We start from the raw sequence: 144,179 nt of genomic DNA, 5'->3' as shown, positions 1-144,179 counted from the left end.
ATCCAATATTTTTATTACCGGCTCATTCCTTTGAGAGGAAATTTGCTTGGCAGAAAACAGGTACAAGATGGATAATGGGGACCTAGTTCCTTCATCTGTGCTCAAGGGAAGAGAGAGTCAGGGACAAGGGGAGCTTACAGTGAGAGTGGCTCAGACTGTCTTAATGACTCGAGGGTTTTTGGTGACCTGGAAGGTCACATGTTACTATTTTAATCTTTATTACAGAGGGACTATAGCATAGTGCAAGGTTGAAAAGGCAGTGCCCACAGGTAACATAAATAGTAAATTGATTCATGTAGGAGACACAACAGGCCAAGCCCAAAGATAAGCAGTACTTACTCTGGATTTCTGGGCTCAGCTGGTAAAGAATCAGCCTGCAGTGTGGGAGACCTGGGTTTGATCCCTGGGTTGGGAAGATCCCCTGGAGAAGAGAAAGGCTACGCATTCCAGTCTTCTTGCCTGGAGAATTCCATGGACTATACAGTCCATGGGGTCACAAAGAGTTGGATGTGACTGAGTGACTTTCACTTTTCACCCTCAATTTCTGGAATATAATGGGGAGTGTTGGGTACTGTGCTGAGCTACAACGCACTTGAACTGTCAGGGATCAATCTCTGGAAACTAGTTGAAAACACACTCTATTGAATCAAAAAAACCTGGATTAGAATTCCAGTTCTGCCTCTTACTGGTTATGTGACCAGGGAAAGTTGTTTAACCACATAAAGTGTAAATAGGAAGTTAAAAAACAGCATAAGGATGAGTGCTATATTGGTCAGTTTAGGCTAAAATAAACTGCTGTAACAGACGTCCACTGTTATAGGTTGTATTGTGTCTCCCTAAAAATCATACATTAAAGTCCTAACTCCCCAGTACTCAGTTCAGTTCAGTTCAGTCGCTCAGTCGTGTCCGACTCTTTGCAACCCCATGAACTGCAGCACGCCAGGCCTCCCTGTCCATCACCAACCCCTGGAGTTTACCCAAACTCATGCCCATTGAGTCGGTGATGCCATCCAGCCATCTCATCCTCTGTCGTCCCCTTCTCCTGCTGCCCTCAATCTTTCCCAGCATCAGGGTCTTTTCAAATGAGTCAGAATGTAACCTTATTAGAAAGTAGTGCCATTAAATATACAATTAAGATGAGGTCATTATGGTGGGCCCTAATCAAATATGACTAGTATCCTTATTAAAGAGAAGAAATTTAGACACAGATATGTATATTTGCAGGATGCCAGGTGAAGATGAAGGCAGAGGGAACTTCCCTGGTGGTCCAGTGGTTAAGACTTTGCTTCCAAAGCAGGAAGTACAGGCTCAATCCCTGGTCAGGGAGCTAAGATCCACATTCCTTACAGCCAAAAAATAAAACAGAAGCAATATGTAACAAATTCAATAAAGACTTTAAAAATGTCCACATAAAAAAAAAATCAAAGATGAAGGCAGAAATCAGGGTAATGTTTTTACAAGCCAAGAAATGCCAAAGATAGGTAGTAAACTGACAGAATCTAGCAGAGAGCACGGAACTGATTCTCCTGAACAACCCTCAGAAAGGATCAAGCAACATTAACATCTTGAACTTGAACCTCTAACCTTTAGAATCCTCAGTAAGTTCGGGTGTTAAGCTATGCAGTTTGTGGTACTTCGTTACAGTACCACTAGCAAACTATTGTATCTACTGAATTCTAATGGCTCAAAACAAGTTTATATTTTGCATATGCTACATGCCCATTTGGGGTTGGCAGGCAGCTCTGCTATCATAATCTCTCAGGTACCCAAAATGATGGGATAGTCACCATCTCAACTTGAAGCTTCAGGGTTTACCTTAGTGACGAAAGAGGGCATGGAGATGAGCGGGTGCTTGTGTGCTAAGTTGATTCAGTCGTGTCCGATTCTTTGCAACTCCATGGACTGTAGCCCACCAGGCTCCTCTGTCCATGGGGATTCTCCAGGCAAGAATACTGGAGTGGGTTGCCATGCCCTCCTCCAGGGGCTCTTCCTGACCCAGGGATCGAACATATGTCCCATGTCTCCAATATTGGCAGGCGGGTTCTTTACCACTAGCGCCACCTGGGAAGCCTGGAGAATAACAAATAAGTCCTTAAATACACTGCTCACATTTCATTGACCAAACCAAGTCATTTTGAAACCAAGCAGGACCCTATGGTCCTTGCTCTCCATGTCCTCAGCCTACCTTTTGTCTGTGGAAAAACTTTAGCAAAAGAATAAGTTTAATCAGAGAAGTGAGAAAATGCAGAAACAGGAAAATAGTCAGATGAGACCAAACAATAATGGTTAGGTGAGTAAGCCAACCCAAGGACCTTTACCTCCTTCTCAAAGGCTGTAGATAATATTCTGAGTCATATCCTGTGAGCTGTCTTACAGACATTGAAACCCCCACCAGGTAGAAGAAGTTAACTACATGATGACCAGCCTATAGCTATGACATAAGCTGCCACAATTTCAAGAATTGGCCTCAAAGAAATGGGAACAAACCAACCTTGGAACTAAAGACTGACTATACTTAAAGCAATCAAGATGACGCTGATCAGGCCACTGCATGACTAATTGCAAGATGACTGTTGGAGCTGACTGTGCTATTCATTTATGTAACATAAATAAGTAAATTGATAAAAAGATCTTATCCACTGATTGTCAGTGGAGCAGAGAGAGTTGGCCTTGGACAGGAATCGCTCTCCCTTTCGGCATCCAAGACAAAGCAAACTGCCCTTTCCACCAACCATCCCTCTTTATTGGTTTTTGAGTGGCAAGCAGCTAGACTCCTCTTTCTGTAACAATATGACCATGCCGCATATCAAGGGTGGGGGTGGGGGTGAGGGGAAGGAAGTATAATCCTAGAAGCAGAAGAGAATCAGGTGATAGACATGAGTAACGTCTATCACAATTATTCATGAATATCTGTATAGAAAAAACAATTGGGCAAAAATTTACCAAAAAGGGCTGATTGATATTAGCTTATATATATATATCCTTGAATTAAATATGTTTTTGTATTTTCTAATATTGTCACAAAGGATATATATATATCACCTTAATAAGCAACAGGAAAACATTTACTTTTAAAAATAAAGGTTACATAACTTATCGATGGTTAATGAATAGATGAACCACTTAATAAATGCATGGGCCAAAACATTTTTTAAAAAGGCAAAAACCCCAACTCTAAATTTCTCACTTTTTTTTTCCTGTGAAAGGAATGGATAAGGTTGCCATTACATGTAATGAAATTTCCTTATTTGAGAGACTTTTTATATAAGATGGAAATGAACACAAACAACACCAGGTTGAGTGTATTATCGCATAGAAATTTGCTGATAGAGTAGATAATTTTGAACTGTGTTGCTCCCGTATACCATGTTTATATTCATGAGATAAACTTCCACAAGGGAGACTGATGAAGATTATGGGGAAGGGATGTTTATTCAAGGGAATATAGTCTATAGACCCAGAGGAAAAGAAGGTATATGATTTTTGAGAGGTGGTATCTTAGGGCAGGTTTCCCAGAAGGAGACCCTGAGATGATACTGTGCTTGCATGTCATTTATTAAGGGAATGCTTCAAGGAAAAACTGGTGAGGGAGTGTGGGCAGCAGAAAGAGGCCAGGCAAAGCTGTGATTTCACGCTCAGTCCCAGCCTGGTCCCTGGGGGAGCTCTGGAATGTTAAGTGACACCTTAGGTCTGGCCCTGACTTGAGGCAAGAGAGCTGAGTTTTCAGACTCCCACCCTAGTTGGTCATTGGTTCTCAGGCACTTCTGGCTCTCCAAAAGCGAGGGCAGAGCAGATCCAACAACCTGAGGCAGACCTCTGCAGAAAGTAGCAGGCATGATTCATCAGAGGAGCACGCAGAAGCTGGCTGAGGGATTGCAGAAATGGTGAAGGGGATCCAAGGGCTCTGGGTGGGACACGAAGGGTGGAGTAGTGGAATAGTGCCCACTACAGATGGAGACTCCCTGCAGACTGAGGTCCTAGCACTCAGAGAACTTGGGCTTCATAGACTGTGAATGGGGCTTAAGTAAGAGCCCGTGGGAAAGAATTTTAATCAAGACAGACAACATGGCTCTTAAGCATGCCAGTTTCTTGCTGGCAGTGGTGGGAACGACCCATGTAGCTTTTGGCCATAGATACCTGATATGCTACTGTTGGGAAGGACTGGCAGGTGGTTTCAAGTCTACATGAATAGCTGGGGGAAAATGTGCACTGTGTTGACTGTGTTGGAATTTTTTTTACAAACATGAGGGATGAAAAATGACTGTTGGGTGGGCCTGGTGCCCTTATGAAGATGTGACCCCTCTTACTATCGTCTTGCCCTCATTTAATATCATCTCCACTGGAAGCCAACCTGCCTGCTTCTCCCTCTCCCTCCCTCTCTCCTGCTAAGGACCAGAAGGCTTAAGTCAAAGTTGCCTGAGGCCTGCATGAGAGGAAGCACAGGAAAAACACTTGTAGAGAGTCAGCCCTGGGTCAAAACCTGACTCTGTCACTTCCCCTGAATCTCAAGTTCCTTACAGATAAAATTGGGAGTGATAACCTGTTTTGTGCTGTGCTATGCTCAGTCTCTCAGTAGTGTCTGATTCTCCTGGGCTAGAGTCTGCCAGTCTCGCCTGTCCATGGGGATTCTCCAGGCAAGAATACTGGCGTGGGTTGCCATGCCCTCTTCCAGGGAAATCTTTCCAACCTAGGAATCAAACCCAGGTCTCCCACATTGCAGGTGGATTCTTAACCATCTGAATCACCAGGGAAGCCCAACACCTACACCCGTTAGGACTCTAAAGTTATAGGGGGACTGGACCCTTTCTGAATCATAATTTATTCATCTATACAATAGTGTAATAAAATGAGTGATAAATGATGATTATGACAATGTTGATCATTCTTACCTCTCAGAATTGATGTGATGGGGTGGTGGGGGAGCGGTTAAAGAACTAAATATAGCAGTGTGCTGTGAATAGGTTATTGCCCCTGGCCTATCCTGGGTGCCCCTCTACCCCTCAGTCTCCTTAAAGGAAAGAAGAGTGGATCTTTCCGCAATTGCCACTACTGCTCAGGGCATTTTTCATATAGATGTGAAGCCTGTTTGAAGTGCTGCATCCTGAGGTTTCTGATAGAAAATTTCCCCCCAGCCATTGTGAGCTTATGACTATGGCTGTCTCTGGGTGAGCAGACACAGAGCCTTCCAGTGGGAAAGAAAGCCAGATCTGCTGGGTCCAGGTGAATAACTGTGAACAAGGAAATGTCAAAGCCTTCTCTTTCTCCTGGTAAAGGCCCTTGACCAACCTGGACCTGTTTAATTTCTAGGCCGGAAGCACAAACTGAATCTTGTACCATAAGCATTTGTCTCCTCTCCCTTTTCTGCAGGAATCTGGGGCTGGGGGGGAGGGATTAATAGGCTTACTCTAAGAAGGAGAGATGCTAGGAACGCCATTGAGCCCTTTGTGTTTACAGCACTTGAAAGGATGGATCTCTAACAAGTCTAATTTAATCTTGGCTCACGTGAAGGAACAGTGAATTCCAGGCTGGGAAGACTAAACTGAGATGCCATAGGACATTAGAGATAATTTATTTATTTATTTATTTTTTTTTTAATTTTTTTATTAGTTGGAGGCTAATTACTTCACAACATTTCAGTGGGTTTTGTCATACATTGATATGAATCAGCCATAGATTTACACTTATTCCCCATCCCGATCCCCCCTCCCAGCTCCCTCTCCACCCGATTCCTCTGGGTCTTCCCAGTGCACCAGGCCCGAGCACTTGTCTCATGCATCCCACCTGGGCTGGTGATCTGTTTCACCATAGATAGTATACATGCTGTTCTTTTGAAACATCCCACCCTCACCTTCTCCCACAGAGTTCAAAAGTCTGTTCTGTATTTCTGTGTCTCTTTTTCTGTTTTGCATATAGGGTTATCGTTACCATCTTTCTAAATTCCATATATATGTGTTAGTATGCTGTAATGTTCTTTATCTTTCTGGCTTACTTCACTCTGTATAAGGGGCTCCAGTTTCATCCATCTCATTAGGACTGGTTCAAATGAATTCTTTTTGACGGCTGAGTAAAATTCCATGGTGTATATGTACCACAGCTTCCTTATCCATTCATCTGCTGATGGGCATCTAGGTTGCTTCCATGTCCTGGCTATTATAAACAGTGCTGCGATGAACATTGGGGTGCATGTGTCTCTTTCAGATCTGGTTTCCTCAGTGTGTATGCCCAGAAGTGGGATTGCTGGGTCATATGGCAGTTCTATTTCCAGTTTTTTAAGGAATCTCCACACTGTTTTCCATAGTGGCTGTACTAGTTTGCATTCCCACCAACAGTGTAAGAGGGTTCCCTTTTCTCCACAGCCTCTCCAGCATTTATTGCTTGTAGACTTTTGGATAGCAGCCATCCTGACTGGTGTGTAATGGTACCTCATTGTGGTTTTGATTTGCATTTCTCTAGGACATTAGAGATAATTTAATTCAACTCCCTCTCTCCTTAGGTAAGGAACCTGAAGCTTGGGGGTGTAGAGGGGGCACTGGTGTGTCCACAGACACATAACAAATTGCTGCTGACTGAGCTTGGGAGCTGAACTGCCTGAGTCCTGGGCCAATGCTCTGGGCTCTGCCATTCATTTCTGTGCTGTTGTCATGACTTTTGTCATATTTACGTGCCATCTGTACCTTTATTAACCTGGTTTCTTTAATAATTGAGTTGACTTGGTTTTTTATTCCTAAATAAATTTATTTTGAAAGGAAACTTCTACAAAGGGAAAGCAAGGATCATTTACCACAAATAGAAGGTGACTGTAAAAATAAATGCTACGAAACGAAGCAACACAGTTCAATTTTAGCAAGGTAGTGCTATATGTGAAGGGACTACTCAGTCTTTGAAAATGGAGAGTCATAATGTTAAAGAGAATTTAAAAGGGAAAGTGTTTTTATTTTAACCATAGGAGAGGATGTTTTTTAATGTGCTGGGAACTATCTAAAATTCTCTCATATCATGAGTGACTAAGTTTATCAGGAAAGAAAATGGGTGTGAAAGTTTCTAAGGAAGTCTAATACTTTACCTAGATTGGAATTCCAATTGTGTCACTTACTTTGAGCAAGTTAACTTAACTTCTTTCTGTTTCAGTTTCTTCACTCATAAAATGGGAACAAAAGTGCCTGTGTTCCATGGGATTGTTGCAAATATTCAATTAGACAGTACATATAAGGCCCTCAGAACGCTGCTTGGCACAGAGCAAGCACGTGATAGCATCAGGTATTCCTGTAATTATATCATTAAAACCACAGTGGTATTTACTCTCTAGCAGAATTACAAATTTATTTGTAAAGGTTTACATAGTAAATATCTTAGCCTCTGCAGTTTGTATGGTCTCTGTTGCAACCACTCATCTCTACCACAGCAGTGAGAAAGCAGCCAGAGGTAGTACATAAACAAATGGGCCTGACTGTGCTCCAATAAAACTCTATTTACAAAAACAGGCAGCAGGCTGGACTTGACCTGCAGGTTACAGTTTCTGCTAGAGGCTCACAGGTATGGAAGACAAAAGCGTTCTATCTCATACCTTCGTTCAAATCCCCAGTTTTTCAAGCCAACCTCACACACCTGAAACGTGGGTTCTTTCATCTTAACTGACTCCCAAATGACCATGGGGCTGGACAGCCACTGAACTTGACGTAGAGGATCAAAGTTAAAAGCATAGGTTTGGGAGTCAGGATGACTTTAGTTCCCTGCTTACCCTGCAAGGGGTATCATTTTCTTTTTACACAGGAGGAAATTGTAGCTCAGCAGGGTGAAGTAATTTGCTCAATGTCACACAGCCAGCAAATTGACGTCAATTCCACAAACATGAAATTTGGTTCTAATCCAGAAACCCCAGGGCCAGCAGCATGTCATCATGACAATTCCTTTGCTGGTTTCGAATCTCCGTGGTAAGGGAGGGGAGAGCCTGAGGAGGATTGATACAGCACTGGGAATGATGCTGATGGCTTAGGGTATGATTATGACCTTGGGAGGAGGGAGAATATAGTTCTCAGAGACTATAAGACAGAGTGGAGAGTGCACAGGGCCAGACAGCTCCCTCTCTCACTGGGGAGCCCTAGTTGTGAACTTGGGCAATTCTTCTTATCTGTCTGTTCCTCGCTTCCCCTAAATGTAACAATAAGAAGCAGCATTTTATTAGTACACAGGCCACAGTGCTTTCCAATACCTTTATCTCATTTTCTCCTTGAAAGTTGAAACTGCCCTGAGATGTTTATCCGCACTTCAGACGAGTAAGGTGAGGCTAAAAAAGTTCATCTCAGTTGCCCAGGGTCACAGAACTAGAAATAGCGCAGCTGGGATTTGAGTGCTAGTCTGTCCGGTTATGTTTTTCCAGTTCAAAATATCCTTCAATGGAGTTTCTCTGTGGGGACTCCACAGGTAAGAGGGATGTACATGGATGCTAATTCTAGAATCAGAGGTAACTCAGGTCACACTTTTAGCATGTGCTTGGCACTGTTCAAAGTCAGTCCTTCCAAACTTTATAAACACGGGTGGGGAATAACAGATCTGCTAACCGAGGTTCCTAGATTTTATGTAACTTGTCCAAGTTTACTCAGCTACTAAGAGCCAGTTTGGCTTTGAATTCAGGTCAAACTCACTCCCAAGCCCATGCTTTTAATAGAGTTTATCATTCAACCCAGGACACTTTTGAGAGAGAAAGGCACTATCAACAATTATGCCAGGATAGCAGATAGAAACAGGGGTGTGTGGTCATTCCAGTTCCTGACCATCGGGTTCTCTGCATCCCTCAGGACCACCCCAAATCAGGGTGACATGGAGAGGAAATCTACTACAGCTGACAGAAGCAGCAATTTAATTATTACAATTAACACTTACATTGATGTTAGGAAGCATTTTAGGAAAGAGGTAAAGTCCTGTGGAAATAAGGCATTTGGGGTTAGGTGTTTGACATTTTTGGAAGCGGTGAATTTAATTGCCTCTAGAGTTGCCATAAGAAGTAGTTAAAGAGCAGCTGGCACCCTCCCCCTAGAGACCCTGGTTTTCTTTCACTCTGACTGCATGCACTAAGTGAAAAAAAGAAATAGATTAAAACAGTCTCCAAGGAAATGGAGATAAACGACTTTAGATTTGCTATGATAAGGAGACCAAGGAATTTCTTAGATTCAGGAAAGAGACCAAACCACTATCAGGCTATTGCTTGAAACCACACATACCTCTAACTCAAGGCTAGTATCACAGGCGGACAGTGCCGGTGGCTATCTCCACTGGACACTTGGAGGCATGCTGGGGAGAGTTTTCTGCATCAGAATTCCTAGAATTCTCTCTGCCCTAATGGCCTTATCTCTTTGGGTAGAGATTTTGTTCCTCTAGGAGACCAGGCTTAAAATAAACAAACTTACAACCACTTGAGTTCATTTTCAGTCATATGCATGGTGGAACTTCTTACATATCAGATCTCCTTTTGAATTTGACTGTTGGCTGGGATATAAGAAAGGTAAACTGTGCTAGGGAAATGGTCAGGGGGGAAGCTTCAGGACATGGATTTTTGTCAAAGGAGGTTACCTCAGTGTGGGGTCCTGGGCAGCCAGTAGGCAGCAAAAAGGTTTTGATACTACACTTGATCTTAGCCAAAAGGCTGAGAAGCGATGCAAAAAGGTTTTGAATAAGTGGTTCTCAGTAGAGTGAAACTGTTGGGGGTGGGGGTGGGGGTAAGATGGCACTAGCAAGGTAAAATCTGTCACTGTAGCCTTGACCATGCAAAGCTCCTGGGCGACTGCCCTGTAGACAATGGCGAGGTCATGGGAGTCAAAGTGATAAAAGGCAAAGAGGCCAGGGAACCAGGACCCTGGGAGGGAGACTGGGGTGACTCTGCTAATGTGAGGCTCTAGACAAGTTAATCACCCTGTGATGCCTCATCTACCAAGCACGAAGTTTGGCTGAAAATGAAATAATCTCTGAGGTCTTTCAGCTCTAATGCTAAATGCGATTCTGGACTGAGTGACTAAGTGAATCTTGCTGTGCATAAGTGGGTGGCTTAGGGCTAAGAGGCTCTTGACTGGAGTGCAGGCATGATCCAAACCACAGATCTCTCCCCTCCACGTCATCCCTTCTCCTCACTTTAATTCTCTTGATGACTAAGGAAGCTTTTAACTTCTCCTTGCCCTAGTCTTTTCAACCTACGGGAAGGGGAGCAGAAAAGAAGGGACAGCAAGAGGGAAGAGTGACTGAACAAAAGCTTCTGATGGGTCCTCTCTGATGGGGTGCCACCTTGGCTAAGAGGACACTGGCAAGAGTCAAGATGTTTGACCACTAACTGCAGCAAAGAGGAAACACTCATCTGGAGATGGTCCAGGGACTGACCACAAAGTCTGGGAAAACTCACTGGGAAATATCAGCTAAGACATTTAGCTTCTCAGTGCTTTGCTTTTTCATCTTTAGTGAGGAGTCAGAGGTGAAGTAATACTTAATGAACATCTACTCACAGGGTGCTCGGCGAGCACACTCTTCCAGGTGGGCCGTGCACCGCAAGAGCACCGTCTCAGGTGTGCTGTATGCCTCCTCTGGAGAGCTGATCTCAGGCTGAGACCCTCCTGGCAGATGTCAACCATCCAGGATCTTAGGAAGACGTGGTTAGCAGCTGGGAGCCTGCTCAAAGTTTGGTGGAAGATGCCGTCTCTGGGGCTGAGATTGCAGCAGCCCCTTGCCTTTTGGCTCTGGCTGTCGAAAGACTGCCTCCCTGCCTCTGGGCCGGGGAGGGGCCAAAGAAAAAGCAACACCCAGTTGTGGATATGATGGGTGATGAAGTAAAGTCTGATGCTGTAAAGAGCAATATTGCATAGGAACCTGGAATGTTAGGTCCATGAATCAAGGAAAACTGGAAGTGGTCAGACAGGAGATGGCAAGAGTGAACATCAACATTTTAGGAATCAGCAAACTAACATGGACTGGAATTGGTGGATTTAACTCAGATGATGATTATATCTGCTACTGTGGCTAAGAATCCCTTAGAATAAATGGAGTAGCCATCATAGTCAACAAGAGTTCAAAATGCAGTACTTGGATGCAATCTCAAAAATGATAGAATGATCTCTGTTTGTTTCCAAGGCGAACCATTCAATACCATAGTAATCCAAGTCTATGCCCCAACCAGTAATGCTGAAGAAGCTGAAACTGAATGGTTCTATGAAGACTTACAAGACCTTCTGGAACTGACACCCAAAAAAGATGTCCTCTTCATTATAGGTGACTGGAATGCAAAAGTAGGAAGTCAAGAGATACCTGGAATAAAAGGCAAATTTGGCCTTGGAGGAGAAAACAAAGTTGGTCAAAGGCTAACAGAGTTTTGTCAAGAGAACATGCTGGTCATAGCAAACACCCTCTTCCAACAACACAAGAGAAGACTCTACACATGGACATCACCTGATGGTCAATACTGAAATCAGATTGATTATATTCTTTGCAGTCAAAGATGGAGAAGCTCTATACAGTCAGCCAAAACAAGACTGGGAGCTGACTGTGGCTCAGATCAAGAACTCCTTATTGCCAAATTCAGACTTAAATTGAAGAAAGTAGGGAAAACCACCAGACCATTCAAGTATGACCTAAATCAAATCCCTTACGATTATACAGTGGAAGTGACAAATAGATTCAGGGATTAGATCTGATAGAGTGCCTGAAGAACTATGGATGGAAGTTTGTGACATTGTAGAGGAGGTAGTGATTGAGATCATCCCCAAGAAAAAGAAATGCAAAAAGGCAAAATGGTTGTCTGATAAGGCCTTACAAATAGCTGAGAAAAGAAGAGAAGTGAAAGGCAAAGGAGAAAAGGAAAGATATACCCATCTGAATGCAGAGTTCCAAAGAATAGCAAGGAAAGATAAGAAAGCCTTTCTCAGTCATCACTGCAAAGAGACACAGGAAAACAATAGAATGGGAAAGACTAGAGATCTCTTCAAGAAAATTAGAGATACCAAGGGAACATTTCATGCAAAGATAGGCACAATAAAGGACAGAAATGGCATGGACCTAACAGAAGCAGAAGATATTAAGAAGAGATGGCAAGAATACATAGAAGAAGTATACAAAAAAGATCTTCATGACCCAGATAACCATGATGGTGTGATCACTCACCTAGAGCCAGACATCCTGATATGCGAAGACAAGTGGGCCTTAGGAAGCATCACTACAAACAAAGCTAGCGGAGGTGATGGAATTCCAGTTGAGCTATTTCAAATCCTGAAAGATGATGCTGTGAATGTGCTGCACTCAATATGCCAGCAAATTTGGAAAACTCAGCAGCGGCCACAGGACTGGAAAAGGTCAGTTTTCATTCCAGTTCCCAAGAAAGGCAATCCCAAAGAATGCTCAAACTACCGCACAATTGCACTCATCTCCCATGCTAGTAAAGTAATGCTCAAAATTCTCCAAGCCAGGCTTCAGCAATGTGTGAACCGTGAACTTCCAGATGTTCAAGCTGGATTTAGAAAAGCCAGAGGAACCAGAGATCAAATTGCCAACATCTACCGGATCATCGAAAAAGCAAGAGAGTGACAGAAAAACATCTACTTATGCTTTATTGACTAGGCCAAAGCCTTTGACTGTATGGATCACAACAAACTGCGGAAAATTCTTCAAAAGATGGGACTACCAGACCATCTGACCTGCCTCCTGAGAAATCTGTATGCAGGTCAAGAAGCAACAGTTAGAACTGGACATGGAACAACAGACTGGCTCCAAAAGGAAAGGAGTATGTCAAGGCTGTATATTGTCACCCTGCTTATTTAACTTATACGCAGAGTACATCATGGGAATTGCTGGGTTGGAGGAAACACAAGCTGGAATCAAGATTGCCCGGAGAAATATCAATTACCTCAGATAGGCAGATGACACCACCCTTATGGCAGAAAGCAAAGAAGAACTAAAGAGCTTCTTGATGAAAGTGAAAGAGGAGAGTGAAAAAGTTGGCTTAAAATTCAACATCCAGAAAACTAAGATCGTGGCATCCGGTCTCATCACTTCATGGCAAATAGATGGGGAAACAATGGAAACACTGAGAGACTTTCTTTTTTGGGATCCAAAATCACTGCAGATGGTGATTGCAGCCATGAAATTAAAAGATGCTTGCCCCTTGGAAGAAAAACTATGACCAACCTAGACAGCATATTAAAAAGCAGAGACATTACTTTGCCAACAAAAGTCCGTCTAGTCAAAGCTATGGTTTTTTCAGTAGTCATGTATACTGTGAGAGTTAGACTATAAAGAAAGCTGAGCACTGAAGAACTGATGCTTTTGAACTGTGGTGTTGGAGAAGACTCTTGAGAGTCCCTTGGACTGCGAGGAGATCCTAAAGGAAATCAATCCTGAATATTCATTGGAAGGACTGATGCTGAAGCTGAAACTCCAACACTTTGGTCACTTGATGCAAAGAACTGACTCATTTGAAAAGACCCTGATGCTGGGAAAGATTGAAGGTGGGAGGAGAAAGGGACAACAGAGGATGAGATGGTTGGATGGCATCACTGATGTGATGGATATGAGTTTGCGTAGGCTATGGGAGTTTTGGTGATGGACAGGGAAGCCTGGCGTGCTGCAGTCCATGGGGTTGCAAAGAATCAGACAGAACTGAGTGACTGAACTGGCTCACTTGGATTCTATGCTGCATGAGGTCTTCTGTTAAATTCCTGCTGGGTTCAAGTGCCATATGTGAAAGCAGCCCCACCCTCATCAAAATGCCATCTTGATGTTTAGATGGTTCACAAAGAGCTTTCACAGTATTTTATCATTTGATCAGCACAACTAATTCATGAGGTAGGAAACAGATAAGGGAAGACTTGAGACACATAGCTGGAAGTGAAACTAAAACTTTTTTTTAACTCCTAAGCCCAGAGCTTTTACATGTTATGTTATAGAGAATGAAAATGAATTCTTTCAGAGCCTTCAGTTCATCTGGATAGATAGATGGCTATGTTAAAAAAGAAGAAGAAAAGAGCAGGCCCTGGAATATCCCAGATCCAGGGAGGGATACATTCGAGCTAGGCTCCTCACCACTCCCCTCTGGAATTCTTGAGAATTTGGCTTCTCGATATAATCTTGAAGTAACTGCCCTACGCTATCTACTTTTGCCCCTGGGCTGTGTCTACTTGGATGAGGCCAGCTTTACTCCTTCTCCTCAGCCTTTCCCCAGGAGCTGGTATCCATCAAACCCCATTGGGGACTTGTTCAAATGCTTTCATTCTGATGTGTTGCCTTCCAAAAGCAGTGAGGATATGGGCTGCAGCTGATCTCCAGGAGGAGCTTGGCTTGGTGTTGGGCATGAGGCTTTAGGAGGCAATAACAAACGTGTCCCCAGGTCCCAGTTGGGCCTGCATGGCCACCCAGGTACCACGTGCTGTTTTCCACCCAGGGCCTACATTAGGCTCTTGGCGGTGGGAGGCAGAGAGGCGGTGAGCCTTGCTGTCCATTCTGCGACACAACAGCGGCCTCTCGTGGCTGTCAGCAGAACTAAGGCACTCCTGTCTGTCTCTGGGTTTTCTTCATTTTTTCCTGTTTGTATGTATCGAAACCTACTGAGTGTCAACTGTGGTTCAAGGCACTCTGGACATATCAGTGAACAAAACAAAGTCTTTACCCCTCATAAGGTTTACACTTTCTTGTGTGAGTTGTGGGTAGGGGACAGAAAATGTACATACATATATGTGTAAATATACATGAAAAAACTATAGAAGAAATAAAGAAAAAGAATTATAGAAAAGTAAAGCAGGGAAGAGGGTTTGTGGGGGGAGGGGGAGGGAAGCACTTTGCAATAAGAGCAAAGTCTCATTAATAGGTGACATCTAAGATGGACGTGAGAGAGATGAGGGATGGACACCCAGGGAGTTGCTACAGCAAGGATTAAAGGCCTTGCAGTGAGGGAGACCTGGTCGTGTTACCAACAAGGTGGCCAGTTCGAATGGACCAGACCGAGTGGGGGAAGAGCAGCAGGAGCTGCTGTCTGAGAGGTGGTGGGGCCAGATCACACAAGTGCTGGGTCTCCAAGTGTGGTCCCCAGCTGGGCAGCATCAGTGTCACCTGGGAACTTGCTAGAAATGTAAATTATCGGGCCTTGCCCCGGACCCACTGAGTCAGAAACTCTGGGAGTGGGTTCCAGCGGCCTGTGTTTGAACAAGGCTCCTCAGGTGAATCAGATGCTGTTGCAGTGTGAGAACCGCTGATGTAAGGCTCCCTGGGCCATCTTGGAGACTCTGACTTTTATTCTGAGGTGAGAAGACATTAGAAGTTCGGGGGCAGAGGAGTGACGTGATCTGACTTAAAAGAAAAAAGAAAACTGCATTTGTGCCCTGGTCCTACCCCCAGAGATTCTAATTTAATTAGTCCGAGATATGGGCTGGGCACTGAAATTTCTGAAACTTTCCAGGTGATTCTAATGTGCAGCCAAGAGTGCAGCCCCTCTGGCTTCCAGGTCAAGAACAGACTGCAAGGGATCAAGGGAAGAAGCAAGAAGCTCAGTTGGGAGGCTACTGACGTAACATGGGTGAGTTAGGAGGCTATTGCTATAATACAGGCAAGGAGTGACGGTGGCTTAGACCAGAGTAGCGGCAGTGGAGGTAATGAACAGTCAGATTCTGGATCTGTTCTGAAGGTAGAACTATCAAGATTTTCTGATGGATTCGATGCAGAGTGGAAGAGAAAGTGAAAAGTCAGGATGACTGTCATGTTTTTACCCTGAGTAATCGGGAGGACACAGTTTCCACTTTGCTAAGGTGGGGAAGACAGTGGGAGGAAGAGGTTTCCCCCATGGAACAGGATCAGGAATCAAGATTTTGAACATGTTGACTTTGAGATGTCTATTTGAGACCCAAATGGAGATGCTGAATTAGGTTCAGGGGAAATGTTCATGCTGGACATTCTAAGTGTGTGAGATGTCGGTGTAGGTGGTACTTAAAGCCTTAAGACTGACTGAAGTCACTTAGGAAGGGCGTGTAGATGAAAAACAGAGGTGCAAGAGAGGCTCCGGGAGCCAGAGGTGTCCCAGGAACCCAAGTGGAAAAGTGTTTCGGGAGAAAGGGAGTGGCCAACTGTCACAAGTGGATGACCAGGCAAGTAATATGAGGACTGAGAATTGATCACCGGATTTAGCAGCATTGAGGTCACGGGGAACCACGCTGACTGAGAACAGTGTCAGTGGAGGGACTGGGAGGGGGCAGAGGCCTGTTCATGGAATGGGAGGAGAGGAATTAGAGACACAGAAGACAGACAAATCTTTTATGAAATTTTGCTGCAAAGGGCAGGTGTTAGAAAAGAATAGAGTGAAGAAAGGTCTTTTTTTTTTTTAATATGAGACTTATGAAACATGTTTCTATCTTTTGCTGGGAACGCTCTTCCAGTGCAGGGAGATTAGTAGATATGTTAATAGCAACAAACATATATTAAGCACATTTTTATGCTCCTGGCACTGTTTTATTCATGGTGCACATGAATTATTCTCCTCACATTTTCTCCTCACCACCAAAGTTTCTATTATTATCCCCAGTTTACACCTAAGGAGTCTGAGCGCTGAGAAATAAATGAATGTTCCCAAGACACACTGCCAATAAGGGGAGAGCAGAGGTTCCATCCTGGATTTGGCTCCAGAGCTACAGCCCATGATCCCTTCTCTCCAAGCCCCACTGTCTGCCTTCCTGCATGTGGGTTGCCCTTTTAAATCCTTGCATTTTGGGTGCTCAGCTAGAAGGGAAGAAATGACTCAAAACAATACCAAAGCAACCAACAATTAATTAGAAGCAATCATCCCGAAAGCACCATTAGAAAGTCTCCCAGTTACAACTGGGAGGAAAACTTACAGTTTTCTTTCTCTTTCCACTGCCCCTCCTAACACGATGTTGCTGTCTACGACCTGGAACGTCCTGGGTGCACAAGCTGGCCTATCCTGCCCTGTTATACCCATCTGCAAGGCAGCCTCACAGGTTCCACTCAACACAAATCCTTCCTTTGTTGCCAGCCTTGATGCTCAGGTGTGCTCCCTACCTCTTCCTCACAGAGTGCCCCTCTGCCCCAGGCTGAGTGACCTCCCCAGCTCCGGGTCTGCTGGCAGACACTGTTGTAATAGTCTTGGTAGAAGCAAAAGAAAACAGTATCTTGACTGGGTTGAATAGTGTCCCCTGAAGCTTTATGTCCACTTGGAACCTTCGGATGTGACTTTACTTGGAAATAAGGTCTTTGCAGTGTAACTAGCTGAGGTCATTCTGGATTAGGGTGGGCCCTACTCTACTGATGGTTGTTTTTATAAGAGAAAACAGACACACAGACAGATCCCCAGGGAGAAGGCCACGTGACGACTGAGACAGAGACTGCAGTGATGCAGCTACAAGCCCAGGAATACCAAGGATTGCTGGTAACACCGGAACCTGGGAAGAAGCAAGGAAGGATTCTTCTGTAGACTCTTCAGAGAGAGCAAGGCCCTGATGATGTCGACCTCACACTTGAACTTCCAGAACTGGGAGAGAATAAATTCCTTTTGTCTTAAGTCACCCCATTTGTGGGAGCAGTTTGAGGAAATGAATACAGTACCCATTGGCCAAAACTTGGCAGTGCTCCTGCGAGGGATTCTGTGGCACTCCCACATGCTATGCCCGTCAAGTAGGGCAGCACTGCATCGAGATCACCATTAGGAATGCAGGAAGGAAAGGGGCAGAATGATACATCTGGGAGGATCCTTGGAGATAATATAGTCCAGCCAGCTTCTTTTAAAGATGTGGAAGATAAAGTTGAAGAAGGGAAAGAGGCTTGTTGAAGGTCACGTGGCTATTTAGTTTATGTTGCACCCCTGTAACCTGGAACCCTGCTGGTACCTAGCAGGTGCTCAATAAACATTTGTCAAATGAATGAATGAATGGGACCCAAATGCCTGATTGTGTTCTCAAGACTTGCTAAGATCAAAACCCATACTACATTATTTAAATTAGCAATTCTTTTCCCCCAAATGCCATGACTAATACCTATCAGCCATGAATCGATTTCTCTTGTGGAAAATGTCAAGGCTTCTTGGAGAATCCAACCAGAGAAAATTTCTAAAATTGAAGCATAATGCTTCATAGGTTTTCCTTTACTACCCAAAAAGGACTTTCTTATTCTATTGGACATGCTTCTTTAATAAATGGCTGAGTTTCATAAAAGTAGTGCCACCTAAAATTTGCTAATATTATACCAACCCATTAACTCTAGTTATACTTATCTTCAGGTCTTGGAGATAAATTCTTCACTGGTTGTTCATAAGTATAAAGGAAACATGACTAAAAGCTACCATTCATCAGGTAATAATGGTGTGTTGGATATTTGTCAGGCACTTTGCTACATTATTACCTATCTTCACAATAAAGATTGATAACACCCTTCAAGATATTGATTGTACCTGTATTGTCCACCTGAGTGGATAATACCTTTCAAGATATTGATTGTACCCGAGTCTGCCACCAGTCTCAGAATGAGCTCTTTTTGGAGGTCTGACATTAGCAGCAACAGGCTGATGGTTTGGTGAACATGCAGGAGGATGCCCCTCTGGGTTTTAAAACTTACAAGAACTTACGTTACAAATAAAGTTTCTCAATTGTGCAAAGATATATGTCCAGAGATAGTTGTTACAGAAATGTTTGCAAGAGCAGAAGATTGGAAACACCTAAAATGCCCAACAACAGGGGTTGGTTAAAGGGTACATTCAGTTGATAGGATTCCAGAAAGCCACTCAAAAGGATGAGGCAGATCTACAACTATTCCCATGGAAAAATGTCCAAGATGTAAAGTCTGAATAGTACAGTCCCATTTGTGTAAAGTAAATACAATGATAAAAAATAAACAAAGGAAGGAAGGTGGGAAAGAAGGATTGATATAGTCTTATTTGTGTAAAATAAAGATAATTACATAGGGTATATTTAGAAAGGGAGGGAGGGGAAACATTTCTGGAAGAATGTATAAAATACTGTTCTTATATGGGGAGTATAACTAGGGACCAGAAAGTAGGAAGCAAAAAAGATTTTAACCTCAAAACCTTCTTCACTCTTCATATTTTTAAACAATGTGCATGCATTAAACTAATTTAAAACCCAGTTATTTAAAAATAATAAGAAAAATAGAGTATATGACTTGTTATTAACACCCTTGGGGCCTACAAAGAGACCACAAAGAAACCATGCAAGCTCATTTCTGCACTGATGCTCAGAAACTAAGAAAATGTTGGCTCTTAGCAGAATTTATACTGATTCATGCAACATCAGCTTAATAACACGCTCAGAATAGACAGACTAGGGCTAGTGTCACAACACATTCAAAACAGAGTGGCCAAGCTGATAGAGGAAAGATACTCCGGAGCACAAATGTTGGACAGATGGATGGTGCAAGATGGCTCCCAAAATGTTACTAAATCTCCAAAGGATACAGAAAAATGTAATATGTAGCATGAGTTCTTAATTCATAAGGGGCCACTTTTTTCCTGAAGGAAACATTCATTTCCAAATTCTTTTTCCTGCTGTAGTGGGCTAATGTGAGTCAATAGACATTCAGCTGTAAAATTACAGAGTGATCGTTATATCTCCTGATTACATTGTCTGTGCCAGGCATTTTACACTTCACAGCCATCTGTGAAGTAGGGGATTCACAAATAGGTAAACTGGCTTTCAAAGAAGTCAAGTAACCTGTCCAAGGTCACTTGGTGAGTAGGCGATGGAGCTCCGCATAGAGCCTCCTGTCTGCTAAGTTATGTGCATCTCAGCATTCCAGGAAAGGGGCTGGCTTAGGCATCCTCTTATCCTGCAGGAGAGGAAGCTGAGATCCATGGGGGAAGAGACATGCCGAAGGTTCCCTACACCAGGGTCCATCCTTGTAATGGCTGAGGTGGGCCTTGAACTTGGGCATCTGCTTGTGGTACATGTTCATCCACCTTAACTTTCCTTTAATTCTTGGGTATATGGAAACTGTTTCAAACAATGTTGAACTGAATTAAATTGGGCTCTTACATGTACTGTATTGTAAGAGGCCTCCAATAACGAGGCTCCTTTCTGAAACTTGCACTTCTCATATCTGAACACCCTCTTCTCAATTTTTGCACTGTCCCTATGGCCCTTGTCAATTCCATACTTTGTGAATGGTTGATATATATGGCACCACTTAACTTCCTCTAAACCAAAAATATGTGTGAAAGCATAGAGCTTAGAGGTTATTTCCTCCTAACATGTTTTTGAAGGGTAATGCTGATTTTGTTACTCCCAGTTTTAAAACCATTAATTTTTAGAATAAAGTCTCAGGTTCCTAGCCTGGGTTTATGGAAGGAATGGTCCTCCATCTGGTTCCCTGACACTACAGCATTATCAGGAGACTTGCTCATCCTATTTTTTCTGCTTAAATGCAACTTGGTCATTCATACCTTCTGAACACGCTTTTCCATTTGCCTGCACAATTCTTCCCCTGAGTAATTTGTCTGTAGGAATTAGCTTAAAGGCCATTTCTTTGGGGGGTGTTTCCCAAGCCTCAGGGCAGGCTTTTGAGATTCGTCACCCTTGTACTCCCTGGGTCACTGTCATCTTTCCCAGCAGCCTGTGGGCTCCAAGAGGGCAGAAACCACATTTCTCTTGTTTATGACTCTGGGCAGTGTTCTTAGTGGTCAGCCTGCAGGGACTAGCATCTTACTTGTTGATTAAGTAAATAAGAAAAAAAAAAAGAAACCCTATGCAATATACATAAAAGATCTCAGGATGTATATAAAAGGTGTACACATCTGTGATTTCATAGTTTATCACTATTTTATACCCAAGGATGTAATGTAAGCTTATAATGATATTCCCAAGTTATCGACAAAAGACTACTCAGTGTGCTGCCAGAGAAAGTGGCAATGAAATTCAATTGAAAACTATTTCCATTAAAGCGGTCAAACTGAAAAAAATCTTCTTACAATGGGAACATTAACTATCTGGAAAAACAAAACACTTAGCAAAATACCTATTGATGCCAGCAAAACAAAGTGTTACTCTACTCTGAATTAACATAAGCTGTATTTATGAATTTTTATATTACAAATGGGTACATTTCATTTTCCCTCATCTTATTTACTCCCCAGGAGGTTCACGGGTAATAGAACAAATGAATTTCTTTCTCCATTAGCCTGTCATTGCCACTTTCAAATGGCTTCTTGCCCATATACTCCAATATTTTTCTCATAATAAGTGGTAAAGACTTCAGCCTTCTTGTTTATCTTAACTGTGTCCTTTGTGTTCCTGATAAGTAGTGTAGTACCTTATATCTGCATCAGGGAAGGAGGTAAACTAAGGCAAAGATGCTAAATGATTTAAGTTTACATAATCAGAATTCATCCATCCGCCTGCATCAGTGATGCAACAAATTTTTAGTGATTGTCAATTTGGTGCCCAGCTGTTTTAGTTGCTGATAATAGGAAATAAGGTAATGTCCTTGTTTTCATGTAGTTGATACTGTAGATGGGGGAATAGACAATGAGAAAGTAAATAAATAATATACAATGGAGTGATAGATGGAATATTTGTGTTCCCCCAAATTCGTATGTTGAAATCTAATCCCCAGTGTGACAGTATTAGGGGATAGTGGGGGGGGGGTCTTTGGGAAGTAATTAGGTCATGGGGATAGACCCTCATGAATGAGATTAGTGTCCTTATAAAAGAGACCATGCTGAGCTCTCTCACCTGTTTTCACCACATGAGGACACAAGAAGAAGACAGCCATTTGCAAGTCAGGAAGCAGGTTCTCACCATACACTTAATCTGCTGGCACCTTGATCTTGGATTTCCCAGTCACTAGAACTGTGAGAGATAATTTTGATCTACTCAGTCTATGGTATTCTGTCACAGTAGCCCAAATGGACTAAGACAAATAGTGACAAAACACTATGGTAAAACTAAAAAGTTATTATTAGAGAGTTATTTAGCCCTGACTCTAATCCCCACCCTGGGGTCACCTACTATTGTGTGGTCCAGGAAACCTCTCTGAAATGGTGATGGCATTGTTGGGATCCGAATGTCAAGAAGAAACCAGTGAAGGGAACATCTGGAGGAAGGCATTCTAGGCAGAGGGAACAACAAGACCAAAGGTTCTGCAGTGGGAGCAAGCTTGGTATGTTCAAGGAACAGCAAGGAAGTCAGGGTGGCTGCGATGCAGAATGAGGTGTGTGGTGGGTGATGAGTGTGGACACAGGGAGGAGCCAGCTTATAGGGTCTTAAAGGCCACAGTGAGGAGTATGGACTGTCTTCCAGAATTTTCTTCTAGTGATGTGAGACACTATAGAATATAAGCAGAGGATAACATATGGTTTATGCTTTTAAAGTTCAGTCTGGTTGAACTGTTGAGAATGGATGGATCACCTGGGAACAACAGTGGGGGACATCAAATAGTACAGGCAAGAGAGGATGGTGTTCTGGATCAGATACCATCAATGTCAAAGGGTAGTGGATGGATTAGATATACGGTTTCTGAAGTTGAACAGGAGAACTTGCTGATCTATTGAATATTGAGAGTAAGGGAACTTGAGTCAACAATGAAGCCAATTTTGGGCTTGAGCAAATGACTAGATGATGGTGCTATTTACTGAGAGAAGATGGTGGGGATAGAAATGAATGTATTCTTTTGTTATTAGGGCAGGGAATTAGAAAATTCTGTTTTGGACATATTAATTTTGAGATGCCTTTTAGAGGTGCCTGGCCAATTGGAGATGCCAAGTAGGGAAGTGTTAGATTCACAAGTCTGGAAGAGAGCACTCAGAGGTGGAAATATCAAATTGGAGTCACCAGTGTGATGATGGTATTTAGAACTTGAACATCACTGATGTCTCCAAGGAAGAGCATGCTGTTGGAGAAGGGTCAGCCACACCTCCCCAGCCCTCACCCCTAAGTCCCACATTAACCAATATGGTCATACACCATACCAAAACAGTTTTGCTCCCTCCCATCCAATTACATTAGACAAAATATTTACTGTCTCTTCTGTAAGAAAGGTGTTACACTAAGGAATAAAGGGCTATAAAGCTAGGTGACTAATACATGATATCATCTCTCAAGTTTAAAGAGCATGAAGTTAAAAGACACTTACTCCTTGGAAAGAAAGTTATGACCAACCTAGATAGCATATTAAAAAGCAGAGACATTACTTTGCCAACAAAGGTCCGTCTGGTCAAGGCTATGGTTTTTCCAGTGGTCATGTATGGATGTGAGAGTTGGACTGTGAAGAAAGCTGAGTGCCAAAAAATTAATGCTTTTGAACTGTGGTGTTGGAGAAGACTCTTGAGAGCCCCTTGGACTGCAAGGAGATCCAACCAGTCCATCCTATAGGAGATCAGTCCTGGGTGTTCATTGGAAGGACTGATGCTAAAGCTGAAACTCCAATACTTTGACCACCTCATGTGAAGAGTTGACTCATTGGAAAAGACCCTGATGCTGGGCGGGATTTTGGGCAGGAGGAGAAGGGGACAACAGAGGATGAGATGGCTGGATGGCATCACCGACTCGATGGGCATGAGTTTGAGTAGACTCCGGGAATTGGTGATGGACAAGGAGGCCTGGCGTGCTGCGATTCATGGGGTCGCAAAGAGTCAGACACAACTGAGCAACTGAACTAAACTGATAAAAGATAGAATGTTATTTTATTTCCAAGAGAGTGGAGGGGTCTTTAAAAGGTAGACTTGGGAAGACATGCTAGGAGCAGATCATGTGCATGTGTGCTAAGTCATTTCAGTGTGTTTGACTCTTTGTGACCCTATAGACTGTAGCCCAGCAGGCTACTCTGTCCATGGGATTCTATAGTCAAGAACACTGGGGTGGGCTGCCCTCCTCCTGGGGATCTTCTCCACCCAGGGATCAAACTCTTGTCTCCTGCATTGCAGGTGGATTCTCTACTGCTGAGCCACTGGGGAAGCCCAGAAGATTACGGGGAGGTCAAGATTTTTTTTTTTTACTGTGAAGAAAGTAGGACAATACTGAAGATTTCTGAGTTCCATGACCAGATCAACACCTTTCCTTCCCTGTCCAAGGCTTGTTCATCTTCCCTGGTCCTCCTCAAATCTCACCCCTTTCATATTATTGCCCACCCTCTGTTATCACTCACTTTTCATCTTTAACTCCTTCAGCTTTTACTATCTAGTGCTAATCCATTCAGTGCTTGATGCCACACTGTCTCTTTCAGATGGTTTATTTGTAGAAACATCTTCCCTTTTCAAGGTGTCTATAAATTCCTTCTAAGTAGGATCCAGGTCTTAAATTCATAGTCTCTGGCTCAGGATGGAAACATAATAAGCCCTCAAGCAATGCCTGCTGCTTCTAGTGTCACTTCAGTGGGTTCTTCTCTGACCTCTGATTAGATCAGAGTCCTTTGTTCCAGGATCTCACAGGCTCATTTTCTAGCACACCTCTCAGTTTTTAACTATCTACCCTACATGCAGGGGCTTCCCAGGTGACTCAGTGGTAAAGAATCTGCCCATCAAGCAGTAGACATAGGTTAGATCCCTGGGTTGGGAAGATCCCCTGGAGAAGGAAATGGCAATCCACTCCAGTGCTTTTTGCCTGGGAAATCCCATGAACAGAAGACCCTGGTGGGCCACAGTCCATGGGGTCACAAAGAGTCAGACACGACTGAACAACTAAAACAACCCTACATGTGACTATTTGAATAGATTCTGTCTTCCCATAGGCTGTTAGTTCCCAAAGAGCAGGAACCACTTCTGATTTTGCTCATGATGATGTTCCTCGTTTGTGTGCAACAAACATTTGTCGAAAAATTGAATAGGCATGGCCTTAGGTGTTCAAAGGGTCAAGGGGCTTGAGCAGAGCAGCCTCAGGCATGATCCAATTGCTTGTAGTTTCTGAAAGAGCAATGAACTTCACATGGCAAAACTACCCCTCAGACGGAGTTCTTCCTGATAAACTTCCCTTCTGCTTAGGGACAAACTTTCCCAGAGAGTGGTTCTTCTCTGGTAAGGAGGCCCCCTCGAAGGCTGATTTATTGTCACTTAGGACACTTGAGTCCTCCCCCTTCACACAGCTGAGCAGGAGGCAAAGCAGTGTTCCCAACTGTCAGGAAGAAGCGGCCCACTGGCAGCAGCTATGATCATCCAGGCAGATGGAGCGACATATGTATATTTACATATATATTTCCTAATCAATAGGTTCCAGTGAAAACATGAAAACTCAAGAACATGATTGGAATTTAAGGAGCTCTTAAGGAGTTTAATTCCTTTAAGAAAATGAGCACAATTGGGATTTTTTTCAGCTGCAGATAACTCCAGGACAAAAATGAATAGTACTATTGAATGATCAGACTTTCCTCCCTAAATTGCCAAATCGCCTCTTCCAAATTAGGTACTGCTAGCACTTCCTCTAAGAAATGAATTTTGAAATCTTTTAACTTTATTCCCAGCCCCTGTATGCTTCTCTGACAGTCTTTCCTCACAGCTACACAAGCTTACTTTTCTTTTAACAACAGGCCAAGCTTGTCCCCTAGGATTTTTGTTATTGCTTGCTCATAGCAGGTGGCCGGTACATATCTGTTCATGAATAAATAGGTTAAGATAAGCCAATTATGCCCCAACAGAAACCCATAACTTGTCTGTTTGCTGTTTGAGCCAACTGGAGATAATGTAAGTGATGATTTGAAGATTTAACCTAAGATTTAATGCTTCTGATTCTTGCTTTGTTCTTGCATGTGTCGACTGAAAAAACAAACAAACAAACAAAAAAAGCCACCACCACAACCTAAAAGTTGAGAATTATGTTTTATTCAGTGGACTCTGAGGACTTTATACCAAGGACTTAAGTCCAGGATCCAGGCTCCCAGAGAGCTCTGAGGGATTGTTTTGAAGAAGTAACAGAGGAGCCAGGTACATGAGTTTTTGCAACAAAAAACAGGTAGTCAGAACAGCAGAAGCTTACTGTTAATCAAAGAAAACCCAGATATCTCAATTTAGTGAACTTAATACTTCTCTATATTTGGGAAGATGCAAGTCTGGGTCATTGAAATAATCCCTTTGATAGGCACCTTAACTATCTAAGGCCAGTATCCTGCTATTCTCCATCCTGAATCCCCTTATGGTGCACAACTGGGGAAGGCTGCAGTGGCTGATGGCTTGATGGCTGTACCATCCTTTCTTTACAGATATAGCATGTGATGTTTGTCGTCCACACATGTGAATATCAAGGAACATGGCTTGCAATTTTACCCACCGCAGAATTGCATTTTACTCCTGTAATTCACATGAAGATGAACTTGTTGCAATTACCAGTTGCCTACAACTTCCGTTCCTCCCTCCTTTCTTAATAGAACACTTTGGGGAAGTGTGTCCAGTTAAAAAACATACAATTTCATCTTCCCAGGCTTCCTTACAGCTACAGCAGGTAGCATGTAACCCAGTTCTGGCAGTGAAGTCAGGTGAGGCTTCTGGAAAGCTACTGCCTTCCTGATACAAAGGTACAGACTCAGCTGGTATGTCTGTTGCCTTCTGACCATCTACCTTTCTCCCTGCCTGGAATGTAGATGTGATGCGGAAGGGAAGCAACTGTCCTGTGTAGCAGGTACCATCAGAACTCTGTTCATAACCTTTTGAAACTCACATGAAATTGTTACATTAATTACAGATTTTTCTACTGAAAGCTCCTGTACCTCTTGCAGAGGACTTCTGCTGGCTACAGGATCATGCTTAGCCTGGTCGGAAGTACCAGAGAGTTAGTGATGCTAGAAGCAGTCCTCGTTGACAGAAATTGGTATATAAACATCCAAGCTCCTTGGCCTTCAGATGGGACAACTTTGAGGTGTAAGCTACAAACACAAGGGACAGATAGAGTGTCCTGACTCCCCCAGAGGGGCTGAGACCAGTTGCTCACAGAAATAATGCACTCATCCTGTATTGGCTCTCTTTTTCATCTCACTCCTGGGTTCACCTTCCAGATAAACTACTTACACAGGAATCCTTTCTCTGGGGAACCCAATCTCAGACATCTGGTGACTGTGCAGATGAAGGCTACATGCTAAGGATGGAAAGAAATCCAGAAGTCCTTCGATAAAAAAGACTTGGATGGAGCCCTTGATGCCAAACTTGGGCTCCTGTTCTAGCCTTGGGCTGAGTTTCTCTGGACTTTGTGTTATTTGAGAAAAATAAACCTCTTACTTGGGTAGGCCACCACAACTGGGTTTCCGTGGCACGCAGCCAAATGCAACAGTAACTGAGAGACATCTGGAGGAATTCTCAGTTGAGTCCAAATGCAACCAGTCATCAGCTGGACACGCCTGCTAATAAAGCTGACACTATGGCTACGTGATTACCAGACCCTAACGCTATACTGCATGTCATAACTTGCAGTGTGTGCTTACATGTTGCTGTATTTAATCCTCATGTTAATTTTGTGAGGTAGGTGTTATCAACTCCATTTTATTGCAGTCCAGAGGCCAAGTCCCAAGATAGGGGCTAGGTGTTCATTCTAAGGAGTTGGTGGCATTTAAGAAATGAGTTCACCTCTACTTGTTCTCTGCCTGTGTCCTGAGATCCTGTGCTTTTCCATGCCTGCTTCACTGCCATGGGACTGCAGACATTTGCTCTCCTCACTGCCACACCTCATCACAAACTCTACACACTGATCATAAGCTCTGTAAGACAGGGGTCCCCAACCGCCCCAGCCTCTGACTGGTACCCCTCTGTCAGCGGCCTGGGCTGCACAGCAGGAGGTGAGCAGTGGGGGAGCGAGTCAAGCTCCCTCTGTATTTATAGCCACTCCCCATTCATCACATTACTGCCTGAGCTCCACCTCCTGTCAGGTCAGTGGTGGCATTAGATTCTCACAGGAGTGAGAATCCTACTGTGAACTGTGCATGCGAGGGATTCAGGTTATGCAGTTCTTATGAGAATCATCCTGAAATCATCCCGCCCACCCTCACCCTCTTCCCCTGTTCCGCCTGCCCCTGGTGCCAAAAAGGCTGGGGACCACTGCTCTAAAACATGTGCTGAATCCTCTTATCTCTAGGCCTTTGCTCCAGCTCTGCCTTTCCTAAGAATGCTTTATTTTAGCAGTGGGAAACTGCTGTACTTAGGCCAGGTGAGGATGCTCCAGTAACTGCATTCTCATGCTAACTGTAGGTAGGACACCCATCTCAGTATGGCTTATAGCACCAAAAACATATAGATGCTTAGTAAACATCTGTAAAATTTAAATCGGTAGACACAGTAGCAACCAAGTTAACTTCAAATTTACTCCTGCTCAAAATCATTAACATCAAGTTCCACCACACATAAAAATGAATACATCTCTACAGAAGACTTCAGACAAACAAAATATACTCTACTGAACATTTAATGCATTACGTTCAAGTACAACTTTTTTTTAAAAAAATGACAAAATTGTTAAGTATTCATTAAAATGGTAACTATTTAAACATCATCTGAACCATATTAAGTAGCTCATTTACTTTTATGAAATGTGTTGAGAACCTAGGAGTTTATACATGAGGCTTAGCATTTTTTAACATTGCCGGCCTAGGAAAGAAAAGATCGTATTCTTTAAATGGCGATTCAGGAAATCTGATATATTCAATACTTGTGTCACAATAGCTGGTGTGTGGAGGCAAGACTAGCACCCATGACTGGCTGGGCCCTGGAAACAAGCATGCCATGCTCCCATGCTGCTCGGGGATACAGAATACAAAATCTGACCTAGGGTGAAACAACGTGCAGGGCGTGGAGAGGACTATGGCGGGGGTTCACTCAGGACAAAAGGGAAAGCTGTGAATTTTCACTTTAAAATGTGTTAAATGAGGTGAAGAAGCTAGGAGCCTTACAACCATTCCGTGTCAGCAACTCCCAAGATACTTATATCAAGGTGGCTGGGAGGAGATAAACATGTTCACTGGGCCAGACTAAAGAACTAAAGTGTTGGAACAGATACAACTTTGAGGATAGGTTTATCAAACAGCTTATAAACAAGTGGCATACCAATTCAAAAGATGCCTGACTGGTAAGGACTTTCAGCTGGCAAGGAATCTCTAAAAATGTTTATATGCCTTGTCTTGGTCAATTTATTTTACAAAGCCACCATTTCATTTCACAAGGATGATAAGGGTCATTAAATCCCAATACAAGACAGAATTTATAAATGACATGACAGAACTATTGCAAATCCAATTTGCTGAGTAAAGGCATGTTCACCAATTATAAAATCTAGCAAGACAGAAGGATAATTACACCACCACTATTGTCAAAAGACTGTTAGACTGTAGTTGAAGTTCAAAAGGTTAAGGATTTTACAAAAAGATAACATGAGCACTAATTATATATGAAGAGTAGTTGATTAATCAGCTAGAGAAAATGTTAGCGAGTGTGATTTTCTTCCTGTGAACAACTATTTCAGATTTAGAAAGTAACACCGGCTCCACTTAAATTTTGACCTACTTTATCAGTGGCACCATAACCTGGAATACTCAGAGTAATCCAATTACTTTGGCCACTAAATTGTCACCATTACACTTCTAAAGTAATTTATCCAGGATACACTAGAGTAGCCTATACTTGTTATACAGTATTATGCAACTTATAGTTTTTTCCTGAATATTTCTTGTTATTTTTCCCAAGCCCTGTTTCCCAGGACTTTGATCATTAAATATGTCTACCTTAAGGTTCCAAATACCTATGTCTATTATGAAAACAGGTGGGGGTAAATTCATTCTCTTTAATGTGACAAGCTACATTCTAAAAAGGACCCCAAACCTGCTATATTGTTATAAGTTATGAAGTGCTATCTAAAGATCTGAGGGAGGTTCAGGGGACAGACTCAGACCTTAGAAAGGGATTTTAAAGAATTTTAAATTCTCAAGAGAAACATTCTGGGAAGGGAAGAAGAGTTCTATAATCTAGGGCATGTTCCAGAGCCCTTGTTCTCATAGCCAAATGTATGAAAACAGTTTTCTTTAAAGGAATACAGGTCTATGAGCCAAGACAAGATTTGGCTAAATGATTGGTAGCTTTTGTTTGGCTCTGGAGGTTTCTATGGAAACAGCCTGAGAGACAGAAAAGGCAGCATTATCGTCTTTATCTGAAATGCCATCTGATAAAACTGCATATTGATTCATTCATACTATCCAGAACAGATGTATTACTTCTGATAAGCCTTCACAAAGGGAGGCAGGAGTTCTATCTAGTCACACTTCAAATTTCCTGTCTTCCTCCATTTGAAACCTTAAATTAAAATCCTGATAAAACCTCCCCTGAACATTTCCCTCAGGAGCCTCTAGTTCAAGTAACGCTTCAGTAGTCAGAAGCCAAATGAAGAAATGTGAAGCACACAGAGCTCCACCGCTGAGTTCTTAAAATTGTACGATGCCAAGATCACTGTAGTTGAAGAAATGACTCTGAAGAGTATTTACAATTCCATTACGTCAGATCTCAGCCGGGCAACAAACACTGTCCAAAGTGTTTATTATACACAGTCGAATCAGGTGGCATCATTCATCATTTTTCTCCCTCTTTATGTCTAGATCATTTGTATGTGTGTGTGTATATATACCTATATATCTGTATTTATATATTTAATATAGTAACATACACCACATACCATTATCTAATCTTATTTCAGGTTAGTGCTTCTCAGAAAGGCCACAAAAGCAGCCCTAGCTTAAAATTCTACATCTGATGTACACAAAAATAAAAACCTCAGCAACAATAAAATATAAACAAGACAAACAAGGTAAGAAGGCATGCAACCTTTAGCACCGTATTTAAGACGATAGAGTAAAGAGTGTTGACAGAGATCCAAAGAGGAATTCAGCTGTGGGTTTTCCTCTGGAATGAGATCCCAAACACAGAACTGTCTTGTAGAGTCCAGTACTTTTAAAAAGGGAAAGCCTGAGAAATTCTATTAACAGAAATGTCAAAATCCATAATTTACCAGAGACAGATGATTTGACACTGCTTCTTATTCTAAAAACAATGAAGACATTATTCTTTAGGAACAAATTTTTCACTTTGGAGATCAGCCGAGAAATCACTGTCAGCTCAGTGAGCTAAATGATGACTCAGTAAGTTAAAAAGACTGCTATACCCTCACAAGGACCAATTTACTCATGAAAAGTAGCTTACTCATGAGCAGTTAGGTCCCTGATATCTGTATAGCAATATATTCATGGGCGATACTGGAAAGATTCAATCGACCATATACAATTGTATGCTCCACCAGCAAGACATCCGAAAAACACCCACACCTCTATGCATAGCATTGGTGCGGGAATCCAAATCACAGAATACAATCTCAGCTTGGTCCTTTCTGTAAAAAGGGACTCAAAGTCTAGGGAAGGATTTAGAAATGAGCTGAAGATTCTTATAGTTTAAAGGTGGCAGGTAAGAAGTCAGAGGGCTAGAAAGGACTTCAGATATCATCTAGTGCAAATCCCTCATCTTACTGGTGGGAAAACTGAGGCTTCAAGAGAAGTGTTAGCTTTAAACAATGAAAGAACCGTGACTAGAAGAGAAGTCATGTAATTTTGGGTGTGGTACTTTCCCCGTTACATTGATCTCTCAGACCCCTTTAAATCTGAACGTGTATCATTTAATAAAGCTTGGGGAAAATGACTGAGAAAGATCAGATAGGAAAAATGCTGAATTTTTAGAAAGATTTTGGTAATAATTCATGTTCTGATAGGCTTGATATTAATGGGGGGGGGAAATCCTACTTATTTTTTGGTAAAAATGTTATTTTCTGCATGAAACATGTTCTTTTTCTGCAAGCTGTTTTTGTAGGTATGAGGGTAGCTCACAGCTGGCAGCTTTCACATGACCCATCTTTGTAGTTAGAGTTTGATTCGGTAGATCCTGCATCATCAGGCGGGCTGAAATGACTGCTGTCTTGAGAATCAGTATCAATACTTTTCGTCTCTGACTGAGGGTGGACAGAAACTTGAACTGCTATCTCCTGGCCTTGTTCACTCAGGGAACCATCATCTGAATCTCCTCCTGGTGAATTACTCCGGCCCATGTCTGGGTTAATTACAAAGATGCCATCTTGAGCATTCAAGGCAGGTCTCTCTTTAATTCTCTCTCCCATCTCATCAGGGTCATCCACTCGCACAGCCTCAAACATCTCCTCTACAAAGGCCCGGCAGTTTAGAATAAGGGGTGGCAGAGGGACGCTTCTTGCCAGTTCTTCGATATAACGAGCAAACTCCATGGTTTTAAATTGCGTGACTTTGGCGAGTTCCAGAGTCTTGGCTGAGGTGATGATGGGGATGCGTTTTGCAATCTCAAAGGCCTTCTGAAGTTTCTCTGCCCCTTCAGTTCGGAAGAATTCATTGATGGCTTTCTCAGTTTTACGAAGATGGCTGCTCATCATGCACAACCGTGTAACATTCAAGATGAGAGTGATTGTAAAGGCAATCAGGCAAACCACCATATAGTAGACACTCATGTCTCCCGAGGTGAAGATGACACGCAGGGTGACTGAGTAGGAGGCACGGGTTGGAGAGGTGATATAACACGTATAGAGCCCACGGTCAGCAAAGGCTACGTTGGTGATATTCAGGAAGTTATCAGAAACCAACCATTTTCCACCTGATAACCCAACAGAAATAAAAAATTACAGCATAAAGAATACTATTACTAAATATGCAAACTGCCTTATCAATATTCCACCTCTTCATGAGAGCACGTTACATCAACTCATCTATTAGGTTCTGCTATTTCGTTAAATGATGTAAGAAAGGGCAGACTTTTATGTTCAGAGTCTGAATTTTAAACAGCCCGGAACTTAAAAAAGGGAATCAAGATCTTCCTGAAACTAATGATTATCGTGGCTGCCTTTTCAGTGCGAGATGTAAGACACCATTCAGGGAGACAGGCGTGTCAACATAATGCTAAGTGACTAACCTTAAAAATAAATGTTTATATATATGTGTGTGTAAGTGTCTGTATCACAGTCTCTACCTACACCTTCTCATAAAGTAGAAGGCTATGTCTCAGAAATACAAAACAATGGCTATTTATAGGGTAATGAGTAATTTTTACTTCCTTTTAACTTTCAATAATTTACTGTTTACTTATTTACTAAGAAAAGACAAAATTATTTTTAACAAACCCTACCAATTTAATGTATTTGTTCAATTACTAACTGGCTAATCTGGCATGCCTTGCACATGTTAATTTGTCTTGTTAGAAAAGGTTGGTTGATGATAACATCTTGATTTTCTGGCCAGAGTAAATAAAGCATAAGCCAAAAGCGATGTCTCACAAGTGAGGGTAAATGAACAGCTTGGCAGACAGAATAAAAGTTGCCCTGAGATGCCTAGGCTTCTATTTTAAATTGAAAACATGCTGCCTTTCTTCCATACGTGAAGGCATCTTCATTCAGGAATGTGTATACAAACATACGCGAGTATGAAAACCAAAGCACAAGGACCAACATCCTTTAATAACTTGGCTCTGCCTGCACAGTTCTCACCTAAGCTCTCAGTGTACTCTGCGCTTTAACTATACAAGCCATTCAAAGACAGGACAGATGGGCTAACATGGGGTGTAGGGTATGGGTCCCCAGGCCTACAGGTGGTGTCCCAGGAAGGCTGTGTGACTGCTTGTTAAGCACCGCTTCAGTGCCTCATCTTCCAGCTCCCTTTCATCCCTGAGATTCTACGGTTCAGGATTTAGGGGCACTTCAACTAGTAAATACTGTGAACCGTGCCCATTCTTATCTACATCAAAATTTATCTAAATTCTGTAGTTATATTTTTACTAATGTAAAAAGAAGAGGAAAACATGTAGCTATGAATATAGTCATTATTTTACAAGCTTCTGTCTATAAACCTGGAGCTATAAAAAAGATATACTGTGACTCCACAGTATGATGAACTATATACATAGACTCCATTCATCAACCACTATAACCACAATCTAAACTCTCTAGCTCACTTGCTGATAATAGCTCAAGATTTATGAACCTTATACTAGACTGACATGCTCTTTAAACTCCTCTCACTTGAGATTCATAAAATTTAATACAATTGTCCAGAGCTGCTGCTGAAAGCATCAGTGATAGATGTTAGCGGTTTTCAAAGTAAAGGCAAAATAGAAAAATAAAACTGCCATTCCATTCGGCGGGTCTCCTAAAATCTGTTTACATGACCAGTCTATAATAATCACACTGACTGAGTAACTCACATCTTAGATGTGTTTGTCAGGACCCTAGGGCCAAAAAAGATGAGTCTAGTTCAGTGGATCCAAATAAGGAACCCGAAATCATGTTCAAAATACATGTTCAGGGCACCACTCTAGACATTCTGGCTTAACAGGTCTATATTCTCAAGAAGCTCTGTTCTTTCTAACATTCTAACTCTTCAATTCCTTGGTGGCCAGTTACTCAGTCTGTAGAAGGTTAAAATATTTAGCATATACTTTAGAAGGAAGCACCATCTGTCTCCTTTTCTGTTTTCCAGTCTAATATAAGTAGCCAAATATCCTTCTGTTCCAAGAGATTAGATTATCTTTCTAACAGAAAATACAAGCAGGCCTTTTCCAAAGTGTAGCTTGTGAGGATACCATAATTTAGTCTTTATCCCATTGATAGTTCATGGCGATTTCTAAGGTGTTTTAACACAGGTAGTCTTCAAAAAAAAATCTAACAGAACACTAGTTAAAGGAAACAATATTCTGATTAAGATGTGTTCACAGGTTCTTAAATAGCAAAATCAAATAAAAACCTGTCAAAAGGTAGACCTTGGTCACCTTTCTATGATGTCTGTATGATTTTTTAAGACTGAGAGACAAAAATATATAAACAAGACTTTCCTATTTTCACGCAAATTAAGGTACAGAATTAAAAAGAGAAATGAGTTGGAAGGGCTTATAAAGTTCCTCCTCAGTGCCCTTCTGATTCTCAGAGGGACTTGATCTTTATAACCATTTTAAAAAATATCTGGGATTTCCTCCAACATTTTTAGTAACTCATTTTGAGTAAAAACAAAAAATTATTTATGACAAGTTTACTTAACCAAATCCTTCTTGCTCTGCTCATCCAGGGCCAGCACACTGCACCACTCACATTACAGTCTAGGTAACGGTGCCCCTGGAGCCGTGCAGCTCAGAGCCCACACGGCTGTGGGCGGCAACCCTGATGGAGCCAGCCTTGAACGAAGGAAACCAGTTCGCCAAGAGGGGAGAAAAGAGCTCACCATCAATATGTGAACACTTCTTAAATTTGTAACTATACTTTATTTTTCTTCTTCTTCTGGTTCAGTAATTACCATTATTTCACTTTTCCTGATAGGTATAAGACCCCAGGCCTTTCAAAAGTTTTAACTATTTATTGTAGTACCTCATCTTGGAGATTTCTTGTTGAAAATGCCATAAAACCAAGATTGAAGTAACAGGAAATGAGTAAGCTTGACTAATTATATTCTGGGATAATTACCTCTGTCTCTGTCATCCAGCTGCTGTCCTTTTGAGTTGTACCAAGAGACCTGTTCATAGCGGTCGACAGTGAGAAGACACTTGATTGAAACACTAGTTCCCTCTCTGGCTATGATGACGTCATCACCAGAGTGGGAATCCGCTGAGAGTTCAAAACTTGGAAGAAATGATGCATTGGAAAAGCTGTGATTTGTTCCCAGTGGGATCATTTGGTTGAAGTCTACATCTTCCAAAGCAAAAGCAGCTGGCACAATAACACTCACCACTAAAGTGGATAAACAACGAAGTGGCTTCATGGGAAAATGGGAGAAAATCTTGTTTATATTTGGAGAACTCAATAGCTTCTATATTATAACAAGAGCACAGTGGGTCACTGCTTGCTTGGTACCGGAATTTTCCAAAAAAAGGTAGATCCAGGTATATTCTGGAGTCTTCAAGATTGAAAGATATGAGTGGAGACCAACCTGAAAGAGAGCCAGATATAAAATTTAACCAACAAAGACTCATAACGGAGTGAAACTCTATGTTCAAGAAATAAATAGACGTGAAACTGATTAGAATAACTGACATCAATATTATGAAGTGAAACAGTGAAAATATCACCTAAAAATTTCAACAGTCAGTAGAAAGAACACTGAACTGGGAAATGGCAGATCAAGATTCTGGTATTAGCTTTGCTAATAACTAGATGTAAGCCCTTGGCAAATAGCTATGCTTGTTTTCTCATGTGTCAAATGGGGACTAGATGAGACAATCTCTAAGGGCTCTTCTAGTTCTGAAATGTTGTGATTCTATTTCACTCTGACAAATTCCATGCAAGCGGGAGCCAATGAAGGCTAAAATATTTAACTCAATGATCTTTTATTCCAACCTGCACCATTACCATCTGCTGTTATATCAATAATGTAAATCAGCTGCTACATAATAATTATAACCATGGAGTTCAAAATTTGAGTAATTCAAGTATACAGACATTAGATATAAATAATGCAGGGCTACCTGAAGTAGTTTTTTTGTTGTAATATTAGAAAACTGCACCACTATGCATAAATAAATAGTTACTGACTTTTGAGGCTATAGAACTTCCCTCTTGGGCAAGAACATCAAACAAAAGAATTTTCCTTTAATAATTTCTTCAATATCAAGAGATAAAATACAGTATATTTAATAAGCTTGTAAGAATACCAAATTTCTAACTCAAAGTCTATAAACTAGCTATGGGAGGAATTGACACCTTAAATGTCTAGTTAGCAGAAATACAAACTACAGAGAAAGATTGTTGAGACACATTTAAAAGAAGAGTAGAATATCACAAATAAAAGCAAAATAATATTCCAGTTCAAGAATCTATGTGATTACGATCAACTTCTGGTAATCTGATTCCTCTTTTAAAATCACTGACTCTTAAAGAAAAATTCCATTTGAATTTCTACAAAATATGGGATGAAACACCTAGCTTCATTTCTTATAAGGGCCAAACTAAACAGTTTTGGAAATGACACTTACTTCCCTGTATACTCATACAAAAGCTGCTTGATCACGTAACACAAAAAGCAACAGATCACTGTATTTTGCCATTAAACTGCTCCGAGTCTAAATGACAGTTAAGTTGTAAAATATTATTTAAATTTCATTAGTCCTTGAAAGGATGGTTAGATGATGACAATAATTTTTTCTATCTTGCAAATTTAAGGAGGGACCATTTGAAGTAAAACAAAGAACTTCAGAGTTTGCTATATATAGTAGATGAACACTGTATGTTTTCATTTCTTCCCCAAATCCCATTAAAATGACACAAAGCTCTTGGGCACTGGAGGGGATTACAGAAGTGATCTGATCTAACCTCTTCACCTTCTTCACTTGCTCTTCTTATTATATAGTAAGCAGGAGATTCCTGGCCTCTATCCGGGTGGAAACAATGGAAATAAAAGTTTACAAAATGACTGAAGTAAGCCAGGCACTGTGCTCGGGCTTGATATATATAAGCTCTCAACTTCTTTTCCACTACAACTGGCAGATATGATTTTTGTCCTTTATTCTAGACTACTGGTTCTCACTGGTGATAGGAAATGAATGTGCTGAAAAGTACTCCAAGTCTCACCCAGGACTTCCATAAGGAGATTCTGTGGCTTCATCCAAGTTGGCATTTCTCAAATTTCATTCATTTCTTCTACTGTCATGATTTGTTTAAAAACTGTACCTTTTATTATTTTTTATGCTTTTCTTAAAATTATATTTTATGCTTTTCATAAATTATTATTTATGCTTTTCTTAAACTCATTGTCTTTCACACATGTATGTTAAAAGGAAAGTCTGGATAAAAGTCTGGATAAAAGTAACTGTACCCCCCGCACAAGGCAGACAAAGCCGTTTTTAACTTGCAGAGATACTGCTCTGTGTTGACGGCTCTGAGCTGCAGGCCTGCTCTCTTTGTAGAGAAAACAAAACAAACCTCCCACAACTCCAGTTGATTCTAACAGCACCTCATTCTTATCCTGCCTTTCCTTTCCTCCCCACTGCTTCCTACCACTGAGTCTACAACCCACTACCTTAGACTAGGGGTATACATCATCTATTCAGCAGTGTCTACTGAGTACCTACTATGTGCCAACCTACTGTACCACAGACACTGTCTCTGCCTTCATGGAACTCAGTCAGGTGGAGGACATGGTCATTAAATACATACAAAATACACTCAATGCTACCCAAAGGAAAGTACAGGATGCTATAGAGAGCTAACCATGTCGCAGAAAGCCTCTCTGAGAAGTAAAGTGTGTGACCGGACCTGGGGGATAAACGGGAATGGAGAATGCTGGGGGGAGCCATCAAAGTAAAGGGACACGGGGCAGAGAAAAAGCAGATCCGTCACTGGTTAGGGAGGTATTCAAGAAAAAGAGCTACAGGCAGTCATGACAGACGGTGGCCGGAGAGTCATGGGTCTCATTCCTGATCCTGAAGAGGAGCAGTTTGGCCCAACAGCAAAACTGGAGATAAGACTCTGGGAACTGGAGTGGGAGGCTGAAGTGAGTGAAGGAGACTCACTACAATTAATGATTGTCCAAGGTGAAGCAGTCAAAAGAATTAAGAGGCTCAAAAGTGAGGCAGATCACCTGTGGGGGTGCTGTCACCCCAGGATCAAGAAGACACTAGGCATGGAAGAAATGGACTCACTCATCCTGCTCTGAGATGTAAGAATTTCAGGGGAATGAACAGCCTCCACGTGAGAGGGCTGTGGGGCAACAGGGTCCTGGCAGTGTTACTGCAGTGTGGAATTCCTTCTTTATGCAGCTTCCCCGAGCCTCCTCTCAAGGCCTGCTTCTTCTTCCCATATAGATCAGGAGTTCACCTGGAGGCAAGATGGCTGTTCCCTGATCCCTGTGGCCCTCACCATTCCACTGCTCACCTGGCTCTCTACTGCCAGGCAGTCTACTCCATCTCACCTATGAGCCTCTTAAGCACAAGGACTGTATTTTTTAACGCTACGTGTCATAAGTAGCACATACTCAATAAATACTTAATGATGAAGAATGGTTTAAATTTGATCAAGTATGTGATGGATCTTTGTAAACTGACAAATGTTATAAACAGGGATTATAATTATTCAGACTCAGGTGCATTTACTAGCACTTATTATTATTCTCTGAGACACAAAGAGCTACTTTAGTAACCTCAAAAGATCTTAAAGGCATAATGCCTAAATGCATTCCTTGAACTGACCACTAACCTTCAATGTCTTCATTTACCATCGTGTCCTAGGAAATAATGGTGGGAATAAAAGATAACCAAGTCCAGTTTCCAAACCAGGCTGAACATCTCAATCTCCTAGAGAACTTGTTAAAAATAAAGATTACTGGGTCCCACCCCAGACCAGTGAATAAAAATCTCTGGGTTTGGACCTTGGAATTCATGGTTTTTAATTAGCTCTCTGGGTGATTCTGAGGCAGAGGGCTCATGGACTAGCAACCATTAATATACTTCCTCATTTCCTCTGTAACAGCCCTACTTAATGGTGCTTGACTGTCTGAACACTTTCAGCACAAAAGAACTATCACTCAGATTCCACTCTGGATTAAGTTCACCCTGGAACCTCATACTTGCAGGCCTCTGATAGGCAGGGTGGCAGAGAAGTTCCGTGAACAGACTCCCTAACCAGGTTTCCTAGGCTCAAATCCTGGCTCTGACTCTAATCAGCCTTGCAACTTTTGTTAATGACTTAATCTCTCTGTGCCTCAGTTCCCCATTTTTAAATGAGAGAAAATAATAGCATCTATTTTGACAAGACTATTGCAAGGTCTGAAAAAGACAGTATGTTAAAAACGGAGTCTGGTAACAGTAATCACTGATAACTCTAGTTATTATTATTGTTGATACAGCTTTGAGTGCTAAAATCAACACTTTACAGCAAAACCATTCTTTAAAATATATAAAACACTTTTACTTGGAATACCATGCAACCATTTAAAAATTTTGGAGGGGGAAGGGATAACATCATAAGGTAATTTCAGTCTTTAATTTTAAATTTCACACTCCTCTCTTTCTCAGTGCAAATATTTCACAAAAATATGGATCAAATAGGCATTGTAAATGGACCTTGGAGGCCAACCATGTTACATTGTTTTCACCGTGTCCAGAGTTTGTGCTAGAGAGCCTTTGTTGTTCCTTTTTTGGAGCTCTGCCTTCTTGGATCCAGGAGGAAGTCAACTCACTGACTGACTAAGAAGAATCTTCCCTTGGAATGTGGACTGAGACACTGTGGCTTAGGGACATTTGAGGAAGAGAAGGATTACAAGGAGCTGAGGCAACCAGGTCAAAGGACAACAGGGATGGAGAAGGGAAAAAGAGCAGCCAGGAGATGGGGGCTAGGGAGGCGGGTGGTGGTGGTGGAGTTACAGAGGGGAAGAGAAAGAGAGGCTCATACATGCTGCTCTGGCTCTTGACAGAGTTCTACTGCCTGGCTCCAATAAGACTTTTTTTTTAAATAAATAAACATCTTTATCTAATTTCATTCAAAATTAAAGCCACAAAAATGAAAACTGAATGTGCAAACAATCAAAGAAATGGAGAATTGGCCAGGTGGGAGAAAGAAGATTAAGTTCAGCAAAACCTGGAAGATAGGAAAAGAAAGGGGTAACTATATATAAGACAGGGAGAAGTACTGAACAGAAGTGTAATTGTGCTCTGAGCACAAAAGAGAAAGGGAGACTTCATAAATTTTAGGAATGCAATCCAGTTTTAAGTTTGGGACTTTGTATATCATGCCTGCTATTCTCAATGGGGCAGCTGGCATATGGAGGGTAAGAAGAGTTCAAAAAGGAAAATCAAAGCGCCACTTCCTGTGAACAGTTAAAAAGAGCTATGCTATGCTTGTGGATGAGGCTACTTAGTAGAATGTTTTATTATCTGTCTTCTGCATGAATAGGAATATTAGAAGAGTGTGATATTTAAATTTAATCTAACTCCTTTTTCATCTTTCAGGTACAGTAAAGTGTTAGCTTCTCTAGGATCATGAATAATCAGAAATATAGATGATTTTACCCTACAGAAGCATTCTGGATATTGGCTGTATCATTAAAAAGGAAAAAGAAAAGTGCCTAAGTTATCATCTCTAACAGACTGCCTTGTTGCTGTTCCTGCCAACTTCTGAGAGGAAATATTTCCATTCTGCTCCAATTCTCAACAGAAGTGAGTAAGGAAGCAACGTGGCTGATTTCCATTCTCGTGGCTCAATATTAAGTTGGCTGAGGAAATGGCTGTTTGCAGAAATAGTTCTGGGATAACTCAAAGGCAGGAAAAACACTGATGCCCAGATGGTACTGGTTTTTGCTCCAAGAATACTGGGATATTAATGGTTCATTCTCCATAATTAAATGCATTCGAGCTGTATTTACTCCTCATCCACTCTTCTCTGCCTGCACTGTTACACTTGAAAAATGGAGAAGTTCCCTTACACAAGGCACACAAATGGTCAAAGTGACATTCTGAATTGGCAAAGGGGAGAAAAAGGAAATGAAGAGCAGACTGTTAGCACTCCTCTATCCTTTCAGAGAACAAACAAGCAGCTGTTCTGTTTACACGAAAGCCTCACTATAGCAATCTGTAACATACAAAGGTTAGTAATACACAAACAGAAATCACCATTTTGAGGGCCATTTTCCAAAAAGTTTCTAACTTAACATAGCCCTTATGCTCCCAATAGAATCTTGGATCCTTCGTATGCTTCATCATTGGCATTTGGGCACTCAAACGTCAGCATATTTTCTGGCACACTGAGGGGTGCCCTCTTCTGTATTTGCTGAAGCTGTGCTTCAAACCCAGACTTATTTGTTATGCCCTTGACTATGATCATTTTTGCCATAAGCATCTGCTGAATCTATACAAAGACACTGATATAATAAACTTAGATTTATGATTTCCTTGCTCATTTTTTCCCCACTGTGGTCTGACCCTACCACCCAGTATCTCAAACTCCAGGATAACTAAAAAAGAGCTCTTTACTCTCACCCTCAGATCTACCTGTCTAGCATATACATAGTTTAAATGTACAATACAATTTTCCCAGTTTTGCAAGATCAAAGTTACAGTATCATCATGGCTGTGTGGTCAGGAGTGTGGATTAAGAGTGCTTGATCCTATCCTTGTGTGAAGCTGTGGGATCCAGAGGCCTTAGTATACACATCTATTGAATAAGGTTATTAACAGTAACCACCTCATAGGGTAGTTGTGAATATTAGATGAACTAATGTACATTTTAAATTCATGCCATTATCATTCACCTTCTCCTCCTCCTTCCTTCTAGATGTTTTTCAATTAAGTCTTACTGTTCCTGCCCTAGGTCACAGTCCTTTTAGCTTACCTGGGTACCACACTATCCTCTTAATTCTTAAATGGGTCTCCCTAATTCCCACCATATCCCTCTGTTGTCCCAAATATTGCTCCCCTCAGAACTGGTCCTAAACACAAATCCAAAAAAGTCAAGGCAATTTTAAAATCTATTGGTTATTTTCCTCTACCCATGAGATAAGCTTCAAATTTTATGGTATCCATAATTCTTCAAGAATAGATTCAGGTGGCAGAAGAGAAGCACCTAGATGGAGCCCAGCTGTGCCTACATGTACACTAATTCCTTGTTAAAGGAATGAATGGATTTAGAAGTCAAGTTTGGTCTTTAGTTACACCTGTCACTAATCAGTTATGATCTCTAGTGGTCTTAAGTTTTCTTACAAACTGATTATCGTTCCTATTTTCCCTTAAATCCTATAATTTCCCCAGCTTCCCTGTCATGGCTCAAAGCTTTAACTATATTTATTTCACTCTCTATTCTCTCCAAATTACTTTTCACTTAAAATTTTTGGTCCTAATTGTCCCCTTTGCTTGAAACTTCCTGCCCTCCCCATCTTCCTGTGGAAATTGGACCTTCTCTACAATATCCAATGTTTTTGACCTTATTCAAGAAGTGTTCCTACCTAAGCTCTCACTCATCCTTTTGGATTTCAGATGAATTCTTTTCCTGTCAGTCCCCTAGCACATTCACAGCACTCAACTCTAAGACTTCTCAGTTTCCTTCTTTTATCAGTTATCTGTATGTCCAAAAGACTGTAAGCTTACCAACCAGAGTCTAAAATCCCCTTGGCAGGGCATTGGAATCAACATTCTGAATTCAAACATTCATTAATGTGGCAGTCAGAAAGGGACCTGCTATAAGCGTCTTACTGACTTTTTAGTCTCAGGCTCTGCAAATTGCTAATGAAGAGATATGAAATATGGAAACATAATTTTTCTCTCTTTTTTTTTTGGTGGGCAGAACACTCTAGAGTGAATTTGATCTATAACTCGTTTTCTCAAAATGCAATTCTTAGATCACTTAAATAAAATTAATCTGGGGGCTTATTAAAGATGCCGATTTCTTGGTCCCACTCAGACTTAGCCCATATATCTTTTAATTTGTCATAACCATATTGTTATTCAGCAATTTGCAAAATGTGTTGCGGGGCCCCGAGGCACGTCTTCAAAATGATTTTCATAACAATACTAGAACATTATTTGCCCTTTCACTCTCATTCTCACACAATAGGTGCTGTTTTCCAGAGGCTACATAATGAATGACATCACAAGAGAATGAATGCAAAGGAGGTATGAGAATCTAGCTGTCTTCTATTAAGTCAGATATTAAAGAAACTTGTAAAAATGCAAAACAATGTCATTTCTCTCAAAATTTTTTTTTTGCGGGCAAACTATTCTTCATAGACATGCTTTTTATGTTAACATGTAATCAATTTAATTATTTTAAATGAATAACTTTTTGGAAAATTGTTTTAACATCTAAAATGGCATAATGATAGATATAAGCCACACAAACAAAACCTCTTCAACAGTCTTAAAAAGTTTTAAAAGTCTCAAGAGATTCTAAGCCCAAAAAATTGGAACACTTTTCACTACAATTATTATCAACAGTATATTAAAGATAAAACACAGTTAAGCGGTCTACCAAATTTCTCTTAAACTCCAAATTCTATGCACTTTCCATTACAATAGAAGATCAGAAGAAAACACCTATTTTATACTTAGTGTTTTTAGTTTTGGGGGAATACACATTTTTAACATGTTCCCAGGTGATACTGATGCCCCTAAATTTAGAGGACCACCATTAAAGCAAATAAACTATCTGAAGGGTTTTAGGAAGGGACAGTTAGGGTTCTTAAAAGGCCAGGAGCCTTCACCTCTCTGGGACTTAATTTTTCACACCTGTACATCTGTAAAATGAGGGTGTCTCTAACGTTTTCCTGGCTATCAGTCTGGGTTTCAGGCATTATCATTGCCCAAGAGCAACTGAAGAGGTACATCTTTCTGATGAGGGGTCAGGGGTAATCTAAAGTCATAAAGCACAGCATGTTCCTCTTTAGCACAGAAGCCTTCAAATGCCTTTCCATTGCTTTTCAAATAAAAGTCAAAATTCTTATCTTGGCTCACAGACCCTACAAAATTTGGCCAGTTTAAGTTCCTGGTCTCATCTTCCTCTTTTCGCTCCACTCACAGTGGCCCTTTGCCTTTTCCTTAACCCAGCTCAGTTCCCATGATAAGGCCTTTGCAGTTGCTATTCCTTCTGCTCCTAATACTCTTCAGCAGCTCTTCATACAATTTACCCCTCGCTTTGTTCCATCACTTTGTTCTGCATAATTTTCTTTAAGCACTCACTACCATCTTAGATAACCGTGTTTGCTTGTAAACTTATTTATGGTCGGTTTCCTCCACTAAGCTGTCAACTACTTGAGCACAAAGCCACAGTCTCTCGTAAACCAGTGTCCCAAAGTGTCTGGCAGGTAGGTGGAGCTCAGTAAAAACAGGATGGCCGAATGCCTGCAGCAGCCCAGGCCAGGCTTGCAAAACGGCCACGGATACGGTCCGGCGGCATGTCGGTCAGCAGAAAGATCTGGGCCGCTCTGTCCAGCCTGGCCCGGCAGTGGACTCTGGAGGATGAGTTGGAACAGGAGCGAGAACGCCGGCGCTGACACCGGAACCTGAGCTTTGCCATGGACGACGAGGACCCGTCAGCCCCTGAGAGACTGCTGAGCGTGGAGGAAGCAGAGGGGCCCCGGCCACCGGCCCCAGACCCCAGAGATGAGGAGGATGTCTGGGCCGTCCTAAGGATGCGGCAGGAGAGGAGGCAGAGGCGCCGGGAGGCCCCCGTCCCGGAGCCGCAGGTCAGGCAGCCGCCCCCGGCGCCCGAGGAGCAGGGCGCCTGCGGGCTCCGAGAAGCCTTCTGCTGCGAAGACACTTGAGCCGGAAACGAGCCTGGACTCTGAGACCCCCAGCCCCAGTAAATGTTCCGTGTCCCGGAAGATCGCTGTGCTAGCGGAGAGAGCCGTTTCAGGAAAGAGGGCGGTTCCAGACAAAGCCAGCGTCTCGGAGAAGAGAATGGTGTCTGAGAAAGCCACCGTCTTCGAGAAGACCCCGGCGCCGAGATGCAGCCGGCCCCAGGCAGGGCCATGGCCCCAGCGCAGTCCCAGGCCCGGGTGCACTCAGCCTCAGCGGAGCGCTCGTCCAGCCCCGGGGGGGCAGCAGGGTGCTGGGCCTGAGGAGCCGGAGTCCTCGGCGGGGCCTCTGCCCCAGGCTGGCGGTCTCCCGCCTGTCACTCTGCACGGATGCTGAGGCCGAGGTCCCCTCGCCGACACGGGCCTCGCCCACCTTCAGCAGCGCCCTGCAGCGCTCCAGCCCCCGCACCACCTCCTTCCGGATGAGCCCCCAGAGAGACAGCTCAGAGGCGGCCTTAACCCGCAGCGCCAGCGTGAGGCTCCCGGCCAGCTCGGTCAAATTAGGCCTGAAGCTGGAGCGATACCACTCGGCCATACAGAGATCAGAGTCCGTCAAGTGTGCAAGCCCGTCCCGCCCTGAGTTCCTCGTGGCTCCCGTGGATGTCGCCAGCAAGCGCCACCTCTTCGAGAAAGAGCTGGTGGGCCAGAGCCGAGAGGGCCCAGCCTCCAGCCGCAAGGAGAACTTGCACCTCTCAAGGGTGGTGACGTCGCGGCTCAACCTGTGGATCAGCAGGACCCAGGAGTCAGCACAGCAGGGCCCGCAGAACCAGGAGACGCTGAGGGAGTCGGCAGCTGGCAGGAGCCCCCGCTGGGTGCCGAGGTTATGAGGAGCCAGTCTCAGGCCAACAGCCGCGCCGGTCGCCTTTCCCGCCAGCTTTCCGCCCTGGACCCGGGAGGACGCTGGCCGGCATCTTCCCCGCCCCTCTGGGGCAGGCGTGCCCCGCGCCTTGTCCGGCTGCGGGCACTGCGCGACTGCACACAGCCTCGCCACCCTGTCCACGCGGACTCCTGCTCTTCCTCCTCCTCCGGGGCCGTCGGGTCGCACCGGTGTCTCCATGCACCTCTCTCAGGCTGGCCCCCACCGTCCCTGCGCCGCCTACCAGGCTGGAGAAGCCGCACTGACCCCTCCCAGGCCCTGCCTCGCTCCCCTTCACGCCCCACCTGCTGCCCTGGCCAAGCCGTCCTGTGCCCCCTCCGCTGGGCCAGGCTTGCAAAACTCCACAGATACTTATTTTACTTCGTACCCTAACCCACCGGCTCAACCCACATCTCGGCAGCCCCAGTAACTCCCCCACCCCCTACAACGACCCCGATCTGGCCCTCACTCACCAGACGCCTGCCGGTGGTGATCTGCTGGATCTGCTGCTTGACCCGGAAGTTCTCTCGGTTAAGCGAGGCCGTCTCCACCCTGAAAGAGGACTTCCGGGGCAGTAGGAGCAGCTTCTTGGAGAAGGTAGTGGCGGCTGTGAGGGAGGAGGCGGCCTGGGTGAGGGGCTTTCCCCGAGGAGGCGGGCCGGGTGTGGGGTCCCGGGGTCGCCGCGGAACGGGAGGGAGCGGCCTGGGGCTGGGCGGCTGGCCCCTCGCGGTGGACGCGAGGCTGCGGAAGTCCTTTGGTTATTGAAACGCTAAGCCCGTGTGAGGAATTCTCATCGTTGTCAGCGTCGGAGAATTTAGGAGCGCAGGTTTACGCCAGATCTCCCGTTGGGCACCTGTTCTTGAAATTGGGAAGAAGGGAGAGCGGATTTTGTCCGTCTCGAGACAAGTGGTTATTTTAGTAAAGATAGTAATGCTCCAGGGAACCACTTCGTACTAACAGCTGCTGTTACCGTGAGCGATTTCGTGCCAGGCTCTGTTCCGAACCCCTCACGTCCACCGGGTCGTTTTGTCTTTCTAGGAACTCTGGCATGTAGGTTTTACAGATGTGGAAGCGGAGACGCAGATAGGTGACTGATCCCACAGTCACCTCGGTATAGAGATGGAAGTGTGTCAACCTAACTCCAGAGCCCATTATATTACTATATACTATATATAGCATCTAATGTGTGTGTGAAGTACATATTACTGTGTGTTGTAGTTTGGTGAGAGCACCTGGATAGCAAAACGATGGTAAAAGAAAAAGTAAATATGTGTATTCAGCTACAGGAAACATTGATGGAACTTTGTGCAAGAACTGTGTAGCTCTGGGAGTTCTCTGGTGGTCCAGTGGTTAAGACTCTGCACCCTCACTGCCTTGGACTGGGGACCAGGGCAACTAAGATCCTACAAACCACGATGTGTGGCCTAAATAAATAATTTAATTAAAACAACAAAAAAATACCAGCTCTGTAGCCTTTCCTGTTAGCCCCCTTTAAGTAGGCATAAATTGTCTTAAATTAATTCCCAGTCTCCAAAACTTGTCATACAGTTCAGTTCAGTCCCTCAGTGGTGTCTGACTCTTTGCGACCCTGTGGAGTGCAGCACTCCAGGCCTCCCTGTCCATCACCAACTCCCGGAGTTTACTGAAACTCATATCCATTGAGTCGGTGATGCCATCCAACCGTCTCATCCTCTGTCGTCCCCTTCTCCTGCCTTCAATCTTTCCCAGCATCAGGGTCTTTTCAAATGAGTCAGCTCTTCCTATCAGGTATCCAAAGTATTGGAGTTTCAGCTTCAACATCAGTCCTTCCAATGAATATTCAGGACTGATTTCCTTTATGTTTTAGAAATGCATAATGTATCATATAATGTATGATGTATCATATACTCTATGGTCTAGGATGTATGATATATATAAATCTATCTTTCTAGCTTTATGCCTCCCCATCATTATCCTCATAAAAACTACTTCCGGTATCTGTCCGCATTCCACACTGTCATACCTCAGACCTTTGAACTTTCCTTTGTGTTGTTTCCACTCCCTGGAATTCTCTCATTGGCGTCTTGATCTGTCAAAATCCTAAGTGCCCTTGTGCTCGCTCTGGCAGCACATATACTAAAATTGGAACCATCCAGAGATGGTTCAGGGGCCCTGCTCAAGAATGACTCCCAAATTTATGAAGCCTTCCATATTTTTTGGATATGCTCCAGTGTCTTGTAGTTTATAGGTCATGGGAACTTGAATTTGCATTCAACTGTTATGTGAAAATTGTATAAATCTTAATTATGTTGGTTTGGTTCACAGTGCTTTTCAGGTAGTAGACCTTCTGTTTCTCTCTATATTCATTCTATTAATGGATATTCATTTCTCTAATTCATTGTATTCGTGGATATTCATTCTATTAATATCCTTCTATTTCTCTGTATATTCATTCTATTAATTTTTGAGTGTTTTATATTGAAACTCCAACTAAAAATCTTAGTTTATCACTTAAAAAAATAATTGTAATATATAGTGGATCCATATGTAACCTTGTTCAGTTTTTCCAAGTCTCCTGTAACTGTTATCATGCTTTCGTAATTAAAAAAAAAAAAATTAAAAAAAACCAAAGTCCTAAGTGCCCTTTAAGGCAGATGTTGCAAGTTCAGATGCCACAGAGGCTACTCAGGTAACATAAATGAATTATGGAGTTGGGTGGAGATTATGGGGATCTAGAGAGCACTACCCTGTCTAAAAGATCCCAGCAAATATTTGGCATGAACTAGTTTTTACCAAGTTGAATGTGGGCCCAGTGTTGTCAAATCTTTCGGTTTTACAAAGGAAGTTGGAGATTTCTGTTGAAGTCTGATATGAAGTATATGAAGTCTGATTTTTAAGTGTTAATAACACCAATTAGTATAAAAAAGTGTCAAACACTCCGCAGGCCAAACAAAAACCTCTGTAGGCTTGATTTGAAACTCAGAATCCCAGTTTATGATCACTGTTCTGTGCTTTTTTCAGGTATTTAAAGTTGAATGTTTTTTCCTGATCCTCGCATACTTTTCCTTGCTTCCTGTCCTTTAAAAATTTTCTGTGTACCTCAATTATAGTGCTATTTACAGCCTGCCTCAGTTGTTATTATGTCTCTCTTTTTTAGTGTGTTAGAAATGTTTTGATGGCATTGATGGATTGGGTCTAATTATGTGGTTAGATTGTGTGTGTGTGAGTTAGTCTCCTCTGACTCTCTGCAACCTCATGAACTGCCCCTGTGTCCATGGAATTCTCCAGCAAGAATACTGGGGTGGGTTGCCATTCCCTTCTCCAGGGGATCTTCCCAACACAGGGATTGAACCTGGGTCTCTTGCATTGCAGGCGGACTCTTTACCATCTGAGCCACCAGGGAAGCCCGTAGTTAGTATATATAGGTACAAGATATGTGCTTATACATATTTAAGGCCTGGGTGTGTGTATGTATGTGTGAAATGCATTTTTTTCCCTCCCCGGTGATACTTTGTTATCTCAGAAATCAGCATCTCCTGTTTGTAAATAGACCAATAATATCTTTGCCTTAATCACTAAAGATCTGTACTTCTGGAAGGAATTGAATTGGTTAACTTTGCTATTCAAAAGCTGGTGTGATGTAAATCTTATCCTGATAGCTGAAATTTCATAATCTTCTCTCTGAAAAATTGAGATAGGGATGATTAATAACTAATAAGGTTTTTAAAAAAATGTCAGTAAAAGAAAAAGTTAGTAAATTGGACTTCATTGAAACTAAAAAGTTTTGCTCTGTGGAAAACTATGAAGAGGTTGAAAAGATAAGCTACAAACTGGAATAAAATATTTACAAACCACATGTCTGACAAAGGACTTGAATTGAGCTCTCAAAACTTAACAGCAAAAAGAAAAATCCAATTATTGAGCAAAAGATAAAAATAGCTGTTTTGCTGAAGAGGATATACAGATGGCAAGCACATGAAAAGATGTTTAGTATCATTAGCCATTAGAGAAATGCAACATAAAGCTTAAACCCATATTAGCACACCTATATCAGAATGGTTCAAATAAAAAATAACACTGCCAAATGCTGATGAGAATAAAAAGAAACGATTTCTTGTATATTGCTGGTAGAAATGTAAAATAGTTCAGCTGCTTTGGTAAAGACTATGGCAGCTTCTTATAAAATTAATCATGCACTGGTCATTTATTCCAGGGAAATAAAAGCTTATATTCCCATAAAAACCTGTATATAAATGTTTATAGGCATTTTAGTTGTAATAGGCCTAAACTGGAAACAGCCCAGGCATCCTTCAACAGGTGAATGGTGAAACAAATGAGATGCATCCATACTAAGGAACACTACTCAGCAATAAGAAGGGAGAAACTACTGATGCAACAACTTGGGTGGATCTTGAGGGACTTTTGCTGAGTGGAAAAAACTCAAAAGGTTACATGCTGTACGATTGCATTTATCTAACATCTTGAAATGACAAAAGTATAGAGATGGAGAGTGTCAGTGATTACTGTGTGTTAGGAGGTGGATGGGAGTGGCTAAAGATAGCTAAAACACAAGGATCGTTGGAATTGAATTATTCTGTGTCCTGACTGTGGTAATGATTACATGAATCTGCGTATGATAAAATTTCATAGAAATAATTATACTTGTGTGAATGAGTGTAAAGTTGGTGAAATTTTGAGTTAGAGCAGGGGGTGGTATATATCGGTATCCTGGTTATGAAATGCTATAGTTACACAAACTGTTACCTTGGGGAAAATTGGGTGGAGTATATTAGAGCTCTATTATTTCTTACACCTGCACGTGACTTAGTGATAATCTCAAAAAGTTTAAACAAGTAACAAGGAAAAAAAAGCCTATAATTAATTTTTTGGGGTGGGGGGCTTTTCTTTTACCAGGCAATGATATAATCATGTCGAATAAAGATGATCTTGAGAATGCAGTGATAACTGAAGCAACTCCCATCCGTGAAGATGAGAACTGTGAGCCAGCCAAGAATTTTGAGTCAGTTGACCAAAGTGCCAAGTCAGAGAGTAAATCAGAACCTGTAGCTTCTACTCGGAAAAGACCAGAGTCCAAACCTTCCAGTGACCTTGCGACAGAAGTTCTCCCTGTTCAGGCATCACAGGCTGCAGGCAAAGTAGAGTATCTATTAAAACACTGAGATTAAAAAATGTTGGGGCTAAAAGGAATATGGAATCAATACCAAATTGGGATTATAATTATTTATTTCCTTTTATAACCATAAAACATTAAATTTTCTCAGTTCTATAAATGCTTATGAGTAGTTGCCTTTGCTATTTGATACTTACATGCAGGTAACATACGTCTGCCAGTCAGTACATTTCTTGAGCCACACAGTATGTGTTTGTTCAGCCATACTTTTGGCCAGTAATTAGATATCTTGTGTATGCACTCTGACTTTCCTCTAATTTTTCCATTTTTCTTTGCCTTTGATTTTTCTGGCTACTGGAAAAAATAGGAGACTGTTTCCAAAGATGTACCCCAGTCCGGATGGGGCTATTGGGGCAGTTGGGGCAAGTCCTTGCTCTCCTCAGCCTCAGCTACAGTAGCCACAGTAGGTAAGGTCATCATTTTGTTAATTTTTGTGTTTATTTTGCTACAGATCTGTGTTAAAAATGACTTTGTTAATCATTCTTCTTCCATGATTATGCAGAGACTTTATAGTTTGAGGATGCATTAGAATGATGGGCTGATTTATACTGCCACTAGAATTTGTAATTTTCGTTAGAAGGTTGACATTTAGGAATTATAAATATAAAGCTGTTATTTAGTGATAATCAATTTTTTTGGGGAAGAGATAAGGATAAACTCCCAAAGATCAGTTATATAAGGTCAAAGTAAAGTCTTGTAGTTGTAATGAATTTTAAAATCTGTGGGTTTAAATTTTGGTTTGTTTCTTAAGTTTTGGTGGCTAATTGCAAATAATATTCAAATATGAAATTGTTATCATTTTTCTCATCAGGACAAGGTATTTCAAATGTTATTGAGAAGGCAGAGACTTCCCTTGGAATCCCTAGTCCTAGTGAAATTTCAACAGAAGGCCAGTATGCAACAGGTCAGTGTATGGAAATGTTACAGCCTAGAATTATAGATTGAAATGGAATAGTTCAGCTCATTTCTTCAGTAGATGTTTATGGACTGTGATGTTCAGGGCATCATGGGACTGATGAGAAAGGAGACTTGAAATCTTTGACTGACAGAGATGTATGTCCTTTAACCACTTAGGTGTCTATTTTTCATTATTTATGCAAGGGGATGATATTTTATATTGCAGAGGACTGTTAAAAACATTAAATAAAACCATGAATGTAGAATGTAAAAATTGCCTAGCTTTTTGCTTGGCACAATTGAGTAAGAGTCTAAGAGTTAGCTGAATGTGAATCTGTTGTGGCTTGACAAAATGTTTTAATGTGTTAGTTTTGGTGTTGTTGCACTGTCACTAAAGTTTGGTTCATTTTTTTAAGCCTTTTTTTTTCTGTCCTTCAGTTTGCATAGTTTTTGTTGTGTCTTTGCTAATCTTTTCTTTTGCTGTGTCTAATGCTATTAAGTCCACACAATGACTTTTAAAAGGACCTGGGTTCCATCCCTGGGTTGGGAAGCTCCCCTGGAGGAAGGGAATGGCTACCCACTCCAGTATTCTGGCCTGGAGAATTTCATGGATAGAGGAGTCTGGCAGGTTACAGTCCGTGGGGTCACAAAGAGTTGGACACGACTGAATGATGTTCAGTTTCATTTTTATTATATTTTCAACTCTAGAAATTCCATTTGTTTCTTTTTCCTTTGAATTTTCCATTTCTTACCTTCTGATGTATTTATTTTAGTGTCCCTGTCTGCTAATACCGTCATCTCTGACATTTGAATCTTTTTCTATTGACTAGTATTTTTTCTTGGTTATGGATACATTTTTCATTTCTTTTACGCTGGAAATTAAAAATGTTACATAGTTGAGTGGATTTTGTTGTCTTTTAAAGGGAGTGAGTTTTGTTTGGAGGGCAGTGAAGATATTTGTAGCTCGTGTGCATGCTTAGTCACTCAGTCATGTCTGACTCTTTATGACTTCATGGACTGCAGTCTGCCAGGTTTCTCTGTCCATGGGGATTCTCCAGGCAAGAATACTGGAGTGGGTTGCCATGTCTTCTTCCAGAGGATCTTCCCAGCCCAGGGATTGAACCCAGGTCTCGCACATTGCAGGTGGATTATTTACCGTCTGAGCCACTGGAGAAGCCCAAGAATACTGGAGTGGGTAGCCTGTCCCTTCTTCAGGGGATCTTCCCGACCCAGGAATCGAACCGGGGCTTTCTGCATTGCCGGCAGATTCATTACCAGCTGATCTACCAGGGAAACCCATTTGTAGATTAGGTTGTTCTTTTTGAGACTTCATTTTAAGCTAATAGGGTGAATCTAGGGTGGCCTTAAGTGCTAATTTAGCTTAGCTACTAAGCCTCTGACCCTTCTGAGGTTTCTATCTAATTTCTAGGTGTTTAACTAGGTCTGTCTACTTGATTGGTTGGAAGTCAAATATCTCTCAGCCTAGCATGAGCTTTGGGCATTGTTTAGTTTACAGCTTCATGGTCATTCTTTGCCCAGTATCATAGAGTCTTCCAATATAAGAATAGCTTAGTATTCAGCCAAAGACTCAAGGGCACACCTGTGTAGATAGCTGTAAATCTTTACTTCTGTAGCTCCCTCCTCTCCAGTACAGTAAAGTCTGAAGATATTGTGGGTTCAGTCTCAGACCACTTCAATAAAGTGAATATTGCAATAAAGCGAGTCTCACAAATTTTTTTTTAATTTTTCAAGCATATGTAAAAATTTATACTGTTATAACCTATTAAGTGTATAGTAGCATATCTTTAAAAAAGTGTACATACCTTAATTAAAAAATACTTCATTAATGAAAAATACTAACCGTTAATCTGACAATGGAGGGTTGCACAAACCTTGTTTGTTAAAAAAAAAAAAAGCATTATCTGAAGAGTGCAGTAAAGTGCAATAAAATGAGGTATACTTGTACTCTGACCTGCAAATTCCCAGGTGCTTCAGCTTTCCTGGCCTCCCGCCTGTTTCTTCCACTTAGTAAGACTACTATGTTCTGCTTGGGTTTCCCTTCCTTGTGCTGCGATCTGGAAAGCAAACCAATCAGAATTCTCTTCATTTTTTTCTTTTCTCTCCTGAACCATAGTCCAGTATAGTCTGTTGTCTAGTATCTGGAGATAATTGTTCTTTATATTTTGTCCACTTTTCTAGATGCTGTGGTAGGAGGGCAAGTCTGACGTCAGATAATCCATCATAAAGTGAAGTCGCTCAGTCGTGTCCGACTCTTTGCGACCGCATAGACTGTAGCCCACCAGGCTCCTCCATCCATGGAGTGCTCTAGGCAAGAGTACTGGAGTGGGTTGCTATTTCCTTCTCCAGGGGATCTTCCCAACCCAGGGATCGAACCCGGGTCTCCCGCATTGTGGGCAGATGCTTTACTGTCTGAGCCACCAGGGAGCCCATCATAGTTGGAAGCAAAAGTCTTCCCTACAGTAGATTATTTGTTGATCTCCTATAAGAGATTTTAGTGTTACTAGTACAGATTAAAAAAAAAGTCTCCGTAATGCATGTCTGAATCTTATGAAGAAGCGTAATTTTCTAGGATAAAGTTTAAAACAGCCTGGATTTTTTAAAAAAAATCAGATTTATTGAGTTAATAATTTACATAAAGTTCACTCTCTTTAGGTATAGTCATCCCCTAATATCCATGGGGATTGGTTCCAGGAGCCCTCCAGTGGATACCAAAATCTTCAGATGCTCAAGTCCTTTATATAAAATGAGTATCCACAGGTTTGACATCTACAGAACAGAGGGCCAGCTTTTTATAGTTTTATGTATTTTGACAAACATACAGTCCTCTTTACACTGTGTAATCATAGTCCATTGTGATTATTCAGATATAGAATATTTCCTATATCTGTATATACAGGACACAAGAATATTTTTACCACCCCCCATACCCCTTTGTAGTCACTCCCCTCCACCAGGTCTTCAATCTCAGTGACACTGATCTTTTTTCTGACCCTGTGGTTTTACCTTGTGCAGAAAATCATGTTGTCTCTTATGTATAGTCAGTAGGTTGTTCGAAAGACTGGATTTTGTTTTGAAATAAAAATGAAAAAAAGTTGCCTTAGCTTTTATTTTAAATAGGCAAATGGTTTAAAATGCTTGAAAAATGCTAAGGCCTTGTATGTTGGAAGTAAGATCCGATTTTTAAAAATTCATATAGATGCTAATAAAGCAAACTTGTTTATGGACTGTCCATATTTACACATCCCTTCCCTACTATAGGAGAGACAAATGCCAAAGAGAATGGAAACTCCTCTCCAATGAGTGGGCCGTTTGGGGTGTTCTCGACCATCTCTACTGCTGTTCAGAGCACAGTGAGTAAAAATTGCCAAGGTGGCCTGCTTCCTTCCATGATTATAATGGGTTTTGTCTCTCTTTCTTTCTTTTTCCTTAAAAGTCTTGGGGACTCATTACTCTTATGGGAGTTCAAATTGCTGAAGATCATTCACTTTGATCTTAAGTGTAGAGTGAGAGCTACTTGAAAAACTTAGAAGTAAAAGAGGGAGGAGGAGATGGGAATGTACATAATATTTTATGGACTAAGAATTCTTAGTTTGTTGGTCCTAGAAAAACCTCTCTGCTTTACAAAAATATTTTTCTCATAATTACATCTTTTAAATGAAGGGAAAATGAAATGTTTATGATGAATACTTATAAAGCCATGGATGATTAGAAACATTTTTGAAAGGATTATATAAGAAGCTTAATATCTCCTGCATGACAATAGCTAGTACTTTTTATTTTAACTTTTTATTTAGTATAACCTATATTCAGAAAAATGAAATCATAAGTGTTCAGTTTTAATTTGCACAATGTGAACATATTCAGACTAAGAAACAACATGGTGGTATATCAGATGTCTCCCCTGTGCTGTCTCCCTGTCTTCTCTACCTCCCTCTCTTGCTGTCTAAGGTAGCTACAATTCTGTCTTCTACCAACATACAGTAATTTTGCTTGTTATATAAAGAATCATAAAAAATGTACTCTATTGTATCTGGTTTCTTTCATTCATTATTATGTTTGTATAATTTATTCATGGTATGGCTGTGTGGTGTATTCCATTTTCTTTGTTGTGTTTCATTGAGTGACTGTGTAACACTCATTCCAGAGTTGGTAAGTGTTGAGGTAGTTTTCAGCTTTTAGCTTTTATAATAGTACTCCTGTGAGCATTCTTGTATGTCTTTTGATGAACCTCTACACATTTTTTTGAGTCTTTAACCATGGGTAGAGTTGCTAGGTCATAGGATATTCATATATTCAGACATACTCATTGTTTTCCAAAGTGAGTATACTGCTTTACATTCCCATAAGTGCAGTATGATTGTTTTAGTTGCCTCACTTTCTTGCCAGTTGGTATTGTTATCCACTATTTAACATGATCAAAACATGCAGGTGTCTTTCTTCAACGTTATTGTGACAAGGTTGCATGTGTTTCCTAGGGAAAGAGTGTTATCAGTGGGGGTTTGGATGCCTTAGAATTCATTGGAAAAAAGACAATGGATGTAATAGCAGAAGGGGATCCTGGATTTAAAAGAACCAAGGGTCTGATGAACCGGACTTCCACACTGTCTCAGGTACTATTTGCATTTATCTGTTTACTTTCTGTTTCTATTTTGATCTGTATTTTTGCCTGTGTTAACTTGGGACCTTGTTAGTATTTCCTTTTGAGGACTTTTTAGTGAATTTTTTTTAAGTTAAGGTTTTTTTTTGTTTTTTTTTGTTTTTTTGTTGGTGAGGGGATACACAGCTCTAATGCTTAGAAAAAATGTGCACTTCTTTTTTTTTTTGCCTCCTCTTTCCTTCCCTCAGAATGTCTTGTCAATGCAGTATAAGATGCCAAGCCCTTTTAGGGTTGTTTATTAGATTAACAGTAAAAAGCATGTTCAGAAAAACACTTGGTTCCTAGGGTGTTATTTACCCTGTGTAGGAGCAAATTATGTGATCATATTTTCCCTGCAGCTTCTGAGCCTTTCTGATTTGAATCACAGCTCCAGAATGAAAGAGCAGTGTTATTCATCTCAGTTTTGCTTCCCTCGACTTTCAAAACTCATCCTTAAGCTTTTGTTACTTGTTGCAGTAAAACGCCTCCACCTCTCTTTCAGGTTTTACGAGAGGCAAAGGAGAAAGAAGAACTATGGACTTCCAATGAGGTTACCATGGAAACAGACAAGAAAACTCATTATGGGCTACTCTTTGATGAATTTCAAGGCCTTTCACATCTAGAAGCTCTGGAGATGCTCTCTCGAGAAAGTGAAATAAAGGTAATTCCAGACCAAAAATTTCATCTGGGATAGTCTTTCAGTAAAAGCACACTGCATAGTCTCTTTTCCTTTCTTTGTGCAGTTGGAAAATGAAATGTATGTCAGGTAGAGGCTTGAGGCACTCTGAAAATACTGTGCCAAAACAAACAAACAAAATTAATATTTGAATTAATTGCTAGAAATAGAATGAGTCAAGTGTTGTTTCTCTAAATTTGTTAAAGACAAATGGACAGATTAATAAAGATGTCTTAATAGTACATCTATCATTTGTCCTTCATCTTATTCTTTTTTTCTTTTTATAAGTTTCTTTGGCTTAAAATGCCGATTTGGATTTAGTTATCTGTTAGCTTTTAATTGATTCAAGACTGTTTCATTTTCTCCTAATTTTTAAGCTGAGTTAAGCACTAATTTCTATAAATTTCTTGTTTATATTGTTTTTGACGAGATGAAGTGCATTCAGGCTGGTATGGCTGCAGTGGTTTATATTGTTTTTGGAAGCACAAATTCTCCCTATCTTTCATCTTGTGTTAAGGTTCTTAAGAGCTTGTGAATTGATAATTTTAATTTTACTATGATCTGTAACCTCTTCTGCATTTGAGAATGTTTTTCTTTTTCATGCTTATTATCTTGTATCAATTCAGGTGAAATCTATTCTTAATTCTCTAAGTGGAGAAGAATTAGAGACTCTAAAACTTGAATTGGAGCAACTCAAAGAAGCATTTTCCCTAGCAGAGTTCTGTGAAGAAGAGGAGGAAGAGAAGAAAGGTAATATGGAAATCCAGCATTTGAGTGGAAAGGATGTAGTGTGTTTATGTGCAGTACATATGTAGATATCAGTACATATATAATCATCATATGTCCTAAATATTTTATACTAGTCTTGCAAAAGTATAATTTTTCCTTGGAACTTTATGTACCTTTGAAACTAGCTTCTGAAGTAAGTACAGGGTACCTTGTTGGCTATTTATCAAAGAACTTGAGCATGGCAGCAAATGGTCTACGTATTGTATTAGAACTGACTTATGAGGAAACTCTATATCATCAAGGTCAGCTTTTAATATCTGGGAAAATAAGTGGGACTTTCTGCATAGCCCTGTGGCATTAGAGTCCATATGTATTACTGTTCATTCCAAGTGAAGGCAAGAAGATATTGGTCATCAGGATGTACAGAGATACTGAAGAATGCACTGCAGAGATCTATCACAGAAAACAAGTCACTATTTTAGAAATATAGGACAGTAAGGTATGGGGGTTTGGCACTACAGAATGGCAAAGAATAATAGCATTGATAGATCTCAAGTCTTTTACAAATCTCTAACTTTTGCCATTAGGTTTTTTTAACCTGCAGATTGGGAGTGTTACAAGGTTTGGGGCAAGGCACAATATGCCCTGTCTCAATGTAAGCTGATAGCATAGATTTTTTTTCTTCTATGGCCTTCTGCCTGATGGGGTATTAATTAATGAATATTGGGCAGGGATTTATTCTGGTTTGTGGTAATTTTAATGGGTGATGTAGAATATATTTTATTTATTTTTAATTGGAGGATAATTGCTTTACAATGTTGTGTTGGTTTCTGCCATACATCAACATGAATCAGCCATAGGTATACACATGTCCCCTCCTGTCTCCCACCCATCCCACTCTAGGTTATCCCAGAGCCCTGTGTATACCACATCTTCTTAAACCAATCATCTGGTTATATAATATCTTGCTAAATAGATAATATTTATATAATATCTTACTCTGTGTAAAGAGTCCTGATACAAAATGGTCCTTAAATATGAATTTTTAAAGCTGTCTTGACACATTGAGAAGACAGTAAGCATGGTAGATAAAAGGATGGATTTTGGAGTTAGACGTGGTTTCTAAATCAAGATCTGCCATTTATTAAGCCTTGTGACTTTGGGAAGTTACTTAACCCTGAGCTTCTGTTTCCTCAACTGTAAGTAGAGGTGGCTAATCTCTCAGTTTGTTATAAGGACTAAATGAAATGTTATGTTTAATGTGTGGCTCATAGTAAACACTCAACAAATGGTAGCTATTGTTTTCATTATTAGAATGGCATAAGTAAATAAATAAAGATCTTCATTTTCAAAGTCTCACTTAGCAGGAAACCTATAAATTGATTTTTGATTTGCTTAAGTTGCTCCATTATTCCTACATGCCCTGGTGTGATAATCCCTGATTATTTTATGAACTTAATTTAGGCTATTTGTACATAATACCATTAACAGTATTTGTTTAATTTAGTCAACATCTCACTTTGTATAGCAATCAGAAATCCTGATTTTAAGTACCATTCAGAAGACTCTAGGGAATTTCTAAACAGATGGATTTGTGTCTATGATATTTTTATTCCTTACCTGTTGGCCAGATATCAGGATTCTGCAAAGACAGCATTGGAGTGCTGCATGCCACCTTTTCCAACAGGCCTCCCTAGTGATTCTGGTTGAGAATGCAACACTGACCTTGGTATTTATTTCTCAGTGAAGTTTAAAAAAAAAAAGTGATGGTAGGATAGGGGAGAGAAAACCACAGATCAGCATCTGGTGATGTTGATCGTCTTCAGTTTCTGTCAGCATCCTTAGCCTTTGCCCTTCTATCTTACGTACCCGATCCCTTCATTTTTGTAGGAGACTTCTGCTTGTGGTGCCAGCCTCTCTTCTGAGTCTCCCCAAAGCACCAACCCTGTCTTCCTTTTGTCTTTGCATACTTTTGTTCTAATGTAACAACTGCTTTTTAAGCTCAAATTGATGGGGAGTACATGACAAAGATCTCCATTACCCCCCCCCCCGTATTTTATCTTTATAAAAAATACTCATTTGTTTTATTTTTTAGATTCCACATATAAGTGATAACATAGTTTTTATCTTTTTCTGTTTCACTTATTTCACTAAGCCTAATACCAACATTTTTTGATTAATCTTCAGCAGTAAAAGTTTTTTGAGCACTTAGACCCTATATATATATATATATTTGAATGTGTATAAATTATAAACGTGTACTACCATAATAATACATTATTTACATTCTAAAGTGTATCCTAGAAAAGAACTTCTTAAAGAGTGAGAAATATATATGGAATTTAGAAAGATGGTAACGATAACCCTATATGCAAAACAGAAAAAGAGACACAGATGTACAGAACAGAATTTTGGACTCTGTGGGAGAAGGCGAGGGTGGGATGTTTCGAGAGAACAGCATCGAAACATGTATATTATCTAGGATGAAACAGATGACCAGCCCAGGCTGGATGCACGATACAAGTGCTCAGGCCTGGTGCACTGGGAAGACCCAGAGGAATCGGGTGGAGAGGGAGGTGGGAGGGGGGATCCGGATGGGGAATACATGTAAATCCATGGCTGATTCATGTCAATGTATGGCAAAAACCACTACAATACTGTAAAGTAATTAGCCTCCGACTAATAAAAATAAATGAAAAAAAAGATAAATGGCTATAAATAGAAGTCATTTTTTTCCCCTCCTACACTTTATCAGATTATTTTATAAACTCTTTGAGATGCTTGCATCCCACTTGAATGAACATTCATCCCTTGATCCCAAATAATTTAGAGCTTTGCTGGGAAAATAAAATGTCCTGCTAAGAGTCAGATTTTTAGTAGGATATGATTAGAAGTTGTTTAGACAAGGTACAAAGGTCACAGTTGTATCGTTGAGTGAGATCAATTTTTCCCAAACTGTGTTATACCTGGGATCACTAAACCATTTGAATGTTCTGCCTGGAATCCCAAGGGAGGACAAAAGAATAGCAGATAGACAAGAATCAAGGCAGATTTTCTTCCCCTTAAGGATTTTGGGGATAAAAGCAGGTATGAAGCAGTAATAATTTGCTTTGGTAACCATGAACTAGTGACTGAGAGATCCATAGATTGTAAGTGCTGGGAGATTTCTGTATACAAGAGTTCTCTCTGTAGTCTTTGGTGCAGAAAACACTTGGACTGTGATTCAAAGAGGAAATTGGCTAGGATTTAGATGAATAGAGAGAAACAGCATTTCCTGTCATTTGTTGGGATGTGTTGATTGTCTTTGATCTTGACTCACCTATTTGCTTGCATGTTTCTCAGGTATTAAGAATTCCATGTTCCACATCATTGCTCATCAAGCTTATTCCAGTAGCTTCCTCACCATCCTTCCAACATCCTAGAATCCTTTTTCCTCTTCCTTTCTTATTATCTACTATTATTCTTACCTGGTTTCTGGATTATTGCTTCAACCTTCCTGCCTTCCTTCATGTTTCTCTTTCATTCCATTCCCACCAGGAAGCTAAAGTGATCTTTCTAAAATTTTAATTGGATTTGCCTGTCTGTTTAAAATCATTCAGCAACTCCTCATTCTCTTTGTGAAAAGTTCTGAATTCTTCACCATGGTTTATAACATCCTTTAATACCTGAATCCTGCTTACTTTCCTAGCTTCATTCTATCCCTCTTCTCCTTCTTCCATCAGGACAAGCCCAATGTATAGAACTTCTTGCCATGCTTTCTGGATCTTTGTACTTGTTTTCTCTGCCTGAAGCCATTCTCCTGGCTAACTTGTACTTGTCTTTTATGTCCCAACTTAAATTTAGTTTCTTTGGAAGCACATGCATAGTACTCAGTTAGTGCTCTGCCTTCATCAGTTCTCCATTTATGCTTATAGGATATAATACAAAGAGCACAGGCTGTGGATTGGGGGTGGGAAGGCCAAGGTTTGACTCCTAATTTATTATGAGATTTGGGGAATGTAAATTAACCTCTTCAGGCCCTATTTTCTTCATCTCTAAAATGGGATAGTGATGCTTTTTTTTTTTTTCAAACAAGTCCATTGAAAGAATTCATAATAAAATATACATTAAAAAGGATTTTGTAAGCACTGAAGCACCTTGCTCATGTAATTCGCTTCTGCTGTTAGTACTACTGCTGCTGCTACTATCATTTCTCTTCTCTCCCCTGCAATGATCCATTCCTGTCTTTGTACAGTGTTTTACATGGGACTTGTTTTTCTAGGGGATGAAGACTTTACCAAAGAGATAACAGAGCTATTTTCCCAGCTGCATGTCTCCTCCAAACCAGAGAAACTTGCCAGGGTAAGTTTTTCCTCTTGGTGATTTTCAGTTTTTTACATACATATATTTAGTGGATAAAGAATGTAAGGTTGTAAATTCCTGGCAAGGATGTCACCAACACCAAGGGTACATTCTGAGTTCCATACCTTGTGTCTGCTTCTTGGTTTCACAGGTTAGTGTGCTAAACTCACACTGCGCCTCCCACCCCCAGCCCCCCAACACGTCTGCCATCCTCACCTGTTTTCATATGGATTGCTTTGCTTGTCTGAAAGCTTAAATTAGGTCCCAGCCGCTGGTCGTGCTCACCAGCCATTGTGATACCAATGGGCTAGTTCTCTATTGAGGTCTCACTCTCTGTTGACGTTCTCAGGGCTCTGAGTGATTCACAGATGATGGCTTGTGGCCCCTGCCATTAGGTAGCTAGAGGCTGCCATTTCCCAGAACCCAGTAACTCAGATAATGACCATTTAGCTTGTGGAAATGAGAGAGTTCTTGACCTGGACCTTGCTCTTTGGTGGTGATGCCTGAGCTGGAGCACAGGACTTTGGTCAGAGCTCAGGGTGGGTCGGGAGAGACTGTTTCCAGAGCAGGACCCGCCTAGCCTTTACAGCGGTGTGCCAGCTCTTAGGAACTATTCTATGGGTCTTGGGCTGCCTGCTGCCTCTTCACCGTCTTCTCCTCATCTCAAGAAACATCTTAGAATCAGTTAGCAGCAGGCACACATTGCTTCCTGGCCAGGGAAGACTGACAGCCATTAAATAGACATCAGAGTCACCTCTTGCATACCCCAGGGTAAGAAATATGATGCTTGAGGGAAGTTATGCATTGCTCTCTCATGACCAGTGAAAATGCTGCATTCTCTAGGAAAGCTTTCGGCACCTCGCCTCAGCAGCTCCTCTCCCTCAGCTTGTCTGTAGCACTTTTAACTACAGCATTTTCTAGCTTGGATCGTAATGTTTTTGTTTTGGAAATAATATCCAACTTAGAAAAAAGTTACAAGAATAGAACAAATAGCCATTCATATACCTTTTTTTTTTTTCATTCATATACCTTTTATGCAGATGTACCTGATAACATTTTACTTCATTTACTTAATCATTTGTGCTTGCAAATGTGTTCTCTTTCTATCCCTTTCTCTCTACCTCCCTTATACATACATGCACACACATGTTATAACTATTATTGGGATTATTTCTGGCCCTGTTATGTGGCATGCAGGATCTTTAGTTCCACAACCAGGGATCAAACCCATGCCCTCCACAGTGGAAGCATGGAATCTTAACCACTGGACTGACAGGGAATTCCCTGGGACTATTTCTTGAGAGTAAATTATAAGTATGATAGCCCTGTACTCCTAAATATTTCAATATGTGTCTCTTAAGAATATGGGTATTCCCTTCTATAACCACACTAATTATCAACTGCAATAAATTTAACATTGATACCATACTTTATTTAATCTGTTGTCCACATTCCAGTTTTGTCAGTTGACCTGATAATGTCCTTCATTTTTTTCCTTTAATGTTGGAGCAAGTACATGATCATAAATTGTATTTCTTTGTCACATACTTTGTCTCTCATAATCTGTATTTACTTCGTTTTTGTTTGTTTAGTCCCTTTTAATATGGAATAGTCCTTAGCCTTTCTTTATCTTTTATTATTTTGACATTTTTGAGAAATACAAGTCCCTTCTTCTCCCTTTATAGAAGTAGAGTATTCCTTACTTGAGGGTTATCTAATGTTTTCTCATGATTAAAGTCAAGTTATGCATTCTCAGCTGAAAGAGCTTGTAAATAATGTTGTATCTTGCACAGGGTACAAAATATATAGAGGCACATAATGTCCATCTGTCCCTTATTGGTGGGGTGTTGTCTGATTTCTTACTGTATGGTTATGATTTTGTTCCTGTGCTACTAATGAGTTTTCTGTGGGGAGACATTTTTAAGACCTTACAAATACCCTGCTGCTCATCATTCAGCATCCTAGCTTTAGCAGCTATTCATGATTCTTGATGCACCAGTCTTTACTGTGATGATTGCCAAATGATGATTTGTTTCAATCTCAGTACATGCTTCACATTTAGCAGTTGGCTGTCAGCATTCTGCTGAAGAGTTAAGAACTTTACCTTCTCCCCTTGTCTCTTTATTTATTATCTGTTATTGGTATGGTCTCATGGGTTTCTATTTTTTTCCCCATTGGTTTGTAATTCATTACTGTCCTTAATTATTTTGGTGTTCAAATTGTCCTTCAAGCTGACTCCTGTGTGACATGTCCCTATTAGTCTTTGAGTATTTCCTTATTTTTGGGCATAACAAGATCTTGTGCCTTCCATATTTCTCCCTAGAATCAACCTGAAATTCAAGGAGCCATGGTTCCTTTTTGATATTTCAGGCCAAAACCTAGATGCTAGATGTGCTCATTGCTTGGGGTGTCTTTGTTTCTAGGCTTGTTGGCAGACCTGTGTGTGTGTGTGTTTGTTGGCAGAGCTGTGTGTGTGTGTTAACTTGCTTCAGTCTCATCCAGCTTTTTATGACCCTGTGGACTGTAGCCCACCAGGCTCCTCAACTGTGGGATTTTCCGGGCAAGAATACTGGAGGGGATTGCCATGCTCTCCTCTAGGGTATCTTCCCAGCTGAGGGATCGAACCCGTGACTCTTATGTCTCTTGCGTTGGCAGGCAAGTTCTTTACCAGTAGTGCCACCTGGGAAGCTGCAGAGCCAGGAAGTGTATTTAGCTTTATTTTTCTGGGCTCCAAAATCACTGCAGATGGTGATTGCAGCCATGAAATTAAAAGATGCTTACTCCTCGGAAGGAAAGTTATGACCAATCTAAACAGCATATTAAAAAGCAGACGTCACTTTGTCAACAAAGGTCCATCTAGTCAAGGCAGTGGTTTGTCCAGTGGTCATGTATGGATGTGAGAGTTGGGCTATAAAGAAAGCTGAGCACTGAAGAATTGATGCTTTTGAACTGTGGTGTTGGAGAAGACCCTTGAGAGTCCCTTGGACTGCAAGGAGATCCAATCAGTCCATCCTAAAGGAGATCAGTCCTGGGTGTTCATTGGAAGGACTGATGTTGAAGCTCAAATTCCAATACTTTGGATACCTGATGTGAATAGTTGACTTATTTGAAAAGACCCTGATTCTGGGAAAGATTGAGGGCAGGAGGAGAAGGGGACGACAGAGAATAAGATGGTTGGATGGCATCACCGACTCAACGGACATGAGTTTGGGTAAACTCCGGGAGCTGGTGATGGACAGGGAGGCCTGGTGCGCTGCAGTTCATGGGGTCGCAAAGAGTCGGACATGACTGAGTGACTGAACTGAACACACATGTGCACCACCCTGTGTATATGCATAAGTGTATGTATGTGTGTAAATGTGTATACTCATATACTTATTTCAGAGATCATGAGTTCATACCAATAACCCCAGTTTCAGTCCATTTTTATGGGTTCTTCTTTACCTCTCCCCATTTTACATTTGTCTCTTTCACAGTAAGAACTCTGTCTCCCAGTAACATTGCCACATTTTCTACTTTCCTCTATCCTCTAATGCATTTGAAATGTATGCTTGCCCATACTACTATAAAACCAATCTACAAAAAAATTTATGATTTATTTACTGTCTTCTCTTGTTAATTTAATCTTTGAATATGTAGAGTATTAACGTGTGTTCAAGTCAAAACTTCAAAAAAATATACACAGAAGTGTCACTCCCTCCCAATTCCTATCTACTCCATTTTCTTCTCTCCTTTTATATTTTGAACTTTCTTGTTTTCCAGTGTATCCTTCCTATGTTTCTTTTTTAGATAACAGATATATTTTCTTATCTCCTTCTTATATAAAAGTATTCATACTATATGTATACTCCATGTAGCACTTTATTCACTTAACTGTGCAGATGTACTTCATAAAATCATTGGTTCTTACTTGTTTTTAAATGTGTGTATCTCACCTCCCATTCTAACAGTTAAATTTCTTCAAGACTGGATCTGTGATATGCTTTATTGTTCTTAAAATCCCACCTTTACCATCTTACTTTCTGTGCAGTCTTAAACAAATTGCTCAACCTCTCTGTGCCTCAGCTTCTCTGTCTGGGAGGCAGGGATAATGTAGGGTTCCTGTGAAGATTTAATGTGTTAATACATACAGAGCTCTGAAAAGTACCTGGCCCATAGTAAATATACATTGTTTATAGTCCTGAAGAAGGTATCTCAGTGTGTTATACGTTTAGATGTTCAATAAATATGTTTATAATAAACCTTTATTTTGCTAGGTGCTAAGGAAAAAGTAATGGAAGACACATAGTTTCTCTGCTCAAAGAGATTATAATAATACGTTATTTAGTCCTAGTCATTCTCTGAAAGCAGTTTTCATATTGCTTATATTTTGGGTTTTGAGATTTAAGATAAACAATGATTAAGGATAAGGGCTTGATTACTTCCAGGAATTTATATGAGAGTCTGTATGATGCAGAGGAAAAGCAATGAAATAAAAATCTGAGAGCACAATTCTGATTCTTATTCTGACCCTCACATGTGATGTAGTCAAATCCCATTCCTTCTTCAGGCCTCACTTATTTTTCAGCAAAATAAATAAATAAGCTCAAAGGTGCCTTTTAATTTGTAGGTCTTCCCCCGTGGCTCAGTGGGTAAATAATCTGCCTGCAGTACAGGAGATGCAGGGTATATCACTGGGTTGGGAAGATCCTCTGGAGGAGGAAATGGCAACCCACTTCAGTATTCTTGCCTGAAAAATCCCACAGACAGAGGAGCCTGGCGGGCTACAGTCCATGGGGTTGCAAAGAGTTGGACATGACTAAGCATGAGCCTAGAGGCTCAGATGTAAGGAAGCTGCCTGCAATGCAGGAGACCCGGGTTTGATCCCTGGGTCAGGAAGATCCCCTGAAGAAGGGAATGGCTACAAACTCCAGTACCCTTGCCTAGAGAATTCCATGGACAGTAGAGCCTGACAGACCATGGGCTACAGTCCATGGGGTTGCAAAGAGTCGGACACAGCTGAGCTACTGACAACAGCAACAAGCACTGATGAGTCTGGATCTCATCAGTGGAAGGTTCCATACTGATCTGGGTGTGGAGGGTGGCTACCTTGGTATTTTTTTGAAAAGGATGATAAATTACATTGAGTCAGTAGAATGGACTGTAATAACATCACTTAATGTATTTATTACTAGAGAGGTTATTTTAAGTATATAAGCCTACTAAAATGACTCAAGTATGTTAAATTTATAGTATCAGTTTTCTGTTTTATATGGCCTTATCTCTATTTTTCTTTTTTCCATCTCACATAAATCAGTGTCTGTTTTTTCTCTCATTTTATCTCCTCAAAGAAATTGTAGAGACTTTCACATATATTTAGACTATTCTTCAACCGTTAGAATTCTTAACAGCCTCGTCTCTCACTATTCTCTTCTATATAAATTTCACCTCCCCAACCTCATCTTTTACCATACTTCTCCCATATTGGCCTTGGCTCTGTTCCTTGAATATACCAATCTGGTTTCCCTCTGCTTATGTCTCTCATTGTCTAAATATTTTATATGGCTAACACCTCTTAAATTTCAGAATTCAGCTCAAATATTGCTCCTCAGAGATTTCCTGCCCACCCAAATGGAATCTGCTTTCTACTCACCCACTCTACACTCTTTAGCACTTCATTTTATTTTCTTCATGCTTTTACGTGTTTGCTTGTTAATTGTCCTTTCGTAGTAGAATAAAGATCAGGGCCATAGTTTGTATTAGTCACTATATTCCCAGCATCTAGGACAGTATGTGCTACATATTTGTAACAAATGAATGAATGTACCCTATTATCTGGTCTTACCAGTTATCTCACAGTTTTCTCAGTACACCTTGTGTTTTCTTGCTTCCAAGTCTTTATATAGTTAATTATTTATTTTTTAATTTCGAAGGTTAATGCTTTAGTAGTGGGAAGGTTATAGATCAGAGCCAGATTATACCTGAGGAACTTTTGGGAGGCCCTGTATTACAGGGGGAAGAACCTTGAAGTGAATGTCGAGTACATAGATTCTACTCTAGCTCATTCGTGTGTACCCTTGGGTATAGCACCACTTATTGATTCTTAAAGGCTCAGCCTAATACTATGTCTGTAATAAACCCTGTAATTCTCTCAGTTTTCAGTTGGAATAGCTCTCAAGGTCTTCTTTGGATTCCTGTTGCTTGGTTACAACTCTGAACACATTCTGTCTATACAAAGTCACTCAAGTGGGTCAACTCATTTAATGGCAGTAAACATTTCCTTAAAAACCTGGACTGTCTCAGTTGAAAATGACAGAAACTTAAGTCAGACTGGATTAAGAGAAAGGCATATTTATTAGCTCAAGAAACTAGAAAGCTGGGGCTTTCCTGGTGGCTCAGTGGCAAAGGGTCTGCCTGCCAATGCGAGGAGACCTGGGTTCAGTCATTGGGTTGGGAAGATTCCTTGGGGAAGGAAATGGCAACCCACTCCAGTATTCTTGCCTGGGAAATGCCATGGACTTAGGAGCCTGGTGGGCTACAGTCCATGGGGTCACAAAGAGTCAGACACAACCTAGCAACCAAACAACAAGCTGAAAGGGTGTTTAGGGGACTGTAGGCATACGTAAAAGGGTTGTTGAGGTGCCCAGTCTCCTGGGATGTCTTTGAAAGTTACTTGGGGCAAACAGTGTTTGGATGGAGAATTGAAAGCAAATTGAGTTGCTTTGATTTAAGGGAAAAAAATGGGAAAGACAGTCTGGACTAAGGGAATAACATGAAAGAACAGGCACATTATCGGTCATTATTATCAGTTCATAAAGTGGAAAGTGGTGAGAGAAGCTGGAGAGGTAGGTAGACTAGATCATGGGCACTCATTAGATTATGTCAAAGAGCATGATCTAGTTGATGGGGAGCCATTGAAGAGAAGCGGAGGAATCAGCTATGGACTTAGATAGATCACTGGTACCATTATGGAAGATGGATTTTAAGATGAGCCAAATTGGAAGCAGGGAGACCAGAGTGCTATTGCCATAAAGTATATTTGAACTCCTGTGGTGGTAACAGAAGAAGAGGAGGGGCAAATTGGAAAATACATAGGCTAAAATCAGACCATGTTGCTGTATGGAAAGGAAGAATCTAGAATGGCTCAGGTATTTTGGCTTGGATGACTGGTGGTTCTTCTAAAACTCAAGGGAGTAAGAGAAGATGAAAAAATTAGGGGTAGGGAGAGAAAGATGACAAACTTAATTAAATTTTTTCCATGTTATACATGATACAGATGCCTATAGGATATCCTGATATGTATGTCAAGCAAGGAGTTGGAATATGTTGTTTTCAGGAGAAGTTAGTGCTGGAGATAAGGATTCAGGAGTCAGCAGCAGATAGGGAATATTAAAATTACTGAGTTAGGACTGATGGAGAGAGAAGGGAGTAGGGTGAGAGAAGCAGAGAGCCATGACTGCTAGTTGATTTGAGCAGTACTGACTAGGAAGGGGTATGGGGGACTTTCTAGAGGGATGGGAATGTTGCGTAATTGATCTGGGTCACATAAACATAAATAAATGTGTAGACATGTAACCTGTCATACTCTGAATATTTGTGCACTTTATGTAAGTTACAACCTAGTTTAAAAAAAGCCAAAGATTAGAGAATTCAAGAGGGAATGAGTGGTCATAAATGTTAAGTGTTTTATAGAGATCTGATAAGTTCAGCACTGAGAAGTTCAATGATATGTTCGGGTGAGAACAAGAGCGCTGACCTCCATTGTGCTAAAATGTTGCTGGTGGAGGCACAGTAATCTTGGTGAGCTGAATTAAATTGCTGATGGACTATACAGCCATCCCTCGACAGCCTCAGAAGCATCCTGCTTCCAGCGACTCCTATTGATAGCAAAATTCAGGGATGATCAATTTCCCGATACAAAATGGTGTAATATTTGCTTATAACCCATGTACCTCCTCTGCTGCTGCTGCTAAGTCCCTTCAGTCATGTCCGACTCTCTGCGACCCCATAGACCCCACCAGGCTCCTCTGTCCCTGGGATTCTCCAGGCAAGAATACCAGAGTGGGTTGCCATTTCCTTCTCCAATGCATGAAAGTGAAAAGTGAAAGTGAAGTCGCTCAGTTGTTTCTGACTCTTAGTGACCCCATGGTCTGTAGCCTACCAGGCTCCTCTGTCCATGGGATTTTCCAGGCAAGAGTACTGGAGTGGGGTGCTATTGCCTTCTCTGTACATCCTCTAGTACATGTTAAAGCATCTCTTCATTACTTATAATACATACTACAGTATAAATGGTGTGTATATAGTTGTAAATGCAATATAAATGCTGTTGAAGTTGCCAGCATTTGGCAAACTCAGGTTTTGCTTTTTGGAACTTTCTGGATTTTTTTTTCCTCTGAATATTTTCAGTCCATGGTTGATTGACTCTGAAGATGTGGAGCCTGTGGATATAGAGGGCTGACTGTAATCTTTTTCTTATTTAGGCAAGAAATACAGCCTATGAGTGGATCAGGACATCTCTGGCCAAACCGTTGGAAGAGAAGGAAGAAGGAGAAAAACAGTTGGAAGCAGAAAGCACTGAGCAGATCAATAACAATTCAATAGAGGTAAAACGAAAACAACTAGGGCTTTTTTTCCTTTTGAGATGTGAGTATCGCAAGAGAGGGCTCTAAGCACTTTCTGTTTTGTTGTACAACTATCCATAATTTCTACTTTGTGATCCAAGATCCCAGAATCTTAGTTCCAAACTACAGGATGCAAAGAGTGAAAACAAAAGGGTGCATATGTGTGGCATCATGAGAAGGTTCCCAGAAGCTAACATCTGACACATTTTATTCTAATTGTTTGGTTAAAACTTGGTCACATAGTCACACTTCAGGGGAGCCTCTTTTTTACATCTGTGAGCCCAGTTATAAAATTATGTAACAACTCTAGAAGAAGAGGAGGTTTATTAAAGGGCAAGTATTAGTCTTTGTTGCTTTCAAGGTACTAAATACTTCAATATGGGAGAAGCAAGGTGGTATCATTTCCTCTTGTACAAAAAAAGCCAAATGCTTGGACTTGTTATGCTTTGTTTTGTTTTTCCATCCAGGATATCCATGCATTTGCAATCCGGAGCCTAGCAGAACTGACTGCCTGCTCAATTGAACTTTTTCACAAAACAGCGGCTCTGGTTCTACATGGCCGGAAACAGGAAGTAACAACCATAGAAAGGAGCAGAGCCCTTTGCCAGTAAGTGTAATAAGTGTCCCTCTAAAATGATGCATATTGCTGTAAGAGTTTTCTCAGTTTTCTTTCCAACATTTTAGAAACTTTCCTCTCAATAAGATGTTGTTCACGTTGCACCATTCACATCTTTGAGGTTTATTTTGGATTTTGTTTATTTTCATTGAGCCTTAAATCTGCATTAGAAATTTACCCTTTTTAACCAACTCATACTCTGAAAAACTACTTTTTTTTTTTTTTTCAGATTATTGGCCTTAATTGGAATAGAATTCTGCATAAGTGAAAACAGAAAATAGTTCTAAGAACCTCAGTTCTTTTTCTTTTTTTTAAAAAAATTATTTATTTATTTTTGGTTGTGCTGAGTCTATGTTGCTGTGCATAGGCTCTCTCTAGTTTCAGTCAGCAGGGGCTTCTTTTCATTGTGCATGGGCTTCTCACTGGGTGGCTTCTCCTGTTACAGAGAATGGGCTCTAGGGCATTCGGGCTCAGTAGTTATGGCACACAGGCTTTAGTTACTCTGTGGCATGTGGAATCCTCCCAGAACAGAGATCAAGCCCATGTTCTCTGCATTGGCAGGTGGATTCTTATCCACTGAGCCACCAGGGAAGTCCACCTGAATTCTTAATAACAGTTGCTAGTTTTTGAGTGCTAACTATGTGCCAGGTACCATGCTAAGTGAAGTGAATTGAAGTTGCTCAGTCGTGTCTGACTCTTAGTGACCCCATGGATGGCAGCCTACCAGGCCCCTCCATCCATGGGATTTTCCAGGTAAGAGTACAGGAGTGGGGTGCCATTGTCTTCTCCATGCTAAGGGACACATGTAAATGTGTCATTTGTAATCTTTAAAACAAACTTTAAGATAAGTGATCAGTCCAGCTTTAAAAATGAGTAATACTTAAGATAAGTAAATTGCCAAGTTTTGCAGACTGGGATTTAAACCCAGGTCTAAGTTTCAAACCTTTTTTTTTTGGTTTGTTTTTTACTATATTGCTGATTTTGAACAAAAGTTTTAAAAATAACAGAATGTAGATAGTCACAGGAAAAAAAAAACCCTGCTGTTTTCTATAGTCACAAGAGGGAAAAAACAAAAACCTTACTGTTTTCTAACTAAATCTCCTAATTAAATGATGAGAATTTTCATTGGGAAAAAAACATGAGTGAGAGTGTCTACTGTGTTATGATTAGAAGAGACCCTTGATGGTCTCTGGGCCTCTTCTTCACTACAGTTTTGCTGCCTCTCTACAACATCCCATAAGGAGGGGGCCTAGTCTTGCTTTAAACATTCTTAGGATGAGAAGGGAAGTTGCTCAGTCATGTGCGACTCTTTGCAATCCCATGTACTGTAGCCCACCAGGCTCCTCCGTCCATGGAATTGTCCAGGCAGGAGTTCTGGAGTGGGTTGCCATTTCCTTCTCCAGTGGATCTTCCCGACCTGGGGGTCGAACCCGGGTCTCCTGCATTACAGGCAGACACTTTACCGTCTGAGCCACCAAGGAAGCCCCATCCTTAGGATGAGGGATTCACAAATGTACAGCATCCTGTTCTTTGGGAAAGTAGCTATTTCCACTGCTTGAAATGCTTTTCCAGTCATGGCTCTTCCCCTCACTGGTTTCAGTTTCACTTCTAAGAGGTTCCTTTTTTCACCTCCAATCTAAAATGCTATCTTCAACCATTTTCTTATTCTTTTTTCCCCTCTAACTCTTTCAGTATCACATAGATCAGTTTAACTTCCTCAAGGTTTGGATTTATATTTTATTTATTTATTTATTTTATTTTTGGCTGCATTGGGTCTTCATTGCTGCACACAGGCTTTCTGTAGTTGTGGCAAGTGGGGGCTACCCTTCAATGCGGTATGCAGTCTTCTCATTACAGTGGCTTCTCATTGCAGATCACAGGCTCTAGGCGCCTGGGCTTCAGTAGTTGTGGCTCACAGGCTTAGTGACTCTACTGCATGTGGGATCTTCCCGGACCAGGGACTGAACCTGTGACCCATCTTTTGGCAGGTGGATTCTTAACCACTTGACCACCAAGAAAGCCCATTTTGTTTCTTTTTTTTTTTTAGTTAAAAGTTTTATACAGTTTTTAAAGATTATCTTTAAAAAGAATAAAGATTCACAGTTATTACAGAATATTGGCTTTATTACCCATGTTGTATAGCCTGTCTTAACACCCAATAGTTTGTACTTCCCACTCCCTCACCTACATATTGCCCCTCCCTCCCTCTCCCTACTGGTAACCACTATGTTCTCCTTGTATGTGAGTTTGCCTTTTGTTTATTTTATTCATTAGTTTGTTGTGTTTTTTTTAATTCCATATATAAGTGATATCATACAGTATTTGTCTTTCTCTATCTGACTTATGCCCTCCTAGTCCATCCATGTTGCTGTGAATGGCAGAATTTAATTCTTTTTTATGGCCAAGTAGTAGTCCATTGTGTATATATACAGCATGTTTATCCATTCATCTGTTGATAGACACTTAGGTTACTTCCATATCTTGGCAATTGTGAATAATACTGTTATGAACATTGGAGTGCATGTATCTTTTTGAGTTAGTGGGGTTTTTTTTTTTTTTTGGATATATACCCAGGAGTGGAATTGTTGGGTCATATGGTAGTCCTGTTTTTAGTTTTTTGAGAAAACTATACTATTCCCACAGTGGCTGCACCAATTTACATTCCCACCATCAATTACAAGGGTACCCCCTTTTCCACATTGTTGCTAACGTTTGTTATTTGTGTTCTTTTTGATGACAGCCATTCTGACAGGTATGAGGTGATATCTCATTGTAGTTTTCTAAAAAAATTTTAAATTTTTTAAAAATCAAAAAAACTTTGATTGGAATGTAGTTGGTTTACAGTGTTGTACTAGTTTCCGGTGTACAGCAAACTGAATCAGTTGTCCATATATCCACTTTTTGTTTTAAGATTCTTTTCCCACATAGGCCATTAGAGTACTGAGAGAGTTCCTTGTGCTGTATATAGCAGGTTATTAGTAGTTATGTATTTTATATATAGTGGTGTGTATACCTCAGTCCCAGTCTTCCAGTTTCTCCCTCCCCACCCTGGTAACCATAAGTTTGTTTCCTCCATCCATGACTCTACTTCTGTTTTGTAAATAAGTTCATTTGTACCCCCTTTTTTTAAGATTCCCCATATAAGTGATACCATATTTGTCTTCCTGTATCTCACTTGTTTCACTCAGTATAATGTTACTGTCTTATTGTGGTTTTGATTTGCTTTTTCCTGATACATTTTTGAATTCTTTATTTTATTAACTCATATCACCATTTAGTGCATATTATGTATATATAAATATATCTATGTTTATATGTCTGTGTATAAATGTATACATACATGACTATAAACATATACAAATACCCATCTTTTTCTATTTTTATAGTCTCCCTCTTAATCAGCAAGTAAGTTAGTATTCATGAAAACTAGTACTTTGCTTGTTTACTAATATATCCCCAGTGCTCAGAAGTACCTGGCACATAGAAGCCTTTCAGTATGTGTTGAATGAATGAATAAATATTTAACTATTTTTCTAAATGAAAAGTAGGATCTTTCAGGTACTACCTTGTATCCTTAAAATGTATCTTAGTTATTTCTTTTGATTTAATTTGAAAGCATAGTATTTTCTAGAGAATTTTGTAGAAAAATATTTCTCTAAGGACTAAACCTTCTCTTCCTGTAGCATGGGCCTCCAAATACTTGCTTTAAAAGCTGCCTTCTTTCACATTTTAGTATCAGGTGTTTTTTTTTTTTTTTCTGATAGTAGCTTTATTTTTAAAAAAAGAGAGAAAATAATAAAACAGAAAAGAACTCTCCTCTTTTCCCTTCTTTTCTAGGCTAACAGTTTTGTTGTGTAAAGAATTGTCCTGTCTGTCTAAAGAGTTCACCACCTGCCTAACAACTGCTGGGGTAAGAATTCATGACTTTTATATTGGGCTAATGTCTATTTTGTTTTGCTAATGTCTATTTTGTTTTGTTTTTAGAATAGCTTTATTAAGATATAGTTTACATATCTTAAAAACTTGTCTATTTAAGTGTACATTTTAGTGTTTTTTTAATATATTTACAGGGCTGTGTAGCCATCACCATAATCTAATTTTATATCTTTTTCATCAGCTCTCAGAAAACCTCACACCATTAGCAGTCACTTACTATTCCCTTCCCCTCTGTATACTTCTAACCTTAAGCAACACTAATATATTTTCTGTCTATAGATTGGCCTATTCTGGACATTTACTGTAAATGGGATCATTCAGTATTGTGGTATTTTGTGTCTGGTTTCTTTCACTTGTTTGTGATGCTTTAGTTGCTAAGTTGTATCTGACTCTGCGACCTCATGGACTATAGCCCACCAGGCTCCTTTTTCCATGGAATTTCTCAGGCAAGAATACTGGCGTGGGTTGCCATTTCCTTTTCCAGGGGATCTTCCTGACCCAGGGATCAAACCTGCGTCTCCTGCCTGACAGGCAGATTCTTTACCACTGAATCACCTGGGAAGCCCTTCTTTCACTTAGTGTAATGTTTTTGAGGTTCATCCACATTGTATCAGTATTTCCTTTTTATTACAAAATAATACTCTATTTTATGGATATACCTTATTTCTCTGTTTATCAGTTGATAGACATTCGGATTGTCTATGCTTTTTGGTTGTAATGAATGTTGTTACTATAAACATGCATATATGTTTTTATTTCTCTTGGGTGGATAGTTAGGAGTGGAATTTCTGAGTCATATGGGAAATATAGACCATTAAGGAACTATCAGACTGTTTTCCAAAGTAGTTGCACCATTTTACACCCCTGCCAGCAATGTATGAGGGTTCCAGTTTCTCCACATCCTTGTTGACACTTGCTATTGTCTGTTTTATTTTTTAAAATTTTATCTGAGCTAGTAGGCATGAAGTATTATCTCACTATGGCTTTTTTTCTTTTTGCATTTCCTGTTGGCTAATTATGTTGAGCATCTTTTCATGTGCTTGTTAGCAATTTGTATGTCTTTGTTAAAGAAATGTCATCTTGAGTCCTTTGCCTGTTTTTAAGGTTATCTTTTTATTGTTAGTTTCTAAATTGGGATGTTTATTATTTATTATTTCTTATTTATTCTGATTTGAATTATTTGTCTTTTATTATTTACGATTTATTATTGAGTTATAGGGGGCTTCCATGTAGCTCAGACAGTGAAGAATTCACCTGCAATGCAGGAGACCTGGGTTTGATCCCTGGGTTGGGAAGATCCCCTGGAGAAAGGAATGGCAACCCACTCCAGTATTCTTGCATGGAGAATCCCACAGACAGAGGAGCCTGGTGGGCTACAGTTCATGGGGTTGTAAAGAGTTGGACATGACTGAAGGAGATGGTGAAGGACAGGGAAGTCTGATGTGCTGCCGTCCATGGGTTGCAAAGAGTCAGACGTAACTGAGCAACTGAACAACAACGTTGAGTTATAGAAGTTCTTTAGTTTTTGTAGATACAAGTTCCTTGCCAAATATATGATATGCACATGTTTTCTCCCAGTCCATGAGCTATCCTTTCACTTTCTTGATAGTGAATAGTGATAGAACCCAAATTGTCAATATTCTCTTTTATCACTTGTTCTTTTGGTATCGTATCTAAAGAATCATTGCCTCACCCAAGATCATGAGGATTTATTCATGTTTTTTTCCTAAAACTTTTATGATGTGGCTCTTATGTTTATGTCTGTTATCCATTTTTTGTGTAGGAAGTGAGGTAGGGGCCCAACTTCATTTTTTTTGTGTGTGGATACCCAGTATTCCCAGCACTGTTTGTTGGAAAATTTTCCTCTTTTGAATTGTCTTAGCCCCTTTTTATCTAATATCAACTGACTGTAGACATGTGGATTTCTTTCTGGACTCTTATTTCTATTGCATTGATCTGTGTGTATCTTTATGCCAATGCCATAGATTACTGTAGCTTTGTAGTAGTTTTTGAAATCAAGCAGTGTAAGTTTTCCAACTTTGTTATTCTTTTTCAAGACTTTTTTTTGTCTGTCTTGGGCCCTGTGCAGTTACATCTGAATTTTAGGATCGGTTTATCTACATCTAACTCAATTTTGCATCTCATTTTTGTTCTTTTATATACAATCTTCAGTATATTTTGTGCTGCTCTCCTGAGACCTGTGATGAGAATGTAGACTTTGATGAGATAAGAATTCCGAAGTTTGACTGTAGTCGTAAGGACAGTGCCTTACTTAGACTGTGGTAACTCTCATATTTTGCAGTTGCCAGCCAGTAGAAGAGTTGTAGTTAAAGCTAAAGTTTTTTTTGTTTTGTTTTGTTCTGGTTTAAGGAATTGTGAAAATTTACTGAAGGTGTGTGAACTAAGGAAGATGATTCAGACATCAATAATCATGAATTGGGATAAAATCAAGGGTGTTTTAAATGGGCAAATAAAAATCACTTTGTAGTAAATCAAGCTCATCCATACAGAGAACAGATAGGTGGTTGCCAGAGGCAAGTGGTAGGGCTGGGCCACATGGGTAAAGTGAGTCAAAAGGTCCAAACTTTCAGTTATAAGATAAATAATGTACAGCATTGGGGATGTAACGTGCAGCATGATGTCTATAGTTAATAGTACCGTATTACATATTTGAAGGTTGCTAAGAGAGTAGATTTTAAAAGTTCTCATCACAAGAAAAAAATTATGTATAGTGGTAGATGTTGACTGGTCTTACTGTCCTCATTTTGCCATGTATGCAGATAACAATCATTATGTTGTACATCTGCAAAAATACCTGCAGTTTATATCGTGTTATATGTCAATTATACCTCAGTTTAAAAAAAATCAGCTTGTGGTAAGTCTCAGTATGGCAACAAAGTTATTCTGGGCCCTTACGTTTATTTTAGTTAAGAGCATGGCCCAAACTAATTTTTCTCACTTTGAGTTTAGATTTTTCCTGTAGGGGACAATTCTGTGATATAGCTTCTTTTTTCCTCTTAGTATTTTCTTTAAAAGAATTCCTGGATTTCCTCAGGCTATGGAACACCCTATGGTTACAGCACAGCTGCCCCTGCCCATGGTTTACCCAAGAGAATGGTTCTGTTACCCGTTATGAAATTCCCAACATATGCTGTCCCCCACTACTCATTCTTTTAGCAAATGACAGAAGCTAATTCCTATTCCAACAACAACCCAGTACATACAGAATGTTAGCGAAAAAGCCTTTTTATCCTGCTTTCTTTGAACACATACTTGATAAAAATTATTTGTAAAGAACATCTTTTCCTACTTTTTGATTTTAACAAATGCAAATTTAGTTCTCTAAAACTTGAAAACAAACAAAAAAGAAACTAGTTCTGTGAAACGGTATCTCATTTCTGGAAAATAACTTATACCAGCCCTTCTGTTCTAGGGAAATAAGTCTAGCAGTTCAAAGTTTTAAGAGGAATATCAGATTATGTAAAATTAAATTTGTGAAGGATGTATAGAGTCTCAAACACTGATCACAAATAAACTGCTTTGTTGTAAACCAAAAAAAAAAAAAAAAAAAGAATTCCTGGATTTCCTAAAGTTAATCTTCTGAGGCTAAATTTTTCCGTGTATTTCGTAAAGATATCCTAGCAAGTTGGTTCTGAGGTGCTAGCTAATATATGCAAGTATTAAATTTGCATTATTTGTTTTCATGTTTTCTAAATGGTGTATTTTAAAAAACCAATTGAGTCTTTTGAGCACATGTTTTATATCTGCATATTTTGTTTTAAAATTTTTTCTAGTTTTCATGGTCAAATAGACCATTTCTATCCCCTTCTGAAATGAAGATACTTTTTAAAGTCAGTAAAAACTACAAAGGAGTACACTCTCAATTTGGATATCACAGAAGGATAGAAAGAAGGAAATTTAAAGTTCTTCCTGATATGATTCAGGCTTTTTCTGTGCTTATATTTATGTATGGGTGTGTATGGATGTGTTTCAAAGTGGGGTCATACTTTACTTTTTTTTTTTTTTAAATATGCTATTCTCCCTTAACACATTATCCTTGGTTCTAGGTTAAGGAAAAGGCTGACGTCCTTAATCCATTAATCACTGCAGTATTTCTAGAGGTTAGTAGTACTAATTATTATTATTATTTTTAAAGTCTCTAACTTCTAGGGCATTGTGTATTAATAACTCTTATTAAGTGTTGTTTTTTTTTTTTTTGAGGGTGGGCTCCCTTGTAGCTCAGCTGGTAAAGAATCCACCTGCAATGTGGGAGACCTGGGTTCAATCCCTGGGTTGGGAAGATCCCCTGGAGAAGGGAAAGGCTACCCACTCCAGTATTCTGGCCTGGAGAATTCCATGGACTGTATAGTCCATGGGGTCGCGAAGAGTTGGACACGACTGAGCGACTTTCACTTCACTTCTAAGTTTTTATTTTTTTGGCTTTTTAAAACTACTTTAGCTGTGTTGATGCAGATATGACCAAAATGATGTATACTTAATGCATATTTCCTGTTCTTTAATTACAAAGCATAAAGATGAAGATGCCAGGTAAAGTGCAGAGGAAGAAGCAGTAGGCTGTCATTACTTAGTACTACCCCTTGGTAATTAATGGACAATTCTCAGTAATGAAGCATCTTCTGGAGACCAGCTGGTAAACATGAAGGGCTGAAAATTACAAATAGGCCTGTACTGCTACTTGAAGGACTAAGATTTATGCAGAGGAGATTAGTTACAAAACAAAAATAAAACATTTTGTCTTTTTCCTTGCCTAGGAATTTTCTTTATTTTGTCAAAAGGGTACCTGTGTTTACATAACCCTCTTCAGTTCATTAGATTTAAGGAGGTGGGTGGTTTAAATCCATGGATGGATTACAGTCTCTCCATGTGGGATGCTTTCTGGATTCTGTGTTTTAAGAACTCTATCTTGTAAATTAATTGTGCAAAAATCCAGATGTTTGATTACCTATTTAAAACATATTATCTAAGGCTAAGGGGAAAAATATATTTGATTATCAGTTAGGTTTTAAATATGAATTAAATATTTTTGCCACCAGACTGTTACTTCTTTAGTTTTAGATTCTTTTAATATTACCAATGAGGGAATGCCTTTCATTCCTTAACTGAATCATTTTCCTTTAATAGTCAAGGAAATCATTCTGATCACGTAAACAATTAAATACATTTATGATTTAATAGATGACAGAGTAGTATAGATGAAAGAAGCTTGCAAACCTGGAGCCAGTCCTGTTCTGGATCTCCCCTGATTTGCATTATGATCATGGACTAGGCATTTACCTTCTTGGCAATCTTGTTATGTTTATATACAGAATAAGAGATTTAACTAGATGTGCTGTGAGGTCTCTTTTGGCTGGAAAATTTGGCATCAAATATCACACTGAAGTTTTAATAACCATTTAAACTTATGCTATTGATAAATCAAAAAAAGGTAAACTCACTTGATATGGGTACCCTTTGCTATTTTTGAGTTGGTTGTTCTTGCTTATAGATTTGAACACTCTTGTCCTTGAAATTATACTTTTTTTTTTTATTGTAATTAACTCTGTTCTTCTGAAAAGTCAGAACTTGTCAGATATTAATGAAGTCTGGTAAACTCTGGGCATAATGAATCTTAGCTTTTCATTAATATGTCTCTTGTACTAGACAGAAATATATCTATACTTTATCATCTTTAAAAGTAGTATTCTTTGTTTATACTTGTGAACACCTGTCTCATGTTCACAACTGTGCTGAGTCCATGGAAGAGGAGCAGTCACAACGGACTATAAATTCCGTTGATTTAGAATTCATAGCCTTCTGAATCCTCTTTGAGTAATTGACTAAAATGCTTGTGACAGGATCTACCCACTCATTCAAGGAATCAATAAGCTTTGAATGCTGAAATTGAGCAAGATGCCAAAGAATGGCTATTATTTTTGATGGACCAGTTGGACAAAAATGGTGACATTCTTTTTTTGTGCTATCATATCATCTTAAGATCTGGGTCATTCTTTTCCTTTTAACTTCAGTGAAATGATTAAGTCTGTATTCTTATTTGCCAGGCTACAGATTCAGTTAGATTATAAAAATTAGTTTGATTTTTGTTGTCTTATATTTTCTCTTTTAAGAGATTGCAGTATTTTCATTTTCTTATTTTTCATTTCTTATCCCTATAGGCATCAAACAGTGCTTCCTACATTCAGGATGCCTTTCAGCTACTTTTACCTGTATTGGAGATCTCATTTATTGAGAACAAGACTGAATTACCAGAGGCATGAGCTTCATGTCCAGAGGCCTTTGTCCGAACATTGAGGAACAGAGAAGATTATACCTGAGACTTGTGATGGTTGAGAAATGCCACTCACTTCTGGATAGCCCTGCAGAAGTGAGGGAGAAAGGTTATTTTAGTATATAAAAATCCTGGCAGGAGAGCAGATATGAAGGAAGTTTGTTGTCTTCACTGCTTGACTGAAGTATTCAGGTCCTCACACTGCTCTTCCCAGTTGTTATAATTAATAAATTATTTGAAAAGAAACTTTTATAGACAGTTCAAAAATAATAGCTCTAGGTGAAAGTTAATGGGATACTCAGGCAAAGATATTGATCTTTCTTTGACAATATGTGAAACACTAAAATTTTTGTCATGGATGTCGTTTTATAATCCATGGATATAATTGGTTGTTAAGCAAGAGGAAAAGAAATTAAAAAAAAAAAAAGAGGAAAAGGAATTCAGTATTTTGGAATTCATGTGCTTGATCTGTTAATGCCATTTTCTTTCTCCTTTCTATAATAAAATCTGTGGCTTTTAAGAAAACTGAGTATGTATAAACTCCATAGTGATTGCCCTTTATTACATGGATTTTTGGAATTGGTTAGAAAATTACCTCTACTCTTTAATTCTCAGTAGATATGTGCCATTGAGGAGAAGCTTATAGAATATACCTACCTATAGCCACATTAATTAACTATAGCCAAGTGTCCTTTGACTTCAAGTTGCTCTCATATCCCACGATGGTAAGCTTCAAGTTGTTGTTGACTCCCACTCTACCGGATTCAAGACAAAGAAATGCAATTTGGAGAAACAGTTTCATGTTTGTAGATATTCTGAGTTTGTAGGATGTTTTTCATGCATACCCTATATGCAGGATGAATTCTGTAATAGCCAGCTCCAAAGGAGGGTTGAAGCTCTTTCAGCGATGGAGATTTTGTTACTTGAATATTGTTGAAGTGGATTGTAGAATCCCATGAAAATGATGTTCATGTATGATAGGATTACACAGTATATTTTTCTTCATTCTTTTTTGTTTCTTTTAATGTATTCTTTAGCATGTTTATAAATATAACTTTTATCCTTTAGATTCTAAGCCTTCTTTTGCTTTCTTCAGCAATTTAAAAGATTTATAGGTCCTAACAGCTATTTTGGTATCCACTCTTTAAAAAAAAAAGTTCTCCAACTAGGTGGTTTTTAATGATTCAGGTAACTTTTATGAGTTCTGCCCCATATCTTTTAAACCTTTAAATAAAATGTTATAATTCTGTCAGTTTATCCTTTTATTTAGTTTTCCAAATGTAAGCCCCAGTATTTTCCCAGACCAAAGAAATAGCAAAGTGAAGCTATAACATAGGTTGGTGTCAAGACTATTTCTCTGTGTCACCTTATTTGGGGTAGGGGGCAGTTTGTTAAGCAAGGCAGATTTGGAATCAAAAGGCTCACCAAAAAAAAAAAAAAAAAAAAAAAAAGGCTCACCAACATCACTAAAATGTTAACTCTGCTTATGCTATGTTCTAATATGATGAGAAAAGTTTTTGAGTATTCTTTTTTACAGACACATTTCAGTGTTTCCAAAGTGAGCAATTCTATAATTTCAGAAAAGCAGTTGTGTTATGGTAAATAAAGCTGGTGTTCCCAGCCCTAATGTGTGCCTCAAGCTCAGTTGCTCTGTCTGAACTGAACATGGTATTCTTTTGAGCAAGGTTTGGAAACTGGTCACGCTGACTACTACCTGTTTGGACTCTCATATAAGGGCAGTTTTCAGCTTTTACTCTTCGATCTGGAAACATATCTAAGGCTTTTCTTTAAGAAAGGGGTATAGAGTGGGGGATAGAACAGTGGCTGTTTATGCATCTGTCCAGATTGCAGCCCCCAATTTCACCTATTTGAGATTGGACCTTACAAAAGGCCAGTGTGACTTACTGCCTCTTCTTTTTCTCTCATCCCTCTCATCAGCTTCACCCGCCCACCCACATGTGTTCCAGTGGATTATGGAGACCACCAATGAAGTGATGAAAGGGCCAGTTGATTCTTCATAACAGTTGGCTACCCTTCACCTAGAGTATAATGAATGAAAGTTCCTTGATGTAGTAGAGTTGAGGAAATAAGAACATAAACATTCATTGATAGGTGAAGTGGGTAGGTTGAGGGGGCATATTGGAACCTGTTGAATTATGTTGATGGCTTTGGATGACACATGCTTGATTATCCCATTTGGATTGAGTACATGATATAGTTTCTTGATGATACCTACTCTTTTTGGTGCCGCTGCTGCTAAGTTGCTTCAGTCGTGTCCGACTGTATGCGACCCCATAGATGGCAGCCCACCAGGCTCCCCGTCTCTGGGACTCTCCAGGCAAGGACACTGGAGTGGGTTGCCATTTCCTTCTCTAGTGCATGAAAGTGAAAAATGAAAGTGAAGCTGCTCAGTCCTGTCCGACTCTTAGCGACCCCATGGATTGCAGCCTACCAGGCTCCTCCGTCCATGGGATTTTCCAGGCAAGAGTACTGGAGTGGGGTGCCATTGCCTTCTCCCTTTTTGGTGCTACTTCCTTTAAATTTTCTGCTATCAAAGATTTACTGCTCTGTCTTAGTATGTGCCACCCACCTCTTCCCAATTCACTTAGCACCTTGATAGATTAAATGTAGAGTAAATGTTCCTCTTCCTACTATTGAATTTTTTAAAGGCTGTGATTGAAAGAGACTTCATTAATTTGATCTAAAGGAAATAGAAATGTTCATAAACTAATGTCAGTCCCACATTTATATCCAGTGTACACACTGGCCAGCGCTATGCTCTTAAGGTAGTTCTAAAGGGAAGTCATTTTCCCAAATCTTCTGTACATGTACCGGTATCCTTAATTTTATAGAGCACATTTTTAAAGTTGGAGTAATCTGTCACAGTTTCTGCCAGACAATTCAGCCAATTTCAGCCAAACTTGTTTAAGCCTGAGTTGTTTATATCATAATTGTGGATGTTTATGTCATAACTGAAGAACTTCTCTTTAATACAGCCTGCTCTTCCTCTGTTGCTTCCAGGTGCATTACTGAGCATAATGAAAACTGCATGGTTCGCATGTATGTTGAAGCAAAATTTCAAAGTAAGAATTGAGTATTTTTAGGCGTTTAGAGTGGCTTCCCAGGTGGTAAGAATCAGTGGTAAAGAATCACCTGCCAATGCAGGAGATGCGGGTTCGATCCCTGGGTCGGGAAGATCCCTTGGTGAAGGAAATAGCAGCCCACTCTAGTATTCTTGCCTGGGAAATCCCATGGATAGAGGAGCCTGGTGGGCAACAGTCCATGAAGTTGCAAAAAGGTTGACCATTACTGAGTGACTAAACAACAACAATAAAGGCATTTAGAGCATTCAGTAAATCAACAAACACTTAAGTACCTGTTTTTCTGTGTGTGTTTTGCTCACCATTGCGTTCCTAGCTCTTGGTATTGGGTCTGGCACATGGTAGGAAATATTGTCTGACTGTAAGAAAGAATGAAGAAAAAGGAGCAAGGGAAGGAAAAAGAAAAGGATACTTAGTGCTTTCCTGCTACTAGAGAATATGGAGCCAGAATATCAAACGTATAAGGTGGAAACTTCTGCTTCTGTTAGGTTCATACCATTTCTGTCCTTAATTGTGCCCATCTTTGCATTAAATGTTCCCTTGGTATCTAATTTTCTTGGAGAGATCTTTAGTCTTTCCCATTCTGTTGTTTTCCTCTATTTCTTTGCATTGTTCACTTAAGAAGACTTTCTCATCTCTCCTTGCTATTCTTTGGAACTCAAGAAGAAAGGCTTCCCTGACCAGGAATTGAACCTGGGCCATAGCGGTAAGAGTGCCAAATCCTATCCAGTAGAAATGGTATGGACTTAACAGAAGCAGAAGATATTAAGGAGAGGTGGCAAGAATACACAGAAGAACTGTACAAAAAAGGTCTTAATAATCCAGATAACCATGATGGTGTGATCACTCACCTAGAGCCAGACATCCTGGAGTGTGAAGTCAAGTGGGTCTTAGGAAGCATCACTACGGACAAAGCTAGTGGAGGTGGTAGAATTCCAGCTGAGCTATTTCAAACCTAAAAGATGATGCTGTGAAAGTGCTGCACTCAATATGCCAGCAAATTTGGAAAACAGCAGTGGCCACAGGACTGGAAAAGATCAGTTTTCATTCCAATCCCAAAGAATGTTCAAACTACCAAACAATTGCACTCATTTCATGTGGTAGCAAGGTTATGCTCAAAATCCTTCAAGCTAGGCTTCAGTAGTACGGAACTGAGAACTTCCAGATGTACAAGCTGGATTTAGAAAAGGCAGAGGAATGAGAGATCAAATTGCCAATGTTCGTTGGATCATAGACAAAGCACGGGAATTCCAGAAAAACATCTGCTTCATTGATTATGCTAAAACCTTTCACTGTGGATCACAACAAACTGGGAAATTCTTACCAGAATTTTCCACCTTACCTGGAAAAACAATACCACCTCACCTGCCTTTTGAGAAATCTATGCAGGTCAAGAAGCAACAATTAGAAGCAGACATGGAACAACAGACTACTTCAAAATTGGGGAAGGAGTACATCAAGGCTGTATATTGCCCTTGTTTATTTAATTTATATGCAGAGTCCATCATGTGAAATGATGGGCTGGATGAAGCACAAGCTGGAATCAAGATTGCTGGGAGAAATACCGATAACCTCAGATATGCAGGTGATACCACCCTAATGGCAGAAAGCAGAGAAACTAAAGAGCCTCTTGATGAAGGTGAAAGAAGAGAGTGGCTGGCTTAAAACTCAACATTCAGGAAATTAAGATCATGTCATCTGGTCACATCACTTCATGGCAAATAGATGGGGAAACAATGGAAACAGTGACAAACTTTATTTTCTTGGGCTCCAAAACCACTGTGGATGGTGACTGAAGCCATGAAATTAAAAGATGCTTGCTCCTTGGAAGAAAATCAATGGAAACCTGGACTGCATATATATATTTTTAGGTTTATTTTATTTTTTCATTTATTTTTATTAGTTGGAGGCGAATTACTTTACAATATTGTAATGGTTTTTGCCATACACTGACATGAATCAGCCATGGGTTTACATGTGTTCCCCATCCTGATCCCCCCTCCTGCCTCCCTCTCCATCCCATCCCTCTGGGTCTTCCCAGTGCACCAGCCCAAAAGGAGAGACATTGCTTTGCTGACAAAGGTCTACATGGTCAAAACTATGTTTTTTTCGGTAGTCATGTATGGATGTGAGAGTGGGACCACAAAGAAGACTGAGTGCCAAAGAATAGATGCTTTTGAACTGTGGTGCTGGAGAAGATGAGAGTCCCTTGAACAACAAGGAGGTGAAACCAGTCAATCCTAAAGGAAATCAGTCGTGAATATTCATTGGAAGTACTGATGCTGAAGCTGAATCTCCAGTACTTCAGCCACCTGATGCGAAGAGCTGGCTCATTGGAAAAGACCTTGATACTGGGAAAGACTGAGGGCAGGAGGAGAAGGGGGTGACAGAGAAAGCAATGGTTGGATGGCATCACTGACTCAATGGACATGAGTTTGAGCAAACTCCAGGCATGGTGAAGGACAGGGAAGCCTGGCGTGCTGCATTCCATGGTGTTACAAAGAGTTGGACATGACTGAGCTACTGAACAACAACAAGGTGGAAAATGCTCATTTCACAGCGGGGGACATTGAGGCCTCATAGAAGGAAGTGACCCCCAAAGTCACATGGCTTGATAAAAGGCTCAGTGGAGACTTGAACCTGTGTCTTTGGATGCTGGCCTTGTCGCTCCATTACACCAGAGCCTCCCTGGGGTTCTGTACATGTTTACTGGGATAAGGGCTGCAGGGAGCAGACTGCAGAACGTGTGGCTTCTGTCCTGTAGGAACCCCGTGGGTTCCATTGTCTGAGTGATCTCTGCATGGTAGCTGTAAAACCTGAGGAAGAAGTGAGGCAGCTGCTCTGTTGTAATGGATTGAGGCTGAGTTGGATGGACTCATCCCAAATCTGGTGGTGATTGTTGGGCAGGTCACATTGTAAATGTTTGAAGATGCATCCTCAAAACCCTTAAGTTTCTGTTTTGGTGGTTTGTGTCTTAAGAGGCCTGTTGCTGCTGTATATAGAAGTATAGAATGATGTATTGTTCATCAGCCACCAGTAGTTACAAGGGGACACTAACACACATGGAGCAGGTTGACTCCCAGGCACCATGAAAGACACTTCTTTGTAAATCCTCATAGCTGCTAGAGGCAGGGCACTGCCATTCCCAGGTCATGGGCCTTCAGGGTGGCATAGAAGTGAGACGTAAAGACAGGCTCAAAATGAATTCTCAGTTACCTAATCTTCCAACCATGTGATCATGAGTAAGTGACTTAATCCCTTAAAATTGCAGCTTTGTCATCTGTAAAATTGATCTCATAATAGCACTAATAAATAAAGTCATTGATAGGATTAAATAAAATAATCTGCATCAAGTGCTTAGAATAGTGTCTGCCACAGAGCAGTGGGAACTAATGTTTAGTAAATGCTATGTGCCAAGCACTGTTCTGAACATTTGTTTTGTGTGTATTAATTTAATTCTCATGAGATAGGAACTGTTTACAGATGGAAAAGCTGAGGCACAAGGAGGTTAAATAACTTGCCTGAGATCTCATACCCAACAGGGGATAGAGTCAGGATTCGAACCCAGGCAGCTTGGTACCAGAGTTCCTGTTTTTAGCCATTACATTACACTGCCACCAAAAGCTGTTGATAAAGAAACCTTTCCAGCTATCAGCTACTTTATTATGATTATGAAACAGATTGAGCATTAAGTGAATCTCGTGAGACTTCACCACGGTAAATGGCAGAGCCCCTGCCGTGTAAGCCCACATTGTCTGGCTCCCAAACTCATGTTTATTCCATTTTATTTCTTTTAGGAGAAAGGCTTGAAGGTACACATGTAGTGATAAGTGTCTGTAGGGGAGCATCTGGGCAGATTATCCAAAGCCACTAGGAGCTGGCACAGAAAGGATGGTGTGGTGACAAGTCATGTTTGCAGCCGCAGGAACAAAGATCTCAGTGAAGGAAGAGCATCTGTATCAATTAGTGATGAAAGTGGATAGAGGAGTACATGAATGTTCATAACAGCTTTATCTGTAATAGCTCCAAACTGGAAGCTTGGTTTGGAGATATCCTTTAGTGAGTGAATAATTAAACAAATGGTGGAGTGTCCACACCATGGGTTGCTACTCAGCAATCAAAAGGAACAAGCAAACTACATGTAAGATCTTGGATGAATCTCAAGGGAATTATACTGAGTGAAAAAAATCCAATCCCCTCAAAACTGCTTAAGGTATATAATTCCATTTCTGTAACAGAAATGACAAAGTTACAGAAATGAAGAACAGATGAATGGCTGTAGGGGGTTAGGAATGGGGATGGGGGAAGAGGTAGCTAGGTATGTTTTTAAAAGAAAAACATCATCCTTGTGGTGATGGACTAACTTGGCTGTGATGGTGGCCACAGGGATCTAGTCATGTAGTAAGTTGTATAGACTGAATGCACACATACACACACATACACACATACTGAGTATGGGAAACCTGAGGAATCTGAATGAGACAGATAGATTGCATCAATGTGTATCCTGGTTGTGAAATTTTAGTGTTGTAAGATGTTACCATTGGGAGGAATTGGGTAAAACATACACAGAATCTGTTTCTTATAATCAAATATGAATCTATAGTTATCTCATTGCCTCTTTCAATTTTTTTTTTTTTTAAAAGGAGGACTTTGGGCCAACAGAGCCAAAGAGTCAGGAAACACTGCTCAGTTCTTGGGTTTAACAAAGGCCTAGGGGCCTCTCAGGTGACTGTCCCTGTCACAGGGGCTTAGAAGCAGGAACGGTGGTAAGTGTAGCACCATCTGGTTCCTCTTCATAAGCAGGTCCTTGGGGAGCAGGTTCCAAAGTGGAAAGTGTTTGAGAAGTTTTTTTGGATGATTTTATTTATTTATTTATTTATTTTTAAATGAACTTTTTTTTTTTTTTTTGCAAGAGGTAAGTAAAAGATTCAATTTGATTCTTCTAGAGTGGGGGAAAAAGGAGTTGAAAGTAGGTCTTCATTTTGCAGTCATCATCTGTACGAATTCTTCGTAGTTGACTTGCCCGTCTCCATCGATGTCCGCTTCTCTGATCATCTCGTCTACTTCCTCGTCTGTCAGCTTCTCTCCCAGGTTTGTCATGACGTGGCGCAGTTCTGCGGCGCTGATGTATCCATTGCCATCCTTGTCAAAGACTCGGAACGCCTCGCGGATTTCTTCTTCACTGTCGGTGTCTTTCATTTTTCTAGCCATCATAGTCAAAAATTCTGGGAAGTCAATGGTGCCATTACCATCAGCGTCCACCTCGTTGATCATGTCCTGCAATTCGGCTTCTGTTGGGTTCTGACCCAACGACCTCATGACGGTTCCAAGTTCCTTGGTTGTGATGGTGCCATCACCATCTTTGTCAAATAGGGAGAAAGCTTCCTTGAATTCAGCAATCTGCTCTTCCGTCAGCTGATCAGCCATGGTGCGAGCGAGGCAGGGAGGCCGAGAGAGCGAGGGTGGCCGCGCCGGGGCCGGGACCGCAGGGCGCCTCCGCTACAGCTGCTGCCGGGGCGCCGTGTGCGCTGAGTGCTGTGCCGTCGCCGACCGCCGCCGCCAACTGCGCTAACGGCTCCGCGCCCGCCAGGCTACCGACACCACCGCCCTTGGATGATTTTAATTCATTGTTGTCACTGCAGATGTTGACTGCAGCCATGAAATTAAAAGACATGTGCTTCTTGGAAGAAAAGCTATGACAAACCTAGACAGCATATGAAAAAGCAGAGACATCACTTTACCAACAAAGGTCTGTCTAGTCAATGCTATGATTTTTCCAGTAGTCATGTATGGATGTGAAGGTTGGACCATGAAGAAAGCTGAGCGCCAAAGAATCTATGCTTTCGAACTATGGTGCTGGAGAAGACTCTTGCGAGTCCCTTAGACTGCAAGGAGATCAAACCTGTCAATCCTAAGGGAAATCAGTCCTGAATATTCATTGGAAGGACTGATACTGAAGCTCCAATACTTTGGTCACCTGATGTGAAGAACTGACTCATTGGAAAAGACCCTGATGCAGGGAAAGATTGAAGGCAGGAGGAGAAGGGGACGACAGAGGATGAGATGGTTGGATGGCATCACTGACTCAATGGACATGAGTTTGAGCAATCTCTGGGAGTTGGTGATGGACAGGGAAGCCTGGCCTGCTGCAGTCCATGGGGTCACAGAGTCAGACACAACTGAGCAACTGAACTGTTTATTGAAATCCACCCATTTAGTCGAAAAGATATTTGTGGAATTCTGTTTCCAGCATTATCAAAGACAGATTCTGCATCAAACAGGTGAAATAAGCATTATGAATTAAATAAAAGTCATTTATAAACAAAAGGTTTGAACAGAAGCTACCCAGGATAGCGGGATTGTAATGCTGGTTTAGTCTCTAACTCTCAAGATTTATATGGAGACACTTTCAGTGTATTAATTTTGATAATGATAATAGATAATGTTAACTGAGTGATTACTATGTGTCAGGCTGGTGTGCTGAAGGTTTTAAGTACATTAGGTTATTTATTTTCTGCAGGGAGCCGGCCTGAATGTACAGGCCCCTTATGGCTCTAAGAGAGATCAAAAGGTCTCTCTTTGTCACCCCTTCTTGTTAAAGTATAGACTGGCATTTGTCTCCTTCAGGGAAAAAACACACCGGTGACCTTTTTGCCTGTTTTTCTGGTGCTGATAAGCTCATCATGCCTGAAACCTGTTTTCCATCTAATGTTCTATTGATGAAGCCTGTTTTCTATCTAATGTTCTAATGATCTTAATCATGTTGGGCGCTAGGGTAATTAATGCTTTACTGATCTTGAGTGTGGGAATTTAAAACATCTGTAGCTCTGCACGTATGCAAACCCTCAATCTATTCTTAGTAACTCCTGTTAGCATATATATAGGTGTGGTATTCTTCAATAAAGTTGGCGGAGTCAGACGCAAGCGGACTCCGTCCCTCTCAACCCCATCTTTCTCTTTCTGAGTCTTCTTTTTCCTAGGTACTCTGGTGATTGCGTTCTTGACCAGTTCGTTTGCCGGCAGGCTCCGGCAATTTTCACAACAGTCTAACAAAGCCAGAACTGTTAATGATGGCCTGCAGAGGTGAAGACATTAGCCTGAGGTTATATGGTGTGCAGTGGGGGTTGGGGGGTGGCAAGCAGACTCACCACCAGCTCTGCCTGCCTTTATAGCCACTGCACTGACGGGAGCTTGGTTCTCAGCCGTGAAAAGAGGAGATTGGGCTGTTGGGTCTGGATTCTCCATGGCTGTAATGGATGCTGAGCCAATTAGCTAGGTCTCACCTGAACCTATCAGGGGGCAGTAAGGAAATAATGTAAGAACTGCCAATCTTGCCCTACAGGGAAGAAGATAAGTCTGGGCAGGCTGAGGGACAGAGAGGGTAATGAAATGGTTTTTTACCCTTCAAAGGGATGTAACTGACTTAAGACTTCCTGTTATGCCTTAATTAAATGTGAATAATAAGCCCTCTCTCTCCAGTAGACTTAGGATCTCTAAAGAGTCCTGATGGTTGAATGTGTATCATAGCCTGTCTCTTTTGATTACTTGAAAGACAAGCAATAGGATGATAAAATATTGGTATTCTGGTTCATTCAATTTCACATTAAGCCCTCCTGGAAAAGCAGCTGGTGCTGTTAATACACCATAGGAAGGAAACCAGGATAGGACCCCTGTTGGCCAAGATAAATACCAAGATCCAACAGGAGAGGACAGATAACACACACCACCACAAACAAACAAAATGACCGCTGAGGGGTTTTCTTCTGCATCTCAAAGTTCCTCCGGGCTTAAAGAGACTATCTTTGGGTGGTTTTTGGTTCTATACTTCAGGGTTAGCATGTCTTAAAAAGGGGGTCACTCAAATGAAATTAGGGTGAGAGAACACTTCTCCCTAGAGTGGGCGGGCCCATCAGCTGTCAGCGGCTGCTTAAAATCCACTTCTGCATGCAATCCTTACCCTGATCTCTTTCCCTGAGGAGGCAGAATGGCAAGATGTTTAAGAGTGAGAGTGAGCCCTGGAGCCACAGAGCCTCAGTTCACTTACCAGCCCCAGGCTGTGTGACCTGGCAAGTTGTTGGACTTCTCTGCTGTTTCATGCCCTGTAGCATCGGGTTGGCATCCGCCCTGCAGAGTTGGGTGAGGTGTTACACAGGAGCTTGGCACAGTGCCTGGCCGCAGTAATCCCTCCATAAATGTTAGCTCCAATGATTATGACTCTAAGATATCTGAGGATATTATAAGGTCCCCAAAGCTTCCTGATATTTTGCAAGCCAGAGTAGTTTCTGTCTTCATTAGTCTCTAGAACCTCCTGGGGGCAGAGAATGGAGAAACAGGACTTCTTGCCCTAGTCCTTTCGTTTTTCTTTGTGAGTCTCAGCTTCCTCACCTATAATATAGGAATACTAGGATCTGCCTCTGTTCACCTCATAACACCTTTGTGCATCTCTTAAGATACTGTATATGAGAGCACTTAAAGAAGAATTGGCACCAGGAGGACTAGAATGTTAAAAGATATTCTTGAGTAAATGATTTGCATTCTGAGACTGTCTCTTGGCTGTGCTGGTTCTTCGTTGATCCCCGGGCTTTACTCTAGTTGTAGCAAGTGGGGGTTGCTCTCTAGTTGCCGTGGGTGGACTTCTCACTGCGGTGGCTTACCTTGTTGCAGAGCATGGGCTGTAGGGCACAGGCTTCAGTAGTTGCAGCACGTGGGTTCAACCGCTGTGGCCCCTGGGCTCCAAAGCACAGGCTCAGTAGTTGTGGCGTGTGGGCCCAGTTGCTCCACGGCATGTGGGATCTTCCCCGACCAGGCACTGGACCCATGTCTCCTGTATTGGCAGGCAGATTCTTATCCACTGCGCCACCAGGGAAGCCCTACACCCATTTTAAGGTGGGGTATCTGAGGTCTGGAGAGGTCGAGAGGAGTGTCTGTTCACTCGGTTGTAGGTGGCTCTGCTGAAATGTACGCCCCGTGGGTTTTTCTGGGTTCTGCTCAGCTTCCCCAGGAAGCAGAGGAGTCTCATACAGCCAGAGATCAGGTCAGACTATCTCAGCTGATGAAGAGTATTTCAAGGTGTGAGGGCTTTCCTAAGCTTCTCACTGCCTCCAGGGGGTCTCTGCCTTCTCTATCTAGGTGAGATGCTGACCCTGGTGTGAATCGTGATGGCCTTGATTGTGGTTGGAGGGCATCAGGGGCTACTGCTCTGGAGGGGCTCCCCACCAGGGCTGACTGCCTGTAGTGCTTAGACCACAGGCTCTGGACTCCAATTGACTTGGGTTCAAATTCTGTCTAAGCTATTAATACTTCCAGCTATGTTACCTTAGGCACCATAAACTCTTAAGAGCAACTTCCTTGCCTGTGAAATGGAAGAAAACAAGCATACTCCTTATAGGAATGTTTGGATTTTCCCAGGCAATTTAATTTGTGGGCTCCAGTGCAAAATGGAAATGTGGGGTTCCCCGTTCAAAAAACAAGAATAGAGCTTTTTACCTTCTTCCATGGTTCCTCAGGGCTTCCTGGGTAGCTCAGTGATAAAGAATCCACTTGCCAATGCAGGAGATGTGGCTGAGATTCCTAGGTCGGGAGGATCCCCATGGAAGAGGAAATGGCAACCTACTCCACTATTCCTGCCTGGAAAATTCCATGGATGAAGGAGCCTGGTGGGCTACAGTCCATGGGGTCACAGAGTCAGACACAACTGAGCATGCAGGCTCCCATGGTTCCTCTCTCAGCATGCCATGGTGTTTTTATTTGCTGTTGAATCTTGTGCTCTCTCAGGCACAGGGATACTTGGCAGGCTAGCCCAGACCCTCACAGGTGCCTGGGGCCCCAAGTGCAAGTAAGTGAAAGTTGCTCAGTCATGTCCGACTCTTTGTGACCCCATGGACTCTACAGTCCACGGAATTCTCCAGGAGAGAATACTGGAGTGAGTAGCCTTTCCCTTCTCCAGGGGATCTTCCCACCCAGGGATCAAACCGAGGTCTCCCACATTGCAGGCGGATTCTTTACCAACTGAGCCACAAGGGAAGCCCTGAGACAAAGTGAGCTGGGCCATGTGTTAGTGGATGCTCCAAGACCCCAGCACATGTTTCATTGTCCATCTGACATTGCTTCTAAAAGTCCGGTCCAAAGATAAAATTATTAAGCATTTCACAATGATGGCCACAGAGCATTAAACCTCCAAGCACAGGCCCTTCTGAGCGTGGGCCTTGTGTGATTGAACTGATCACACACCCATGAAGCTGGCCCTGTATGTGCTTGCAAGCCTTTAGCCTGGTCTCTGGTCCACAGTAAGCCCTCAGTAAGTGGTTAGGAGAGAGAGTCCAGCTTTGCTATTAGTCCAGCTATGGCTCATTAGGAATTCTCAAGCTTAAGCCCTCACTTGACTTTGCATTTCCAACCTGGTTCATAGGAGAGTCAGGGAAAAGTGTTATTTCTACCTTTGTACTGTTGGGGAAACTGAGGCCCAGAGAAGGGCGAGTACTTGGCCATGTTCACTGTGCAGCTGGTAACAGTCAGAAGTGAACAGTGATCTCCAAACTCTCAGGCAGTGTTAAGCATCTCAAGTCCTGCCTGTCCTCTGACATTGTCACCTGAGATTGAGTGGCAGCAGCTCATGCTTCTCCCATCAGGACTTCTCCCCTCAGGAGTATAGCCCCTGCCCCAGCCCCCTACCAGCTTTCTGAATAAACCCCAGCTCCATGCCGGCCTCCTCCAGGAAGCCTGCCCTGCCAAGGACCTAACCACAGTATGCTTTTATTTCTTATGCACATTCACCCCAAATTCAGTTATATGTAGTTTTATTTCCTGTGCTTTTTATATTATCAAATATATGAGCATATTTGTGGCTTATTATACATTTTTAACCTCATTTATAATAGCTTCATAATATTCTATTTTAGAGAAGTTCCATAGTTTATTTGGCAAATCCCTTACTGTCAGACACTCAGGTTGTTTCAAATTATTTTTCAGTTTCTGGAAGGGAATGTACAAATTCTAACCTGGGGATCATCACAGTACTTGGCTCATGGGTCATTGTGCCAATTAAATAAATTATTATAGAAAAAGTGTTTAGGAAATGAAACAACTAAGTACTGTATGTGTGTTAGCTAAGGTTATTCTTTTAGGTCTATTATTTTGATAGTGCTATAGTTGTTACCATTTTATACGCATCTTTGAACACGTAAGTGATTATTTCCTGGGTCAGAGGGGAGAGCAGTGTGAAGGCAGGCATAAAATGCATCCCCTATTTATGGAGGGTGTGCTTGCCACTGACAGGGAGACCAAAGTGGTGGAACTGAGCCCCAGGCTTTGGCTGGAAACATGTCATGATCTGACGGTGATGCCTTACGAGGTATGAACAATGAGTTTGCTCACCTCAGGGCTGAAAAAAGGAAGCGCAGAAAACATGCAAAATAGAGAAGCCCAGGAAAGTATCTGCCAGTGCAGCAAAGAGACCAGTTTGCCCTCAAGCTCCAGATTGGTAAGTGGATATTTCCTCTGTTCTCTTGGCTCCTGCTATGACTAGTGAATTTGGGCCTTGGATACTGTGGTGTTGAGATAAAATTGAGTGGAACCATGGAGTCTTAGATAGCCAAGGATCTGCAATGCTAGGCTGTCACTTCAGGTCAGCACTGGGTCAGGGGGCAGAGAATTAACAACTGCCTTTGTGGTCGGTCTGCCCCCACATACTTCCCTTACTAGCTGTCTACCATCATGGAGCTGTGACTTTGTAACTTAATAGTCTGTCTTTAGGATGGTCCTTGTACAACACAAATAAGCAGGGAAGATACGCATTTCAGAGGATAGAATCATAGAATTTCAGAGATGAAAGGGAGTAGATTCCATCTGGTATTCTTCTGGAGCAGGAATTCTCAAACATTCATCTGTGAGCCAGGATCCTACATCAGAAGTACCTGGGAGTTTGTTAGAAGGGTAGATCCTAGCCCACACTCAGTCTGATTCAGTGAGTGTTGAGTGAGTCCCAGGATTTTGCCCCTTTAAGAATAACCCCCCCCAAAAAAAAAAAAAAAAAAAAAAGAATAACCCCAGATAATTCATTCTGGTACAGGTGGATTACACTCGAGGAACTCTATCCTATTAGTATGATTCCCTAGCAGGTTGGTTGCCTCTAGTGTTGGGGAGCTCACCACTTCAGGAGACAACCTGTTCCATTTGGCAACAGTTCTGATTATACAAAGTTCTGTTTTATGTGGAGCTGGAATCTGCCTCTGTATAAACTCCACCTACTGGCCCTAATTCTCTCCACTAGGGCCATGCAGAGAAAGTCCAGTTCCTCCAGGCTTCTATGGGCAGGGGGACTTGAGAAGTATGTACCCATGAGAGTCTGTGAGTCAAAGGTGCATTGGAAAGGAGCCCCTAGGCCTCTGAACTGGCTGGGGCTTTGAGAAACTCATTTCCTCTTCTCACCAGGGTAGATGCCTCCTTCCAAACCCAGGCGGAGGTGTCCCCAAACCAGAGGACAGACTCCCTGGGGAGGAAGAGAAGTCCTTGGGCAGCTCACGAGAGGCTGTGAAAATCAGTTCCTGTGATCACAGGATGGTGGGAGGCGGGGCATGCCTGGCCAGGTGTGCTGGTGGTGGATTCCTGGACCTGGGTTCCAGCCCAGCTCTGCCTCTAAGCTCCCAACAGATTCTCAGCAAGTCCCTGCCCACTCGGACCTCAGTTTTCACATTCACAACCATCATTTCCAGCCCTCTGCAGTCTGAAATCCCATATTTAAAGCCCAGTGCTCTCTGATCTGGCCTTGTCTTTGCTGCTCTAGCAAGTTGTCTGGTGGAGGTGGAAGGAAGGGAGGTGTCAATGTTTTCAGGAGAGAATCCCGAGACCAAGGCTGAGAAGTAGAGAGGTCTCATGGGCGCCTGGCAGGGATGAGTCATGAGGAATGGAGGGGTAGACTTTCCTGGCAGTCGTCCCTGGAGAATGTGCTCTTGGGGCTGGAGGCAACCTCCCCATGGGGCTTCATATGAAAAGGGGAGTCCTCCAGGCTTCTGGGCTGTTGGAGGCCTGGCTGAGGGAGGCAGAGAACAGGAAAACAAAGAGGAGCAAATGGTCCTTTTTCTGCACCCCAGCCTGGCTCTCCGCCTGACCCAGCTCCTTCCTTTGTTGAGAGAGATCGGAGGTTTTAGGCAAAGAGAACTGTATGTGAGCACTGATTCCATGGGTTCTTGGGAAATTCCTGTCACCTCCCTGGGCCTCTATTTCTTCATTTGTCAAGTGAGGCTAGGAGTGCTGACCTCATACAGCTGCCCATCATAGACAATATCCACAAACACCCTCTGTAAGCTGGAATGTGCCAGGAAGATGCCAGTTGCTGTCCATCTATTTGTTCTCAGGTTGGTGTGCAGAGAAGCAAGAAATTTCACTCAAGATAGATTTTGTCCTAAAGTGCGAGCTACTCCTTACCTGGGATTTTTTTCTCTGAATTCTGGGCATGACCTTCTGCAGGGCTGGTGGGAGAAGCAGCCAGCTCAGCAGGCTCTTCCCAGGGTTTCCGAGGTCTGATTAGGATTTAGAAAAAAATAATGTTTATCAGGGTCTTCACTGGTGGCTCAGTGGTGAAGAATTAGCCTGCCAGTGCAGGAGACACAGTTTCAATCCCTGGGTCAGGAAGATCCCCTGGAGAAGGAAATGGCAACCCACTCCAATATTCTTGCTGGGAGAATCCCATGGATGGAGGAGCCTGGTGGGATATAGTCCATGGGGTCACAAAAGAATCAGACATGACTGAGCGGCTAAACTATGACAACAAATGTTTATCAGAAAGTCTGGAGCCCAAGACGAACAATACTGGAGTGAGAGGCCAGGCCAGCCATGAGCAGAAATGGCCACTGGGGAACATACACACATGGATTGTTGAAGTGTGAATGGCCGAGCTCGGGCATGCTATGTGCACACACATCACCTATGGACACTCACTTGTCATTACATATACCAGGCACCCAGCATCCCTTCCCACAGCCCACAGGAGCCCAAAGGCTGACCTCAAAGTTTCCCTCACAGGCAGAGACTCCAGGTCCTTCCTGGGTAGGTGCTTAACTAGGGCCACCAGTCAAGGTTGATGGGGGAGCTGGCTGTTTCCCTTAACAAACGTTATGGTCTACTTGGTTGGGGAAAGACCCTGGACTGTGTGGGAGAAATCCTAGATTCTAGTTCCCCCATGGCATCAATTTCTTTTCTTGCTTTTGCAGATGCCACTTTTCTTCTCTGGATCTCAGTTTACATCTCTGTGAAATGGGTCCATAATCCCTTTCCTACCCACTTCTGAAAATGGCAGTAGGGCTCAGATGGAATACTCGATATGAAAGTGCTCTGAGAAAGTTGCAAAAACTGTGCACACAAGTGGAGGAAGGGGCAGAGGAGAGGTGGGCATGGGAGGAGCAGACCCTGATGAGCTCAGGTCACACTGTCAAGCCAGTCTCTCATCTGTGCATGCTTTCTCTCTACCACCCCTTCTGGAGTTTGGCAAAGATGATGAAAGAGAAGGAGCTTGAGAAAGAGAAGGGGAAGCTGAAGAGTATGTCCTGTGAGAAGCAGCAGCAGAAGGTTGAGAAGATGGAGAGGCCCCTGTACCCTCTCTGTGTCAGAACTCAGGAAATGAGACTTGCCAGGCCCACAGCTCATGTGGACACTCTCTCTGGGGTGACTGTGCTGTCCAGCTTTAAGCTTCTCCTGGCTGACAGATGTCCTGGGGTGGGGGAGGCTAGCTCTGCTCAGGGATAAGATGACCCAAAAAGGAAGTTGTTAGCCAACTGCGAAGTGACTTCAGCACTTTGTGAATGGACCCATTAATGTCACATGGCTGTAACCACATACAAATTACTGAGTAGGGTTGAGAGGCTGGGGAAGCAGGACTGTGGGCTTCATAGCGCATGTGGATTTACAGGATGCTGTCCTTGTTCCCAGACCAAGGACTGGTCTGATTCAGTCCTTGTGATTCCTTGTATCAGACCAAGGAACCTGCTCCTGATTCCTCTCCAGCCTCACCTCAGCCGGGCAGGAGCACAGTCCAAGCTTCTTCTAAGAGTCATTGGCCTGAGTCCTATGCAGCAGCTTCCCCAAATAACATTCTCCCTTTCCTCTAGAAATTTACCTTCCTAAACAACTTCTCTTTGAAGCTTGTGAAGAAACAGATTAATGGATGCAGCTGCCTTCTGCCTTGGGCAGCTCTTGGAGAAGTCTTACAGTAGGAAAATTGTGATGCCGCCCCATCCTTTTTCTCTGCTTACTTCTTCCTCCTCCATCCTCCCCTTGTAGCCTTTGATGCTGAGGGTGGGAGTTCTTCCTTACACCTTTACCAGGCTCTCTAGAAGGAATCTGACAGCAGCCATTTATAGTTTCAGGTCAGAGACTTCAAGAAGCTAGTGTCGGAATTTGGACTAAAATCTATGTCTCCTTGCTGCAGTGTCCACTTTCCTGGTCCTTACTGCCCCAACTATACCACAGGCAGGGTGCTTAGAGTGGTTCTCAATTACTTAACATCACAACACGATAGGTCTGTAGTATCATCATTCTAAGTTATAGGTGAGAAAAACAGGTTTAAGGAGCGTCAGAGACTTGCCCAAAGTTAACAGTGGTGGAGTGGGTGGGCTTCACATATGAGTGTGTATGACCATATTGCCTATCCACAACATAATATGAAAGCCAAACCCCATCCACTTAAAGGTTCACTGTCTCTCCCTCAGGGCTTCCCCAGTCCCATAAACCTAACACAAATGAGCTACAACTAGATCAGGGCACTTTGGAATGAACGCAACTGAATCAGAATCCTGTGGCATAAACAGAGAGGAAGGGAGGGTAGAGAGATCCAGGGGTAGGAGAGAGGGGCCTGGTTTCCAGTCCTGCCAGTGAGCAGGTAGGATGCCTTGAGTACATCTCTTACAGTGTTAATGGTTTAGTTTCTGCACCTGTACTGCTAGAAATAAAAACTCACAGGGTCAAACTTAGGTTCTCAGGGCATTTGGCTCCATCTTCTGGCCAATCTGGATCACTGCAGCCTTTTGCAGTGTGTTCATCCACTATGGTTATCAGGTAATGCTGAGTCTTCTAGGAAACTTCTGGTCGCTTTGGGGGTTAGGTCAGGTCCCTTGACACCCAAACCCTCAGGCCTCCTGCCTGCCTTGCTGACTCCTACCCCTTTCTCCAAGGATTCCATCCCACCTGGTCACTTCACCTTGTCCTCCTGAGACAGGGCTATCTATTTAGTAAGCTCGCTGCTCCCTCCACTTGCTTCCATGGCATCCACCTCTCCTGGTCCCAGCTTCTGCCCTGACTGGGTGGGGTGTCCATCTACCACTCCATGCCAGGGCTTTCCTGGGGGAGTAGGGGGCACGGAAGAAAGAGGGAGGTGGAGACCTGTGTCTTCTTCAGGTCTGCACCACTCTCAGCCTCTCTGAACCTCAGTTTCCCCTTCCGACACACAACCAACCCCTACCCCAGATTCCTGAGAAGATTAAACAGATTAGTTGGTGTGAAGGTGCTTTGTGAGCCCTTTAATAAAGAGCTTTAAGTTACCACATCTATTTAGGCCCTCCATAAGCCACATAGGATGTCAGGTGCTAACTGGAATCCAATTAGCTCACAGGCTATGGGACCCTCATTAGAGATGGGAGATGAGCCATTCTTCTAATGTTCTGGCTTCAGGCTCTCAGGCTTTTTGACAGAGTCTATAGTTGAACTCCCTCCTTCCACCCAGATTCTGCTTATTTCTGAAAGATGAGCGAGTCCTACTCTAAGAGAGTATTTTAGAGTTACTCCCAATGACCCAGATTCTAGGCTTTGAAAACTCAGGAGCTATAATGGGAGAGGCAGAGGAGGATCAGTTTAGCCAACTCTCTTCCTGTCCCTTGTCTGTACATAAGATCCATGGCCTTGGGACTTCCCTTGTGGTCCTGTGGCTAAGACTCCATGCTCTCAATGCAGGGGGGCTCAGGTTTAATCCTTGGTCAGGGAACTAGATCCCACATGCCACAGCTAAAGATTCCACAGGCTGCAACTAAAAATCCTTCATGCTGCAATGAAGAGCTAAGATCCCACGTGCTGCAACTAAGACCTGGTGCAGCCAAATTAATAATTTTTTTTTTTTAAAGATCTATGGGCTCGTGCTTGGATGAGTGAGACCTAGATAAGCAGCCTCAGAAAGAAAGGAAAGTTTTTTCCCACCTGAGTCTTGAGTTCCCAGTACAGTCTTGATTCTGTCTGAACTTCAGGGTGTTGGGGAACAGGCAGCAAGAAGGTCATCTAGAGCAGCCTTGTTGAGGTCATCTAGAGCATCTGGAGTTGAGGTCTAGATCTAGAGGTCTAGCATCTAGAGTTGAGGTCATGTAGAGCAGCCTTTGGAGAAGACAATGGCACCCCACTCCAGTACTCTTGCCTGGAAAATCCCATGGATGGAGGAGCCTGGTAGGCTGCAGTCCATGGGGTCACTAAGAGTCGGACATGACTGAGCGAATTCACTTTCACTTTTCACTTTCATGCATTGGAGAAGGAAATGGCAACCCACTCCTGTGTTCTTGCCTGGAGAATCCCAGGGGTGGGAGAGCCTGGTGGGCTGCCGTCTATGGGGTCGTACAGAGTCGGACACGACTGAAGTGACTTAGCAGCAGCAGCGCAGCCTTGCTCGCATACTCCCAAAGGTGGGGGGATTGCTACCTTTTCTAGGAAGCCCAGTTTCTCCTAGAGCAGCTCTAACCTTTCAAAAAGTCCCACTCAGTGATTCGAAAGGGTGGTTCTGAGACCTCCTGTATCACAGTTACGTAGGGTGAGTCAGGGCATCAGACCAGTGGGGAGAGGCCTGGAATCTGCACCTACAGCAGCCTCGGCAGGTGAAGAGGAGCCATTGGCCCACCTCTCCACACTGGGAGTGACAGCCATCACCAGCGACCCCGACCCCCCGCCCCCGCCCCCTGCCCTGCCATTCCCAAAGCCTGCCCTGGACACACTTCCATCAGTCGTTTCTGACAGGACATGTTTTTTCTCTTCTTAACACTCTTCTGTCCCTTCTCAGGTTCTTCTCTCTTTTTCCTGGTCTCCAGACCTGTTTTGTAAAGAGAACATCATAGAATTTGGGGGCTAGAAGTGTTTTTAAAACCTTATCCAACTGCTCCTTTTATAGATGGGATGTTTGAGATCCAGAGAGGGCAGTGTCTTGCCTCAGCTCACACCGCTGTTCCATGGGAGCTCACAGGAGACCCAATCCCGTGACTCCTAGTGGGTGCCCTTCCCGCTGTGCAGTGCAGTTCTGTCCTGCTGGAAAAGCCGCCTTGAAGGACAACACCCTGCTGAGACCCCTACTTCAAAGAAGCCGTCATGATGTCATCCCGGGATTCTCCCTGGCCTTTCTGATGCTCTCTGAGTTGGGTCATTCAGATTTCCTCTTGAAAGAGAGTGGGTCACTGATGCTATTCAGCCCTGGGCTAAGAGGTCAAGCAGACTCCAGGGTTGGGGGTTGTGGTGGTGATTTGGGTACCACGTATGCTGAGGAGCAAATAGAGAAAGAGCACCAGCAGAGAGAAGCTAGAGGTGGGAGATGGTGCAGTGAGAGGGAGGGAGAGGGAAAGAGGGGCACTTAGAGAGTGAAAGAGATTGCAACAGACATCAGAGGGAGACAGGGACACACACACGGACATATGCACAGAGAGACAGAAACACAGAGATAAAAACACAGAGAGACATAGAGGGAGAGACTGGGATAGGGATGTGTGTGAGACAGAGGGAGAGGGAGGGAGAGACAGGGAATGGGGATTGACTTAGACGATGAAAGAGGAGAAGTCAGAGAGACAGACAGAGCCCCTGGCACCCAGTATTTTTCCATTCTTCCCCAAAGTCTCGCTGCCCCCTGCCCTTGCTTGCCTTCCCCGAGATGCCCCGAATCTCTCCCCAACCACCTTTCACTTGAGTGAGCTCCACTGGGTTTCTGCCTCTCTCAGTGATGCGACTCCCAACCAGCCTGGCCCTGGAGGGGTTTCTAGGGAGGGGGTGGCGGTGGGAGGCTCACAGAGCTGCCCGGAAGCAAATGCTGCACACTGGGGAAGCAAACGCCGCCTTCTGCTCCGCGGACCTCCTGTCAGTTCTCGTTACCGCCACGACCTGGAGATGATTCTATTCTTCAGCAGACAGAGCAGGGCTGCCAGCTCCCAGTGGCCGGCTAGCCTCCGGTCAGCAGCAGTCTCCCTGGGAGCAGACTCTCTGAGAAGGACGGCTGAGTGAACAAGGCCCAGGCTCTTCTCATCAGCACCTCCATGCCCGTGTTCACTCGACATCCTTCCCTTCCGGGGACTGTCCTTTCTTATGTATTTATTTATTGGGATCGTCCTCTCTGCCCAGGTCACACCCTAATTACCTTTCCACTCCTCCAGGAAGTCCTCCTAGCAGCAACCCAGCAGCACATGAATCCTCCCTCTGTAAATGTTCCCTGTTCCTCTTATCTCTCTTTCACCCTTTAGTTCATATTGCTCCAAAATTATGTCACACAAAGGGCTACGTTATAAGCCTATCAAGCTATCATGTGAGTGGAAAAGGAAATCACTAAATTTGTATGTTTGTGACAATAAGAGCTATCCACAATATATTAGCGAGTAACTCATTTGATCCTTGTGACTGTTGACAAAACAGGAACAGGGGGCCCAGAAAAGTCACTTGTTAAAAGCCCGCATCTTCAGTCAAGGACAGAGGGCAAAAGAGATTTTATGGCAGATTCCTCCCGCTTCCCACGTGGCTGACCGGTACCTAACCGTCCACCATTGGGATGTTGTCCTTTTGTTTTAAAGCGGTAATTCCTGTAAAATACAGATTCTTCTTTCTTTCTTTTTTTTTTTTTACAGAGGAAGAAACACTTTCCAGATCATCATAGATTGCCTCTTTGAGAGACAGACACCTAAATAACTAGCACTCTCTTGTTTTCTGAGTGTGTCCTGTGGACACACTAGTTCCTTGGGATGTTAAATAGATTTTACTAAAACAAGCAGACAAGCAAAAGTAATTCATTGTGGGAAGCACTTGGTTAAACTGCTGACACAACAATCGCTCAGTGCCTTGGTGCTGTGGGTCTGAAAAAGCACAGAGGAAGGTGCTGCATTCACTAAACAGATCTAACCGCGGCCTCTGTTCTCACAGATCACCTCTCACACTAGGCTTCCATGGACCCGTTGTGTACAAGCACTGCTGAACCCACTGGGGAACCCAGTCATCCCTGACCACAGTCTCTAGCAGTTCTCTCTTTGTGGTCTCAAACCCGGCCGCCCTTCTCTTGCATTTGCTGGTGCTGCCTGCCAGGTGGCTTCTCAGGTAGACAAGATAAACCCAAGTGACTCATATTCTCCTCCCTGGATACCCTGTCACCAATCAGCTTCCATTACAGGGTCAGGACCGTGGAACAGCTGGCTCCTTCTATCCTTGACTGACCTCACTCACTCACTCATGCTTTTAGAAAAAGTTTTTTTTTTTTTTTTTTTTTTTTGCATCTCCAAGACCCTGAGAGGTCCCTGAGGGGATCAGAGCCTGCCCCTGGCCTGGCTCCGGGTGGATGTGATGGACACAGGGGAGGGGGAGGGATGCAGGATGGAAGGAGAGCTCACTTCCAGCTCTGGGGTGGGGTGGGAGGAGAGCTGGGATTCTGGAAGACCACGCCAGGGAAGGTCCACTCAGAGTCGGACCTAGAAAGGTGACAAGGGGTGATGAATGGAGCTTGTGGCTGAGAGGGACTCCAAGCCAGTGGGACCAGCAGGGTCCCCGGGTAGGAGGAGCCCTCCTGTGCTCTCCTCCCCGACAGCTAACTTGGGAGGGAGGCAGCATCTGTGTCTGGGACTCTGGGGATTGTCTTGTTCTCACTGGACCCCCAACACCTGCAGAGGGAGCTTCAGACTTCACTGGGTGAAAAGGTGCCCACCTCTTCTCCAGCCCCTTTCTCCATGCTGTACTTTCCATTTGTCCAGGGCTTTGTTCTGGCACTGAGCCATGAATCTACTGAGGAACAAACCCCTCCAGACACACTGTCATTTTCACATGGAGCTTTTGAAGATGGGGAAGACTTGAAGTGGGTTTCTACAGAATCAGGGGTCTGGGAGTGTCAGAGTTGACTGAACTCCAGGAGGGCGTCTGGGTACCCAGGACAGCGGCAAGTCAATGGCCATGAGCCAGACCAGCAGTAGAGGAGCCTTCTAAGTAAGTATTTCTGAGTAGCTTTGAAAATTATACGTCAGTTGTGTACAGTCCCCCATTATCCTCGCTTTTACTTGCAGCAGTTTCCTTTCTGTGGTCAACTGAGGTCTAAAAATGATAAATGGAAAATTCCAGAATTGCACGCTGTCCTGAGTAGTGTGGTGAAATCTCGGGTTGTCATGCTCTGTCCTGCCCAGGACATGAATCACCCTTGTGTTCAGCTAACTTGTCCATTAGTCACTCAGTAACCAACTTCGCTTCAGACCACTTTGCGGTCTCATGGTGCTTGTGTCCAAGTCATCCTTATTTGACTTACTAATGACCCCAAAGCCCCAGAGCAGTGATGCTGGCAATTCGGATATACCAAAGTGAAACGATAAAATGCTCTGTTTAAGGGAAAAGGGGACATTTCTTGACTTAATAAAGATGAAATTGTTTGCTGAGGTTGCTAATATCTGTGGTAAGAATGAATCTTCTATCCGTGAAATTGTGAAGAAGGAAAAAGCAATTTGTGCTAGTTTTACTATTGTGCCTCAAATTGCAAAATTTGCTGCCACAGTGCAGGATAGGTGCTCAGTTAAGATGGAAAAAGCATTAAACTTGTCCAATAAGATATTTCAAGAAAGAGTAAGGCCATGTTCATGTAACTTTTACTACAATATATTGTTATAATTATTCTATTTTATTGCTAGTTATCGTTGTTAATCTCTTCCTGTGCCCAAACTTTATCATAGGTATGTAGTCATAGGAACAATCATCATACTGATTTATACAGGATTTGGTGCTATTTGGTTTTGGGCATCTCCTGGGGCTCTTGGAATGAATCCCCTGTGGATAAGCGGGGACCCCGCACCAGAAAGCACATAGATTCTGGAATCTAGCTTGCTTGCTGTCCCAGGCCAGTGTGCACCTGCTTAGGACTCACTCCTGGTTTTTTACTCCTGTGAAGAATGAGGAGACTGTCTTTCTAAAAGATGACTGTGCTGACAGACCAGGCTTGCCTAAGTCCTGTGCCGTTTAACCAGCTGCTGTCACAGCTGTGCCTTCTGGACCCTGGGCGCTGTGACTGCAGGTCCTCATGGGGTTTTCGTTCCACATTCTTTTTATGTTGCTCTGAAACCTGCTAATATTCCCCCCTTTGCACTGGTTTTTATTAATAGTGTTTCCTCCTGAGCCTTCCTCTGCAGGATGACAGCTTCTCAAATAACTTTAAGTGCATCATGTCAGTACACTAAGCCTTGGTTTCCACATCTGTAGGATGGCCACATTGTTGGTTCTTGCCCCATGGGGAGCTTTTGAGAGTAAGTGAGGGAATGTGGAAACAGGTGTATGATGTACATGGACACAATGTATATAATACAAGTGCATGCATTTCTGAGCACAGGGCCTGAGTCACAGGCTCAGGGATTAAATGGCTGGATTTCTGATCCCATTGCCCTGCTCCACACCAAGTTGATATTATTCTTCTCCAGGGAGACTAGAGAAGGCTTCTTGGAGCAGTTGTGACTTGAACTGGGTTTTGAAGGACTGGAGAATTTCCAAAAATATGCAAAATGAGCATGAGATTGGATGGTTGGAGGGAGATTTGGAACAGAGGGAAACAAGCAGGCAGTTTTGAGGTTTGCTCAGAGGACAGAGAGGAGGCCTAAGTTGTGGGTTTCTTGAGGGAAGTAAAGGGAGATAAATATGAAAGAAGTATGGTTCCGGCATCATAAAGGGAGACCTGGAGGAGGCCTGGAGGTCATCGGGCCCAATGTCTCACCTGCAGTGGGAATATAAACGCATGACTTGGTAGTAAGAAGAGAGCCTGGTCTGAAATTCAGCTCTGCTGTGTGCTTCTGGGTTAATTGCATAGCTACATCTCTGATCTGTATTTCTCCTCTTTGTGATGGAAATATTCATCCTTACCCTGCCTGCTCTGTAACTGTCAGGAGGATTTAGTGGGCTGAGGATTTACTAAGAGATGCCGGGCAAGGGCCTCTCATTCTTTTGTGGGCCTTGATTTTACCATTTGCAAAGTGAAGACTCCATCTGTCTCCAGGGTTCAGGGAGGCTGTGAGTCCAGCCAGGAGAGAGGGGAGAGGAAGGTGACCTGGGAGGGTGCAGGAGAGGGGAGGGGCTGCTGCTCTCCCTGGCAGCATAACCCAGGCACACCTCAGATTCTTCCCCTCGCTGCTGCCCCGCTTCTCAGAAAGGACCAGTCTACTGTGGTGGCTGCTGGAGGGGGCTGGCATGCCAAAGCTGGAATTCCGTCTCCTACATTTTACCTGGCAGAATGGGTTACATAGCTTGCAGGTGACAAGCTCTGTGGGGGCTGAGAGTCAGGCTCATCTGCCTGCACACCCAGGCTTTCTGGCCCTTCCTGGAAAGAGCGGTCCGGGAGCTGTGCCTGCTCCTCCTCTCCCCGTCAGCTCTCAGCCCCTGCTATCCTGACCACCCCTGCTTCTCCTGCTCATACGGGCACCACAGTCTCCAAAGGGCATCCTCCCTGCCCCCCACTGTGAGGATTGCTGGCCAGGACTCTTGGCCACATTTCACGGGCAGGGAAACAGAAACGGAGAGACACCAAAGGACAAGCCCTTCTGGTAGAACCACAACTCCTACCTGGGGTTCTCTGCACTGTGCGGGTGTCTCTAAACCTTGGAGTATAAGAGTTGCATGAGTCTTAGCTAAAATGCAGATTCTTAGGCCATCACCCCCAGAGAGGAGATCCAGAGCAACTTAAGTGGGGCCTGAGCATCTGTATTTCTTTTAACTGAAGTATAGTTTACTTACAGTGTTGTGTTAATTACTGCTGTATAGCAAAGTGCCTCAAATACATATATGTATGTTTTTAAAATATTCTTTTTCCATTATAATTTATCATAAGATATTGAACATAGTTCTCCGTGTCATATGGTAGGAACTTGCTGCTTATCCATCCCATCTTTAAAAGCCTGCATTTGCCAACTCCAATCTCCGCCTCCACCCCTCCTCCAACCCTCTCCCCCAAGGCAACTACCAGTCTGTTGTTCTCTGTGTCTGTGATTCTGTTTCATAGATAGGTTCGTTTGCGTCATATTTTAAACTCCATGCGTAAGTGGTGTAATATGGTATTTGTCTTTCTCTTTCTGACTCACTTAGTATGATAATCTCTAGTTGCAACCATGTTGCTGCAAATGGCATTTTTTATGGCTGAGTTATATTTTTATATATATATACACACACATATATACACCACATCTTCTTTATCCATCTGTTGATGGACATTTAGATTGCTTCTATGTCTTGGCTATTGTAAATAGTGCTGCAGTGAACATTGGGGTGCATATATCTTTTCGAATTACTGTTTTCTCTGGATATGTGCCCAAGAGTGGGATTTCTAGATCATATGTTAGTTCTGTTTTTAGTTTTCTGAGGATCCTCCACACTGTTTTCCACAGTGGTTGCACCAACTTACATTCCCACTAACAGTGTAGGAAGGATCCCTTTTATCCACATCCTCTCCAGCATTTATTTGAAGACTCGTTAATGACGGCCATTCTGACTGGTGTGAGGCGGTGCCTTATTGTAGTTTTGGTTTGCGTTTCTCTAATAATTGGAGCATCTGTGTTTTTTACAAGCACTGTACCTCATTTTCTAAACCCCAGAGGTGTGGTGTGGTGGGAGGAGAAATCCAAAGGGAAAAAACCCGTTACTGAGTTCTCATTGAGTCAGGTACTTTACATATGCATTATCTTCCTACAAGGAGACATTGTCATTCCTGTTGCATAGTTGAGAAAATTGAGTCTTAGGGAGGTTAAATAGTTTATCCAAAGTCTCATGGCTGGTAACTAGAAAAGTCTGTCTTTGAACTTGAGTCTCACAGCTCCAGAGCTCAAATCTCTTCTAATGGAATTATCTGCATGACACCCCTCCCGCATCTCCGACTCCATCTTTTCAGGCTGGAATTAAAGATCCCCAGCCAGTGGGAAAGGTGTCTTTCCTGCAGAGATCCAGCAGGTGGCAGTGTTGGACTGAGTATGTGGGTAAGGGTGGGAGCGGCTAATTGGAGGAACAGCGGACTCCGTGGAAAAGTCCCTGATTCTGGGAAAGATTGAGGGCAGAAGGAGAAGAGGACGTCAGAGGATGAGATGGCTGGATGGCATCACTGATGCAATGGACATGAACTTGGGCAAGCTCCGGGAGATGGTGAGGGACAGGGAGGCCTGGTGTGCTGCAGTCCATGGGGTCGCAAAGAGTCCGGCCGGACAGGGCGACTCAACAGCCCTTGGGAAGGTGTCTTTCCTGCAAAGCTCCAGCAGGTGGCGGTGCTGGACTGAGTTCGTGGGTAAGAGGGCCGGGGGAGGCGGGGAGAAGACCCGCTAACTGGAGAACCATCCTCTATTGTTCTCCTCAGGTGGTTTTGCAGCCTGTTTCCCTCCCACATTCTAGCCAAACTAGGCTATTAAATCTGCATTTGCTGATCTGGTGCTGTTTGTTACCTCAGATCTGATCTTCGTGGCTGGGCTGCCCTAGGAATTCCAGGTCTCCTCGAACCCTCATCTGGTAGAAGCCAGCTGCAGTTACACTCTACGTTCGCCCAGTATTCGCCTGGTGTCCTGACGTGCTTTCTATGCGTTACCTAGTTTAATCCCCTCTACCCCCAAAGCCTCTCCGAGTTAGGTGCTATCATGTCTCCTATTTGTTCAGAGGAGGAAACTGGAGCTCCGAGAAGCTAAGCCGCCTGGTGGAGGTCAGGGTGCTGGTTCACTGGGAGAGCCAGGCTGGGACCTGCAGGTTTCTGGCTCTGGAGCTGCGCACTTAATCTTCAAGCTCTCATTTAAACTGATGGGGAAACTGATGCGTGGAGAAGGAAAAGATTTACATCCGGGAATTAGCAGCATTGCTGGCGTGTGAATTCAGGCCATCTCATAATTCTGGGCCTCCTCTTGCTCTTGGGCTTCCGGCAGCTGTGGATGAGGCCCTGGGCGGTGGGGGAGTCCCTGCCCTCCCCGTCTCCGGGCACAGGATGTTTGGCGGGTGCTGTGTTCAGAGCCGGGCTGGTGTGGCCGGGCACATGGCACCGTGGGGCAGTGACCCTGTCAGACCTGTCACCATGTATTCCCAGCTCATAACATTGTCTGGAATACCATCAGTGCTCAGTTAATATTTATGGAGGGAATAGACATTACTCTTCTGTAGCTGTCTTCCCAGGCCCTCTTCCCTGGCCTCTCAGCTCTCAGCCTGCAGGAGTTTCTCCTCCACGGGATCCTCTAGCCCTGCCAGAGGCACATATTGGCTTCTTAGCACAGACTGTCTTCTTGTTCTTCAACTTTCCAGATCCGTCCTTTCCCTGTCCTGCCTCCACTCCAGATGAAAAGATCCTAGCGGACATCCTCTCCCCTTCCTGTGTGCATACGTCACAGTGTCTAGCCCAGGGTTGGACATAAAATAAGCTCTATATGAAAACAACAGTGTTTCACCCAAGCAGTACATATTCACTGTTGCCAAAGAGAAAATAAGCCAAAGGAAGAAAATTAAAATCATCCCCATGATAATAGGATCCTTCTCTTCAAGGATATTTTAGTGTAACTGTTTTTCTCTTTCTCTTTTTATTATGCAAGAAATACATGTTTATTGTACAAACATAAAAAAATATGGATAAGCAGAAACACTTTAATTCACTCGGAATACCACTTCATAAGCCTGTCAACAATTCAATTAACAATCATAATGGCAGTAACCACCTCTACATGCTGAGGGTCTGCTGTGCACCACTCCATATAATTTTTTAAGAACTTTATCGAGGTATGATTTATATGCCATAAAATCCACACATTTTAATTAATCAGTCACTTTAATGCAGAGACTTTTAAGTAAATTTACAGAGTTGTACAACCATCAGCACAGTCCAATCACTGAATACTTCCAGTGTTCCAATAAAATCCCTCAGGACTGGTTATAGTTAATCCTCATTCCCAACCTTCAGCCCCAGGCAGCCACTAATCCATTTGCTCTTTCCATAGCTTTACTTCCTCTGGACATTTCATATAAATGAAGCTGTGTACTAGGTGGTCTTTATCAACATGAATGATGATAGATGCTTCTCATTTACAGATGAGGAGACTGAGGCTTTGCAAGGGTAAGTGACTTGTGGGCAGTTGGCGTGGGAGGAGAGACTGGAATAGCAAGGATTCAGCTAAGGTCTGTCTGGCCCATGGTCCTCCACCGCCTTGTCATTGGGACATGACTTTTCACGTTCTAGCCTGTGCAACTGCATGTTCGTATATGTGTTATTTCTCCCAAAGGGATTGATGCCTGTGTATTCTTCTGCCACTTTCTCTTTCACTTTATAATAGATCGTGAGCATGTTTCTATGTGGATAAGTATAGAAGTGCCCCAGTAGTTTTGTGACAAGTACTGGGCAGCGTTCAAACATGAGAGCCTCCATGGGCTGGGGTTCAATACCACTTCTGCCACTTACTAGCCGTGTGACTTTGGGAAAGTTACTTAAAGCTTATACCTCAGTTTCCTCATTTGTGAAAGGAGATGGTAGTGTCGGCTGACCTCATCCAGCTACTGTGAAGATTGAATGAGCTAGTACAGCCCACCTGGCGCTGAGCATGGCTCAGTCCCTGCCAAGTGGGTTTGCTGAAATTTTTGAACTAATGGATGAAGCCCATCTTTGCACGTCGATTTCATCCTGGAAGCTGGTGTCGGGGATGGGACATCTCCTCACTAGACCGGCCAGCCAGAGAAAGTTAGGCCATGCCCCTGCTGCATGCCCTGCAGCTGGAACCTTGGCTGTCTTTCTGTGGAGTCGTGGATGAAGGACCTGGAGAGATTGGGAGATGGACAGCCTTATTCCAGCTGGAAGTCCCTTCCTAGGGAGTTTAGGAACTGAGTTCCAGAACTGGTAAAAATGCTGGGATCTGCTCCAGACTATGAGGGAAAAGGACCCCAAGGCGCATGGAGCCCGGAGCGGGTCAGCTCCCTGCCCCTGCTCACTTGAGTCCAGGAGGTGGCTTCCTGATGCTTCTGCTTGCTGGTACCCAGGAGCCAGAGGAGGGTTCCAGCACCATCCGTCAGCCTGAAGTTAGCGAAGCGGGGGCACACATGCTGGCTTGCAGATTGTGGGTGGGAGGGCAGGATGTGGTAGGAAACAGCTCACCAACTCGAGGGGTGGGGGTGGCATTTGTCTGTGTTCCCTGGTGATTTGGCACTGACACTCCCAGGCACTTGTATGGTGTTGGCAGCCTTGGAAAAACCCTGTAAGGCTCTTTCCTTCAGCTGGTTCAGAGGTGGGGCCACCAGCTTTACCCTCTGAACAGTGGGGTCAGCGAGGCCAGTGTGGGGGCCACCACGCACATCCTGGGGATGGGGTGTGGAGCCAAGGACAGCGGCAAGGAGATGGGCAAAGAGCCTGAGCCCCGGGGGGAAGCTCTGGCTGCAGTGGTGGAGCTCAACCCTAGAGACTCAGGAGAACCTGCTGGTGCGTGTGGCAGTGCTTGAAGCTGATAGAAACGACCTACGGGGTTCCCAGGGAAATCCAGGTCTCTGACTCCTCTTGAGAACTAGAAATTCAGCTGCATAGCTTATGTTTCTGCAAGGCAGCACCCAACTGAGGCTGCACGCTGGCTGTCCCTTTTGGATTCGGCACCCACTCTGGTCTAATACCGTCCCCACTACTCCCCATCATCCTCTAGACCAGGAGCCCCGTGCCATAGCCATTCATCCACCAACCCTGGGCCAGTTTCACCCTCTGAATTGGTGATGTCTGGCCTGGGAATGTTGTGCCCAGGACCTGGATCCCCAGTTAGGGTGTTCGGGGGCTGTGGAGGTGGTGACTCCAAGCTGAGACCTGAAGACCCAGCCTGTCCCACGACAAGTGTGCGAGGCAGGCGGTCCAGCAAAGACCCTGAGGCAGGAAAAGGCTCCTGTGCTCTGGGAACTCCTGGAATGGGTGCTCAGGACAGACTGTCCACCAGGAGGAGGAGAGAAAACCTGTTAGAACAAGTCAGGGAGCCATCCCAGCTGTGATGAGATAGGGCAGCCCAGAAGGGCCCGCTGAGGGTACCATACGAGGACTGAGCTGTCAGAGGCTGGATGGAGCTGGCAGTCAATGGGCCCCGGAGGTGTCTCTGCCCTGGGGCTGACCTGGTTCCTGGCCATCGGGGAAGTTTCTGCCCTCCCCTCCCAAGGGGGCATTTAGTAGACCATCCCCACTCAGTGGAATCCGAGCCTCCTTCACCAGCTCTGGTCTCATTGACTGGGATTTGATGTCAGGGCTGGAGCTGGGCTGGGAAGGCAGCTCCCGCATAGCCAAATGTTATGCATCCTGAGGGCCCCCAGGAGCGCTCCCACCCAGCCAGTAAGCCAGCAGATCCAGGGCCTGGGGTCTGGAGGGCAGAGGGAAGAAGAGTGCTGTGGATCTGCTTTTTGGGGTCCCTTTTGCGAGCTAAGTTGCTTCAGTCATGTTTGACTCTTTGTGACCCCATGAACTGTAGCCTGCCAGGTTCCTCTGTCCATGGGATTCTCCAGGCAAGACTGCTGCAGTAGATCACCATGCTTTCCTCCAGGGATCAAACCCTTGTCTCTTATGCCTCCTGCATTGGCAGGTAGGTTCTTGAGGGGAGAAGGCAGCTCAGCTGACCTCTGTGTCCCTGTGGCTTTCTCCCCTGGGCCCCAAAGAGGCAGCTGGACTCATCCTGCTGGGCAAGGAGCAGGGTCCTGAGCCTGCAGGAGTGGGGGATAGCGTGTGCTGACAGAGGACTTGTTCTCCTTTGGGGCTGTTCTGAGCTCTGGGTGCTTCCTGGGACCTCAGGGAACACAGAGGCCTCCCCCTGCTCCTCATTTTAAATATAGATTAATTTTCTGTAACTGTGAAATAAATGCATGTTTATTACAGGAAATATGGAGAATAACATAGAGAAGTACTATTGCTACCAAGGTTAGACTATGACCCCTTTAGTCCATATGCTTCTGTGGGGTTCACTTGCATGGGTGTGACATGGAGGTAGGGACTGTGGAGGGTGAGGGGCACTCGACTTGGACAACCTGGGTTCAAAACCTGGTGCTGACACTTGGCAGCTTCATGGCCTCTATCCAGGGAGCTGCTTGATTTCCTTGTGCCTCAGTTTCCTGATCTGTGAAATGGAGAAAATGGCATCATCTTTCTCATGGGATGATACAGGTCACACTATTTTATGACTTGTGTTTTTCACACTACTGCAGTCAGTATGGATGTTATTCCATAAACCTGGGCATGTAAGCAGAGGCAGATTAGATCTTTAAATCAAATATTTTCTCCTTCTGCATATCCACCCTGCCCCATTGGTGGGCTCCCCATGCCCGCACCTTGGGCCTCCCTAGGACTGGCCTGGAAATAATGAGTCTTGTCCCGGGTCCTTTGCATGTGCTGGGCCGTGGGCCCATTGCCGGGTGTCCCTGGACGGTGAACCTGCTGCAGGTTCTGTGCTGGGTTTGCCCAGGGAACTTTCGTCAAGACTGACTCTGCGGAGCTGGAACTCAGGGAAAGCCCCTGGGGCAGGCTGCCGCCTCTCTCCTGGGGCCACCAACAACCTGTGATGCAGACAGAGGATGGGAGACCCGGGAAGTGAGGAGGCACAAAGAGCTCCTGCAAAACTTTGTCTCCCCTCTCTCCTCTCACTTCTCTCTCCCTTCTTTCTCCCTGTCAACAGGTTCTCCCTTTCCCCCTGCAAATCACCCCAGTGACTTTAGAATTTAGAACGAAAACCCAGAAGGGAGGTTGCCTTGCATCACCAGTCTCCCCGGAGGCCAGCAAGCAGAACCGTGGCTTGTGTGGGCAAAGAAGGAACGCAGGGGGAGCAAGCCACAGTAGCTCCTGTTCTCGCCAATCCTTCTACACAGTGACAACACCACCAGAGAATATCTCGACTTATTATTCTGTCACTGTTTTCTAAATGTAATTAAGAATTCTTTTTTTTACAGGGTAACCTTTATTAGCTGTAAGATAATCCAACACGTTGGCATTTCCTGTTTCCCCAATGCTTTCCTGTTACACGTAACTAGAACGAACATTCTTATACCTAAAATGCAGACGGATCTCTGGTGTTTTCTCATAATTCCTGGCAGTAGGGTTACTGGGTTTAAGAGTCTAGTTTAAAAAATTATTTTCTTTAATTTTAAAAATTGGGGTTAGAATAGATAACGAGGCCTACCTCAACAAATGTTTAAGTGTACATACAGTATAGTTAACTGTAGGTACAAATCTCTATAACTTATTCATCTTGCATAATTGAATTTTTTTTAATGTGCTGTGGAAATATGCAATCTATCTGAGCATAACTGAAGGTTTATACTCACTGGACAGCACCTACCTTGTCCCCTTCCTTCAGGCCCTCATCCGGCTCATTTCTAAGGAACTCGGTCTTTTTTTTGTCCTCTAGCATGCGTGCACGCATGCGTCACATCTGACTCTTTGCGACCACATGGACTGTAGCTGTCTGGCCAGCTCCTCTGTCCATGGAATTCTCCAGGCAAAAATACTGGAGTGGTTAGTCATTCCTTTCTCCAGGGGATCTTCCTGACCCAGGGATTGAACCCTCGTCTTCTGCATCTTCTGCTTTGGCAGGTGGATTATTTACCATTGTGCCACCTGAGAAGCCCTGATGGTTATGCAAATTCCCGGTCAGAGTCCTAAGTTCTTCTCAGGGATCAGAGGCGACCTTTGGCATCGCCCCAGGGACTTCACAGGCTTGACTCTTGGGATCCAGTGGCTTCTTCCTCTGAGGTGTTCTGAAAGCTTCGTGGAGCTCAGCAGTGAAATCCCCCTGGTTAGATAGCACCTGGGGGGATGTACCTCCTTCCCTAGTGGCTTCCCCGATGATAGCACCTGGAGCTCACCTCACCTGGGCCCAGGGATGGGGAACAGACAGGTCCTTAGGAAGCGGACGCTGCTGGCACAGCTCTGGGGTGGACTCTGGCAAGGGGAGAGGCTCTTGAAGAACGTACACATCTGCTTCATGGCAGGAAAGGGCGCAGGTGGGCGGATGCCCTGGAGTTCTGATGGCGTTGTGGGGAGGAGGAGGCACTCTGAACAACACGTGCTCATCCCTTCATTCTTGGAGTTGAGTAGCTTTGTAGCTAAAATTCGGCCTCTGGACCCTGGTACGGAATAGAATCTCAGAGACAGTCTGGGGTGAAGTACAAAAGAATAGGTTGATTGTTTCCCCAGGAAAAAGGGCCGCAGTGGGCTAATGCCCTCAAAACTGTGCGTCGCCCCTGGAGGGTGGTAGTGAGGTTTACAGCAACGGTTCAGAGAGGAGGGCGTGATCAGCTCATGGACATTCTTCTGATTGGTTGGCGGTGAGGTAACTGGGAGTCAGCATCATCAACCTTCTGGTTCCAACAGGCCTGTGGTCTCTGTGCTTGTGGACAGCATACAGTTAACTTCTTCCACCTGGTGGGGGCTTCAGTGTCTGCAGAACAGCTCAGATATTGCTAATGTGTGTCCCTTGAGGAGGAACCGGGACCCTGCCCCAAGCTGGGGTTTCTTCACTGCTCCTGCCTTGTCTCTGCATCCTCTTCCTTCTGTGATTAGCAACTGTTTGAACCTGTCCTTCCTTCGGAACTCAGGGAAGGTCATGGAGGCTGAATGAAGCCTGTTTCCTACAAGCAAGAAATGAGGGACAAGGAAAGGCTTTTGTGTCCAGGAGCCCCACAGGGGCCTGCTCGGTTTCAGCTTTTTCTCTTCTAACGTTTTTCCTCTGTGGTTGCTTCCAGACACCCATCTGCAAACTGGAATGGATCTATGATGGAATTTTCATTTGTCTGTGGCAAACTGAGAAAGGAAAAAAAAAAAAAAAGGACTGTGTGTGAATTTTTAATGAGGCTGGGTTTATTTAATTTCAAGGACTGTCTTTTATTCTGAGGCAATGACCTTCCTTTTGGTGTTAAAATGTTCTTTCTTTTATGAAATGATTATGAAAGTTAATGGCATTTTCTTTCATCTCCTCACATAGCAATTGAAAAGCCTGGAAGTTCTAGGTGGGGTCCCTTTCGTGCATGACCCCACTTCCAGCTTTTGTGTTTGTATATAGGTTTATCTAGTTAAAAATTAAAAAAAATTACAGTCCACCGATAAGTCCTTTCAAGGGTGAGCCTAGCCCATGGCTTTACTTCTCATCACATTGCTTCCAACAAACTGTTCACTCAGCAAATCTCAAGAGCCCACCAAACTATGTACCAGGCCTAGTTCTGGGAGCTATGGTGGTGGGGGGTGGGTCACAAGCTTCCCAAGGTCTTGACCCTCCTGTAGTGGGCTGAAAATGACCTTTCAACAGATATCTGTGTCAAAGCTCTGGAACTTGTGAATGGACCTCATTTTGCAGACACTGTGATTCAGTTACAGATCTGGAGAGGGGGCATTTTTCCTGGACTATCCGGTGGACCCTCAATGCAGTCACATACATCCTTACAAGAGAGAGGCAGGGGAAGTTTTGAGAGACACTCTGAGGAGGAGGAGGTGGTGTGACGATGAAGGCTGAGATTGGAGCGATGTAGCCTCAAGCCATGGAACACTTGAAGTCTCCAGAGCCTGGACGAGGCAAAGAACAGATTCTCCCCAGAGCCTCTGGAGGAAGGGTGGCCCTGTAAACATCCTTTTTTTGTCAACAAAATCAGGTGACCCTTCATTTTGGAGTTCTGGCCTCCAGAACTGTGGAAGAATTCCTGTTGTTTTCGTTGTCAAGTTTGTGATAATTTTTTATGTCAGGAAACTAATATTCCCTCCACCAAGTCAAAGAGGGCGGCTAAACCAGACTGTGTCACAAGGCATCCCCTTTGATTTCCAGGCGCTTCCCTGCCTGCGAGGGGCAGGAGGTACCTGCAGACCACTTGATCCACTCAGCCCTGGAAGACATTTCCTGTTCCTTCCTTTTCTGAGTCTTCCTGTTTCTCAAACTTCCAAGCTCACCTTTCTCTCTCCCTCTCTGTGACAATTCAGAGGAATCCCCCTGTTATGGGTTGAATTGTGTCCCACTCTTAAATTCCTAAATTGAATCCCTACTTCGTACCACTCCCCCATCAGTGGCTCTATTTGGAGATGGGGCCTTTAAGGAAGTAATTAAGGTTGAAATGGGTCATTAGGGTGGGGGCTTTCAGTTCAGTTCAGTCGCTCAGTCATGTCCGACTGTTTGTGACCCCATGGACTGTAGCATGCCAGGCTTCCCTGTCCATCACCAACTCCTGGAGCTTGCTCAAACTCATGTCCATCGAGTCGGTGATGCCATCCAACCATCTCGTCCTCTATCATCCCCTTCTCCTCCTGCCTTCAATCTTTCCCAGTATCAGGGTCTTTTCCAATTGAGTCAGTTTTTCACATCAGGTGGCCAAAGTTTTGGAGCTTCAGCGTTAGCATCAGTCCTTCCAATGAATATTCAGGACTGATTTCCTTTAGGATTGACTGGCTTGATCTCCTTGCAGTCCAAGGGACTCTCAAGAGTCTTCTTCAACACCACAGCTCGAAAGCATCAATTCTTCGGCACTCAGCCTTCTTTATGGTCCAGCTCTCACATCCGTACATGACCACTGGAAAAACCATAGCTTTGATTAGACGGGCCTTTGTTGGCAAAGTGGTGTCTCTGCTTTTTAATATGCTGTCTAGGTTGGTCATAGCTTTTCTTCCAAGGAGCAAGCGTCTTTTAACATGGGGGCTTAATGGCGTTCTTTTTAAAAAAGTTATTATTTATTTAGCTTTGGCTGTGCTAGGTCTTTGTGGCTGAGCAGGCTTTCTCTAGCTGGGACAAGCGGGGGCTGCTCTCTAGTTGCTGTGCTAGGGCTTCTCGTTGGGTGGCTTCTCCTGTTGTGGAGTGCGGGGCTCTGGGCGTGAAGGCTTTCATAGTTGTGGTTCACAGGCTCCAGAGCTCAGGCTCATTAGTTGTGGTGCATGGGCTGCTCCGCAGCCTGTGGGATCTTCCCTCACCAGGGAACAAATCAATATCCCCTGCATTGCAAAAAAGATTCTTAACTACCGGACCACCAGGGAACCCCCTAATGACATTCTTAAAAGAAGAGAAAGGGACACTAGGGATTTGTGGGCACAGAGAAGAGGCCAAGTGAGGACACGGGGACCCTGGAAATGAAGTCTCATCAGAAACCAGCCCTGACGGCACCCTGATCTCCGACTGCCAGCTGCCGGAAATGTGAGAAAATAAGCTTCTGTTGTTTCAGCCCCCAGTCGGTAACATTTTGTTCTGTCAGCCTGGCAGACTAACGCACCACCTAGGTGAAGCTGTGTGTGTGCTCAGTCGCTCAGTCGTGTCTGACTCTTTGCGACCCCCTGGACTGTAGCCCGCCAGGCTCCGCTGTCCATGGGGTTCTCCAGGCAAGAACACTGGAGCGGGTGGCCATGCCCGCCTCCAGGGGATCTTCCCCACCCCGGGATCGAACCTGCGTCTCCTGCGTTGGCAGGCGGGTTCTTTATCACTAGCGCCACCTGGTGGGTTTTCTCAGTGAAGCTGAGCTTTTCCAAAATAGATGTCATTCTTCTGATGGCCACCCTGCTCGTCTGCCCAGAAACACCCCAGGCCCCGAGGAAAAGGACCGTCCTGTGAGGTGATGTTCAGAGACAGGTAAGCACCTGTAGTTCATGGGGTCGCAAAGAGTCGGACACAACTTAGTGACCAAACGACAGCAAGAAGCACCTGCAGCTTACCTCTAGGGCATCGGGAGCACCCAACCCAGCCAGTTTACTGTCCTGACACTCAGCCCTGGTTCTGTTTGCAAGCACATGGCAATCCTGGGGCGGTGTGCTGCTCACCATGTTCCGTTCAGGACACCAGTGCTTGGGGCCTCCAGCTCCCCCTGTCACCGACTGGGCAGGACAAACACACATGAAGCTCAAACCCTGGAGGTCAGGAGGGAGGAGGTACAGAATTTTACTTAGCAGTGTTTCCCAAAATATATCCTGTCAGGCCAGAGGTAACACCTCAAGGATTTCTGTGGTGTAAGGTTAGGGAACTGTTGGGCTGAGTTAGGCATATTTTGGTTTTTATTTTACATTAGGTTTTCACAGTAACTTTAATGTGCTAATATCCGCTGTGAATCTCTAAGGGGAAATTCACATAGACAGCATTTCCCAAACCTAGGGGACCACTTAGCTATCTTTTCACTGAGCATCTCTTAGGTTCAGTGTTTGGTGGACCCCATTTTGAGTTCTGTTGATACCCAATGGAGAATTATAAAGTATGAGATCTGGAAAGGATGCTTGAGATTCATTAGTCTGAAGCCCTTGGATTTAAATTTGGGAAATTGAGGCTCAGGGAGGTTGAAGGGACTTGCCAGGATTATCCACTTGTTACAAAGAGCTGGGGTTAGAACCCAGGTCTTCTGATTCCCAGCATGGTGTTCTTTTCTTTCTTTCTTTCTTAAAAAAAACAAACTTTTAATTTTGTATTGGGATAGAGCCGATTAACAATCAATGTTGTGATAGTTTCCAGTGAACAGTGAAAGAACTCAGCCAAACATATACACATATCCATTTTCCACCAACTCCCCTTCCATCCAGGCTGCTACATAACATTGAACAGAGTTTCATGTGCTATACAGTAGGTCCTTGTTGATTATCCATTTTAAATACAGCAGTGTGTACTTGTCTATCCCAACTCCCTAACCATTCCTTCTCTCCATCCTTTCCCCCAGCAACCATAAGCTCGTTCTCAAAGTCTGTGAGTCTGTTCCTGTTTTGTACTTCAGTCCATTTGCATCTCTTCTTTTTAGATTCCACATATAAGGGATGTCATACAGTATTTCTCCTTCTCTGTCTGACTTCCTACACTCAGTATGACCCTCTCTAGGTCCATTTGTGTTCCAGCATGGTGTTCTTATTTCTCCATGCCTGCTGCTTCCTCTGCTGACACACACGGGAGGCAGGTTGCTGGAAGCTGCTGGCTCCAGGGAGACACAGGCAGGCGTCCGGCCTTGACCCGACTCCTGCTCGGGGAGCAGGGCTTGCTTTTGGTGCTTAATTCCAACAGTGAGTAACCTGGAAGGGTACTCAGCATCTTACCTAATTTTTTTTTTTTTAAGGAAGAAATCATTTTGCATTTGATAAATCAAATCCAAATCTACTTTATCCAGCACATTTCCTGGTAAGATTGAAGGCCTCAGGGAAATTTAATCCCATGTTTCTGATTCATCTTCATTTGAGCTCATCTATTTTCCTTTTCTATGCTATTTCCCTAGCCCCAGCCCTCTGAGCTTTCTTATAATCTCTCTTCTCTCAGGAACAAGGTATTCTATTTGGATAAATGGAAGATTCTCTACCCCCAAATGCCACGGCCCACCTCCCCCTAAAAACACCTGGACAATTTTAAGAACCTTTAAAACTGGAGAGAGTATGTCAGATGGCTGCAGAGAATCAAAATAGTGTTTGGGTCAAAAGAATGGAAATGATTAATGGCCCCTCCAAATCAGGTCTAGGAAACTTTCAGAATGATTCAGCCTAAAAGATGGTCAAGGGGTGATTTAACAGTTTTAGCAGGAGAGCGTTAAAATCTGGTGACCAGTTGCTCCAAGAACAGAAGAGGAAAGGAGGATCTGAAGCAGCAGCTTGAAGGAATTCAGTCAGACAGAAGGGAGGATTTCTTACTGAAATAGTCTTTCACACACCGGAATGGATGTGAGGGATTTACAGAGAGGTCCATGGAGTACTGGAAAGATCACAGGCTCTGAAGGCTCTGACCAGACATACTGCTTTTGAGATTTGCAAACTTGGGTGAGATAGTGACCTTAAAACCCTGTGTCTGTGTCTTGAAAAGCTTAAGTGATATATCTACCTCACAGCATTGTCAGGAGGAGAGGATACTATATGCCACATTCTTGGCTCACGTAAGGGGCTCAAAATTAGTGATGCTTACTATGCTGGTGGTCCTGATGATTACAATGAGTGATCAGTGAGCACTGGTTCTCATTCTTTTACCCTTACAGTGTCACAGGAGATGAAGCCTCATGCTTATAAATTATCCAATAACCAAGCAAAGGGAAGTGGCTACCTGGGGTGCTTGAAAGAACTAGGATTTCTGGGCATGGAAGACATTTTTCTCCCTCCTGGAGGAAAATAGGGTCTCACTGATACTGAGATTATTTTAAGGACCAGGAGAATCTAGTATCTAGAGACATTTTCTCACATTTGGAATCATTATATGCACAGATTATTTGAGTAAATTCTTTCTGAATGGTGATGTGGGGCTGTAGTTCAAAGAGACTTGAATACATCTAAAATTAAGTTTTTCAGGTCAGGGAAGATCCTAGCTTTGATGGAGGAAATTATAGGTAGCTAAGGGTCCTATTTGGGACACATCTGAGAGGTGCTGCTTTGGTGTTTGCTCTGCATGACCACTTTGCTTTGGTTTAAGTTTTTGCTTGTGACTCAGATGGTAAAGAATCAGCTGCAGTGCAGGAGACCTGGGTTTGATCCCTGGGTTGGGAAGATCCCTTGGAGAAGGGAATGGCTACCTACTCCAGTATTCTTGCCTGGAGGAGTCCATGAACGGAGACTGGAGGGCTACAGTCCATAGGATCACAAAGAGTCAGACACGACTGAGTGACTAACACTTGCACTTGCATTTTTGATTTGTTTTAGCAAATACCCAGAAATTTTCAGTGAGCATCGTTATGTGGAGTCTCTTCCTGCCAATACTCAGCCCACCTGAAAGATTCCATCTCAATTAACTAGAGAGGGCAGTATAAGGTAAGGGCCAAAGTGAGTTGTAAGCAGTATAGACTGAATTAGAGAAGGTCTAGATCAGAACAGCCAGAGTAATCATGGCCAGCTCCCCAAAGGAGTGGGACCTTATCTAAACCTTACAAGGAGTGATAGTTCTCAGAGAGGTAGAGGTGATAGACCATTTAAGTGGAGAGAGAGCCTGGACCAAGTTTTGAGGCCAGGAATGAATAGGAATGACTGTGTGGGTGCCATGATGAGATGAGTAAGACATGAAGCAGGTCAGGTGGTTGGGGACAGCTTACTGAGTCTTTGGAAGTCATGCCAATGTGGTCTTTGAACTTGGTATCATAGGCAGTGAGGAACTAGAGGAGGCTTTTTGACAAGCTAATGACATGACAATGATATTTGGTAAACTGAATTTTTAAGTGCTGGGTAGAAAACCTACCAAACCTAGAGAAGAAAGTTAGGGAGAAAATTTAATTATAAAAATAGTTTATCTTCATGGTATAACATTTAGAAAATGCAGTTAAATATTAGAGTAAAAAAGTACCTATAGTTACCTACAGTTCTGTGAGTAATCTACTACTCACTGATATTTTTAATTTGTTATAGTTTTTCTTATTTTATTTAGTTTTTATGCATATATAACTTCTATAAGTAAGATGTATATATTCAACTTTTTAAACATGTTTTAAAAATCTAAGTGCTTTGCATTATCCTGAACTCTTCATAAATACAATAGATGAGAAGGGGAAGACAGAGGATGACATGGTTGGATGGCATCATTGACTCAACGGACTTGAGCTTGAGCAAACTCTGGGAGACAGTGAAGGACAGGGAAGCCTGGCGTGCTGCAGTCCATGGGGTCTCAAGGAGTCAGACATGGCTTAGGGACTGAACAACAACGTCTCATGACATTCTAAAATACACCAAGGCACAGCCTAGTTGCTAGATATTTAGTTTTAAAATTTCTACTTATAATAAACATGATTTGGTAAGCATTTTGCATGTGGATGAATGAATGGCAAACATTTTACAAATATATATATATGTATTTATGCTTAGATTTGTCTTAAAGTACTACTCAAAATAGAAATATTACATCAAAGTTAATGGATAAAGTAAAGAATTAATGATTTTTGAAAAATATTGCAAAATTGCTTTCTAAAAGGATGGTATCACTTTACATGTCCATTAACAGTATTTGATCATGTTTGCTTAAATACCTCTTGCCTGCACTGTATATTCTAAACAAGACAAAAAAAACACCTTTGCTAAATTGAAAGGTATAAATATTTTAATTTTCACCTCTTTGATTACTTGTAGAGCTGAATATTTTTCCATATGTTTGCATGCTATTTAAGCTTCTTTTATGAATTGCTCTCTGATACCCTTGTCCAATTATTTCTATTGGAATTATAGTATTTTCTTATTACTGAAAGAGTTCTTTATATAGTAATGATGTTTAATATCTATTTTTCTGATAAGATTTCTCTTTGAAAAAAAATCAGAAGATACATTTTAAAAAGAGAAAACAAGTAGCAATCATTATCCAACCAACCAAATATGTGTTATTTTTGTGAATTGTGAATACCCTTACAGGTTTTTTTTCTCCTGATCATAAATATACATACAAATAGGAACCTATATCAAAAGTGAGAAAAGTGGGACAACAATTTCCAAGCTATTTTGTAACTGCTTTGTTTCATGTAGCAGATTGTAGACATCTCTTCCGCTCCAGTAGTTATATGAAGACTTACATTATCATATTAACTCTTTGGGTAGGATTTCATTGTACAGATAGATACCTAGTTTATTTGATCAATCTCCAAATTAATCTACTGTTGAAGAGGCTTCTTTTCTTCTACTGTAAGCATATCTATTGTAGTTGCAACTATATGCCACTAGTTAGCTATTTTATACTTCCTTGTCTGTATGTGGTCCAATTTTCTTTTGGTATGCTTATGGTTGGTAGTGGTTTAGTCTCTAAGTCATGTCTGACTCTTGCAACCCCATTAACTGGGGCCCATCAGGCTCCTCTGTCCATGGGATTTCCCAAGCAAGAATACTAGAGTGGGTTACCATTTCCTCTTCTAGGGGATCTTCCTGACCCAGGGAATGAACCTGAGTTTCCTGCATTGCAGGTGGATTCTCTACTGTGCCACCAGGGAAGCCCTTGGTATGCTTACAGTGAGATAGTTATCATTTCCTATGAACTCCATTTATTTTCCTCTTTAAATAGTTGATTCTATCAGTTTTCATCCCTATGAATATTTTCTTTTTTTTTTCTGATTTTCTGATTAGATCTGGGTTATCTGAATTAGTTTTTGAATTACCTTTCTGAAATTTAGGGAAAACATGACTTTGTTGAAAGATGGAGGACGGCTGATAATTTGAAGATAACAATAGAAACAGTTGTGCTGTACATGGAGCTTAACAGGAGATTAGCCTCAACATTTTCTGATTTCTAGTTTTTGTTTTTTTTTAAATGGCACCTCCATTCTCCTGGATAAAGGCCATGAAAATAATTTCATCTGTATTTCCTCATTCCATACATTCAGTGGGTCAACTTCTTCAGTTTCTTCCTTTGAGTCATAGTTTGGATTAGAACTTGACTTTCTTTTTCCATCATCATCTGGGTCTGAATTACTGCCACTTTGTGCATGTCTGTGTATGTGCACACACGTGTATGTATGTGTCTGTGCATGCATGGGTGTGAGTATGTGTGTATACAAACAATTCTAAGAGGGCAGATCTTTGGTAGTCTACTGACTGCCGTGTCCCTGCACTTAAAACAGACCTCAAAACCAAGTAGGTGCTCAAGTGATGTGTTTTGAAATGAAGAGATGGTTTGGGGAAGGAGAATGGGTGCTTTAGCTGCTTTGCCCATTGGAGACTGCCCTTTTAGGAGGATATCAGTCTGTCTACCCTCTATCCATCTGATCATCCATTCTTTATTCATGGGTGCCTGAAACCCCTTGTGAAAAGAGACAGGTTAAAAAAAAAAGGAATTAATTGCAGTTATTAGCTAGAACTCTGTCCATAATATTGATAGAAACTGACTTGAACTAGATCACATACAAGGGCGGAATGTATTGTAAGGCTGTGGGTTGTTTCTGTGGAAATCACAGAGATGTAGCTGGACTTTAGGAAGGGGAATGAAAGGTTTTGGGGGTTTTTCTTCCTTTCTGAATGTCTGCTTTTGTCTATTATTTTGTATTAAACCTAAAGACCAGTTTGCTCTTCTTCTTGGACCATAGGAATGCAAGATAGTAGCCATGGGACAGTTCCTGAATTTGCATCTCCTCTATTCAAGTGCCTAGCCTAGACTGTAACAGAATCTCTCAGTCTTATTTCCAAATTTTCTGACGTTCCAAGCAACTGTGACTTGGGGGCAGGTCCATGCTGGAGAAGCACAGTTTGTGGGGACCTGTGGCCTGTGGAGTAGTTAAGGGGACCTTGAAGTGTTTACAGTCACCACGAAGGGGTCCATAGTTACTATCATGAGCCAGGCTGTGGGCTGCTTGTAACAGGCTGTCTTTATCAGTCAAACTCTACTAAACCTTTCTCCTTAGGACTGTCTATTTGGATTCACTCCATTTTGGTCAAGGATTTCACAAGACTATCCCAGAGAGGGAAATGTTTGTAGGACTAATGAAATTCCAAGGATATGGGAATATATGGGAAAGTGTGGAAAAATTAACACATGAGCATGGGGATTAATGGTAACTTTCATTAAGGACACAGCTCTCCATTGTGTTTGATTACTTAGGATTGATTACTTGGGATTGATGGACTTAGCTGTTCTGTGAGGTTATGTATGTTATATGCAGTATTTAGGATATACTTGAACAAAAGAATATTCATTGTTTGAAATTATTATTTAACTGGATATCCAGTATTTTATCTGCAATCCAGTATTTTATCCAATACCCTTAATTATACTTGGAGAGGAAGGTTTGAGTAAATTGGAATTGATTAATCATATTTTTGATGTTCTGGTGTTTTGGCACATCTCAATAAATGAATGTGTTTGGCATCAAATTTTAAACCATTTATTTTAAACCATAGGTACATATTCCTGGAAGGCAGAGTTGAGGGCAATGCAAAAAAAGGGGTGATCCATGGGGTAAATATTAGATTTTGAGTTAAACATTTCAGCATTCTCTTTTCTACCCTAAAAACTAAACAAATCAACCCTCAGAAACCCCACTCAGCTGTGTTTGTACCTTTGCCATTAGAGATTTATTCCTTTGGCTTAAATATCCTGCCTGTATTCTGAAAAGGTGAATAGCTACTTAGAACGGCAACAAATCTCATCAGGCATTTTATACCTTATCAGAGCCTTTCAATGAATAAGTCATATAGTTCCAGGTGCTTGCTCTTCCATCTACAACCAGTCAAAATTAATTACTCCCCCTTCTGCATTCTGTTAGGTTCATTTATTCATTCTACAAACCTTTGTTGAGTACCTACTATTTATTGAGTATCAGGTATTTTGTTAGACACTGGGTGGAGAGGGATGCCAAAACATCCTTGCCCTTGCCTATCAGCATTCTCAGCACTGTACGTGGGTATCTGTAGGCCTGGGGCTCCTTGGAATGGGGACCGTGATTTACCCATCTCTGTAAATTGGGCTTCTACCATAGAATCACACGGTTGTCAGATTAATGCCTGGTGCTTGAAGAGTTCAAGGAGGGAAAGTTCCAGAAAGTGGCTAAATGAGCTGAAGATACATTGGCTCCATTCATGGTCTGCTGATAGGCTGTCCCTTTCTAGAGAGTTGGCTGCCAATCAGTCTCGAATCTCAGCCCATAATCCCTCTGAATGTTCCGTGGTGATGTGGAATTCTCTTGCTCCACAAGTGGACTAGTGCTGGGCACAACAGTGTGGGGAGGGGCATGGAAGTGAAGAGAAGAGTCTTTAGGGAAGAAAAGCTATTTCATTTAATACAAGGCTTGGATTATTATTTCCTCTAGCCCAGCAGGTGTCTCAGAAATTGTCTGGCGGCTCAGACATGGCTTGGAGAGGCATTTTGCCAAGTATTACATTTGATATACTATAGGAAAAGGCAATTCACTTTTTCTGAAGGTGTTGATGACTGCTCTGATTTCTGGGGAGAGTTCTCTACATTCATGACAGTTTGACTCCTTCCCTCTGACTGTTCCCTTCTCCATCAAAGCATCATAAACTTCCAGAGCCAGAGGGAACTTTGGACATCAGAAAGGTTACCCCTTTTATTTAGCTGATCAGGGTAAAAGGGTTTAGAGAGTTGAAGTTACTTGCTGGAGGCCGCTTAGGAAATTACACTTTTGATTCCTAGTCCGGTACTTCATTGTTTCCGTAAACGATTTATAAACTTTATTTTTATTGCAAAAGTCTTTTTTTTAAAATCAGTCATATGAGGGATACATATACACACATGCATATACATACACATATACAGTGTACTTCATTGTTTCTGTAAATGATTTATAAACTTTATTTTTATTGCAAGAGTCTTTTTTTAAAATCAATCATATGAGGGATACATATACACACATGCATATACATACATATATACATGTGTGGACATACATACAGATAAGGGTGGAGTGACTCTGATTAAAGTAGGGATAATGGTCAATTCTACCATTTTGATTTTCCTTTCATCTCCTTTGGAACACCTCCAAAGACCAGGAAATATTGGGAGGGTGGACCCATTTGGATAACCAATACACTATCCTGTATTGCGTTCTACCTCTGACCCTGAAAGATTTTTTTGCCACAAGAAATCTAATAGATTTCTGGCCATAATCATCCTAGAATGTGAAAGTATGCTAGGCCTGCTTCATTTTGTCTCTAAAGCAACTCAGAAATCTGGTGCGGGGGAGAAATTACAGACAGCCAGGAAGATGTCTAATATGGTTTGGGAACCAAGAGGGTGATGGGAAAAACTGTCATCCCCCAGCCTTGTTGAAAGATGAAGATAACTTGATCAGTGTCTCTGCACCCACCCACTGCTTTCCAGCAGGAACACAATCTAGTTTCCTTCCTCCGTGTTTTGTGTTTTTACACTCAGATTTATGGTAGATAGAATCATCAAGTGCAGTTTAACATAACAAAAGTTCCCCCCAAAGGTAAATGCCAAATAAAACTCTTTCTACAACTTGTTAGTGATAGGGAAGATGGAGGAAGACACAAAGACACCTGCAATGATAAAAGCTTTGAGAGCTTCCTTCCCATGAGTACAGGACACAGAACTGTGTACTGAATGACTACATCTCCGGACAGACCCCTTTATCACTCATAGACTGAGGCAGACATTTCTTCTCTTTTTGGCAATTCCCTAGCTCCTGTCTAACCTAACAAAGATATTGACTCCCCTTGACTTCAGATATTCAACTTTTTAGTCTTTTTAAAAGCAAATTGCTAATAGATGATTATCAGTATAATAGAATCAGAGACAGGGAGTAAGATGTTCTTCAGAAACATTATTTATACCCTCCCAGACTGCAAGCCTTTGCTTTCAAGCTAACAGATGGGCCCATCTTGCTTTTCAATCTTTCCCTGGGGTTGGTATCTAAAGGATTTTTCTGATTATAAAAGATATTTACATGTTTAAAGGGAACATCCTTTTAGCTAAAATGCAAAGACCACTGGGGCATAAGCATACAAAGCTCTTCAGTCCAAGATTAAGAGCTATCAGTGCCATCCAAGGCATTTTTGTATTTAGGTTTCTTTTGTCCCTGAGATTATGCTCAGATGATGGCAAAAATGGTCAAGCAATCACTTTTCAAAAATAATAATAATAATAATAATAATAACCTTTTAAATATATATATTCCCAATCCTAAAGCATGAGGGGCTTAATCTCATGACCAAACAAAACAAAGCTATTTCTGCAAATGCTCCTTCAATTACAGGTGAGTTTTTAATTTTATTTTCTGAATGACAAAAAAGAGAATATTTTACTGAGACCAAAGAAGCTCTAGTAGCAGCAAATTCTACTCTATTTAGCATCATTAAGACTTGGTGCCATGAATAATTCAGTAGTCGTGTCCTGAAGATCAGTTCATTCAGTTGCAAGTGTTTGTTAGTTGTGTTCCTTTTTCCTGTTACAACCTGCAACATTTATCCATCTCCTTAACTCAGGCTGGGAGGCTCAGTTCTGCTCAACCCACTGCAGGCAGTCCACGCGTGCTTTTAGGACATGGCATTTCTGCTTGAAAGGGGATCACTAGTGTGAGTAGGACTTCTGGGTCTGCTCACTGAATTGCTCAGTGAGGACTTTGTGATCTCTGTCCATGTGGTCTGGCTAAGTGGCCATATTCTCTGGGAGTAAGGTCTGTCACCTTCCTTGTGTGACCATCAATGTGTCTGGCCACACTCTGACCCTCCACAGGCTTCTGCATCGGCAGCAGCATAACTTGAAGCTCCTTATACTGTGGCAGAGCGAAGTCCAGCACTTGGTGCAAACTTCTGTGGCTGAATTTCATTTTTCCTACATCCCTTTCTGCCTTTTCTGCATCGTCATTTCATCACACACCCAGCGGGAAGTCTTTGCTGCTTGTGCAGAAAAAGGTTAAAAAGCAGCTTGGGAGTGCTTTCCTTAGACAGGCCTTCTGACAAAGTTGACCCTTGGCCAGTGCCTGAGAACTTGGATTTGGGGAGGTTCCCATCATTTCCCATCTGATTCTCTCACTGTGCCTTAACTGTTTGTACAAATGATGTGGTTTATGCTGCACCCTTGTATGGGGGAACAAAAGTCGCAACTCCAGAATATCTCTTTGGCATTCAGATTATTTCTAGATGGAAAAAAACAAGGCCCAAAAGACTGAGGAGGAAACTTTGACCTTCACCCTAACTGCCTAAAAGATTCTAGATAGGGGGCCTCTTCCCAGAATAGAGCTGTCTGCGGAGAATGTGGGCTAAGTGTGCTGGGGGCAACTCAGCAGGTCAGAGTCCACTCTGTGTCCCATTGTCTCCTCATGGCCCAGCAGACATTTATTCACCAAACGTTTGTTTTTCATCACCATATCAATTGCCTTCCACATCCTCTCTTTAGCTGAAGATGGTCTGGCCATGTTGGTGAGTAACTCAGCTTTTCTGGATCTCTATCATGTACACGTTGTTAAACTTTTTGTTTGATTTTCTTCTGTTAGTCTGTTTCATGTTAACTTAACTCTTAAACCAGCCAGGAAAATCTAGGAGAGAGGATAATTTCTTCCTCCTCTATACTAGCTTTCCTTCTGGGAGTCTGGAATTTTGGTGGCAGAGGGTACCAACATGAATAGTCCCCAATAAAAACTTTGGGTGCTGAGTCTCTAAAGAGCTTCCCTGTTAGACAACACCTCATACTTGTCACAATTTGCTATGGGGAGGACTGGGGGAGATTAAGTGCATCATATGTGACTCCTCTAGGAGGGCACTCTTGGAAGCTTGTTCCTGGTTTCCTCTGGACTTCATCCCATGTGACTTTTTTCTTCACTCATATTGCTTTGTATCTTATAATAAATTTCACTGTAATAAATTCTAGCTGGGAGTACAACTATATGCTGAATCTTATGAGTCATGCTAGTGAAAGATCAAACCTGAAGGTGACCTTGGGAACCCCACCTCCCTGGCATAGTGCTCCTCAACTTGGGGCTCTAAAGTCTCCAGCTGAGCGTCTGCTCAGGGCCCGCAGCTGTTCTAACAGATGTAGAAGTGCGAGGTCCAACTGTAGCCACAGCCAGTGTGGCAATAGCATTGCCCTCATTACACTTCTTTTTTAACTGAGGTGTGATTTACAAAAGTGAGAGTTCAGATCCCCTTGCTTAACTTTTGTGATGAGTTTATACAGAAACCTCCAGTTCCTCCTGGGTAGGAGTTGATGCCGATGTTCTGGAGTGGAGTTCTGGGGTTGTAGCTGGCACCAACGTGTGAGTGCATTGGCAACAGGTTGGAAAAAAGCCCTGGTTATGCTTCATTTTATGTGTCAACTTGATTGAGTCATGGGATGCTCAGACATTCTGGGTGTTTCTGTGTGAGATCAGCATTTGAACTGGTAGACTGAGTGAAGAGATTGGCCTTCCTGATGTAGATGGGTCTCATTCAAACAGTTGAGAGTCTTGAATGGAACAAAAGGCTACCCTGGACTGCCTGACTGCCTTAAGCTAGAACATCAGTCTTATGTAGCCTTTAGACATGAACTGAAACATCAGCTCTTCCTGGTTCCTGATCTGCTCCTGTTTGGGCTGGAATTTACACCACTTTCCTGGGTCTGCAGCTTGCCCACTCACTCAGCACATCTTGGGGCTTTTCAATCTCTATAATCTTGTGAAGCAATTCCTTGCAATAAGTCTCTATCTATCTGTCTTCTATTAGTTATTTTCTCTGGAGGACACTGATATGGCCCCCAAGCTAATCCTTCTTGCACCGGGTGTTGAGAGGACCAAGCCTGCAGGAGCTATGCTCACTGTCTTTGCAAGGTTCAGAGGGATTTTGTGCACAGAAACGCAGGGCCTCCAAAATTAAATCTGCTCCTGACTCTGAATTCTCACCTACAGCTGTTGTTCCCACTCCAGACCCCAAAATACAGATCAATTTCTTATAAGTAAGCTGAGCGTTTTTTTTTTTTTCTTCCCCTTTGCTTTGTGTCTCTATCTCTTCTTTAAATCTTGTTCCTTTTCTATTTTCTTTTATTTCCTCTTTGGATTCATATGTATATGTATGAGTTTCAGCTTGGCTGGTGTTCCCAAGTGTCTTTATGCCCAAGATTGTGATTCTTGCTCCTTATTATTTCCCTCCTTTACTTTTTACAAGAACCCATGGCCCCTTTTCTGTGGTTATTGTCTGCCCTTCTTTATTTTCTTTTCTTTAAACTTTTTATTTTGTAACCAGGTGTAGCTGATTAACAATGTTATGCCAGTTTCCAATGAATAGTCATACATATACATGTATCCATTCTCCCCCAAACTCCCTCCCATCCAGGCTACTACATAACATTGAGCAGAGTTCCATGTGTTATACACTAGATTCTTGTTGGTTATCCATTTTAAATATAGCAGTGTGTACATCCCAAACTCCCTAACTATCCCTTCCCCTATTCCTCCCCCCAAGCAACCATAAATTTATTCTCTAACTCTGTGAATCTGTTTCTGTTTTGTACGTAAGTTCATTTGTATCATGTCTTTTTAGATTCCACATGTAAGGGATGTCATACAACATTTCTCCTTCTCTGACTTTCGTCCCTCAGTATGACACTCTCTAGGTCCATCCATGTTGCTGCAAATGGCACTGTTTTGCTCTTTTTAATGTCCTTAGTTATTTTCTACAACTGTTGGTACAAAGCTCCGTTTGTCTTTTGTGAGGACGCGTTAGGAGACAATGTGCTCATGAGTGTTGTAGAGTGTGCAGTGTGTTCTAAAGAAAAACACGGGATGTGGGAATTTACACAGTGATACAGAAATGGGGGTCCAGCTCATATGACATACCATCCTCTGGGAGGGCTCAGGCTTGCCCTCCTCTGCTTCTCCCTCAGTCTTGTTGGGGAGGAAGAAATTTTCCTCTACCCTTCTGTGTTCTTCTGACTCGCCTAACAGTCAAATTGACATTAGACAGATTAACAGAAGATCAAACAAAAGTTTAATAACACACACACACACATATATATGGGAGAGACCCGGGAAAACTGAGCAAGTCACCCAAATGGTTGACGACCTTACCTTAAATACCCTCTTCCGCCAAAGACTGAAGAGGAGGTTGGGGGTAGTGGTTTGGGACTTCACAGAGGAGGAAGGCAGTTTACATAGAGATGGAAAGGCAAATGTTTGGTGTATAAATGTTTGCTGGGCCCTTCTGAGGCCATGGGACACAGAGAAAAATTTTAACAGACAGACTTTCCTAGGTTCCTCCCCATCTACACACCTAGTTCATACTGTAATTATCTGTGATAATGGCTCCCTCCCTGGATCAGATCTTCTATCTACATTCCTTTAGGCAATTGGAGGAAGGTCACAGATTCTTCCTGAGTCTTTTGGGCCTTGATTGTTTTCGGCTTGAAATAATCTGCAGAGATATTTTGAGGTGGCAAATTTTGCTTCCATACAGTATTTTCCCTATGTTTTCCTTTCCAGACCTTTGGTTATATTTTCCCCTGTTTCTCAAATGGTAGGGTGATCTCTATGTTTAATAACAAGATCTTGTGATTCTGAAGTGCCTAGTCTGAGGGCCACACTATCTGATCTCTCTGCCCACCCCCTCCCCCCACCCCAGTCCTTTTGTATTCAAATCTAGCCAGTGTACTTGGAATACAAAAACAGGGAAGGACCATGGGTAGCATCTAAACCTTGAACTGTGGGAAATCAGGGCTGTTCCTCTGGGTACCTTTTGGTTTTGAGAAATCAGCTGAATAATATTGATAATAATCTTGGGGGCTTAGGTGAATTCATTCATGCATTCCAACTATTATCTACTGGGAACCAGGGCTGAAGCAAAGAATTAGAAGGCCTTGTCTCAGACTATTGCCAGGTTAGAGAGACAGGCAATGTGAAGCCTAATGCTATTCCACTGTAAGAGATGAGATGTGAAACAAACAGCACCAAAAGAAGTTAAACAACAACAAAAAGGCTCTCTGTTAACATCACCAGATGAGGAAACATGAAGCTGATGAAAAATGAAATTGGAATCCCAGGAAGACAACATTATGAACTGCCTTGTAGCAGGAGAGTCTGGATTGAGAGAAGCCAATGTTTTCAAAGTTGCAGATTTAAGGCGGGATTTTTTTTTTTTTAAAGAGAGATATCAAACTGTCTCTAGCATAAAAATAAATGAATCACAAATTTCATGTACACAAGACATGTTGTCGATACCCTCTGTGGCGTTTGCTTTGTCAAGAATTCCACTACTGAAAGTCTTTGGCATAAATCAATTTTATCACTTTGTGAAGACTTTAAACAGTTGGCTCAAGAAAAAAAAAAAAAAGAATGTAGCCAAGAAAAAGTTTTTATTATAATAATGACTTTTTGTTTTTTTTTAATAGTGATGACTTGATGCTTCCTGGAATGATCAAGCTAGAGGAGAGAAAGTAAATTGGAGGGTCTGTCACTCAACTATCTGGGTCTGAGTTTGCAAAACTTTCACCTGATAGTGAACTCACTAACAGAAGTAGGAGATGAGCCACAAATATAAGACAGAGATTTTCAATTTTCTGGCATGTGAACCATAAGCCAGAAATGTGAGATACAAATTTTCAATTTTCTTAGAACAGGAAAGAAACAGAAGAAATTAATTAAAATATGTTTTATTTAACCCAAAATATAAAAAAATTATAATTTCTATATACTTCATTGATTGAGTTTGTCAAGCTTTCATTAGTTGACTGAAACACAGCTCAAACTATCTAATCTTTAAAGGGGCATTTATTGGCTCTTACAACTGTGAAGTCTGGAATACACGGCTTCAGGCATACCTGGATCCAGGAGCTCAAATGAAACCACTGGGACTTTGTTTTTCTCTACCTCTCAGCCTGGAGTCTTACTGTATTGCTTCACCCAGGCAGGAATTTTCCATGTGCTGGTGCTATGGCTTACAGCCTATCAGCTTAGCAACCCGTGTGAAAATACTTTTTTCCCTATGGGTTCTCTAAGGATTTCAGGTGGCTCTCAGTGGCCCTGCTGGAGTTATATGCCTATCCATGAGAGATTCAGTGTTATGAATCTATCTTGAGTCACATGTTCACCTCTGAAACTACAGTAGAATTCATCCTATAATTGGCACACAATCAAAAAGTAGAGGAGATATATGGAAGAAAGCAGACTGGTAGCTAAGAGGGAAAAAGTATTTACTCCAGGGACTAGCTATGAGAGGTGACATGATGTGCCCTAGCCAAAAAACTCAGGTCTGGGTGCTCTGTATTCTGTAAATTACTAAGGGACTGCTTTGCATTCTTAAATGTCAGTGTCCTCACTTTTGGATTGGGGATAATATCTGTACTCTTCTTAATTTACATGGTTGTGGGGAGGATAAATTTTGTTCAAAGATGCATCAGAGATTTGCACATGTTAAAGAACAGCACAAATATTTTATAACCCATAATCACTGATTCCTTTATCAACCGATTGCAATTCAAGTGACTAGATGAGAAAGTACTTCCTGCCCAAACACTTTGAGTTATGGAAATTATAGTGATAGAGGAACTAAATTTTTAAGACACTTAAAATAGAATTTAGTAGGGTTTTAAACAAGGGATATAAAGTAGCTCCAATATAGTAAGAGATGGAATGTAATTGAAGGAAGATTTTTCAGAATCTTCCTCCCAATTTCTCCCTCTTAATTTCCTTTTCTGTTTAGAAGCAGTTATTTGCCTGTCCTCTTCTTTGAATTCAGGGTTGCTTAATTTCTGCCTTGGAAGGAAGTGCATAAGAAGACAACCCCAAAGTAGTGAGATGTTGTTAGTACCCAGCTTGGTTGATGGTACCCTGAGTCTTTCACATTAATCTGGGTCTTTCAAGAAGTAGAAGCTAAGATGGGATTAAATGTCCAAGCACTTCATTAGGTTAAACAATTGGGAGAAAAAATGGGGAGGGAGGAAGGAAAGCCTGGGGGAGCTGTCAGACTGCAGCACAAATCTGACTCCTAATGCAGGAAAGAAAGAAGGAAGATGCTTGGCCGAAGCATCATAGACTGACAGGTAGTCAAAGGCAAGCTCGACAAGGCCATCTCCAGGGGTGGGTGGCCATATTATTGTCACACTCCATCTTGGTTGGGAGCAGAGCGGGTGAAACTTGGTGGAGTTCATCAGCAGAGGCCCTTGGTGAATTATGTTCCCTGTAGTTGAAGATGTGTGAGATGTATTTGTATGGCAGCCACATCTTCTGTTCATTTTTTCCCCACTTGTTTATTCAGTAGGTATATGTGCATGTGTGCCAAGTTACTTCAGTTGCATCTGACTCTTTGCGACCCTATGGACTGTAACCCGCCAGGCTCCTCTGTCTGTGGGATTCTCCAGGTAAGAAAACTGGAGTGGGTTGCCATGCCTGCCTCCAGGGGATCTTCCTGACTCAGGGCTCGAACCCCCGTCTCTTATGTCTCCTGCATTGGCAGGTGGGTTCTTTACCACTAGTGCCCTGGGAAGCCCTCAGTAGGTACATATTGTGTATGATCAGGCACCATGATGGATACAGGAGAGCTAGTAACAAAGGTGACTGAAAAAGTCCCTGATTTCATGAAGCTTACATTCTAATGATCGGATTATCAACTTTCCATTAGACTCTCCTGGGTTTTATGTTTGTCTCTCATGAACATATAAATTATCTACTCTTACCTCTGTGTACTCCTTACACGTATTTTCTCTGGCTTGATGGCTAAACCCAGTTTTAGATAGTCTGGTCTTTGTGATGAAGCTATAACTAGAGAAATCACAAGGTTGGCTAGTTCCAAGGATTAAGGTTCAGGGTTAGTCCAGAGGAGGGGCAAAGCCCTCATTCCATCTGTAGGCCCTACCTGGAAAGTCCTTGTTAGCAGAGTTATTTCATCACATTTGGAAAGAACTGAGATCTCTTCCCTAGCCTAAAAAATCTTATTTTCATTATGCCTCTTCTTTCCTCCCTGATCTTGTTTCTTTCCCTCACCAAGCTGCACCTACACAGGCCATGTTTCTGTTCTTGAACATATCAACCTCATTCTCCCCCAGGGGGATTTATCTGCCTGGAACTGCTCTGAGTTTGTCTGGCAGATTCTTATCTCCATCTCAAATATTACTTTCTCAGAGAAGTCCTTCTTGACTATCCAAACTGAGGTAGTCACTTTTTCATCTACCTTGTCACCTTATTCTAATTCTTTAATTCTCTTGCCTTTATCAGAATTGGGTATATCTTTTTCCTTTCTGTGTCTTCAATGTCTTTGTCTACAACTGGAATGTAAGGTCCAAGAGGTCAGAGTTATTATTTATCTCATTGACCACAGTGTTTCTCATCTAGAGCCTAGAACAATGCTATTATAGAAGTGAAATGAAGTGTTAGTCTCTAACTCATTGTGACTCTATGGACTGTAGCCCGCCAGGTTCAGCTCCTTTGTCCATGGAACTTTCTAGGCAAGAATACTGGAGTGGGTACCCATTCCCTTCTCCAAGGAATCGTCCCGAACCAGGGATCAAACCTAGGTCTCCTTCATTACAGGCACATTTTTTACTGTCTGAGCTATCAGGGAAGTCTGCCATTGGACACCAGTAATTCCTTATTGGATGAGTGCAGAGAAATGGATAGATGAGAGTTGATTTCAGGACCATAGGAAGCTTCCATCAAGTCATGACTTAAAACTTCCATGAAAAAGATCCAGTTCCTGACTGTTGTCAGAGGGTAGAAACCATTGGAGAAGCTGACATCTTTAAGTACCTTGATTGGGTGGGATGGCTCAAACACAGCAGCTGCAGGATATTTTTTTTTTTCCTTCTTTGGTCTGTCTTGTCACATTTTGTTTCCAGTATCAAGTCTGGCCAGGTCTCTTAGGGAGATTCAGTTCAGTTCAGTTCAGTTGTTCAGTCATGTCCAACTCTTTGTGACCCCATGAATTGCAGCACACCAGGCCTCCCTGTCCATCACCAACTCCTGGAGTTTACTCAAACTCATGCCTATTGAGTCAGTGATGCCATCCAGCCATCTCATCCTCTGTCATCCCCTTCTCCTCCTGCCCCCAATCCCTCCCAGAATCAGGGTCTTTTCCAATGAGTCAACTCTTTGCATGAGGTGGCCACAGTATTGGAGTTTCAGCTTCAACATCAGTCCTTCCAGTGAACACCCAGGACTGATCTTCTTTAGGATGGACTGGTTGGATCTCCTTGCAGTCCAAGGGACTCCCAAGAGTCTTCTCCAACACCACAGTTCAAAAGCATCAATTTTTCAGTGCTCAGCTTTCTTCACAGTCCAACTCTCACATCCATACATGACCACTGGAAAAACCATAGCCTTGACCAGATGGATCTTTGTTGGCAAAATAATGTCTCTGCTTCTTAATATGCTATCTAGGTTGGTCATAACTTTCCTTCCAAGGAGTAGCGTCTTTTAATTTCATGGCTGCAGTCACCATCTGCAGTGATTTTGGAGCCCAAAAAAATAAAGTCTGTCACTGTTTCCACTGTTTCCCCATCTATTTGCCATGAAGTAATGGGACCAGATGCCATGATCCTAGTTTTCTGAATGTTGAGCTTTAAGCCAACCTTTTCACTCTCCTCTTTCACTTTCATCATTACCTAGATCCAATTTTTCTTCTCTCTGTCTTGTGCAGGGAGTGTCTTTCTTTTACTTGAAAGAACTACTAATTATTGAGTACCTCCTATGTGCCAGGAATTGTGCTTGCTTTTGGAAATTCATAATTGAATAAGCAAGGCCTTTGTAATTGAGAGTTTTACTCTCCTCTCAGAAAAACATGTTAGAAAAATGAAAGAATAGGCCATGAGGATAGGGAGTATAAAATGCCTATGTCATGATTTCTCAGTAGAGAAACATTTGATCTGTGTTTTCAACAACTGACAGGAATTTAGAAAGAAGAATATATAGAACGGGCCTTCTAAAGAGGAAAACATACAAAAAGGAGGAAAGTGTGTGGTGAATTCGGGAACAGATTGGCTAGAATATGCATGGCGGTGAGAAGCAGAAGGAAATGGAGCTGTGATGGTAGGATGAGGCCTAATTACAAACGTTCTGAAGGTCATACAAATGATTTTGGACATTTTTTGCTGAACTAGTGGATGGGCTTAGAAAAAGTTTTGAGCAGGGGAGAGATAATTTAAGATGGTGCTTTAAGAATATCACTGTGTTGTAAAGGCAGAAGGAGATAGGGACTAAGAAGGGCTTTTAAAACAAAACTACTCTCCTATGGTAAGGGGACATTGTTGCCAATCTCATTGTTGCAAATAAAACCCTGACTAGGGACTATGCAGTGAAAATATCTTTGGATCAGTTCAATTATAAAAAGTACCTTTTTTTTTTTTTACACAAGTGATGCAAGTGTGTAATAGAAAAAAAAATACAGAGGAGCAATAAGAAAACTAACCCCATCACTCAGAAATAACAACAGCTAGAACCGTGTGTGTGTGTGGAGGGGAGCTATTCTGAGTGTATGTTTTGTACATATCCTGTACACATGCTTTTTTGATTTACGCTATATCATGGATTTAATTCTACATCATATCAATAATTATATATCTCCCTAATTATTTTAATGGTTACCTTACTTCCACTGAGCTTCCCTATTGGCTCAGTGGTTAAAGAATCCACCTGCCAATGCAGGAGACATGGGTTCAATCCCTAGCTTGGGAGGATGCACTGGAAAAGGAAATGGCAACCCATTCCAGTAGTCTTGCTTGAGAAATCCCATGGACAGAGGGGCCTGGTGGGCTACAGTCCATGGAGATGCAAAAGAGTCGGACACGACTTAGTGGCTAAAACAACAACAATACTTCTGTTGGGTACCTCAAAGTCTTGAACCAATTTCCTCTTATTCCATATTTTATAAGGAAAACCCAGTGGAAAATGAGTAAATTTTGGACAACGGGAAAATTTTGAAGATTTTTCAAGGAGAGGATTAACATGACTAGATACCAGCTTGGCACAAAATTTCAAACTCTGTGAAGCTTTCCAAATAGCCTATAGCCTGTTAGACTTGAGATAGGGCTGGAGGGTGACTCTTGGGGTTTTCTCTGGACTCAGGGAGCTCAGAAGTCTTAGTTGTTCTTATCTGTCTGCTGCCAGAGCAAGAACTTGGCACCTGAATCTGAGCTGCTCTGACTCTAGCAAGAAGAACTAGAGGCCAGGAGTGCCACTGGGCCCTGGGTTTCTAAGCTTCTAGCTGTGAGTTTTAAGACCAGAAACCTCCAACTTTTTGGGTCAGTTTGCTTCTCAGTAAATTGCTATTACATTTACTTTAAAATTATATTCAAACTCTACTGTACTAGGTATTTGGTACATTATAAAACATGCAAAAACATGGGTGGAAATAAGGATTTAAAAATAAAAGCAAAATCCACTTTGCTTTCAGTTAAATATTATTATTCATATGGCATATAGCATAGTTATGTATTATTAATATTTTAGGGAGATCAATGTGCTTGATATGTTTCACTATGATTTTTTTTAAATTGGTTTCAGACTTTAATATTTATGAATTCTTGTCCTAGTTCAATTCATTTTGATACTTCACTTTTACTGACTATCAAAATAAAAAAGATACTGCCAGAGATGTGTTGATCCAAACAGAAGAAGAGTATAATTGGATGTACTTTGTAAATCATGATGTTCATTTTAAATTTCTATCCACCACTTTATGTAAAGATTTTGGTTGAAATTCAGCTAATAGATGTCTATCTCCTTAGATGTCAGTTAATTGGTTTATTTTTAAAGCTGTGGTGAAACCACTGAAACTCTTCATTTGAAAGAGTTTTGAACAGGTTAGGAAGTAGAGTTTTTATTCTACTTTATTCATTTTAGAAAATACAGTAGAGAAAAATTTCTGACATCTGTTTTCAAAATGATCTCTCCATAGCAAAAGTTGTTGTTGTTTTTAAAGCAAACTGGGAAGCTTCTAACTTTTTAAATAAAAAAAATTAGTAGCTTAGCTTTAATTTCAACAACTCTTAAATATTTTCCCATAAAATAATCAGCTTATCTCAGTGGGGCACTCAAGATTTTCATGACTACTTCCTACCTCATTACAAAGTTGTATAAATATTCCATTATTTGACAGTCATTTCTTTTTTAAATTATCAATCTTAGTGACATTCTGAAGCATGCAAATTTCAATACGCTGTAATACTCTAAGACTGAGAAAGCAAGAGGGGTCCTACTTTTGATTCTTCTGGGTTGTGTAATTCCATCCTTCTTTCTGGATCCATCACATACTTTCAATAATAAGTGACCTCTTGACCTCAGACAAAGGGAACCAGTGCCAGCTTGCACATTATGTAGTAACAAAGCAAAGCTTAATTTCCTTCTCTGTTTCAACATAAAAAAATGAATTTAAGAAGAGTTACGAATTCATCTTCTTCCTCTACTGCAAGTCTGCACACTCCTTAAGACTTATGGACACTGTGAAGTTCCTTCTCTTCAATAGGACACTGTTTCTCATCTTTAAATGAGGGGAATGGGTAAGATTATGTGTTCGAGGCTTTCCTACTCTGACACTCTAGGAAGGATTCTTTCAATTTTTCAACTTAACAGCGTTTAACTAGCTGAACCCTGTGGTGTTGGGATGCTGGATGGATCATTTGATGAGCAAGGTGGGTGTAGGAGAAGTACCACTGAACAAAGATGTGCTGTAATTGGCAATCCCAGGTGGAAGAGGATGGTGGAGGTGGCAGAAGAGATGTGGCAGTGATGAAAGGATGGTCCTGAAGGCATTGCTCTTGCTTTTGACCTTGTTCAGTTGCTAAGTCATGTCCAACTTTGCAATCCCATGGACTGTAGCATGCCAGGCTTGTTTGTTCTCCACTCTCTCTCCCGGAGTTTGCTCAAATTCATGTCCATCGAGTTGGTGATGCTATCTAACCATCGCATACTCTTCTACTCCCTTCTCCTTTTGTCTTCTATCTTTCCCAGCATCAGAGTTTTTTCCAATGAGTTGGCGCTTCGCATTGGAAGTCTTGGAGCTTCAGCTTCAGCATCAGTCCTTCCAATTAATATTCAGGGTTGATTTCCTTTAGGGTTGACTGGTTTGATCCCCCTGCAGTCCAAGGGACTCTCAAGAGTCTTCTCCAGCACCATAATCTGAAAGCATCAGTTCTTCAGTGCTCAACTTTCTATATGGTCTAATTCTCACATTTGTACATGACTATTTTTGATCTTGGATAGGCTATTTTTGATTTTCTGGACCTCAGTGACCTCATGGTAAAATGGAATGGGGAAGAGGAGTAGATTATCTTTCAGATCTCTTTCAGCCGTAAAGGACCCTGATTTTGTGGGGTCCTTGGAAGAATGAGGAATAACAGAGCAGGCATCCTCACCCTGGAGCCCAAAAGCTCCTTTCCAGGGCTGGCACAGGTGATCTTGGTCAGGACTGTAGCTCTGGGGCCTAGGGGACTTTTCCACATGGCATATCACACAGTGACTTGGAGGGCGGCCTCTGGGCTTAGAATGTCCTGGTTCTGTCACTTACTCTCTGTGTGACTTTGGGTAAGTTTTTACTCTAACCATCTCTCATTTGCATCTTTTGTAAAATAATGGTAATAACAGGACTTTACTCCTGGGTTGCTTAGAGGATTAAAGCTAAATG

At 42.3% G+C, this 144,179-nt stretch overlaps 3 protein-coding genes, 1 non-coding gene and 2 pseudogenes across 7 annotated transcripts; 3 read left to right on the top strand and 3 right to left on the bottom strand.

Moving 5' to 3' along the window:
- Positions 1-9,573: 9,573 nt before the first annotated feature.
- Positions 9,574-9,652, bottom strand: LOC122701208 (annotated as a pseudogene).
- Positions 9,653-25,758: 16,106 nt separating this feature from the next.
- On the bottom strand, positions 25,759-46,697 carry MFAP3 (microfibril associated protein 3). Its single transcript, XM_043913368.1, has 3 exons — positions 46,570-46,697; positions 35,433-35,895; positions 25,759-32,584 (listed from the first exon to the last, which is right to left on the bottom strand). The coding sequence occupies exons 2-3, from the start codon at positions 35,725-35,727 to the stop codon at positions 31,791-31,793; spliced, it is 1,089 nt and encodes a 362-aa protein (XP_043769303.1). The 5' UTR covers positions 35,728-35,895; positions 46,570-46,697; the 3' UTR covers positions 25,759-31,790.
- LOC122700460 lies at positions 44,839-46,196 on the top strand (annotated as a pseudogene). The gene has a single exon (XR_006342777.1). The product of XR_006342777.1 is annotated as a ladinin-1-like (transcript).
- Positions 46,562-82,529, top strand: FAM114A2 (family with sequence similarity 114 member A2). 3 transcript variants are annotated; one of them, XM_043913366.1, is made up of 14 exons: positions 46,562-46,693; positions 50,990-51,231; positions 51,574-51,673; positions 52,078-52,170; positions 55,443-55,534; positions 56,660-56,794; positions 57,323-57,481; positions 58,123-58,246; positions 62,487-62,566; positions 71,026-71,148; positions 71,634-71,773; positions 75,620-75,692; positions 79,786-79,839; positions 81,892-82,529. In XM_043913366.1, exons 2-14 carry the CDS (start codon positions 51,004-51,006, stop codon positions 81,991-81,993), a joined length of 1,503 nt encoding a protein of 500 aa, XP_043769301.1. In that variant the 5' UTR covers positions 46,562-46,693; positions 50,990-51,003; the 3' UTR covers positions 81,994-82,529. The 3 variants fall into 3 exon arrangements, with proteins under 3 accessions (XP_043769301.1, XP_043769302.1, XP_043769300.1); XM_043913365.1 differs by having other exon boundaries at positions 46,648-46,726; XM_043913367.1 differs by lacking the exon at positions 79,786-79,839 and having other exon boundaries at positions 46,647-46,726.
- Positions 48,188-48,292, top strand: LOC122701132. The gene has a single exon (XR_006342979.1). It is a non-coding gene; the product is annotated as a U6 spliceosomal RNA (small nuclear RNA).
- Positions 82,530-89,980: 7,451 nt separating the features above from the next.
- On the bottom strand, positions 89,981-90,607 carry LOC122700458 (calmodulin-1). Its single transcript, XM_043913363.1, has one exon. It carries the CDS (start codon positions 90,533-90,535, stop codon positions 90,086-90,088), a length of 450 nt encoding a protein of 149 aa, XP_043769298.1. The 5' UTR covers positions 90,536-90,607; the 3' UTR covers positions 89,981-90,085.
- Positions 90,608-144,179: the final 53,572 nt, after the last annotated feature.

This window comes from Cervus elaphus, chromosome 9 (assembly GCF_910594005.1).
Source record: "Cervus elaphus chromosome 9, mCerEla1.1, whole genome shotgun sequence".
NCBI lineage: Eukaryota > Metazoa > Chordata > Mammalia > Artiodactyla > Cervidae > Cervus > Cervus elaphus.
This window is presented reverse-complemented; position numbering and strand designations above follow the sequence as displayed.

What these genes read in the sequence shown, in the direction of transcription:
- LOC122700458 (XM_043913363.1), bottom strand. Translation starts at nt 90,535, where the DNA reads ATGGCTGATCAGCTGACGGAAGAGCAGATTGCTGAATTCAAGGAAGCT.
- MFAP3 (XM_043913368.1), bottom strand. Translation starts at nt 35,727, where the DNA reads ATGAAGCCACTTCGTTGTTTATCCACTTTAGTGGTGAGTGTTATTGTG. An exon ending in GCTGGATGACAGAGACAGAG is followed by an intron (nt 32,585 to 35,432) that starts GTAATTATCCCA and finishes TTGGGTTATCAG; the next exon opens with GTGGAAAATGGTTGGTTTCT.
- FAM114A2 (XM_043913366.1), top strand. Translation starts at nt 51,004, where the DNA reads ATGTCGAATAAAGATGATCTTGAGAATGCAGTGATAACTGAAGCAACT. An exon ending in AGAGGAGGAAGAGAAGAAAG is followed by an intron (nt 58,247 to 62,486) that starts GTAATATGGAAA and finishes TTGTTTTTCTAG; the next exon opens with GGGATGAAGACTTTACCAAA. An exon ending in AACCAGAGAAACTTGCCAGG is followed by an intron (nt 62,567 to 71,025) that starts GTAAGTTTTTCC and finishes TTTCTTATTTAG; the next exon opens with GCAAGAAATACAGCCTATGA.